This window comes from Rhynchophorus ferrugineus, unplaced genomic scaffold, assembly GCF_030347505.1.
Source record: "Rhynchophorus ferrugineus isolate W39M unplaced genomic scaffold, kcgeb_rfMv2 rfM6, whole genome shotgun sequence".
NCBI lineage: Eukaryota > Metazoa > Arthropoda > Insecta > Coleoptera > Curculionidae > Rhynchophorus > Rhynchophorus ferrugineus.
In genome coordinates, this window is record NW_027472585.1 from 4,518,158 (window position 1) to 4,638,546 (window position 120,389).

General features: G+C 32.2%; 13 protein-coding genes across 17 annotated transcripts; 7 read left to right on the forward strand and 6 right to left on the reverse strand.

Annotated features, from left to right (window-relative positions):
• Positions 1-1,013: 1,013 nt before the first annotated feature.
• On the reverse strand, positions 1,014-3,443 carry LOC143198857 (exoglucanase B). Its single transcript, XM_076408429.1, has 6 exons — positions 3,307-3,443; positions 2,994-3,210; positions 2,730-2,938; positions 2,450-2,669; positions 2,187-2,390; positions 1,014-2,118 (listed from the first exon to the last, which is right to left on the reverse strand). The coding sequence occupies exons 2-6, from the start codon at positions 3,200-3,202 to the stop codon at positions 1,047-1,049; spliced, it is 1,914 nt and encodes a 637-aa protein (XP_076264544.1). The 5' UTR covers positions 3,203-3,210; positions 3,307-3,443; the 3' UTR covers positions 1,014-1,046.
• Positions 3,444-6,021: 2,578 nt separating this feature from the next.
• On the reverse strand, positions 6,022-9,464 carry LOC143198859 (exoglucanase B). Its single transcript, XM_076408432.1, has 6 exons — positions 9,369-9,464; positions 9,094-9,314; positions 8,834-9,042; positions 8,558-8,777; positions 7,191-7,394; positions 6,022-7,135 (listed from the first exon to the last, which is right to left on the reverse strand). The coding sequence occupies exons 2-6, from the start codon at positions 9,300-9,302 to the stop codon at positions 6,064-6,066; spliced, it is 1,914 nt and encodes a 637-aa protein (XP_076264547.1). The 5' UTR covers positions 9,303-9,314; positions 9,369-9,464; the 3' UTR covers positions 6,022-6,063.
• Positions 9,465-23,205: 13,741 nt separating this feature from the next.
• On the forward strand, positions 23,206-24,773 carry LOC143198881 (odorant receptor 67c). Its single transcript, XM_076408487.1, has 5 exons — positions 23,206-23,939; positions 23,994-24,093; positions 24,147-24,248; positions 24,370-24,525; positions 24,592-24,773. The coding sequence occupies exons 1-5, from the start codon at positions 23,206-23,208 to the stop codon at positions 24,646-24,648; spliced, it is 1,149 nt and encodes a 382-aa protein (XP_076264602.1). The 3' UTR covers positions 24,649-24,773.
• Positions 24,774-25,033: 260 nt separating this feature from the next.
• LOC143198882 (odorant receptor 13a) lies at positions 25,034-26,552 on the forward strand. 2 transcript variants are annotated; one of them, XR_013006309.1, is made up of 5 exons: positions 25,034-25,805; positions 25,857-25,956; positions 26,079-26,107; positions 26,163-26,318; positions 26,371-26,510. XR_013006309.1 is itself a non-coding variant. In XM_076408488.1 (5 exons), exons 1-5 carry the CDS (start codon positions 25,069-25,071, stop codon positions 26,419-26,421), a joined length of 1,146 nt encoding a protein of 381 aa, XP_076264603.1. In that variant the 5' UTR covers positions 25,035-25,068; the 3' UTR covers positions 26,422-26,552. The 2 variants fall into 2 exon arrangements, 1 of the variants encoding a protein (XP_076264603.1); XM_076408488.1 differs by having other exon boundaries at positions 25,035-25,805; positions 26,006-26,107; positions 26,371-26,552.
• Positions 26,553-27,576: 1,024 nt separating this feature from the next.
• clu (clustered mitochondria protein homolog) lies at positions 27,577-36,214 on the reverse strand. Of its 2 annotated transcripts, XM_076408406.1 has the most exons (19): positions 35,678-36,214; positions 35,031-35,084; positions 34,518-34,970; positions 34,327-34,457; positions 34,136-34,272; positions 33,851-34,080; positions 33,654-33,790; positions 33,403-33,597; positions 33,135-33,347; positions 32,906-33,080; positions 31,817-32,194; positions 31,548-31,753; positions 31,183-31,488; positions 30,754-31,129; positions 30,453-30,694; positions 30,267-30,392; positions 29,996-30,211; positions 29,735-29,943; positions 27,577-28,582 (listed from the first exon to the last, which is right to left on the reverse strand). In XM_076408406.1, the coding sequence occupies exons 1-19, from the start codon at positions 35,799-35,801 to the stop codon at positions 28,477-28,479; spliced, it is 4,014 nt and encodes a 1,337-aa protein (XP_076264521.1). In that variant the 5' UTR covers positions 35,802-36,214; the 3' UTR covers positions 27,577-28,476. The 2 variants fall into 2 exon arrangements, with proteins under 2 accessions (XP_076264521.1, XP_076264520.1); XM_076408405.1 differs by having other exon boundaries at positions 31,548-32,194.
• Positions 36,215-36,786: 572 nt separating this feature from the next.
• On the reverse strand, positions 36,787-60,294 carry LOC143198872 (transmembrane protein 104 homolog). Its single transcript, XM_076408477.1, has 5 exons — positions 60,270-60,294; positions 45,071-45,157; positions 38,534-38,718; positions 38,271-38,480; positions 36,787-38,211 (listed from the first exon to the last, which is right to left on the reverse strand). Exons 3-5 carry the CDS (start codon positions 38,561-38,563, stop codon positions 37,030-37,032), a joined length of 1,422 nt encoding a protein of 473 aa, XP_076264592.1. The 5' UTR covers positions 38,564-38,718; positions 45,071-45,157; positions 60,270-60,294; the 3' UTR covers positions 36,787-37,029.
• On the reverse strand, positions 38,866-45,486 carry APP-BP1 (Nedd8-activating enzyme E1 regulatory subunit APP-BP1). 2 transcript variants are annotated; one of them, XM_076408441.1, is made up of 7 exons: positions 44,459-45,486; positions 41,936-42,231; positions 41,704-41,868; positions 41,467-41,649; positions 39,815-40,274; positions 39,489-39,761; positions 38,866-39,375 (listed from the first exon to the last, which is right to left on the reverse strand). In XM_076408441.1, exons 2-7 carry the CDS (start codon positions 42,001-42,003, stop codon positions 38,917-38,919), a joined length of 1,608 nt encoding a protein of 535 aa, XP_076264556.1. In that variant the 5' UTR covers positions 42,004-42,231; positions 44,459-45,486; the 3' UTR covers positions 38,866-38,916. The 2 variants fall into 2 exon arrangements, with proteins under 2 accessions (XP_076264556.1, XP_076264557.1); XM_076408442.1 differs by having other exon boundaries at positions 41,936-42,118; positions 45,278-45,354.
• LOC143198893 (enoyl-CoA delta isomerase 1, mitochondrial) lies at positions 40,328-41,406 on the reverse strand. The gene has a single exon (XM_076408508.1). It carries the CDS (start codon positions 41,285-41,287, stop codon positions 40,448-40,450), a length of 840 nt encoding a protein of 279 aa, XP_076264623.1. The 5' UTR covers positions 41,288-41,406; the 3' UTR covers positions 40,328-40,447.
• On the forward strand, positions 44,609-63,636 carry LOC143198849 (uncharacterized). Of its 2 annotated transcripts, none has more exons than XM_076408409.1 (22): positions 44,609-44,724; positions 44,785-44,828; positions 44,887-45,056; positions 45,234-45,358; positions 46,128-46,285; positions 46,337-46,552; positions 46,608-46,834; positions 47,555-47,657; positions 47,717-47,844; positions 50,165-50,452; positions 50,512-50,683; positions 53,023-53,255; positions 53,313-53,505; positions 55,392-55,575; positions 55,633-55,855; positions 57,424-57,584; positions 57,784-57,973; positions 58,815-58,973; positions 59,864-59,992; positions 60,051-60,181; positions 62,955-63,421; positions 63,485-63,636. In XM_076408409.1, exons 1-22 carry the CDS (start codon positions 44,717-44,719, stop codon positions 63,550-63,552), a joined length of 3,777 nt encoding a protein of 1,258 aa, XP_076264524.1. In that variant the 5' UTR covers positions 44,609-44,716; the 3' UTR covers positions 63,553-63,636. The 2 variants fall into 2 exon arrangements, with proteins under 2 accessions (XP_076264524.1, XP_076264523.1); XM_076408408.1 differs by having other exon boundaries at positions 44,610-44,724; positions 57,424-57,580; positions 57,780-57,973.
• A 1,465-nt stretch (positions 63,637-65,101) lies between these two features.
• Positions 65,102-79,915, forward strand: LOC143198848 (xanthine dehydrogenase-like). The gene is given in 21 exon segments (XM_076408407.1): positions 65,102-65,210; positions 65,261-65,304; positions 66,293-66,462; positions 66,524-66,648; positions 66,709-66,866; positions 67,516-67,734; positions 68,269-68,495; positions 69,053-69,155; positions 69,269-69,396; positions 69,461-69,745; positions 70,524-70,692; positions 70,852-71,084; positions 72,358-72,758; positions 72,847-73,069; positions 74,881-75,037; positions 75,090-75,283; positions 77,229-77,387; positions 77,461-77,589; positions 78,331-78,461; positions 78,515-78,981; positions 79,772-79,915. Coding segments are annotated over 21 exon segments (3,798 nt in total). The 5' UTR covers positions 65,102-65,202; the 3' UTR covers positions 79,840-79,915.
• Positions 79,916-80,361: 446 nt separating this feature from the next.
• Positions 80,362-92,405, forward strand: LOC143198304 (uncharacterized). Its single transcript, XM_076407436.1, has 13 exons — positions 80,362-80,778; positions 83,558-83,727; positions 84,333-84,474; positions 84,530-84,820; positions 85,374-85,458; positions 85,513-85,706; positions 88,206-88,381; positions 88,439-88,640; positions 90,433-90,602; positions 90,657-90,798; positions 90,853-91,143; positions 91,202-91,286; positions 92,118-92,405. Exons 1-13 carry the CDS (start codon positions 80,413-80,415, stop codon positions 92,315-92,317), a joined length of 2,514 nt encoding a protein of 837 aa, XP_076263551.1. The 5' UTR covers positions 80,362-80,412; the 3' UTR covers positions 92,318-92,405.
• A 1,872-nt stretch (positions 92,406-94,277) lies between these two features.
• On the forward strand, positions 94,278-101,448 carry LOC143198305 (uncharacterized). The gene is made up of 17 exons (XM_076407437.1): positions 94,278-94,481; positions 94,543-94,744; positions 94,933-95,102; positions 95,162-95,303; positions 95,364-95,654; positions 95,711-95,795; positions 95,857-96,048; positions 96,706-96,722; positions 96,776-96,814; positions 96,864-96,874; positions 97,078-97,440; positions 97,497-97,698; positions 100,141-100,310; positions 100,373-100,514; positions 100,669-100,959; positions 101,016-101,100; positions 101,153-101,448. Exons 1-17 carry the CDS (start codon positions 94,312-94,314, stop codon positions 101,350-101,352), a joined length of 2,772 nt encoding a protein of 923 aa, XP_076263552.1. The 5' UTR covers positions 94,278-94,311; the 3' UTR covers positions 101,353-101,448.
• A 4,274-nt stretch (positions 101,449-105,722) lies between these two features.
• LOC143198321 (zinc carboxypeptidase-like) lies at positions 105,723-106,431 on the forward strand. Its single transcript, XM_076407464.1, has 4 exons — positions 105,723-105,734; positions 105,823-105,992; positions 106,055-106,196; positions 106,351-106,431. Exons 1-4 carry the CDS (start codon positions 105,723-105,725, stop codon positions 106,429-106,431), a joined length of 405 nt encoding a protein of 134 aa, XP_076263579.1.
• The last annotated feature ends 13,958 nt before the right edge of the window (positions 106,432-120,389 follow it).

The window sequence follows — 120,389 nt, forward strand, 5'->3', positions numbered from 1 at the left end:
AAACAAGCTATTCTTCAGACAGGGCTCCCGTAATCGACGCTGTGGGAGGATCGACTGTTCGACGACGTGGTAGCTTATTTTCTTCGACGACGAGACGTTAGCAATTCTGGTACTTCGGCGAAGACATAACGAGTCTACGGTGACTGCAATCGGTACCTAGCTTCTGGAGCTGCTCTGTGACTAATCCGTAGTCACATACGTTAGGTTAATTCAGAAAAAACAAATAACGACGGTATCCGACCGAAGCTGCCCAAAGCCTTTTAAATCAAAATATCTGCCTTTATGACGGAGACGGCGAGCGAAGGAAGACATTATGATTTAAACATAGCGCCGAAAGAAATGTTTAGCCGAGACGCTGATGATTAAGCAGTGACGTAAAAATATTCCAAAAGATTGTGAAATAAAAATTTTGACAAAAAAAAATTTAAAAAAATGAATTGGAAATAATGAAATTAATCGGAATAAAATGAAAATGAGCCTTGAAGGTAAAATTGAAAACGAATCGAATTAAAAATATTTAAAATTTTGAAACAAAAAAAAATATATAACGGTCACGTAAAATACACCATTTTCTACGTACCCTCCATTCAAGAGTCCAAACCCAATTTTGCGAAAGATCACGTCGGGGTCACCACTGTAGGGTAAATGATGTGGCTCGGTGAATGGAGGTAAATCGAAATGAAACAGTGGTGTTTACATGATGTGACCGTTATTTATTGACAATATAAAAAATGAGAAAAATATAAAGATAAAAAGGATGGCAGCGGAGTTACCTGTTGACGAGGCTTGGGCAGTCGATGGTGGCACGTCTTAATCGAACGAGGGTTGAGCACTGAATGACCGAAATACCCTTCAATAATATCCCAGATAAACGTCTCGGGGTTGCCGCCAGCTATTCGGTGTCGGGTTCCAATTGGCACCCCGCCCGTGTTCAACATCTGGGATTATATTTCTGGGTATTTTGTAGACCGTTATTCCACGATGTAAAATTCGACATGCCTCAATTCGCTACACCTTTTTATATTAAATATATGAAAAAATACATCTTATTCGTTAAAAAGTAAACCATAAGCTCCAAAAGCAAGCGCAATGTCAGCTTGTGCCCAGAATCTGTGGTAAGTGAATGTGGGAGCTTCTCCACCATTGAGGTAAGCTTCAACTTTTGGCCAGTCTGGATCGTTCTTGTACCATGAACGGATTTTGATGAAGGTGGCGGAAGAGTCGATGACATCACCATTGGGGTATGTACCTGTCCATCCGCTTGGAACGAAGACTTGTTCGTTGAAACGGCTGTAATCGTCACGAACTTCTGGGGCAGAAATACCTTTAGAAGTTTGGTATTTGGTGTAGAGGGCATCCAACAATTTCTTGGCTGTGCTTTTAGCGTTGCTGTCGTTAGCTTTGGCGGCATAGTAACTTAAAGTACGCGCAGTAGCTCCTGCAGTACCCAAATCCTGTCCCCATGAAGTAATGGTGACATGGGCATTTGGTGGATCTCCAGACCATCCCAGATTAGCGGGCATTTCGAAGTCATCTCCGTTCCATTTGATGTTGGGAATAACCCAATTAACCCACTTGGCTAATATGGCTTGGGCTTTAGAATCTCCAGTGACGTAATAGTACTGAGCGAGACGATCAGCTGACCATGGTTGCATTCCAAACCATCTGTTGGATGGAGGGTCATGATACACAGGTTCCCAGTCGTAGAACATGCCATGGAAAGTGTTGGCCAACAAATCGGAATCAGGTGTTTCATATCTTCCTTTCCATGAGTTGGTGACACCACCAGCGAATGCTCCTTCGGGTGTCTGCAAAAATTCGTACAGTTCCAATTGCCTTTCCAAGGAAGTTTGCCAATCTTCAACAGCAGTGGCGCCTTTAGGTTTCAGATTTGCGTCGTTGGAGAGAGCGTAGGCAGCCAAAGGATTTTGGTAACCGAAGTGAGCAGAACCATCTCCAATACGCCAAGCCCAATCGTATTGTGCATTGTAGGAGGCGCCCCAGGCGAAGTACCAGTTGATTAAATAGTGAGCACTGCCTTTCCCGGTAGCTCCAGGGCAGCTCCAAGCTCCAACGCAGTTTCCTATTTGTTTGAAGTACTTGTCGAAGAGGGAATACCTACAAAATAAAAAATAAAATATGTTAATAAATGTTATCAATAATATATAACGGTAATTATAATATACCTAAGATAGTCGCCCATTTTGGCTGCTTTAGATACGGTATCAGCTACAGTTCCATATTGTCCTTTTTCAGTAGCCCATTTGGCAGCCCAGAAAGCAGCCTGAACAGCTCTTGCATCAGCATCGGGAGCAGCAGTGTATTTGTATTGGTGAGCGTAAGAGTTGTCCTTAGTGAACAAATCCAAGAATCCATTTTGACCACCATATCTTGCAAAAACAAATAAATATTGAGCATCTAATTATGGATATAACCAATTGAAACTTACCTGAATTGATCGCAAGTGGGTTGAGGAACAGTTCTCCAAACGGATTCTTCAGGACCCCTTTGGTAGTTGTTGAATAGAGAAGGACCTCCATAACCATCTTCGCACTGTCCTTGAGTGTTACCGAAACCATATACGTTGTCAACATCAAAGATCCAGTGCATGGTATACATGTTATCGGAACCATATGCACTTTTCAATTCTTGTGCAATTGGATCTTGACCTGAAGAGTTTTGTTGTTTATTATAGAGTTTTGGGAAACATTAAACGTTGAATAACTTACCGACTGGGACACTGCTGTCGACTTGTGAAGGGTATTCGCTAGGATTATCCAATTCAGCTTGGAAAGTAGCAGGTTTACTGGGATCATAAGCACCATTAGCTGACTGTAGAGCAGGAATAGCGTATTGTTCCAAAATGCCCCATGCAGAGTTGAACGATGAGAAATCACCTGTGATGGCACCATGCATGGCTTCCAACCATACGTGGTAACTGAAGAACAAAACATAAATACGAACTCACTGTCAGAACACATAGACGATCTTACCTGAAGGCCTCCGAGGTAGTTTGATGTCCATGATCCGGAGCTTCTACAATCAAAGTTTCAACGCTGTGATAGGGAATGCCTTGGGATGAAAAATATCCATTAGCGGAATTGTGGATTTTGTTGTATTGCTCCAAGAAGCGATCCGTGTATACTCCTGCGTGTATGCCAACCACGCAGGATAAGGCCAGTATGGCTAGTGACACTCTCATAATACAATCTATTAACAATATCAATTAATAATACAAAAAAAAATTATTAAATATTAGTTTTGAAAATCAATAACAAATTTGACCGGTATAAATAGAATTCTTACCCTTATTGTTGTGTTTTAACAGAAGGAATGATGCTCGGTTCTTGAATCCATCTCTTTATATAGCACAATTCCTGTAGCAATCAGATAAATCGATTTAATCGAGTCCGCATGAGCAAAACAAGAACCTAAAGAAACTTAATAGGTACATTAGTTTAGCACTTGAATATGTTTTGTATAAGCGATCATAATCTACGTTAGGATTCGGCCACCTAAAAGGAAACATTACTTTAAGATTATTTGTATTTAGTTGTCAATTGTACATCATACTCGACGCATTCGTTCAGTTCGTACTGTATTACTTATATCGATCAGTTTCGAACGGTGAACAAAGCGTAACGTATCTATTGAGTTAATTCAGGTAATAATAAAATGTTTGTAAATCGATTTTCAAAGCTTTGTTGTATTAATCATTATTTAAATATTATCGGTTACCTTCATGCTACAATTTCCTATGTTTTCTCATCATTTATATTCCCTTGCTGCTGCTACAAAAGTTTGTCAGCTGAGTATGAAAAATTAGAGCCACCAATCAGGTGGATGTTGTCCTCAGATACTATATTTGTATTCTGTCGAAGATTAAAAAAAGACTCGCCGAGCAAAATATAAAAAATAACAATAAAACATTGTATCCGAAACAAGTTATACCAAAAAAATCATTAAATATTGTTTAACTCTCATTTTTCAGGATTTACAATATTATATTTTACAACATTTATTTTTTAATCTTAATTGATCAAATTTCAATATTTTTCCTCAGTTCTCCATCAATTATTCTTGTTATTTTTCTGCTTCCAGATCTCTCTTTAACAAAGTATAAATATACTTCAAAATAATCCAGCCTTCTATTTTTGAGTTATTGGCTACACAAAAAGTATTGTGTTGATATGTTACGCATCATTGAGTGTAACAATTTAAGAAAAACCATGTTAAATATAAAATATCTTGGCTAAATGCTCCCCATAGACAAATTTACCTTAACATATTTCATTGGTATACTACTACAATTAGGTTATTTGTTTCAAAACACACTTTAATGTATTTTATTGCTATTTATAAAAATCTGACACTACAACTAGCAACTTTTATATTATAAATACTTTATTTCAACTTTGATGGATGTAATTGGTCAAACCTTGGTAAAAATAAACGTCTAAAATAATACAAAATATAAACATTAATAACATCATTAAGTCCATTGAACTTATATTTTAAAGTCATATAATTACAGAGAGAAAACTGAGTATCCAACTGTACATTGAATGGCCTAAAATTTTCAGTACTAAAGCAATTCATTGTTGAACAACGAAATATTATTGAAGATTTTATATCATAACACATTATCTCTTGCAATTGTAGTAAGAAATCATTTTTTCATCGCCAATAATAATGGGATGCAAATATATCTTCCTTTTTTGTAACTGAAGCAAAAAACTCGGTACCTCTCCAGGTTATTCCTCGTTTTGATTGCTCAGCTAGAAACTTTTATTAAAATACAAATACTTTAGCTACACTTATTTCGTGTTAAAACTCCCATAAAGTATTTTATTCAGTACAAAATTCAAAACAGTAAGAGAATTCTTTAATACCTGCGCGTATCTTTTCCAAAGATTCTATCATATCCACTAAACTTTTCTTGCAGGTGTTATAATTTATACAATTTTATAATGGCCATAATCAAGCTATATTTTGTCTGAAACTACAAATATGTGAAATACAAAAATCGAAATAACAATAATTCGCATCCTATTTGTGGAAAGAGTTATTGCTTCGAAACGATTAAGTTTCAGCAACTACTTCTTTAAAACAAAAAAAGCACTATATATAAATTTAATTTGAAATAAATAATCAGTAGATAAGAAATAGAAATTATTTTATTGAGAGTTAATATCCTCTACATTGTCGACATTCCTAGCCCATTGCCTATATCTATATAGCAATATACAGTTAAATTGGAAAAGATTTTGAGTATATACAGGAATAGACCAGCTTTTGGTATATTTTCGCTCAAAATAAGAATGAAGTTCCAAAAAATACGACAAATGGAATACACTTCGAGTGCACTTTCGAGGTAGTCCCATTGGAACCAAATCAGGATCTGATGGGGGGAAGGGGGAGAACTGAGAACCTCAAATTTCAAAGGCACGTACAATGTTTTCACACATTTTTATCTAAAATAATTAGATATTGGTGTATAAGGTTATTGCTGAACTGAACTGTGACGAAAAATCGGAAGTAGTTCAGTGCAAAAATCAGTCAGTTTGCTTTTTAAGTAATAACCATATCATACAAGCCGTTGCAGAAACGTTGTAGGCCACTGTCTAATTTGTTCCTTAATAACCGACTTCAAAAAAGGAGAAGTTTCTATGTTCGGCAGTATATATTATTTTAATGTATGTTCGCCGATTTCTCCGTCACTTATGAACCGATTTTCAAAATTCTCGTTCTGATCGAAAGAGTGCACTTTCGAGGTAGTCCCATTGGAACCAAATCAGGATCTGATGGGGGGAAGGGGGAGAACTGAGAGGGAGAACCCCAAATTTCAAAGGCACGTACAATATTTTCACATATTTTTATCTAAAATAATTAGATATTGGTGTATAAGGTTATTGCTAAGTTTTCAGAAACAAAAGTCTACATTTTTTAAAAGTATACACATGTCAATATTTTCAGTTTGCTAAGGGATGGGAATATGTTTAAAATAATATTTCCATAAAATAATACTCATCATTTATTTTCGATTCAACAATTCATTTTATCTCACTCATTGAAAAGAATCCCATAAATACCGAAAGATATTGCGATATCCGCTTGAGTCCAGAACCGGTGATAAGTGAAGGAAGGCGCGGATCCCCCGTTGAGGTACGACTCGATTTTAGCCCAATCGGGATCGTTCTTGTACCAAGACCGAATGTCAATAAACGTAGAAGAAGGATTGATGAAATCGCCGTTGGGATAGGAGCCGTACCATCCGTTGGGTATATAGGAGGAATCGGTGAAGCGACTGTAATCTTCATGAACTTCTTCGTTGGAAATACCTTTGGATGTTTGGTATTTGGTGTAGAGAGCGTCCAGAAGTTTTTTCGCTGTATCTTTCGCCTCGGCGTCGTTTGCCTTGGCCGCGTAATAACTCAAGGTACGCGCAGTAGCGGAAGCGGTACCCACGTCATTTCCCCAGGATGTGATGACGACGTGAGCGTCTGGTGGATCGCCAGACCACTCCAGGTTAGCTGGCATCTCGAAGTCTTCTCCGTTCCAACGTATGTTTGATACCACCCAACTCACCCACTTAGCTAAAATACCCTGCGCTTGGGGATCACCGGTGACGTAGTAATACTGGGCGAGACGATCAGCCGACCACGGTTGCATACCGAACCATCTATTGGACGGTGGGTCGTGATAAACCGGCTCCCAATCATAAAACAGTCCATGAAACGTATCGACGTACAAGTCGGAATCGGGAGACTCGTATCTTCCTTTCCACGAGTTGGTTACACCGCCAGCGAAAGCGCCCTCATCGGTCTGCAGGTATTCGTAGAGCTCCAGCTGTCTTTCCAAGGACTTCGCCCAATCCTCGACAGCCGTGGCGCCTTTGGGCGTGAAATCGGGATCGCTGCTCAGAGCATAAGCTGCCAGAGGGTTTTGATATCCAAAATGGGAGGCGCCGTCTGCGGCTCGCCAAGCCCACGAGTACTGCGCGTTGTACGACCCTCCCCAAGCAAAATACCAACTGATCAGATAATGAGCGCTCTCTTTGTAAGTACCTCCCGGACAAGTCCAAGCCCCCACGCAATTTCCAACTTGCTTGAAATATTTATCATATAACGAATATCTAAAATAACATAAAAAGTTAAGTAAAAAATATTGAGAGAACCAAACAAACATACCTAAGATAATCTCCAAGTTTCGAAGCCTTCGATACAGTGTAAGATACTTCATCAAACACTCCTACCTCATGAGCCCATTTAGCAGCCCAAAATGCTGCCTGAACCGCTCTAGCATCGGCGTCGGGCGCTGCAGTGTATTTGTATTGATGCGCGTAAGAAGAATCCTTAGTGAATAAATCCAAAAATCCATTTGTGCCACCATATCTATTTGAAACAATATTTCTTAAAACCTGGAATATTGCCAAGCTAATATATAGTTAAGCAAAGTCAACACATATATCAACTTTCAACCAAAAAAACTTCAGGCCAAGATAAAACAAACACAAGAGAAGAATAATAATGTATAACCACAGTAATGAACTGCATTTACAGTAATAATTTTAACCAAAAAAAATGAACTGATTTTGTATCAAAATATACTGACTCTGATGTTCAGATTTTCATGTACATTATGTGTTGTTAATCGTGTAGTACAAAGGATTCGATCGATTTATTGTCATTTGTTCTATATCTTGTTATAAATTCTGTTGTTTCAGGCACTTCTATCGATATTAACCTCGCTCTTACTTTTTTGTTTTAAAATTGTTACTTTTTCTTCTTGATTTGATTAAGGGCAGAAAAATACATCAGTACAATTGCGAAGAATATCCATGTTTTTAATGTTTAGAACTTTTAGAATACATTCAAGGAGCGACTCGATACTGTTCAACTGAAAGTTAAAGAAACGTATTCTTTTGAGAAAATATATAATTGTTTCCAATTTTCAATAAAACTTCTTAATGTCATATGAATTATAACATCATTAAATTATAAAGCTTATTTAATCTTATATAGTTCCAACATGGGGTTTTATTAAGATGTTAAGTTGATTAGTAATCCAATGTTGCCAAAACAAAGTTGTTTCACAAATTACCATTCGTTATTGCTACATAACCAACGAAGAACTGCACGATGACCTCGATATCAAATGGATATCCTAATATCCAAGCGCAGAAAATCAGAAGAGAAAGGAAACCAAACCACACGAACTTGTATGGTATAAAAGTTGTATGGTATAAACTTTTGAAGTGTTAGATGAATTTAGTCCATATTCATCGAACAGAACGATAGTAATCAATTAATTTGTAAACTAAGACTTTACTAAGCATATCTGCGATAAGAAAAATTAATTATGTCAACAAATTTTCAAATTAATTGTCCAAACAACATAATTCTGAGACCTCTAACAAAGCTATTTCATCTATTTTCAGACGGCTTGAAAATCTATAACCTGAAAACAATTTTTTACATAAAACATTATCAGCTTAAAATTTTCGTCATGATTTATATATTGTTTTAATACCAGATCAGAATACAACAAAATCTACCTGAATTGGTCGCAAGTCGGTTGAGGAACGGTGTTCCAAACCGATTCTGCCGGACCTCTTTGATACGTATTTATCAAGGAGGGTCCCCCGTAACCATCCTCGCATTGATACTGGGTGTTGTTAAAACCGTAAACGTTATCTACGTCGAGCAGCCAGTGCATGGAGTACATGTAATCGGTATAATAAGCATCCTTGAGTTCTTGATAAAGAGGATCGTAACCTATGACGACCCACTTCATGAGAAATCGATTAAATCCCATTAAATAATGATCTTACCCACTGGAACGGTACTGTCTATTAATGAAGGATATTCACTGGGATGGTCCAAATCCCCCTGAAATGTAGCTGGGCTGTAAGGGTTGTAAGCCGCGTTGGCGGTTTGTAAAGAGGGTACAGCATAAGAATCGATGAGGTTCCAAGCGTTGTTAAATAAGGAAAAATCGCCTGTTATCGCTCCATATACCGCTTCCAACCATACATGATAACTAAACCACATAATAAAAAACCATTATGGTATTACGCGTGCTTTTTATTACCTAAAGGCTTCAGAAGTCGTTTGATGACCATGATCCGGAGACTCAACGATCAGTGTCTCGACACTGTGATAAGGAATTCCATTAGCAGAGAAATATCCATTTGCGGAATTGTGGATTTTGTTATATTGCTCCAGAAACCGTTGAGTATAGAGACTTCCATTAATTGCCACCACAGTGGTCAATACAGTTACAATCCACAAGACATTCATAGCGTTATATATCTTAAAATAACATGAAAAATAGCAACATTATAAAGGAAGACGTTTAAAACTTACTCATTGAAACCAGGAAAAAGATGAAATTACGTTTTATTTTCTAAGACTATTCTTTTAGATAAAAAGAATTGTACTAGAACAAGTCGAAAGTGTAGATAAAGAAATATAATAGATAGATTATATCAAATCTTAAAATAATAAAAGATAATTATGACTTAATGTTACCGAAATATATCAATACCAAGAATTTGTTGATTTAAAAATCTACCTAACCAATGGTAATTAATTACAATAAATAAAAACAACAATTCAATAAACTATTTTTTTATTAAATTAATTTACTTTAATTTATAAATTATTTAATTTATAAAATGTATAAATTAAAGTAAATCCAACAAAATTGGTTGATTATCAAATGATTTTCCTGCTAGATTTTATGAAAGTGCGAAGATTCATTGTACTCGTAAGGTAGAGGTGTCAGTAAAACAATTACATTGATCATATATATACTAAATATGTTTTAAGAAAATGCCACTACAAGCTTATCGAATGATTAAAAATTCAAATATAAATAGAATTAATCTTATCTCGATTTGCGTACGTAAGGTAGTCCATAACATGTGTTTTTTATAATTAAGATATTATAAATTTTTATTTTGTATTTAGGCCTAAGTTCCCACAACTGTATACTAATTATTTTAATATAAATCATAAATATAAACATTTTCTTGCAAGGCTTGATATATTCAACGAGAGATAACAGTAAGATACAATCTATCGCTTGTGAGATGTAACAAAGATGGACAGGATGAAAAGAAAGGACTTGAATCAGTACCTAGGGGCTGCAAATATAGGATTGCACTAAAACATCAAGCCAATTAGTAACAGGTCAATTGAAAAGTCCCCGGTCTAGCATAGTAAAACATCTTTTTTGGCAAAATTAGTTTTTTTTATTCAACATAATTCCCTTTAAGGGTGATACACTGATTATAGCGACCCCCCAACTTTTCGATACTATTTGTGTACTTGATTTATCTTTTATTTCAAAATAGGCCTCAGTTTCGGCGATCACCTCTTCATTCGACGAAAATTTCTGAGATCTGAGAACAAGAAATAGTCGCTGGGGGCCAGATCTGCAGAATTCGGTGGGTGAGGAAGCAATTCGAAGTCCACTTCATGGTTTTTTGCCGTCGGTTTCACTGACTTGTGACCCGGTGCATTGTCTTGGTGAAGTAGCACTTTATTTTTCTTCAAATGCGGCCGTTTTTCGGCGATTTCCTCCTTCAAATGGTCTAATAACGTTAGGTAATAGTCGTTGTTGATAGTCCTTCCTTTTTTCAAGGTAGCCAATGAAAATTATCCCATGCGCATCCCAAGATACAGACGCCATAAACTTGCCAGCCGACTATTGCGTTTTCCCACGCTTTGGAGCGGATTCATCTTATGCAGTCCACTCGGATGACTGTCGAGTGGACTTTGGAATGAAATGACGGAGCCATATTTCATCCATTGTCACATATCGTCGTTGTTTTTGGAACTCGCGCGGCACCCATTTTGCACAGAGCTTTCTCGTACCCAAATATACGTGAATGACATGATGTACACGTTCAGTTGCTATCTTTGCTAGTTTTAGAGTGTCTGCTATTTCATTCAATTTCAATTTACGGTCATTCAAAATCATTTTGTGGATTTTTTTAATGTATTCGTCGGTAACAACCTCTTTTGGTCATTCACCATTTTCGGTGCTCATTTCACCACGTCTAAACTTAGCATACAAAAAACGAATTTTTCCAAAAAATGTGTTTTACTATGATAAGCCGGGAACTTTTCACTTGACCTGTTATCTAATGTAAGATGTAATTAATAAAAAAATATTTTGAATCAGTGTGAATCAGTCAAATTTGGCGGGGACACCAACTTTCAGCGTATGGAAGACACAGATCAGGTAAATAAAATATGGAAAGCAAAGACTGAAAGGACAACAATCAGAGACCGACCGAAGAAAATCATCAGCAAATTTACTTCCAAATAATTTACTTACAAATTTAAAAATACCGAATAAATATAAAAATTAAAGACCGAAAACTCTTATACAGAATCTACAATAAGCAGTAAGCTCAATCCATAAATAAATCCTTATTTATAATAGGAAGAAACACTAAAAGCTATACATGTTGTAACAATTATTAACACATATTGGCAAATGTTGTAACACATTTATATAGAGTTGTAGATAGCGATAAATAACAATACGCTAAGCCCCGAAATATGTGAATAATTGTTACTTATATTGATTTAATTGAATCAGATTGAAATCTGATTGTCGCACACTTCATTATTTTTATTTTTTATTTGTTATTTGTATGTAAATTTACATATTACAAGTGAAAAATGATTTCAGATTACCAAGAAATACAATAATGTTTTAATAATATGTTTGCAATGATAATATATTTACGTATTAATTTTTCCGGAGCATATATATTATTCCTGAAGAAGAGTATCTTGATGGAAGTAGAATTTTTGTTAAAGTTATTTGATCATTCTTGAAATAAAACAGATTATTTATATTCTGAAATTTGTTAAATTCCCTTTAGCTCCTCATTAAATGTTCAGTTTCGAAAACTATTCCCGAATTCAGTTTCTAAAATTTTCTTTAAAACTCTTTTTAACTGAAAATTAATATTCTCAATCAAATCAAAACACTGTCCCTGAAGCGTTTAGTGTTTGGAATAGTCAGAAACCTGACACAATTACATCAGATGCATGCACTTTTGATGATATTCAGTTGTGCGTAAGAAGATATTATGATGACGAAAATCCCAAGAGTTATCAACCCGTAACACTCAAATAATCTTTAAGAAACCTGACACAAATAAATGAGATGCACTTTTGATGATAAGGTCAAAAAGAACAAATGGTGACTGAGAAGATATTTTGATGACGGAAATCCCAAGAGTTATCAACCCATAACACTCAAATAAAGTGACTTAGAGTGTTTTTCTCACCTAATATTGCTGTTCTTTTTTCAGTTCAGTATTATTTTGCTCTAAATGTCGATATTCTTAACATTTTAAGACATATTTAAAATTAAGTACCAAAATGCACTCAATCATTAAAATTAAGTAGCAATTTTAAAAGTTCAAAAAATGACAACCAAAAATATCCATATTTTGTGAAAAATATCGATATTTTTCGGCATCGCTATGTGGGATATTCAATATTACTTAGTATATTTCAATATTTCAGTTTATGTAGCAGGTATTTCAATATATTTTGTCGTTTTATAAGAGCAACGTTGTATTTTTTATTGGCCGTTCTGTTAAGCTTAATTTAGGATCTTATTCTATAAAGAATATAAGAAATATATTAAGTTCAAAAATTTAGCAGGATAAGATGGCAGGATAGTTGCGGGCTCGAATACTGCTAGCGCACGGTCGTAAATTTATGTTTGTGATTATTTAACATTTGTGATTGTCCTTAGGCAAAAATCAGACAAGGAAAATGATCCCTGTTACGCCAGTAAACAGGTTGGGTAAGACCGGATGTCTTCTGGTATGATTTCCAAATTGGTCGTTCGCCAGTCGGTAGATAAACCCTCTGGTAAAATGGAGACCTTGAAATATAAAAAGTAATAAATAAAATGCCAATAAAACGAATATTTTGTGGATATATGAATATACAACGCATAATTCACTTTAATAAAAACATATATTTTCTATCTTCAGATCACAAACACTTAAGGAATGGTCTTGCGATTTGTCAGATTTCGAAGTATGAAGTACCGAGCCAACCTTCTACATATTCAGCAAAAATATCAACCTTTAACAAGAAAAAACTTCGAACCCAAACTGAAACAAACACAAGAGCAAAATAATAACACAATAGCTATATAATTAACATGTCAATTGAATCAATCCCCGGCCTGACACATAGATGGCGCTACGATAATTAAATCCGTATGTTTCTTAGTTAGCCCTAACCTTCAAAAGATGCGTGTATAAATTTGGCAGCTGTCGAATCGTTAGTTTGTGAATTATAGCATTTTGAGTGAAGCAACTTTCGTTATTGTGAAAAAAATGGATATAAAGGAATTTCGTGTGTTGATAAAATATTGCTTCTTGAAGGCAAAAATACAGTTGAAGCAAAAACTTGGCTTGATGCCGAGTTTCCGGATACCGCCCCAGCAACATCAACCATCAAGGATTGGTATGCTAAGTTTAGACGTGGTGAAATGAGCACCGAAGACGGTGAACGCAGTGGACGCCCAAAAGAGGTTGTTACCGACAAAAACATTAAAAAAATCCACAAAATGATTTTGAATGACGGTAAATTGAAATTGAATGAAATAGCAGACACTCTAAAGATATCAACTGAACGTAAACATCATATCATTCACGAATATTTGGGTGTGTGTGGAAGTTTCATACAAAGTGAGTGCAGCGCGAGCTCACTTTTGACCAAAAAACAACGACAAGTTGATAATTCGGAGCAGTGTTTAAAGATGATCAAGCGTAATAAACCCGAGTTTTCGCATCGATATGTGACAATGGATGAAACCTGACTCCATCATTTCATTCAAAGTCCAATCGTCATCCAAATGGACTGCACACGATGAACCCACTCCACGCATGAAATAATTTTCAGTGACTATCTTGAAAAAGGAAGGGCCATCAACAGTGACCTTTACATAGCGTTATTGAACCGTTTGAAGGACGAAATCGCCGAAAAACGGCCGCCTTTGAAGAAAAAAGAAGTGCTGCTTCACCAAGACAATACACCGTGTCACAAGTCAGTAAAAACGATGGCAAAAATCTATGAATTGGGCTTCGAATTACTTCCTCATTCACTGTATTATCCAGATTTGGCCCCCACTGACTATTTCCTATTCTCAGATCTCAAAAGAATACCCGCTGGGAAGAAATTTTCGTCGAATAAAGAGGTGATCGCCGAAACTGAGGCCTATTTTGAAGCAGAAGACAAATCGTACTACAAAAATGGTATCGAAAAGTTGGAGGGTCGCTATAATCAGTGTTGAATGTTGAATAAAAAAAATAATTTTGCCAAAAAATGTGTTTTACTATGGTACACCGGGGACTTTTCAATTGACCTGTTAATGTATAACCACACTCTTAAAATTTAAAAGAAATTTTAATCAAAATATACTGACTGAAATGTTTCGAGAGTGTTTCGCACATTCTGTTTTCTCAGTCTTGTGGTACAATCGATTCGACTTCTATTGTCATTTGTTCTCTATATCTTGTTGTGTTTTTTTTTTAAGATATCTTTACTGATATTAACCTCGCTCTTAATTCTTCGTACTAAAAATATTACTTTTTCTCCTTGACTAGATTAGCGGCAGAAATATACAGTCTATACTAATTCGAGTATTTTCTGTGCATTTAAATACTTTCCTAGATTCGATTATGCTATTTTCGCACTCTAATGTCTAATCAATCATTTTATACAAGTTAGTTATAAGCATACGTGACGTGAGCTGTCAACTATGGAAGATGGCGGAGTTTAAAACCTACTTTATTCAAGAATTATATGAATCCGAACAAAACAGAAATAAATAATATCGGTACACTCGTTCTTGTGTCTATATATATCAAATTTTCAACTTATGTCAGAACAAAGATCTAAAACTTTTACAGATCGCCTTCAATGATGTGATAACAATGAGTGCATCCGTGAAAATACTTTGGAAAAATTACCAAAGTGGAATTATCCAGATTTAAATAGATATTTTTTCAGTGAGAACATGTAAACAAAATCGTTGAGCACGTTTCCTTATCGCTATTTTTTTCAATTCTAAATAAACAGCATTTTAAACATTGTACCTATCGCACGATTTAACAAACAATCATCAGTGTTTTAATGTTATTTATCTAGTAACGATAACATTACCAATATATTAATCCAGAAGTGTAGATTCCATGTACTAAAATAATATCTATTATATGTACTTATTATAGTTTTTGTTTTATTTTTCCTAAACCCACAAACATTTTCTTTTATTGTTAGATGATCTGAATATTTTACAACAAATTAAAAATCCATCGGCTTGTGTAACGGCGATGGGACGGTCCACCTGCTGATGCGATAGTCGCGGGTTCGAATCCTGCTGGGATATGGTCGTGCTGAGACATTTGAGACAGCTTTTAGAATATTAAAATAAGGTTAAACCAAATGTTTTGCTTATGTGACTGGACTAACGTCATAACAGGCATTCTACCGTTATAACGTTTTAAACCATTTATAAAAATACCAGATTTCCAGTTTGGATTTCGAAATCACCACTCGACAATCGACCAAGTGCACAGAGTAACAGCGAGTAACAGTGGTTGTTGAAAAGGTATTCGAAGAAAATATATACTTCCCTGTAATATTCCTGGAAGCCTCACAAGCTTTATACCAGGTATGACATTTGGGATTAATCTACAAAATGAGCAAATTTCTACCGCGGAATTACTGTCGACCGCTGGAATCATATCTTTTCGAAAGAAAATTGTTCACTTAAACCTATTTCGTCTGGAGTTCCCCAGGGTAGTGTTTTGGCACCACTGCTGTATCTGCTCTATACTGTTGAAATTCCAACAACAAAGGAAACAGTACTTGGAACATTTACCAACGACAGAATTATCATGACATAAGATATATATAGTCCTAAGTCTGCAGAAAAAGTACAAGCAGCAGTCAACAAGACCTACAAATGGACTAGAGACTGGAAAATACAGCTTAATATCTCCAAATTTGTCCATGTTAATTTTGCATTGCGGCGAAATGACAAAAACCTAATTATATCACTTGATGGATGCCCGATTCCTCAATCAGAATACTATAGGTTAAATTGAGAACATCATGTTAGACAAGTAGAATAGATTAGACTCAAAGTCAAGCAACTGCTCTTATTACTCGGAAGATATTCCCAAGTTAACATGGAATAAAAGAGATTGATTTATCAGTCAATCGTAATACCAGTTTAGACCCATGGGGTGCATATATGAGGTGGTACTAAAACATCAAACCAACTGGTAATCCAATGCACTCAAAACAAATGCTTATCGCTACGTAACCAACGAAGAGCTACATAATGGCCTCAAAATTAAATGGATATACGAAGTGATTGAAGATTTTACCTTAAAACATGAAATAACGTTGCTAAACCAGAGCAAAGTGGAAGTAATACAGCTACTGGACAACACATAGGAAATCAGAAGATTGAACATCTGTGTGTCAGAACAAACACATGAACTGGTTTAGCGTGTAAGAGCTTAGATACATTAGTTCTATTTTACTCGCTTGCTTGTGTATTACTGTAAGTACAACAGAACAGTAGTAGTAAATTAATTGGTAAATTAAACTGTACTAAGCATATCTAATGTAAGATGTAATTAATTTTAAAAAATATAGATATATTTTTTTTTAATTTAGATAGTTGAGGGCAAACTCCAATTCGATAAAGAATCACCTATTCTAACTTAGAATGACCAGTTTTCAAAGGTTACAAAGTCACATTTTCGAAAATCCTAGTCAGATCCAAGAACACTACCCTCATATAGTTCTTGTCGACTTGGCGGATTGATGAGTATTTGGGCCGAAATCCAATTCGCTGGTCTTGGATGATGGATATTGGAAGATTTTAAAGCTGTCGGATGGTAATACAATCAGGAACCAGTGTTTTCCATTGACTGGGTTTCTAAATTATTATTAATATTAGTTTCGACATAACGACTTAAGTAGAAAGGTAATATTTTGTTGGACATAAGTGAATATTTGGACACTTAAGTATACAAGTTCATTAAAAATAAGTGAAAGGTTACTTCGTTAAAAATAGAAATAAAAAAAACCTTCCATGAAACAAATTCGATTATCGTAAAATAAATAATGTTACTGCCCAAACTGATTAGAGCTTATTATCAGATGACATTTCGGATCGAAAACGCCTACTTTTACGAAAAGGGTCAATATTATCGAAAACATAAGCACACCTCGAACTTGTGTATTAAGTTCAAACTCATCCGAAATTACTGATAAACAAATAGGTTTAGTATTAAATATCCGTGTGTGTTATTTATCTGATCGAACAAAATAAAAACAACTTTAAGTTTCTTAAGCCTTTGTTTATGTGTAATCAATAACGAATGATATAATTATTTAAATGTGGATATTTCCATCGAGGGCTTTTTAATTAGCCATTGACGTAAACAGCGTGCTCGCCAATCAGATGATCCTTAAGATGGAAGTTTTTTTTGGTAATTGATGAGTGTGATATAATTGAGATTCCTCTTATAATAAAATAAACAGCATAAATATCGTTAAGTGTGTTTATTTAAAATACACTTTGAAAGAAAAAGAGGAAAAATATTACCTCAGAAAGGAAACATTTGGAAACGTGTAGAGTTAAAAAATCAGAAAATAAAAAAAATAATTTTCTTAAAAACTACTTCATTTCAACAAAAATAAATCAGCAACCAAAGCAGATGCATATAAACAAATAACTCATGGTGTGTGATGTAATTAATAGCACATGACACAATGAACTGAATTTAAATAAAAGTGTACTCTATAAACCATTACATTCATTTCAGCGGAAAAAAGTATCAAAGAATATAAAATATTTTATAAAAACAAAAAAATCGAATGGACTTAAAAAATAAATAAGGAACTCACTAAAAATTCAAAAATAATTAAACTTATATTTTTAACACAAAAAAAAACATTTAGCAATCATAATAACCGTTGTAATAACTAAATAAAAATAAACAAAACCTTATTGGCTACCTATGTACTACACGTATTTTATATTCTACTATATACACACAATTTAGCTTAATACCTACCTAAACCTATTTACCCATTTCAATATTATTTTAACTACTACCAACTGATCATTTTAAAATTGGTCGCGAGCAACAAATTATATTATTTTTGTTCGTAATTTAATTTTACGAACCCAACCGAACCCAAACACTTATATTACTTTAGATTCGTTTTGTTCGTAATTTAATTACTGTTACGTTACTCCATTATACAAAATGTGGTCATTATTGGGAGTTAAGTATTTTAATGTTGCTCTTTTGGTTTTTGGTCTTGTAGTTTTGGTCTTAAATTTTTAAACTTTTAACCTGTTTAGAACCTTTGGGGATTTTAGTCCCATTTTTCGTAACCGTGCTGAGTTTTTACCACTACTTAAATTTATTTTTAGAATCCCTTATATTTAGCAGTTCCTTAATGACGTCACATCCTCGATAGTTTGCAGGGTGGTTTTTGCCGTAATGGCAGCATTTTAGTGGTACATTTTCCGATTTCTTGCAGGTTTATAAAATGAAGATATTCAGGAAAGAAGAAGATCAAGGAAAACAACATTTTTTACTATTAAACTAGCCAGATATTCAGTAAAATATCGTTCATATGGCATCAACCCGTCAGAGTTCCACTCCATTATAAAAAATGTGGTCATTATTGGGAGTTAAGTATTTTAATGTTGCTCTTTTGGTTTTGGTCTTATAGTTCTGGTCTTAAATTTTTAAAGTTTTAACCTGTTTAGAACCTTTGGGGATTTTAGTCCCATTTTTCGTGACCGTACATTTTCCGATTTCTTGCTGGTTTATAAGATGATGATATTCAGGAAAGAAGAATATCAAGGAAAACAACATTTTTTACTATTAGACAGGCCAGATATTTAGTACAAAATATTTTCCTGTCAACTATTAACATATAACTAATATGAACATAAGTTGTGTGTTATACAGCCAGCTAAGAAACATATATATAAATTAATTGTATTCTTCAAAAAACTAATTTGTGAGAAAACATTTTTGTTATTATTATATTAATTTACAAATAAATTTATTACTATCGTTCTTTTTAACCGAGTTCCAAGAAAGGAGGAGGTTCTATGTTCGACTGTATATTTTTTTATGTATGTTCACCGATTTCTCCGTCTACTGTGGACCGATTTTCAAAATTCTTTTTTTATTCGAAAGAGTGCACTTCAGATCTGATGATGGAATCCAAGGAAATGTAGGAAAACCATCAAATTTCAAAGGCTCGTACAAAGTTTTTACATTTTTTTTTTCTAAAATGATCAGATATTTGTGTATAATGTTATTGCTAAGCTGATGTGGCGGAAGACACAACTTCGCAACGGGCAGGAGTTAGAGAATATTTCTTTAAATATTATAGGGACGCACAAACAACTAATTGTATACTTTGAAGGTAAGCTGATCATAAAAGCAGGGACCGGACTGCTATATTGTTGTTTTTGAGAAGTTTTTAGTAAGGGTTAAAACCTTTCAGTTTGCTTTTTAGGCACTAACCATATCATATGGGAATCCGTAAAAATACTGCAGGCAACTGCCATTATGCTATAGTAGTTACACAAGGCTTACACACGGAACGGACGTAGCGGGTTCGATTCCCGACGGGGGCAACGACTTTTTGTTGTTCTTTAGAATATTTGTCAAATCACCTCTAATCGTTCCTTATTTTCAATCATTGTTTGTTTATTCCTATTTTTGCTCATACCGGCTGCACTTTCACTTGACCCACGCATTGTAATACTTAATAAAATAACTACGTAATTTTTAAGTAAATATCTAACACTAAAAATTATTTGTAGTTTTTAGAAAGAATAAAATTGTTATCTTGTACACTTGTAGTGATTTTCAAATAAAAACGAAACTGAAACAAATGTATATCATTGGCAAGTTTCCCCATATATAGCTGGTACTCTATAGCTTGTTAATGTACTTATAATGTTACTGTAATATATACGTTTTAAAAATATTTAATCTACAGAAGATTATACAAAACACAAAATTATAGAAAACCATGGAATACACTACATGTTGGCAATACTGCTTATACGCAAATAACGTGACGCGTATGCATTGCTCAATGCCAATTCTTGTAGGTTATGTTCAGTGTTTAAAATCGGTTTAAACAAGCAAATCCCAAAAAAACTATTATCAGGACTGCTTGCTTCTTGCACTCAAACATGGAGGAGGATATGTTGCGATTTGAACATCAGTATCGTGGTGTTCAATTTCTCGAACTTCTCATTATATGATTACTGCAAAATAATATCTCGAGAGTCTCAAATGATTTTTACTATGCCTATCATATTGCTGCAAACACTATGCACTGCAAACATATTATGCAAAACTAACAACTAGAATACGATATTAATAAATAAATACTGTGTATCTGTCTTAAATATTGTGTAATATTCTATAACCTAAAAACTTCAATTCGTAAGGAGTTATTACAAATTTTCTATTTTCAACAAAACTTGTTTATGATATTTTCGCTAGTACAATGTTACATCGTAACAAAAACAATCAACTGGAGTGGATACATGCTTTTGAAGTACGTACTTTTTAATAAGCGCACATATATTTGTTACTCAGTTTAATTCTAAACAACCATCAGATATAACCACTTTAATTTCTAGAATAAAATCAAAAACCTTTAGCTAGCCAAAAATAGAAAATTCAGTCAGAGATTCAAAAACATTTATATAATGTCATATAAATCAAAATATTGAATCCTTAACAAAAAGACGAAATAAACGTAATTCTTTATAAAACAGAGCAAAGTTAACACATGTCAATATCACACGTCTATGACTGAATATTGAAATAATTTTAATCATTTTTTATTTACCGTATTGCAATATATATCGACTATACTTCTGAATGAAAAAATATAAGGATTTCATATGTAAATCATACCTCATTATATATTTTTTGCTTATTATATCTTATACTTTCGTCATGAAATATTCAATCGTCAAAGAAGTAATTGTACAGTTTTCTAATTATTTGAAAACTGTTCCCTAATAATGCTTTGTCCATCTTATCTTCTTATCATCATCTTATCCATCTGAATATATAAAGATTACTCTTTATAAGTCAACTAGCGGACCCAGTCGATGTTGTCTTGTCTGAACACTGGCTTATTGTTTGAAGAGAATAATGTATTTCGACAATAAAACAAATAATCAACATCTCTACATAATGAATATCCAGTTAGTGATTTTTTATATTTTCTTATTAATTCTTATAATGGAAAAATGGTCTCTAAAATATTTAATCGAAATCGGTCCAGACGTTTAAGATATTATTTCACACATCAGAATTATTCAATTTCTTTTCAATTGTTTATTATATTTGCTTTCCATATTTCTAAGGAACAAGTCAGATAAGCTTTTCTCATCGCAATGTTCTCGTATTGTTTTTTACCCTTGACATCAATGAAGTTAGTCTTCAGTATAATTATATCGATTTATTTGATTAATCCCTCTTTGTAACCTTACATAGATTACTACGACTGGCTAACATTAAAAATATATATAATTTTCCTAAAACTAAAATGAAATATTGCAAGGAAATGGAAAAATAATTTATTTACGAAATTTTTTAAAATGAAAGAGTAATTTTCACACGATATAAACATCGGGTCATAAACAACATTTTACCGAATTTCTCAAATGTCATTGAATTCCAAAATTTTCTTTGATAAACAATTAATTTCACCAAGTACACGTAAACTGGCCATGTGTCAAACCTTTTCCATACGTTAATTGTTTGTCCGTAAAGGATTATTATCAATAAACGTGAGTCAAAATATATAGAAAAATACGATAAAATCATCATAATATTAAAAAGTAACATCTTATTATTTTGAAGTGTTTATTTGCTCAAGTTTGTCATTTTCAAGGATATAATAAACAACTTTTAATTTACAAATATAATAGAGTTTTATTACAGAAACCAGGTTGTTGGTAAATTAATTAAAATATATTTAAAACAATTTATGGAGTGGTTTTTTCTTTATGTGTTCAATATATATTATACCATATTTATACAAATAAATATATAATATTGTTTTTTTTTTGGGAGGGATATGTCAAGAATTCGAAACAAAAGAACAATCACAGCACATTCGATACAAGAAAGACTTTTTATTGTCCTACAATAAAATAACTTCAGAGTATGCAAATCCTGGGAAAATTTAAATTCAGAAAAGCACAATATATGGTTGCGGTTGTTTTTTTAACAGGTTTTTGAACCGAACCAACAGCTTCGAGTTTACCTGAATCAGGATCGTTACCCTCATCCTTCTTAAATTCCCAGATATTTTTTCAAAAGTTTTTTAACTCGAATTTTAACTTTATTCGAACGTCCGATAAAATGTTTAGCACCTTCTTTTTCATTCCATTCGGTCCATTCACCCTTCCAGTCTTCTTCGAATTAAGTTTTGGCCGTTTTAAACTAAACTTTGATCTCCAGGGAATATATTCTCTGTAAAAAACACTTTGAAACCTATCCCTATTATATAGTCCAAATATATTCAGCCCTCAACTTTAACTGATCAATTTAGAACTCAATATTATAATTATATTTATATCTATTACAATCCTAAAGGTTAGAAACCAGACTAATAAAGTAAATTCACTAAAATCAATAAATCATATAAATTACCTTCGCATTCGCCATTTTTATAAAAGTTTTAACATTTAAATGGCAGGAACACTTTTTTGATTTTGACTTTTTGATTTTGATATTTTTAAAAATATATGTATGCTTATAACTAATCCAAAGGTTATGTTAAACTAGCTTTAACCATTTTGATCAAAATATGTAACTCTAAACATAACCAGATAATATTTCACCTTAAAATAATTTCTATTCTTGAATTATTTATTTTAATATGGTGTTGCATTTTGCTGAATAATGTATACCAATAATTTGGTGATAAAGAATGAAAAGCTTCAAATATATGTCGTTAGTTGGGTTTGATTTATACGATATATTATTCATTAGTTTGTAATTCAGTATATAATGATAATGTAGCGCATGTAATCATTATATTGTTAATCCAAGTCATGTCGCGAATCTATATGCTTCAGCAGGCGAAAAGCCTGATGATAATTGGGGGACTCTGGAAATTGTTATCATCAAGTACCAGTTTTCAAAGATATTATCGCTTATACTCGTACATATTGCAATCCTTGTATGTCCTTGTGTGTTTTTCAATGTTTGTTGAGTTCTTTTTTTTGCTTGGCGATGAAGACGTGAAGAAGTTAACAGATAACATTCAAATTACCATCACTTGTTCATTAGCAGGAGTTAAAGCTGTGATATACCAATCCGATAATTTCGCTCATTTAATTAATACGATCATAAAAGAAGAACGAGTTTTGTTACAGTCCAAGGATGAAAATATTAAAAATTTATACTGGAGCTTTGTTAAATATATTAACAAATGTGCTATAGCCATTGTTGTTATAGCAGGGGGTACGGCAGGTCTATTGGTTGTAGCCACCAGTACCATAGGATTATTAAGTGACAGTAATGATAAACCAATGATTTTCTTGGCCCACTTCCCTTTCAATCAAAAAAAACACTACTTCACTTCAATATTGATACAAGCCAGCTCCGTTGGTGTAGCTACAGTGTACTATTGCATGTCCCAAATACTGTATCTATGTATTCTAACTTTTGTCAAAGCAAAACTGAAAGTACTACAGTATCACTTTAGATGCTTTAATATGGAAAATGGTAGTAATGATGCAAAAAGAGCTAGAGAACTGGTTAAGTACCATCAACGTATCATAAGGTATCATAACATAATGTATAATTATACCCTTCATACAAAATATGATTATTTTAGATTTGTGGAAAAATTGAACGATTCTATTAAATATTTGTTGTTGATTGAGTTTTTGTCCAGCTCGCTAAACATTGCTTCTGTTATGTATCAACTATTATCAGTAAGAACCAAACATAGAAAACACTCATTATATTTCATTAAATAATATTTCAGGCCCAAACAGTAACTGATATAATTTTTTCTATTAGTTACCTAATGGTTTTAATAGGACAACTATTTATATTAGCCTGGCACGCCAATGAAATTAAAGTCGAAGTATGTATATTTCCTAAAAGCATTTTGGTGAAGGAGATTTATTTTTGAAAAGTTACAAATAAAGTTATATCTCAAGAAATATATTCTTCCGAAAAGAAAATGTGTAATCTATCTATTTAAGAGTGTTGCTGTGTCGGATGCTGCCTACGATTCATCTTGGTATACGTCTAGTTACAATATCAAACAAATGATGCAAATGGTTATAATGAGGAGTAATAAACCATTGTTGTTAACGATTGGACCTTTTAATCCGTTAACAACACAAACTGTCATATCTGTAAGAATCTATATAATATATAAATAGTAATCAATTATTTTATAATCAAATAAATAATTATTTTAGGTTATTAATGCTGCCTATTCTTATGTTATGATTATGACCAATGGCAATGATTTATAAAATGTTGACATTACCAATTATACAAGCAGCTAATCATTATTGTTTTTGTTTTATATTATGTCGTACTTTAATAGTATACGCTAGATGAATAGAGAGTATATATTACTTAATAAGAGTTGCCACTGTAAAGCTAATGTATTTTTTGCAAATAAAAACTTAATGGATTTTTTGATGTCAATTATATGTTATGTATATATGAAATAGTTCGTACACAGCATATTCTGCCTCTAAATAATTCATGTTCCTGTCTATAGAGCTAAATAATATTACATATTTAATCCTATTTCCAGGCAAGAAAGAAAACATACGGCATTAAATAACGGTAATTATTTTCAATTTGATTTTTTCCAATAGGATATTTAAACGCAACAAAATGCAAATAACGTATCAATAAGTTTGCTTCACTTCACATTTGAAAGCATGTCTAAGATTCAGATTTTACGACAAGCCAGAATTCTGATGATTGTCGGAGGTGTCTGGAAAATACCTTTTTCCAAAAATCCAAACATTTATACACTGTATAAGATTTACGCTTATGTCATTCAATTGTTCTACGTTTTGGTTGCGTGTTGCATGTTTATAGAATTTTTCTACTTGTTAAACAGTGAAGATGTGAAAAAGTTAACTGATAATCTTAAGATTACTATCAGTTGTTCATTGGTGGCAGTGAAGGCCCTTATTTTCCAGGCTGGAGCTTTTCCTAAACTTGTAAAAAACATGATTGCCGAAGAGAAAAATATACTAGAGAGCAGCAATGATGAAATTAAAACGTTATATTGGAAATTTGTTTCATACATTAATAAATGTGCAACAGGAATTCTTGTGGTTGCTGGAGTAACAGCTGTACTACTAGTAATAGCTGGAAGCGTTATTGGTCTCATGAGTAAAAGCGAAACGAAGCCTATGCTCTTTTTAGCACATTTTCCATTTGATCAACAAAAACATTACAAAGCCTCCATGATAATTCAAATGATTTCTGTTGTTATAGCAACAACGTATTTTTGCATGTCACAAATATTTTATTTGTGCATCTTGACTTTTGTCAAAGCTAAATTGAAAATTCTACAAGTCCATCTCAAACACTTTAAAAACGAATCAGATATAAGCAATGTCAAAAAAATAAATAATTTTATAAAACTACATCAAAACATAATCAGGTGGTAAAACAAAATGTATTTAAGTTTATCAAGCTAATTATTACATTTCAGCTTTGTAGGCGATTTGAATAAATCCATAAAGTATTTACTTTTAATAGAATTCTTGTTAAGCTCTGTCAATATAGCATCAGTAACATATCAGTTAATATCTGTAAGAAATATAATAATAAAAATATAATAACTATAATATATAATTTTAGGCATCCACTATAGCAGACTTATTATTCTCTTTTACTTATCTTATGCTTTTAATAGGGCAACTTTTTATTTTAGCATGGCATGCAAACGAAATTAAAGTTGAAGTATGTATAAATTGGATAAAATAAGGTAAACGCTTGAAAATGTTTTAAATATTAGAGTATCGCTGTTTCTGATGCAATATATCAATCACACTGGTATGAAACTGACATCAACACTCAGAAGCTAATTTTTATGATCATACTTAGATCTCACAGACCTTTATTATTAACAATAGGTCCATTTAAGCCCCTAACAACACATACAGTTATTTCAGTGAGTTAGTCATTTAATTAGAATTTAGAGCTACTGTAGTGTAACATTTTAGGTGATGAACGCAGCCTACTCTTTTATAATGGTAATGACAAGTAGCAACTAATTTCAATAACAATATAGATATCTTGGTGATCATTATCACGAATGAAAATTATACTGTTTCTTGCTTGTCTCAATATATCTTATGCACTCACCATTTAACTACACATAAATACAACTTATTATATCACTGTAGGTAACAATAACTTTAACTCAAAGGAAATAAAACCGCCACATCTATAATAATATACTGTATATTACATATAATGCATTCCTCTACATATAGTGTAATAAACTAAATAACAATGTAAAATATTTAGTTATCTGGAATATTTTCCAATCCTTTTAGTACATAAGCATTTCCACTAAGCCTGATATCTCTCAGATATTGAGTTTTTTGCCCTAATGTATCCAAACGCCTTCGGTACATATTACCATTGACAAGATAGTTCATTACATAAGCAGCTCCATGGGGCACAGCTGATGCTACAACAATAATTGCAAAACTGGGTAAAATTTCGAACCACATTTTGTATAACTATAAATGTATATTCAAAAAGATGATTTTTGTAGAGGAAAATGTAATAATAATAAAAGCTAACTTTCGAAGAAAAAGGTGAGGTTAGATGTACGTTGACAACCTATCTTCCTCTAGCGACAGACTAGAAACACAAAACATAGAAATCTGTGTCTTTTATGACTAGAAATTGGAAATTTAACTAGCGAAATTGTTTTCTATTGATCTATGGTTTTTTCAACTGTTAATGAAGATAGCATATTAATAAAATATAAGTTTATTTGATAACTGGAAATCCCTTTGGGCTAATCGGCCTCAAGCTCATATTAGTATATTAACTAATTTCTTTATAAACCATATTTAACCGTATACTTTTTACACCTGAGGGAAACAGGCCAAAAGTGCTTTTGTAACTTTCATTTAATATCAACACTGTTACGTAACATGCAGAAATAACAAAATAAATACATCCGTTTCGACAATGTCATAATTAATTGAAGACATCAAAGTTGGCCATAAACAAAACGTCTAAACTTACATTAAATACTACCTTTCATTCCATTTCAGTCGAAGTATTAAAATAGAATGCACGGATCTGCACTTTTATGTCTTGGGAGTTTCCGTGATAAATGTATTTAGGACTAACGTATATTGCTAATTTAAAAAAAGTACAAAATTGGGTAAGACAATGAAATCAACAAATTGTAATCATAATATTTAATAACAAAATTTGGATTACAAAAATTCCTTAACACTAAACAAAATAACACCTTTGATAAAGTGTATAAAACAACAAAAAATAATGATTAGTAGCAACATGTACATTCTGCACCTTTAGGGCTTCACTGGCGTTAATCGCAACAACAATCGATACTACCTGATGCACAATAACACATTTAAAACCCTAACGTATAAGTAAATCTAAAATTAGAAGAGGAACTGAAGATTGCACTTGATGAAATTAGATCCGTAAAAAAAGGACTAAACACTTTGGCATTTATTTTATTCGTATCACTTAATTGCATATTATTTTTAGTACTGGTGCGATATATAATCTAGAACAGCAGTAGTCGTTCAATTATTTATTTCAACTTGTTACCCATAAAACCAAACCGTTCTAGAACATGCGATAATAACAACGAAAATGTCATGCTGCCACCTTATATCATTTGAGACTACGACTTCAACTATCACTTGCCTAGTAAAACGGCCATTAGTTAAAACGCGTTCCAATAAGGAAGCTCACAAGTGTAAATTTCCTTTGAACCTAAGTATTAATAGACGTCTCATCTTCAGGATTTAAATCGAACGAAAACGCTAAATAACAAAAAACAGGTTTTCGTTTTTAAATCTATACATGTATATGTGAAAGAGATAACAGCAAATAATAACACACGTTGTTCCCTCCCTTTTCATCTGCCATCTCCGAGTACAAATAAGGTTACCGAGATAGAGACTGTTCGAAACGTCTTTTATCACAGCTCAAGAGGTTGAAGGAACTCACAAATGTTGAGATTTTCTTATTAAAACGCAGACAAGCACTACATTGCCGTCGATACATACAAAAGTCAATCTCTCCGCCTAAGAACTAATTATTCGACGCTACTGCTTCGCAGCAACTTCTTCACTTGCTTTCGAGGGTTCAAGAGGCTCTACGGACAATTGTCGTTTTTCCATTTCTGCTTTAAAATTTTCTATATGTTCTGAGCTAAAAACACACAAAAATGTTACTGTAAAATGTTACTGAAAATAGTTTTATACAAAATTGCATTTTAAAACACAGTAATACTTTCTATTGAGAAGTAATTACATTTATTTATATTAACGAAAATTATAAAGAAAAATTCTTTTATATAGTCTAATTATTAGACCATTTAACTAGTTTTTATAATATTCGTGACATAGGACAAGAATTATGAATTGAGACAATATAAATTATAAAATGTCTGGTGAAGCTAGGTTGAGGACCCCTTATGGCGACTATAACTATAAATTCCTTGAAAGAATCTCCGCCTCGAATCAGAATACAGAAAAGCGTTTCTTGAACCAGCCATCTCAACCACCATCAAGACCACGAGGTTCAGCGATAAAACAGGATGCATCGACAACGAATTGACTAAAGAATTATCAAAATCAGAAATAAGAACATAATTGGCAGAATAATAAGAAAAAATTAAAGAACTAAGAACAGAAGATCATAATTTGCAACATAATTAGAATTAAGGAGTTACAGAACCAAAACCAGAAACGGTAAAATGTCAAGAGTACAGAGTTAGTTAACACCTAACTCGTCTTTGTGCATTCATTTACGCAAAGAGAGAAAATATTTTATTTACAACATTGTTTTCTCTCTTTAACAGCTCAACATTTTTTGGCTTTTAAATTGACCTATGTTCGTTACTATGGTAACCATTATCAATTATAATAATCGTTATGGAAGACAACTTGAAAAAACAAATGAATTAAAAATAAAATCATATTTGACATTTGTCTAGTCATTTAACAATATACATGTAGCATATTTTACTCTTTTATTTCCAATATTCATATCAAATACTGTGTCAAGCCACGTTAATATTCTGTAAGATGTCAAATTATAAAATAGTATATTAACAGTTCTTGAAAAAAAATAATAGTTTATAGAGTGCTGTAGTCAATTGTTTGTTTTATTTTGTAAGAGATTTAATTGTATGTGTTTACTGAGTAAATCTATGTTTGCTAGAATGCTTTATTTACTCCCCTAATAGTTAACAAAAGACTGAATCACATCTACACTGCAATATAATTATAGGCAAATAAAAACAAAAGTTCTAATGATTAATTAAAATAAAGTGATATTTGATATGTGTGAGAAAATTACCTTATTTGGACGAAAATAATCCCATTGATCACATTGAGCATATCCAAAACAGAACCCATTGACGGAGGCTGGATTTGAATAGGGGGTAATGAAGCTCCATTTTTGCCCGTGTAAATTTCATTCATTTTCTTTTGTAACACAACAGCCTGCTGCGTTAAGTGCTTCAGACACTCTGATGACTCTTTTGTTTTATCGTGATTTTCGCCAAGCTATGATAAAGAACGTTAAAATATTGTTGAATGAATATGATCAACAACATACTTGCTGTTTGTAAATAGTATAGGCCTCCTTTTCGTTGTTTAACGCCGATCTAAAGTTACCCATGCAGCTTTGAGTTCTAGCTACCAGATGATAGATAACGGCTACTTTCAAGGATTTGGCACCATAGTATTTTATTGTTAAGCCCAGTGCTTTCTCTAAGAACCGTAAAGAAAGTTCATATTCGCCGACAGCGTGTAGGATTAAACTGATATTGCTCTGAAATACAGATGGTTATTATAACATGTTCCATTCTAATTTCAATCTGTCTTACATCCAAAAGAGCGACCTCCGGATGGTTCTCACCACATACTATCACAGCTAAATATCTAGCGCGATAAAGAAGCTTCAATGCCGTACTGATTTGGCTATTGGCGAAGCAATAGAGTGCGAGATGTGCCTAAAACAAAATTCAAACCTAATTTCTAGTAATGTTAAACGTAAAGGTCCAATATCCTACATATTCCGTGATGGTGTAGGGATGATCGATTCCGTTGACTCGCTCAGACATTAGTACGGCTTTTTGTTGATAGGCCATCGCTTCACCGTATTCACCCAGAATATAATTCAGTCTGGCGATCATCCTTAAACACTGAGCAATTTCTGGATGCATGGCTCCATATACATTGTTGAGAAGGTTCAAAGCTTCATTAATAAGTTCGTAGCCATCCTTTACATCCCCTTGTTGAATCTTATTTTGACCTGACAAAATTAAAATAATCATTAACTTATTTCAATGTCCATTGGGTTGCGTTACTAACCAGTCGTATAAAAGTTATAGGCATCAGTCGCCCTGGGATTGATATGTTTAACAATAGGGAATATATTTAGAATGTCTTCCTCGTAAAATATTAATTTATTCTTAGAATCAAGGTTATAATCCCGAAGAAGAATCTGTATCCCCGTTTTCAGACAAAAACCTCGGAGCAGCGAAATTTTTTGCAGGTTGTAGATCTCGATGACGTTATCCACGTCACTTCCTGTAAGGTCGAAATCAAAATACGCCTTGGCTTCCTGGCGAATTTGCGTCCATAATAGTTTTGGTGTTAAATTGGCCCATTCATTATTATCATTACATGAGAGAGGGTTAGCTCTACCTCTTCTTTTGTTACGTTTTTTATTAGTTTTACTCTGGAACTAGAACAAGGGAATGATATTTTGTTTTTTTTTTAATCACAATAATAACATACCTCATCCACGTTCTGTATTAGATTTACTACAGTACCAGAATAAAAGAAACAATTGAGAAAATGCGCGATAGCCGCTGATAAATTCATCATTTCACTGCCTTGAAGATAAACAGTAAATATGTGTTTTGCGGATCTCAATATCAATTCAGCGACGGCAATACTATGTAAATATTCCAATTGTTTAACTTTTGCTAACAGGTTGGTTACTTTACCCAAGTAACGAATGTTGATGCCGCGATTATGCATTGCTTCGGAGAGAGTTACACCATCCATCGGAGCAGAAGAATGATCCAGGCAATCCCTTATCTATTATTTGAAATTAGTGATTATACATCAATTAACAAAAATAACAATATAATACTTACAAATGTCGGGATCTGAACAGTTAACAAGAATTCAGCTGCGTCCTTGACGAGTTGTTTTTGTTTCGATAATGGAGGATCCAGGCTTTCTGAATGCTTGATACCTGGGGAATAAACATCTGGATTGAATCGGATGTCAAATTCGGTATCTTTCAATGATCCTACTGCAATTGACGCTGTTTTAACTATATTTTTAGTACTTTCCTCCACTGTAACAAAAATACGAAATGTGATTACTTTATATGATTTGTATTCGATAAGTTTCAACATACATTCAAGTTTTGTTCCGTCTGTAATGCTTTCAACAATTTTTTTGGCTTCGTCTTCCTCGATCTGATTCTTCTTTTCCTCGGACTCGTCCTTTTCTTTATCCTCATCCTTGGTGATTTCTTTTTCTGTTTCTTTATTGTCCTTTTTGGTGTCCTCCGTTTTAACTTCTGGGGTCAATTCGATGGCTTTGTTCAATGCTTTGTCGCCGGTTTTCTTAAGATTCAGCTGTTGCAAGTGGTAGGCCGCGTATTTAATAAACATCATGTATCTTGAATCGACGAAACTGTCAATTAATTCTTGGCGAAGGCAGCATAACTTATGCTTGTGTTCTATCGGAAAGCCCAATGCCTTAACTTCTTTACTTAGTTCTTCTCCTTCCACTGAAATATCAAACCAAGGTTAACATTTAATTAACAGTTAATTTTTAAATAACTAAATTTCCTATGTTAGTGTATAGTTGGCTATAATGAAATTTCGGTTGCATTGGTTTAACACAAAATGTAAGAGAAATGTAATGAGATGAATGAATGTAAGAGAGAGTGTTTGGTTGTCTGGATTTGCTGTTTTTTTTTATTAGTAATAATCTTGACCGGAAACATAACGTTTTTAGTTGACGTCTAAAAGTCACACAAGACATTTGGTTTGTCATAAAACTGCAAATAGTGTATCAGTTTTTATTTTATTGCTATTTCGTTATCGATCGATAAAGAACATTATTTATTTGACATTTCATTGAATTAATCAAATAAAAGAGTGTTTAAATAAAAATATCAAATGGCAAGTGTATAATAGTTATCGTTTGTGTCCAATACTTCTTCTTGCGCAACTGTCAGAGCCCTATGATATTTTTTAGAGTAAAGTTACATTAAATACGATACGTCGCTATGCAACGGGTAAATAAATATAAGAGATGAATTTGACACATAGAGATTTGACATTTCTTTCTGACAAACAGAAAATAATAGACAGAAAGATGAAAAAGAGTAGTATAATTTATTGTAGGCATATACTAGTTTATAGTTATGGGCTTATTTGTCTGTTTTTATATTCCAGACATGGGTTTTTATGATAAGTAAAAAAAGCCTACATACATTTCAGGAAATTAACATCTGGTGGGAAAGTTCTTAGAAGATCCAATATGTAGTGTCGTCCGTCATTACCAATGATGCCTTTACATTCAACACTTGAACATAATTCCACGGCTTCGTCTTTATCATTTAACACGTGATGTGGTAGGCTTTTCAACTGATGACCCGCTTTGTTTAACTACAAATAAATCATATAATTATTCAATAAAAGTTTCATGTTTATACTACTTACCAAATCCAAATATTTTGGATGAGATAGAACAGTTTTCCCAAAATCTATAGAGCCATACACAACCGATTGTTCCTGTTCTCTTTCTAAGATGCCCGGTATTATAGATTGTGCAGTAACACGATATCCCCTGTAATCAATGACAACTGTACCAAGAGTATATAAACCAGGCAAGTCAACAGCACTATAAACTCGGACTCCTTGCAAATCGTTACGCTAGAATATACTCGATAATAAAATACAAAATAAGCATTTATAAAATACAACTTACGGGAGCAACAAATGCAGCGGCATCGCCCCCAAGTTCTTTATAATGATCACGGACATCAAAACCCAAAGAGAAAAATATATTATTCCAAATAAACATCTGCATCTTTGCTTCCTCTCCAGGATTTATCGCCATAACATTACCGTCGATAACTGCCATTGCGCCTCTTGTTGCGGCTGCTACAAAATCACTATGTACCTGAAATTTTATGTATTATGTAAACCACTGCAATATTAAACTATTTTTAATGAAACCTTGAATATAGCTCTTTCACGCAGTAATCTCTCAGGAAGAGTTTTTCTGGGTAATTCTCTAGTTGCCTGTAATTCCTCATTCCAATCTCTTGTTTGTCCAGGAATATGTTCCTCATAACCCAATTTTGATGAAAATGCTATAACAATTCAGATAGGTCAGTATAACTTAAAATTACATTTATATCAATAATCATTACTATCTTCTGCCCTAATAGCATCTATAGTATGGTCAATTGTTGGAGCAGTCCAAGCATATATTTGATATGGTGTGGTGACTCTTTCAAACGGATGTCTCTGACTTCTTTTCTTTTGTAAAGCAGCAAAATTCCTCTTAAATTGAGGTGAAATCTGATTGAGTAATTCAATCAAAGAATGGCACAAGTGACTAGGTGAAGATGGTTTTGGATTGAACTCCTCCACACTTGATCTAAAATCAACGATAGTTGTTCAATTCTGAAACCATATCTCAAAAAATTACTTACTGGTTTATGTAGAAACCTCTTGAACAAGCAGATATATGATAATGTTTATCTTCCAAAGTAACAACGTAGAGATACATAAGGTCACCATGCAGTTTCCTGTAACCGGGTGGAGGATTCCAGGCAGAAGTTGTAAGTACCTAAAACAACAAACAAAATGAAATATTATTTTGAATATAAAATTTTCTGTTTACCTTCACACACTGGGGTGATCTTTGATCCTTAATTTGGGGTTGTAAAGCTGTTAAAGGTCTGTCTTTGCTATCAGGCATGATATAATCTGGTGGTGTGCAATCAACACTTTCTGGGCGTGATCTTTTCTTTTCTTAAAGACAACAGTATTGAAAATTTTTGTATAAAAAATTATATATGAATATTAGAATACCTAAAATGTCCCCTTGGGTGATCATGTTTAAAAAACTGAGAGAATTACATTCAACTCCATTATAAGCATCTGCAGGGTCTAACGATTTCAACAAATCTCTTACATGTCTAACATGTATTCTGGCTTCACGCATTGTATAAGGTTCTTCTACAACTTTAATGAGTGAACCCTCCTTTAGTCCTTCAATATTTTTTAATTCAGAAAAATTATCCAAAGTATTTCCATCTAGTTGTAGGGAAAAACATGTTCTGTGACACGTATCTTCTCTATCCATAAGGAGCTGATGTATTTCTTGAACCAACTCCATGCTGGATACTTGTATATCAAATGGTTCTACTCCGGGGCTATGGATTTTTACAGTAAAACCAACATCCTGGATAATAAAAACATCATTATTTTTACTTTCACTCTCATCTTTCTCCTTTTCTTCTACATCTTTGGTTAATTTGTTTTCTAAATAAAGAAAACATTTAAAGTATAATTAACACTAATCTATGTCAAATTCTTTAATACCTGTTTCTTCGGCTATCCCATTAGCTTTTTCAGAGACATTACTATTCTTGTTATCTAAAAATAAAATTATGTGAAATAAATAGTTATCTGATTATACACATATAATACATTTTAATATATGATGAATAAATATGTTAGACATATTTAAAATTATCTGAATCCAACAGCTATTTTATTATAATGTGGTCTATAAATAAGTAAAAAATATGTATATTCTATTGAGGTCATTTTCTAATGTAACCATTTAAAAGATTTAAATCATCCTCAACAAAATATTGCTTCCAAATTGACAAAGTTTTACCAAATAATACGCTATATAATGCAACTGCGTTGTGTAAAATATATCAGAATAATTTCTTAAACATATATTTTAGAAGATATTTTGTTAAGAAATTCAACTGATAAAAATTACTTGAATTATACTATTGTCTATGTAAGTTTTTGCCAATATTTAAGAAATATTCTCAAGAGTACCATGTATATTATTCTCATGTACACATTTTATATTTTAATACGACAATAGTTTATTTTTCATATTCAGTGATAATGTTACTTTAGAGCTACATGTAATAAGGTTAATGGTTGTTATGTAACAGTGCATGAAGGTATTCTGCATTGGTCGTTTAATTTAATATGTAATGATTTACCATTGGAATTTGTACTGTCCTCCTGGCACCTTTTGACGCTATCATTATCAGATTTTTCTGAAGTAACTTGTTTTTCACCATTTTGAACTTCGGGTTCTGTTGAACCAAGAGCCATGTCTTTCATTGTATGAGCAAAACACTTCAATTTAAAGCATATAAAAGTAGTTCTGTTATAAAATTGAAATCTTCAAAAAAAAAATTAAAATCCACTTAGCAGAAAATCCAAACACGTGCTTCTGAAGGTTCAATTTACCCCCTCTAAATAGAACTTTTAATTCAATATTCAGATATTTGACATTTAATAGAAAGAATGGTTGTTTATGTCTCACTCCTTATGTAACAAAATAGAGGATGGTTATATTAGATAAAATTAAAATGTTTGTTCAACAACCAATAAACTACGTCGGAAAAGATTTAGCATTAACTACCAATCCTAAGAATATATTTTAATAAGACAACTAAAATGACTTAAAAATATTAAAGTTGCCTAAATTACTTAATAATTTAAACATAACCTATTATCTTCAACACTGACTTGTTCTATGTTTGATGTGTGATATTTAGATAACAGAAAAGAATGTGTGCAACTGTTACAAAAACAGAGACACAGTTACTTAAAAATAAAGAGAAGGATTTTAAAGAAGCTACTAGTTCAAAAGACCTAGACGATGTCATTAATAAAGTTAAAAAAATTGACAATATATGCGATTTTGTCAAATGTAAAAACAAAACGAATCTAATCGCAATTGACTGTAAATTCTGTAAGGGTAGGTTCTGTACAACTCATGGTTTGCCAGAGATTCATGGTTGTGGTGAAGCTGTTAGACGAGAAGAAAGAAGGGAATATATGCACCCTGAACCAAAATTATCCCATGAGAAACATGATCAAGCACAAACTAAGTTAACAATGAAGCTAAAGCAGATGCAATTGGAAAGAAAATCTAAACAAGGGTTCCAAACTAAAGGTAAAAAGAAAAAATAGGCAATGTATGTTTTAATCATACTGTGCTGGCATGGCTGAATTTATAAGAATTTGTTGCAAGATTATAAACACCCTAACTGTTTCTCAATACCTGCATTATTTGAACCAGATATATAAAATACATGTATACTATTTAAAATATTTATTTTGTCTAAATATAGTTCTAATAAACAATTTTTTGCTTACAATCTAATATTTGTTCCAATGTCATTGTGAATTCTAAAACAAACCTGTAAATTACATTTGGTTGTAATAAAAATATTTTGATTATCACAGTCCTATTTAAAAATATTATAGTTGACTAAATCAGATATTTTTAGTTAGCCGCAATTGATTTTTCTTAAAATACTTATTGATTTAATATTTGGCCTTAGTGGTTAATGATAAAGTCTACTGTCACAAAGACAATACAAATTGCAGCCCACAATATAATAAATACAAACCATCCATAGTGTCTAAATGGACTTGCATATTTGTGTAAAGTACTTCCAAAGTCAACTGAGCATTGTTTTCTAGCAGAGAACACTAAAACTGCAGGAACAATATATTGTACTATTACACCTGCATATGACCCTGTTATTTCAACCAATGTCTTTAAATTATGAGTTGATAAAGCTACAACAATTGGTGGAAATACAGCTAGGCTTGGAAATATCAACCTTTTAACAAAAAAACCATGTCTTTCTATGGCATAAGGCTCAAAGAATAAATGTTTTAAATTTGCTTGCATTGTTATGGCAATTATTGGAAAACTTGCACACATGGGAAAGAGTGGAAAAGCTGCCAAAAACATGCCAATTGCCTTCATAATAAAACTAGAACCATCAGTTTGAATAAAGTTTAAAGAATATAAAACATCAATTGACTCAAAGGCAAATGAACCTGTCAGAGAGACTAATAAATAAAATGAACAAATCAAAAAGAAGTCTATACTTATCTTGCTAATAAGGTGATTTTTATTTGATATGGGAACAAGAAGACTGGGCAATGAATGATGGCACATGAAACTGTAAACACTGGAACCTGCCAATGCTGGAACTTCAGCTAAATTGACTAAACTTGGATGTCCTTGCTGTCCATAATTAATTAGTCTTATGGTTGCTAAAGTAACCATAATTGTAAATGCTGCAGCCCTAATACTTAGAGTGAATATTTGTATATATTTTGTTTTTTGTACATTAAAGTAGGCAAAAGGGCCCACTAGTAATCCAAATAAAGCTACATATAATCTGTATATATCTATTTTCCTATACTCTGAATTTTTCCAACATAATTCAGTGAAATTTTCTGTATTGTTAGATGACTTGCAACTTAAATTTACTAGTGTTTTTCCAGAGGCTGCGGTGTAAATTGTTAAGTCACCAAAAAGATAGATACACAGTGAAAGGAAAAAGAATACATGTCCCACTTTACTCAAATAGAGAGCAGCAATTTCACCAAGCTCAACTTTAGTATTGAGATTGTAAAATCTTTTAGCTCTATTAAGTAATATAGCTGTCTCTTCTGTGTTATCTTCTGTATCTGAGCCACTATTTAATGGAACTTCACTTTCCTAAAATATTTAATTAATTAAGTAAAAATAAAAACTAAATTAAGCTCACAATAATTTACATCAACTTTATGAGACTGTATCCGCCTCCACTGGATGGTAGCATTCGCACAGGCTATGCTTTCTATTACAAATGTAACAGTAATAAAACTCACAAAACATAGTACAATAAGGGCCAATGTACTAAAAAGCCATCCAGCATCTGCGAATGCTGCTGGGAGAGTCAATGCCCCTGTACCAACTATTAGATTAAAAACATATACTAAACCCACCTACAAAAATCAATTATAAAATAATATATACACGGAAAAACAAAAAGTCGCACCGCTGGTGAGTACTGATCGGTTTGTGGCATTTTTGTGCGTCGATTTCTATTATATCACAAATAAAAATGAAAAATAGCTAATTAAAAAATTCATATCTTTTATTTTAACTGCTTGCGTTTACATATCCTTTGTTGTTATTTAATGATTTGACATCTACTATACTGAAGTTAGGCTTTATTTCTTCCTATCATGTCATATGATAATTTACACGGAAAAAAATATTTCGTTATTTTGATAATATCGATATTGTTAAAAAGAAGTATCCTAGTCGATATTTTAATTCTATTAAAGCAATTTTTATAAATGTGATAAATGTTAGAAAATGAAACTATTTATTGAAAAGAAGCTTTATTTATTAATACAAATAATATTACAAATACATTTATAGGCAAAACGTTGCCGAAGTAGATGTGATAGTATCATAAATATAAGTATTATTTAGAGGTTTATACTGATGTGTTATGACTTTAATGACTTCCTGAGCAGCACAACCACCCAGAATTGCTGACACAGAATGAAGTTCGGCGCCTCCATATCTGCATACTTCATGCACGCGCTCATCTCTTAAAATATTTGAGCATCCCCACTCATTCAATAACTTTCCAATAATTGCCTTAAGTTTGAGTATATCCGGTTCAACTTGGTCATCTAGTTGGCCAGGATAGGCATTATATTCACTGATAAATCTTTCTAGGCCTCTTAAGATCACATAATAAAATATCAGACTGTCTGGATCTTCTAAATCAAAAGTTAGATCTGGGTTGGCCTTATGATATTCGTTTGCTACGCAACTACCACGAATGACATGAATTTCACTTGAGTGTTTGCAGAAGTATTTAACCTAAAAATTGTGACGATTGAAATATTGCATATATAATACTATATTTTTATGATTTTCAAAAAAAAAGGCTGATAGATTTTTAATGCTAATGAAACATTCTCTTTTGAACTTACTTCATCTTCTGCGATGTAATCCTGAGGTAGCCCTAAACTTCTCACTATTTGTTGTACTCTTCTATAAACGCTCTCTATGTGATGTTCAGCTTGTTTTCGGTAAATATTCTGTAAAGTTACATAACTCATCGTATCAGCAGCCATATCTGGTAAAGTGCCCTTCAGTGGTAATTCACCCTCAGCTTGTACATGTTCTCGCAATGCCGCGCACATTATCCAGAATGGTGAAGAATGCTGTTTCAAATTTATACAGCAATCATCATCTAAAATGACCTTAAAAATTACAGTTCAATACCAAATTTTAATGGTATACAAACATTGTTTACCTTTACATGTTCTGGTATAGATCTAGGTGTAATACAGCTGTTTGCATAATGTATGGCTTGCTCGAAATTCTCCTCTAAGACAAATCGGTTGTTGCCTTCTTCTGAATGGCCACTATCTCGAATCATTTGTTTCAAAATCTCCTTGTCTTCTCGTTTCTGTGGTATTTGGCCGTTGTGTTCATTCCTATACTTGTTTAAGTAGTAGTGCAGAATGGCCAATGGAGGCACATGACTTTTTTCTTTCTGGTCCAGATGTTCAATATTGATACTATCCAGGTATTGTTTTAGTGTTGGCCAGGGAGTACTCAGTCTTAAATCAGGGCTTTCACTGTCGGGATGAGCTTCTATAACAGTGTGTTCTTTGACCTGAAGCCTGATGTAACCAATAAAACCAACACTTCGACAAACAATCAAAGGTACGTCAATATCCCATAGGTGTTTGGATAACTGAATCAATGTTCTAAAATATATTTAAAGTGGTTTTAAAGGATTATAAGAATAATGAAAATGCAATTATAAAAAGATGATTTTTATTATAAATATATAGCATACTATGAAAAAAGAAAATATAAAACTGATGTAAATATAACAATTCTATTAATTATACATGTATATGTATATATATATTTATTTTTATGTAGCTTGTTTCTTTTTCAGTGATTCAATATAGAATCCTAGACCCTTTTGTACAGAGTCCTGAGAAATTGTTTGTAAAAACAAATTTAAATCATTTTCTCTATTTTTTGACATTTTTTTCAAAGTATCACCCCTAACTATTTGCTTTGATAAATTTCTGGCAAAGGGTGAAATTTTTGAAAACTTAGAGAAAAATGCATTGGCTCTATTTATTCCATCTTCTTTTCCTTGCACAATTTCATCAATAAGTCCTATTTTGAAAGCTTCTTCGGTTGAAAATAGTCTCCCTGTAGTTAAGGCAAGTTCTGTTTGCCTCTTCCCAATTATATTTTCCATTGTGTTAGCAAACCAGGCTGGGGCAACAATACCCAATTGAGTTTCATTCAATCCAATTATGGAGTTGGGTACCATAACTCTGTATTCGCAACACATTGAAAGCAGACATCCTCCTGCTGGGGCAGCACCATTTATAAAAGCCACTGTTGGATAACTTGAACCATATAACAGTTCATAAACGTCCTGAAGTGTTGTCCACCATTTTTTCGCTCTATCTATTTCAGGTTTATACATTTCATTGATATCTAGGCCCGCAGAAAATGTCTTGAAAGCCGAAGTTAAAATAGCGCCTCGGCATTTATTTTTTTCTAATTCTTTTAATGACTGTTTGAAATCTGCTAGAATCTCAAGATTCAAGCTATTAACAGGAGCTCTTTGAAGAGTAACGGTAGCAATACCACTTTTATCACTTACTTCTACTCTTACTAAATTACTTGCAGCGCTAAAACTTCTTGAAAATCGCGAAAATGCAATTGTTTTAGTTAATGATCTAAAAGCCATTTTAACTCCAAGGTAGCTATATAAATAAGGACGCGGTACAAAGATCAAAATACGAAATAAAATTGAATTAAAAACCAAAATAGATCCCTATATAAAATGCAACCTTTAACCTCAAAGTTATATTCTCTGAAGTTAGCAAAATAAATAAATACATATGATGAGATAGAAATATCACTTACTTTTCGGGTAAAGCTGTTGCAATAACAACATCGAAATTTTTGAAGAAATTTTGGGTATTTGATATTACATGTTCGACAGACTCATCAATATAATCACCTCGTACATCTGGATTTAATTCTAGTAAGCACTGAGTTGCAATTTGCGCTCTAGATGAATTCAACGACTCTTTTTCTAAAAAGAAACTATACGAAATACATTAAAAGCTAAGAAAATTTGTTGTAATTAATAAATTTTACTTAGATCCAATATCTTCTTCGGATATCTTGTCCCCATCAACAATTGTAAATGAACCAATACCTGGTAAAACTAAGCTTTTTACTATTTCGGTTCCTAAAGCTGTGGCATTAATCAAACATATTTTTGAATTTTCAAGAAGTTTTTGACCATGATCACCCCATAATCTAAAATTTCAACCAAGAAATTATTTTCGCACTTTTTCAAAGATTATTTAAATATTTAAGGATTTACCTTAGTTGACGATCGTATTTTTTGGTTTTTTCATTTTGTTCTGGTGATTTCGGGGCTGGCGATGACATTATTTTAATATAGATCTATTTATTTTATGGCAAATTTAAATATATTTGTAATAGTTAAGTATACTTCTCGGTTTTCCTTGACATATAAATATACGGTTATAGTGTGTAGGTTCTTCTTTGAAATTATATATGTGTTAATTATTTTCTGTCATAAATAATTACATAAAAAGACATGTGAATTAAGAACAACATGTAATTATAAATTGTAATACGTTAAATTTAAATATACTGTTGGGATAATTAGACCATAGAAAAAATAGAAATTTCACGGTATAGGCGACCTTGGGGAAATGTTTTGTTTAGTTCAATCAACTGTAGCGCTGCGATCGCAAATTGTGATTGGCAGTTTAAATTGCAGGTGCCGCCACTAACATGAAATGTGATTGGTCGATCAAATTGTGTGAAATCAGCATTTTCTATAGGCGTCCATTTTTATGTTTGTTGTTTGTAGGTTATGGTTTTTGTTTAGATCACGAAATTTTCGTTTTGCGTTGTGCATATTTTCTGTTTTACATTAATTATTATGGGGTAATAATATAAAAATTGATGACAATACGTCAGTGTAGTAAAAGATGTAGTGTACCGGGGTAAAATTCTACTACGGAAATTAGACATCGTTTCCCAAAGAATGATCTCGATACTTTCCAAAAATGGGTTGATCAAGTAAATAATAGTAAGTTACCTGGATAAACCACAATGCAAATATATCAACGTCATGGTGTTTGTTATGGACATATTAGTGAAAAATTTAGAATTATCCTTCCTTCACGAACAGGTACTTGGGTAAATGCATATCCATCATTGGTTTTATCAGGTACATATAAAATTATCTATCTACTACATGTCTGTTTATATATTGTTTGTTTACAGAAACTCAAAAACTTATGAAGATGTTAGTAGTAATAAAATTCAATTAATCTACCAAGTTGTGCGTATGTTGTCAATGTGATGTCTCTACATAAAGAAGTCTTACAAGAAGGTAATAATTAATATAACTGGATAATTAGTAGTAATAAATACTACTTTTAATTGTAAAATATCCCTAAAATATTTGCAATACTTTAACTTTTTAGAACAATCAGTGTTCAATCATTTTATAGTAGAGGAATTATATATTTAAATTTGATTGCCTTGTTAAGAAAATATTTGTTATGGTGCCATCAATTAAAAATTTAATTGCTACTTTTAGGGGATTTATTAACTTAAAGAAATCTATTTTGTCTAAATTTACAAATAACTACATTTGTTTAACAAATCTTAACCAAGATTGCTTAAAGATTTTTGTTGGATCTATTAGAGGTCATAGAGGTAGAAACAGCATCCTTCCCCCAGTATGTTCGAGAAATTTCTAAAAGGGCTCATCATTTCATTTTTTTCACATCATTCGCCCGGAGCAAATTGTGAAGAAGATGAACATGTAGGCGCTTTAGATAACTTACATTATTTTTTAACTGGAGATGTAGCATCACCAGAGGTTGTAGAATCACCAGTTGAGTCTATATTTTCAGTTCCAGAGAACTTTGCTCTGAGGAAAACAAGAGTGGAACGTTGCACGTTAGTCTATATTTCAGGCTATTTGATAAAACTTCTGAGAAAAAAGACAACGTGCAATATCTGTCTACATTCTACATTAAGTAGTTCCACAGATCAAAAACTCGATACTGATTTTATAGAAGCGATGCAGCCGCGTAGACCCAAATTAACAACTCCATCAAGACTGTTTTACTATACTGTTTGTAGATCTTTAAGCTATCTCTTTTATTTAATACCTAGATTTTGTCATAAAAATAGCATATCTGTTATTCTGAGAGATGTCTTAAAAAAACACATAAATTTTAAACGTTTCAACTGCCCAGTCCATAGCGATTTTGAAGACCACATTTTAAATCTTATTGTCAAATGTTCATTGTATTTTTGGGTTAAACAAGTTAATTCAATATTAACAGGGAAGGACTTAAAGTTTACCTTCAGTATAGCACAAATACAAGATAGAACTCTAATAGATCCTATAAAATTGATGGCACTAAACAAATACGAAAAAGGGAGCAGGCGTTATAGAAGAGTATTTTAATTATTTTGTCTGGAGTATGGGGCTTTTAATTTTTTTTATTTATATTTTTGTAGTTTATTTATTTTTGCTTTTTGCAATTATGTATATTTCTGTTGTTTTTTATTATTATTTATATTATTTACATTTATGTATATTTGTATAGGATTTTATTTTAATAAATTAGTTTTTTAAATTAAATTCGATTTTCATTCAAATATTATTGGCCAGCAAATGTGACGTCATAAAATAGTCACGTGAAATGGCTGACCAATCAAAGCAAATTATTTTCCTTACAGGATTCTATATAATATTTTTAAACTAACCAATCAAATTCACGTTGTCAGCGCCACCAATGATTGGACTAAACAAGATTTTGCCCCACCACTTAGCATTGTAGTTGCACACCCCTGAATTAGACACAAGTTATCGCCATCTATTAACGTACGATTTAAAATAATATTTTATATAGGTCTCTGTAAAGCTAAAAAGCAATTACACTTTTTAAAAAATTATTTATGATAAAATATTTTGTTCAATGAACTTTCTTATCGGAATTAATTGCAGGAAAATATCATTTGAAATAGATTTTTGGTTTATGTTCCAACGTTTTCTTTTTCAGAGCTATACTTTCATATAGATTTAAATAGTATATTGTAAGAAACAATGAAGATGTAAGTTTATTTTTTATATATGTATATAAATTGCTTAGAGATTATTTAAAACAATTCCAGACAACAAGAAGTCCGTTTTTCTCTTAATGATAATGAACATTCAGGTATACTAACTATATATCAGCTTATTTATTAGTTTATATTATAAATTAAACGTTATAGTTAAAAGCAATGATTTATATCCCGGTACGACGCTCAATGAATATCTTAGAGAAAAAATGCATTTAACGGCTACAAAAAAAATGTGTCTTGAGGGAGGATGTGGAGTTTGTGTAGTGACTGTTGAGACATTGGATGCAAGTGGTGGGAAGAAATACTTTTCGATTAATTCGGTAAATGTTTATACTATTATTTATTATTTATTTTTAGAAGTATTTTAATATCGTTTGATCTGTTTTTTTATTTTGATTGACAATTTTTATTTTTCGCCTTTCTATTGTTTATTTCGCCTTTTTTTAATTATTATAATTATACTATAAGCGCATCTGTCATTTTAAAAAATTTTTCAGTGTTTGGTATCAATATTTTCTTGCCATGGTTGGAAAATACTTACTAACGAGGGTATTGGTAATCGCGTAATTGGTTACCATAAGATCCAAAGATTATTAGCTGATAATAATGGAACTCAATGTGGGTAAGCTGTTGCATTATGTTTAAAATAATATATTTAAACTTTTGGGGAATATGTTGCGGACGTAATGTAAATGTTACTTACTGATATAAGGAAAAGAGTCTAAAATAGAGAAAGGTTATCAGAAAACTAAAATTCTCTTTTTCTGTGCTCGTAATAAGTTGTTTTATCTATCGATATTGATTTTTTAATTACTATGCTTATGATGGTATACAGGGTGTACTACACCTAAAAAGCAAATAACTTAATTAATGCAGATTTTATTAAAATATTATGAGCTGGTTTAATTTTGAGTACATTTAAAGTTGGGGAAAGAAATTTCGTTTTTTATTCATTATTTTCGAAATTTTTCGAAAAATATACGTATATCCTGTTTCGATGGATGACGTTTTTCCAGTATTCTGGTAAACTCTGTTAAGAGATATTTTGAATAACTACGGAATGATTGGTAATTCAACATCAATTTGATTTCCATTTTGAATAAATTTAATTAATTCAAAAGAGAAAGAGGTTATTTTACTTTTGATCTACTTAATACCATTTTATTTAATCGGAAAGAGAAGTAATGACTTGCCGAATCGACGGTTGAATGACACTTTTCATCAGCAATAGAATATGATTTAATATTAACTCTTTATGGTGTTGAAGTAATGATTCAGACGTTCAAAGCCAAATTGTAATCATTCTTCTAGTGCTCAGTTTATGTAGCAATTAATTTTTTTTATATTATATGATTCTAATGCCTTCTGGGTTTTTGTTATGATACCTTCAGTTTTTGTTCATCTGGAATGGTAATGAACATGTTCTCTTTGATCCAATCCGGCCCAAAGACGAAAGAAGAAATTGAAAGATCATTCGGTGGGAATCTATGCAGATGTACGGGATATCGTCCCATTTTAACGGCTTTTAAAACATTGGCTGTTGATTCTGGTAGGTACGATTTAAACACATGCTAGCCTCGTTAAACCTGTGTTTTTACAGACAGCAAGACCGTCGTGAATGATATCGAGGATTTCAAATCCTGCAATAAAGCAAATTGTAGAGAGAACTGTAAGGATCCATGTAGTAACGGTCCGATATGCTTTACCGTCGGTGAGTCTCAGTGGATGAAGGTTTATAATCACGAAGATCTGTTAAGTGTTTTGTCATCAATCGGAAACAAAACTTATCAATTAGTCGCTGGGAATACGGCCAGAGGTAATAAATAAACCACATTGTTGGTTTCAGCAATTATTTTTTTGTGACGTTTCAGGGGTTTATCGAGAGCACGGCCTCCTAGACGTGTACATTGACATAACCAGTGTGCCTGAATTGACAACTTTCAAAGTGAACCAAGACAGTGTTAGTTTTGGCGGAAACTGTACGCTGACGTATGTCATGGAGGCTTTCAAGGCACTGGCAGCTAAAAACTCGCAATATGGATATTTTGAAAAGATGGCTGATCATATCGATTTGGTGGCTCACGTGCCCGTTAGAAACGTAAGATTATTTATTTTGCTTATTTTTTTTACACTTTTTTTTAAATTTGCAAGTGGGCTGGGTGATCTCAAACTAGAATCCACTCATAGGGACACATATTGCCACGTTGCCAGTTGTTGTAAAATATATGTGTATTTGAAGAATATAATATATTTCCTTGGATTCAAAAATTGAGAGGAGATATTAATGAGAAATTTTAAACTTTTCTTTCTTCAATATTTTTTGTTAAATTTTCTTGCACACAAAGCAAATGGAATCATATATCTCTGAACTTTTATTTTCAGAAGCGCAATTTTATCAAAATTATAAGAAATTAATTATGGACTTCAATCCAATATTCGAAATTAAGTGATATTAGAGATCTTAGCAGTTTTCAGTGATTGGATCATCATGGCATTCAGTTGTTTTGTGACGGCTGGAGATTATTGCTGTATTTCGTATGTTAAATCTACGAGAGTAAGGTGAATAGTTCTCGGTCTGACAACGAAAGAGTGCTATTATCATTATAAAAACATTATTTTATTTTTATATATAACTTTTTGTTAACTGCCGAAGTTCATCGAATGCCGACTGGGACCATCTAGAAATAGTCACTGCCACATACATCAACAAATAAAAAAAGCAAAACATCTCCTCCTGCTTTAACTGTCCCAGTCAACAGTAATTCAGTATCGTCTATTTTATGGAACATGCTGTTAAATATGTTTCTTTTAATTATAGATTGGAACGTTGGCTGGTAATTTAATGATAAAACACCAACATCCAGAATTCCCATCTGATATATTTTTGATTTTGGAGCTTGTTAACGCTAGTATTGTAATCGGTAATAAATTATCCAGTTCAATTCAACGAGAACATAATCAACGCGCAATATCTTTTTAGTTGACACTAATAACACCACGCAAATAGTGACTCCATCTGCTTTTCTGAACGTCAACATGAACAAGAAAATTATTCTGGAAATAGTGTTTGATCCGTTTACCAAACCTTATTCTTACACCAGCTACAAGGTCAGTATATAGAATTTAGTGTATGTGTCTGTAAGGGATATATGAATTATTGATCAAATATTCCTCTGGATGCCTTTTAATAATGCATATAAGATCATAGAGTTGATTATTGTGATACTTTAGATTTTAATGCTCTATGTCTATATGACCTTCATATTTATTCACACACGCTCATAGATATCATTCTCTATAATGTATGTCATGTTGATCACGAAATGAGCTTTAAGGGGATATACTGCTTTGTGACACCGAAAAATGAACAGTTCTTGTTTTTTTTCTTAATTGGTACAGAGTATTTTGGAATTGGAAAAAATCGATATAACAGGTCAATTGAAGAGTCCCCGGCCTGACATATAGATGGCGATACTAGAATTAAATCCATATGTTTTTTTGTTAGTCCTAACCATTAAAAGACGAGTGTATAAATTTTACAACTGTCGGATCATTAGTTTGTGAATTACAGCTTTTTGAGTGAAACAAATTTTGTTTTTGTTAAAAAAATGGATAAGAAGGAATTTCGCGTGTTGATAAAATATTGCTTTTTGAAGGGAAATAATACAGTTGAAGCAAAAACTTAGCTTGATGCCGAGTTTCTGGACAAGGCCCCAGCGAAATCAACCATCAAGGATTGATGTGCTAAGTTTAGACGTGGTGAAATGAGCACCGAAGACTATGAACGCAGTGGACGCCCAAAAGAGGTTGTTACCGACGAAAACATTTAAAAAATCCACAAAATGATTTTGAATGGCCGTAAATTGAAATTCAATGAAATAGCAGACACTCTAGAGATATCAACTGAACGTGTACATCATATCATTCACGAATATTTGGGTATGAGAAAATCTGTGCAAAGTTGGTACCGCGTTAGCTCACTTTTGACCAAAAACAACGACGAGTTGATGTTTCGGACTAGTGTTTGAAGATGATCAAGCGTAATAAACCCGAGCTTTTGCCTCGATATGTGACAACAGATGAAGCACGGCTCCATCATTTCACTCCGAAGTCCAATGGACAACCATCCGAGTGGAAGCCACAGCGTGGGAAAAGGCAACAGTCAGGTTATGGCGTCTGTATTTTTGGACGCGGATGGAATAATTTTCATTGACTACCTTGAAAAAGGAAGGACCATCAACAGTGACTATTACATAGCGTTATTGGTCCGTTTGATGGACGAAATGACCGAAAAACGGCCACATTTTAAGAAAAATAAGGTGCTACTTCACCAAGACAATACACCGTGTCACAAGCTAGTGAAAACGATGGCAAAAATCCATTAATTGGGCTTCGAATTGCTTTTCAGAGACTTTTCGATTGGCCTGTTAAACTAGGAGTACCGGAAAGTCATTACCGATTTTTTTCAGAAAAAACTACATAACTTTTAAGAAATCGGAAGAAATATTATGTCAAAGTATTAGCTACTTGGTTCTATATGCCCACCTTTCAGGCAATTTATGGATGCTGTTACAAAAAACTGTTTGTCCTTGAGCAAAACCATTCATAAAGCCATTTTATAACTTCGTACAAATTGGTGAAGTGCTGTTCTGAAACGCGCGTGTCCCATTGATGCGAGAAGTTGATTGTCGGACGGGACAAGGTCTATCGTACTGTAAAATTATTTTCGATGTCTTCGATACCATTCTGGACGTTTCTAGATCACTGCACAGTTCAAATTGATCATTTGCTGTTGGTAGGAATCACTATTAACTGTCTCACCAGATTTCAACAGTTCGTAATACACTATGCCACTTTGGCCTCACTGGCACACATAGCTTTGTCTTGCGACCAAAACGATTTGGCGTTAGATTCGATCGGCCGGCTTCCTCAGGTAATAACCATGATTCTTGGGACTTAGGGTTTTCAAAATAAATTCACTTTTCGTCGCCCGTTACTATTCGTTGCAGAAGTGACTTTCGATCAAACCATTAAAATAGCATTTCACAAACGATTATTCGATTTTTCATTTTCCTGTCATTCAATTGATGTGTCAGTCATCTTCCTATCTTCTGGATTTTTGCCATTACACCATGCTCTCTGATTATGATATCTCTATAGATGTCTATACTTAGACTAACATTTATAGTAGTATTAACTAATTACGATAATATTTTAAACAGAATACTTAATAAAATGATTTTCTACATGTCATGTATATAATATAGTCATAAGAAATACTTATTGTCCACTGGATAAATTATTGAACCACTAAGAACAATAATAAAAAAAATAACCAACTCTAAGCCAATAATCAACTTAAGGTAGTATAACCCCTAACACTGAACCTACTCATAAATGACAAAAATCATTAATCTTTTTTCCTCAGATAATGCCAAGAGCCCAAAATGCGCATGCCATGGTGAACGCTGGTTTCTTGTTCAATTTTAGCGACAATGGTCTTATTCGCAGCGCCACCATACTATATGGCGGAATAAATCCGAACTTTATACACGCCAAAAATACGGAATTGCTACTGGTCAATAAGAATTTGTTCGATAATAGTACCTTGCAGGCAGTGTTCAGGTGCTTGGATCAGGAATTGGTTCCCGATTGGGTTTTACCCGATCCTAGCCCGGAGTTTCGAAAAAAATTGGCCATCAGCTTATTCTACAAGGTACTGTCGGTTAATATGTAGCTTAGTAGCAGTAAAAGTGATAAATTATGACGTTGTAGTGCGTACTTAACATAGCACCGGCAGGCAGCATCAAAAATAAAAGAAATGTCAGTGGTGGTACCTTGCTTTATAGACCTGTGTCAAATGGTACCCAGAAGATATACAGCGATAAAGATTTATATCCTTTAACTCAACCGGTCATCAAAATTGAGGCTTTAGCACAAACATCAGGTAAGGAATCCTTAGACAGTACTTTTGGTATACTGTGTGTAGACTACACATTGTGTTTTTATGTATATTTTGATCGATGCATTGTAAATGCTTACCTAACTATTAAATTCTGCTGCTCAAGGTCACCAAACACTTTTAGAAGCTCATGGTGATGTTGCTTTGTCATATTTCAATTGTCGTTTTTGATTTCGATCATTTAAAAGTGATGGTTTTGTGGTCAGTGACAAAGAACGGCCTGGAGGATCAAAACAGTTCGAAGACAAAGAAATGAAAGACTTATTGGACGCAAATCTAGTTCAGTCTCTCAATGACCTCTCAAGAAGTTCAACAGCTGATGAATCATCTGTTTCTAGGCCTTTGCAATGGGAGAATGACGTTGAAAAAGTGCGTAAAATGGCTACCACACGAGTTGCCTGAAAATGGATGTTCCAGCTGCTTCAACATCTCGGTTTCATTACTTGACATGCAAAGTAGAACATTGTTCTGTAGTGTGATGTGATTGGCGATGAAAACCAGATCTATTACAAAGATCCCAACTTCAAAAATCATGGAGAGTTGGTAGTAATCAATAAATCATAGTAATTTGGTAGTTAAGTCGAATAAAATTGTTACTGCAGATGTTTAATTAAACATATTGAACAATTTATTGCCAAAAAAATTGACAGCAATAGCAAGTACCAAACGCAAAGTCAAACTCACTAGCCATAGCGTCTTTTGACTATCAAATGCTGAGGAAGTTCCAGAATGGGTCGATGGTGGAATCTCTGCCAAACTAACATCTTTCTTTCTACACGGTGCTAGCCAAAAGGTTGCCAAAAGGGTGGGGAAAGTTTGTAGAAAATGATGGAAACTATTGAATGACATAATAATGAATATACATTGTACATATTTTTTTTAGTAAATGTCATTTAAAATTTAAAAAATGATCAGAATACATGCAAACACCTGATGCTAAATGCAAATCACACAAAGTTATTTTGTACATACGTCATTGAAATTTGTGATATCAAAACGTTGCAATGTTGCCGCATCTACTCAGTTTTAGTTTTAGTTCAGTTTGGCTTTGATATACAATAACATTTTAATCAAAATAAAATAACTGGACAAAAATGTTATCAAATGTAATTTATTTTAACATTATAGTATATCTAACAACTACAGTTATTCTTATCACTATTGCTTTCAAGAATTTTGAATACGTCTGACAACTGGACGGCTTTGACAGACTCCTTCGTTTATGTGTTCGAACTAATCAGACAGCATTGTATCTCTTTTTAACAAGAATAAAATGAGAAGGAAAATATTGTCTGATTCTGAAACGAATTTATAAATTACGGCAGGCAATACATTAAAGATCTTGATGACGTGTGTACAAAAAAATTTTGACTAGACTATACGTTTTTTTTTATTTGTTCAAGTACGGTTTCTCATTTTTCTTTTTGCTACTTCTAATTTATCAAGTTTTTTAATTTTTGTTATACTTATTGGTCGATATATTACCAGATTTATTATTAATTTTTTACTATTATGTAATATTATTTATATTTTCTAGCAATATAACTCCAAAATTACAATTATTAATTTCTAATTTTTCGTTTACTTTTTTTGTTACTACTTTCCATTCTTACTGTTTCTTCTTATTATTTCTCTTTCTTTTTTATTAAATATTATCTGTCTCGTTATCCATCTCGTAATATCATTATTCAAAGACAGTTAATTTTGATCTACTTCTTCATGTTTTTAGTAATTACTTTTTGTTTTCTATTTGCTCCAGTAATTGATATTCTTATTATTATTTTTTCTATTTCTGTTTCCTTTTTTATAAAAAAATATCTCAAATTATATATTCAATCAAAATATCTAATTGTTTTTTCCCTTACCACTTAACATTTTAATTCCTAGACAGTTTATCTTTAGTTTTTGGTTTTTAATTTTTGTTTCGTACTTGTGTTAGTACTTTATATTATCATTATATTCTTTGTTTTTAGATATAGGTCATCTGCTTATCATAACCATTGCCTTCCTCTTGATCATAGGGTATTTTGGTGAATTTTCTTTTGTGAAAGCATTTTCTTGTTTTACTCTTTTATTTATTGCATATTTTTTCCTCCAATTGTTTTGCTAGTTATTTATTTTAGGATGTAATCATAACACTACTCTTTAGCCTCGTTGAGATTTTTACGTTCTTCATTAATTAGTTGATTATTTTAAAAATAATATGCTAAAACCATCACCAACACCATTGCACATGTTTGGCTAGTTGCATAAGTGAGTAGGGATATCAAGAACTAGATTGAATAGTGTGAAACAATAATTATTGATTGAATTGATATTGATAGGACAAGCTAAATATATTTTGGACTTGCCGGACCTTCCCGGTCAGCTACACGGGGCTCTAGTACAAGCTAGATCGGTTCCTGGTTCCATAATCAAGAAGATCGATGCTAGTGGCGCATTAAAATTACCCGGTGTTGTGGCCTTCTTTAGCGCTGCCGACATTCCAGGCGAAAACAATATAGGAGTCCGTAAATGTGATCAGCTGGTCATTGAAGAACTATTTTGTAAAGACAAGGTGATTTGATGTAGTCTTACTTCTGCTCGATATATTTTTATGATATTTTTTGTTCAGGTTCTCTATTATTCTCAACCAGTAGGCATATTAGTAGCAAACAGTCAAGATCAAGCTTGCAGAGCCGAGAAATTGGTAAAAATATACACGAATGCTCCAACATCGAAGCCTCTGCTTACCATACGAGACGTCTTGAAGAACAACAAGATGGATCGAGTGACACATCAAACTTCGTTTGTTCCAAAAACAAAAGGTAACTTTTTCTTTAAATTTAATTACCCAACTATTATATTCGAACCAATTTAAAAGTAATATTTATTAGAGCGATATTTTATAAACACCCTGTTTATTATAAACTAATATCAAAACGACATACATTCCTACGAAATTTAATAATTGCAATGCTTGTTTAGCAAAATGAGATCTGAGAACTTATGCCACTGTAAACAATGATCTAAATAGCTGTCCCACTTTATCAGCGTTGGCTTGTTGATGTTTAGTTAAAATTATGTTTTGCTAATATTATTTGAATTAAAATTCATTTTTATTTATTATTTGATAACGGTTATAAACAATAATATTAAATTAATCGTAAGAAGGAGTAGTTCTTATAATAATTATTATCCAATATTGGACGAATATATTGCAGAAATTACACAAAAATAAATTAAAATCACTCATATATATAGGCAACAACTCGTACAATTTATAATTCGGCTCCTAACCTACACCAATTTTACCACCGCCCTAGTTCAATCAGGCGGTGGTGCCAAGACTAGTTTTTATATGGTAGATTCACGGATTTTGATTAGTTCTAAACAATATCATTTAAGGTTTTATATTACTTCTGATTTTCCAAATTTTGTTGGAACTATTAAAGAATAAATGCAAGCGCAGAAGAAAGAAATGTTAAAAATATTATGACTATTGTTTTCACAAACAGCTTTGTTTGATTAACGATCGAATTTTTACATTTTTGATGAATTAGAGAACTGGAAAACCCAGGATAGAGCAATACATGAGAAAATCCTGTTTGAGGACATGCTTAGCATTTCAAGCAGTTGTGAACGCTTTGAGGATTGTTCCATATAAACTTTCTTGATCAACACATTGATAATTAAATCTGCAAAGTGCCTGTTAAACGTTAAAATGCTGCTAATTATTAATAATAAAAATCTGTAGTGAGTGTTAGTGTTTTCGATCTTGACCCGACCGCATCCGATTGTCATATGTTACAAATTGCGCCTCCGCCATTTTTTCGAAATATTTTTTTTGTATTTATAGCAAAATATAATTTGATCGTTCTAATAACTTTATTAAATTTAAATATGAATAGCCAGTGCACGTCATAGATGACGTCGAATATACTGCCCAGTACAGTTTGTGAAAATTTAAATTCATTTTAAACTCGGAGCGGATTTTTCCTTCTCATTTTAGCCAATTAAAAAGAGACAAATTGCTGTCTGGATGTGTCAGCATCAGTCAGTAAAATTCCATTTGGTACTAGTCGACACTGTTGTCAAATGCTTACAAAATTCTTCTGAATATTAGTAATAATAATTAGAGGTTACAAATCAGTAAACGCTGTAAAACAAAATTATAAGTTAATGCGGCAAAATTGCGACGTCCTGACGTCATACATTATGATGATGTGCATTGGCCTTTTTATTGAATAGACTATGGATGAATAAATATTAATATTTTAAAAATACATTGACAATTCTCCAGAAAATATTGCTTTAAATATATTTTCTATGCGGTTTTACTATGCTTTTTGAAAAGGACAACGATTTTCGAAATAATGAATCGAACATTTTCAACTTTATGAAGAAATCAAGATCGATCTCTGCTTTGGTTATTGGTGATTTATATTAACTGTTATATTTAGAGTGAATTAAGTGTGATGCTATTTAAAAATAGGAAAAGGTTCTAGTACAATGACATCGCTTTTCAATTTATTTTGATTATGAATCTGCGTGAGAGTTTTACAGAGGAACTTTAAATGAACTAGGCCGAATTTAAATCACTGGTAATCTACTAAAGATACTTACTGTTGATCAGTAAAATATAATACTATAAAAACGTGTTTGTGTCTCCTCAAGAAGCCTATTTTACTTCAACTTGCACGTTTTTAACTAGGTAACGATGTTAAGAAGGTAATCAAAGGGGAGATGAATATTAAGGGACAGTACCATTTCCATATGGAAAATCAAAACTGTTCAGTGATACCTACTGAAGACGGCCTCACTGTTTACGCAGCTACTCAGTGGATGGATCATATTCAAGGGGTGATATCGCAAGTATTGGATATCCCATCACAAAAGTATACGCCGATAGTATTGATAGGTTTGTGTTTTTATTAAGATCATTTTCATTTCAGAATCAGCATGTTTGTTCGTCGATTGGGGGGTGGCTTTGGGGCAAAACTCAGTCGGAACGCTTATGTAACGGCGGCCGCAGCTCTGGCGTCCTATAAACTGAACCAGCCCGTCAGAATGTGGATGGAATTCGAGGATAACATGGATATTATCGGGAAGAGGTTTCCCTGCCTGTGTCGGTACAAAGTCGGCGTAAATAATTCTGGTAAAATTCAGTATCTCGATGTAAGTAAAACTTCATGTTTTATAGTAACACTAAGACGAAAATAGTGGATTGGGGAAAAAGTAATCTCGGTTTTTTTTCTTCATATGAATAAATAATAATTCATATAAATTTGAAATGCATGCTGTTTTGACGGATTCTGCCACTTTTCGGGTAAAACTATAATTTCCCCACTGTAGAAATTTCTAAGCAAAAGAAACTGTGAAGCAAGAAAGTGAGTGATCTTTATAATCCTGTTTTAAGGAGACCGAGAAAAATGGTAGTCGAATGGGGCAAAGTCTGGATTATACGGTGGTTTGCCGAGTCACTAAAGATGTGTCCTGGTCTGTTGTTGTGATTTAAGATAACATTGGTTTGGTGGTGGGATTTGCAACAGCTGCTGAAGTTTCTCTTTGTAATGATATTTTTTCGCACATTACTGTCGTATGTGATTAACTTTTTGTCATATTTCTGTTGTGTTTCACAAATTAAAGATCAACCCATTGAATTTTTTAGTCCTAATTTCCAAGAACCCCAAGTATTGAGCCTCTTTCGATATTCAGTTTTGATAATAGGTATAGTAACAAGAAATAAATATATAAAAAATACTGAAAGCTTCATTTAACAAAATATGTTTCATTCGGTGGCTCAGAAAACTGGGAGAGTTTCTGTTTTCACAATCTTTTTCTCGATGCGAATTTTTCACTAATAAATAGGATCAACATGGACAGGAACAGGTTGCTTATCTTATTTGATTAAAGAATACTTCTGTGTTAAATATGAAGGAACATATTCTGATTTAAAACTGACAAGCGCTGGCGTACCACCCGAAAGTGTGTTGGGATAAGTGCTCTATCTTCTTCACATCAGTGATCTCTCACACAGAAATTATATAGCACAACTGCCACCTTTGATGGTGATACGGAAATATTGGCAGTAGCAGAAACCCCAGAGAACTTAATCAAAAATTTTCAATTTGCTCTTTATAAAGGTGTCATCTGGACTAAAAAATTACGAATTAGATTATATTAAATGAATCAAAATCATCACAGATAGATTTCAAATTCCAGGAAATGAATTGTCGGACTTTTTATAGAATGAGATATAATTAACATCATCTATTGGATATATTTTTTTTGATGGATTTACTTTTGTTAGATCTAATATGTAAATGAGGGGAAGTTGCAAGATGAAATATGCCAGAATACTTCAGTATCTTAAAGGATTTCATGGATTTTTTCAACGATTGGCTAGTCATTAGAGAGACTCATCTTTGACAACGAAATTTCCAGAACAAAATCCACCAAATCGATTCTCATACTGGCCACAAACCAAAGAAACCTAAAGTTCTAGACAAACTTCCTCTACATTTACCTGATAATTTTATCCGGACATTCATTGACATTTATCCTTTTTGGAAGTAAAAAACTAAATATGTCGACACTTTTTACGTGACAATTTTTGAGTGAGTAAACGAATGATACTTTTCAAACACTATATAGTATGGCTATTAGTAAAAATAGAAAATACTTTTTCATAAACCTAATATATCCACTCGTTTCTTATTCAACAATGTTGTTTTTTCGTTCAGGCAAGCATTTACACAGACTTTGGGACAGGTGGGAATGAACCTGTTGATAGTTTATTGATATCCCAGTTTGAAAGTTGCTACAATGTTGATACATGGAGTTTTGATACGTACACAGTCATTACCGATAATTACCCTTACGCCTATATGAGGGCCCCAGGTCAGTATCATTGAGAAACATTTTAAAAATAGTTAATATTAGTCCAATATTTGATTATATTGTCAAGATTTTTTTTGTTGGTACTTTTCTAAAAATAATACGTTTGAAATGAAATTAACATTTCTTTTTTAAATACTGGCCATCGCCAGCTATTACTTATTATTTAAAATAAAAATATACGAAGTAACATATGCTTCAGGTAGTTTAGAGGGTATAGCAGCTATAGAGACAATCATGGATCACATAGCAGCGGAATTAAAAGTGGATCCTTTAAATGTACGAAAAGCTAATTTAGACGCGAAAGGTAATCCGATCATCGCACAATTCATCAGTGAGATCGAGACCTCCGATGACATCAGTAGAAGAAAACAAGCAATCAAACAATTTAACAATGTAAGTTACTATAACATTAATTGTAATATAAATATCTTGGGTCACATCAAACGATTGATAATAGTGATAAAAGTTTTAGTGTGAATTAAAAATGTTTGTTTTATGAGTCACTATATAATATTGGACGTTTTCATTAGAAATTTTAATATGCTTGCTGGTGTACGTATTATTTAATTTTTAAAAATTCATCTAGAATAAAAATCGTAAAAAACCATTGTTAATTGTGGCTGTAATTTTGTGATATGCCAAGGAGTTTCTTGAATGACATTCAAAATGTATACATTGTTGTTTTGGTAAACATTATTGCTGTATGTGAATTGATAAGATTCATCAAAGTGTCCCAAATGAGTTGGGTAGAAGCAATTTCGTTTTTTTTTCGTGTTTTCAAAAAGAACGTATTCGTATACACGGTTTTGTTTTGTATTCAAACATTTTTCAAAAATTTTCAAAACATTTTTACACTTTTGTAATGATATATAAGTGGAGATTATTTTTAATTATAACAGTTTTATCATATAATTTTATCAGGCTGTTGGATTACGGAATTTCATTGGCAAAAAAATTCTTTAAAGGAAAATTGTCAATTAATAAAAAAGCCATTAATTTGAACTAAAGATGCATATATTTTGTCACGTGTTTATCTAATATTTCCATGAATATCCTTGCTGAAGTCCCTCTAGTTGGTCTCAAAATCTATGCTATTTAATGTTGAATAACCACGTCTAGGGATGTCGAAAAATATCGATATTTTTTTGGGCCGATATTTTTCGATATTTTTTTCAAAATAGAATCATCAATCAATAAAATAAATGATTTACCACTAATGTTACGAAATATCTAGGAAAATAGATGGAAGAAGAAAGCGATGAGTATTGTTCCAATGAAGTTTATAATGGAGATTCTAGGGACTTACACCACGTTGGTCTCCATTTATCATTTAGATGGTGGTGTTGCTGTCTGTCACGGGGGTATAGAAATGGGACAAGGTGTCAATACCAAGGTATGCGTAGTGTAATATGAAATTCAATAAGTTTTGTCTTTCATTTAGAAATCGCGCTATTAGATTTGTTATTTTATTTTTATGAAAATGACTGTACTATATTATGAATACATATGAAGTTAAATGAAGGCTCATGAAGTGTTTAAAATATATTTCAGTGTATTAAAATGTGTTTCATCTTGAAAGGTGTAGTACATAAGTCATGAAGGTGTGATCATCACTTTTTGAGATAAATCAAGAATTCCAGAAAAAGTTAACAATTGACTAGGTGCATAGACGTCGCTGGAAAAGCCTACAAAGATAACAGGTTCAAAAGTTTGCTCAACTATATTCCCATATGTGCCCAAATCTTCATCAAGATTTGAAACATGGGACTTATCCGCAAATTATCTGAAAGATGGGCAAGATATGTAGAATCAAATGGCCAATATTTTAAATATATATATATTTTCATTTTCTTGAAAATTATGTAGTTTTTCTTAAAGAACCAGTAATGACTTTCTGATATTTGATCTAGTAGTGCAGTAAAGTTTGTATAACAGAACAGCAGTATTTGGGATGCAAAAGATTGCCTCCAAACTCATTCTTAGATTCTTATTGTTACCGTCAGGACTACTCGAAACTTTCATCGGACACAAAACAACGCAAGATATCTTCCTACCGAGTGCAAAAATTCATATCGAAATAAATTTATGTCCAAATTGTGAACATCTGTCCTATCCAACATATTTAGCTCCCTTAGGCTCGGGCTTAACTTTTTAGGGATGGAATTCATACGTTAATAGGTACTTGTAATTTAAAATATAAAAACATTTCGTATCTAATCGAAAGGCAAAACCTATTGAAGAACATGTAATTTTTTTAGTTGAGATATATAAGCAATATTTCAGGTAGCTCAAGTTTGTGCATACAAATTCCAAATACCCATTGAGAAAATATCGGTTAAACCCAGTTATAACGTGGCAGCTCCCAACACATACATGTCCGGAGGAAGCCTCACCTCAGAAGCGATAGTTTATGTAACGTTCTCGGCCAGATAAAAAAAAACACAAAATAAAACTTCTCGGATTCTTTTAGGGTCTCTTAAAGGCATGCGATGTTCTATTGGCACGTATAAAACCAATCAGAGATAAGAATCCTGACGCAACTTGGGAAGAACTGATTCAATTGTGTTACAAATCAAATGTTAATCTCAGTTCGAATGGGCTGTAAGGGCGGTCGACGAAGTTGTAGGGTGTAAGAAACTTTCTTGACTTTGGTAATATCCTGAACATTTATTTTAGAAGTGGTTCCTACTGGTGTAGTTTTTTTTTAAACAGATAAATTATTGGTTTTAATTCTATTTTACCATTGTTAGGTGTTATATTTTTTCTAAATTATTTGTGATACTCAGAAGCAACAATCTTTTTACATATTAATTTATTACTATTATTTTGTATTAATACGTAACAAACAGGAGTACATATAATAACGTAAGTATAACAGATAAATACATCAGTATGTGTTTCTGAAACTAAAATTAATTTAAATTACTTAAGGGGTGAAATATGTATGGATCTCGGATAATTCCCATGATTTTTTAAAATCTAATTTCGGCTTGCTGCTGTTCCTTTCGAGCTTCTTTACTGTCCAGAGAGCTGCGTCGATTTTGTCGGATTATGTAAATTTTTTGGGCATAATTGAAGTTTTTGCTACCATCGGTAATATTAAACTCATTTAGAATCATTAAATAAGCACGCAATCAAAAATGCCGGGATCTCAGCGATTTTTAAACCAGATTGCAGATATTTTGAAGCAAATCGGCAAACTATTTAATTGAAGCTTTCATTCGCATTTTGAGTATGAACGCATAAACAAACATTAGTCAATATTCTCGATAAATTATCTTATTTTTTTCTTTCTTTTATTTTATTTCTTTCTCTTATTTCTTTTCTTTCTTTTCTTTCTTTTCTTTCTTTTCTTCTTTTCTTTCTTTTCTTTCTTTTCTTTCTTTTCTTTCTTTTCTTTCTTTTCTTTCTTTTCTTTCTTTTCTTTCTTTTCTTTCTTTTCTTTCTTTTCTTTCTTTTCTTTCTTTTCTTTCTTTTCTTTCTTTTCTTTCTTTTCTTTCTTTTCTTTCTTTTCTTTCTTTTTTTTCACTAAATTTAATTGACTACCTATTGGATTTCTGTGAAATTATCTTTTACTAGGTCTAGTACTATAGCTTCAAAGTGTTCTTCTGAATAGCGTAATGTCGAAGATTAACTAATCTATCAAGATGAAGATTGAAGATCGTTAAATATGATTTTGCACGAAGAATCATTTTCCATTTCAATCCATTAATGTTCAAAAATCCTTTTAATGCGTCGTCATTTCGCGCCGTGCACCATTTCTACTGACCCTGAAATCCTTTTTCTGTCAAATTGTTTTTGTTGTCGTTTTGTGATATCTAATGGTGATTAAATGAAATCTTGAGTAAATTTTAGGATACTCTTTATGCTAGTGGAATAATTATTACAGTAGCAGTTATATTAATAAATAATTATAATGGTATTAGAAATATGAGAAAAAATATTGCTTGACTGAAATATTGCACTCAAAACTAGATTTCAATCATTAAATAAACATTTTTTTTTGTGTATAACGAAATAAAAATACTATAATGTTTTGACCTCAGTAGATAATTATCCAGAACATAAAAAATAATGTAAAATATTTCCGGCAACTAAACCTAAACTACACAATCTACTCCAGAAACCGAAACTTCAACAAAAAAGGTATTGTGGTAGAAACTCCCCAAGGTCGGGGAATTAATCAATTAATATGTCTCCCTTAACAACCGTGTTAATTATAAACTTTCACCGATTGTTCGTAAGTTATATTTTTTTGCGAATATTAATTGATAATTTATGGTCCGATAATTTTAGCTATCGATTTGAATGGAATCTTTACCATTCAATAACATACCTGATTTTCAATAATGTGGGAATATTGTCTAGTGGTATTAGAATAGATTGGATTAATTTGTCATAAAAATGATTTATTATAAATTAAATAGGACGATTTGCGTTATCGTTTACAACAATAGTTGTGATTAAATTATTCATACTGTTTGTTTCTTTTTTTTTTCGAAATTAGATTATTATATTACTTCATTAAGATTGTGATTTAATTTTCATAAAACACTAATATTTTCAATTTCTCCAATAGTAAATTCCATAAAAGTAAAATTACACGATAGAGGTAAGAAGAAAGTGGAAAAGAGCAATATCTGACGAATAAAGAAGAATAGAATACTTCTTCTTCGTCTAGAGTCATGAATTTTAAATATTTTTTCAATTGAAATAAATAAATCAAACAATATATTACCAGCTGTTTGTTAATTACTAGTTAATTTTTGCTCCTTTCTCATAGCTATTTTCTCTTCACTTTTCACTCTCTGCTCTTTATTCTTCACTCCCTACTATTTACTATTCACTCTCTACTTTTGACTGTTTTCTATTAATTTTTCACTCTTTACCTTTTAGTATTCATTCTTAACTCTTTACTCTTTACTTTTCACTGTTTCCTCTTCAATACTTACTCTTCACTCTTTACCTTTGCCTTTTTATTCTTTACTCTTCACTTTTTATTCTTAACGTATTACTCTTTACTATGTACTCTTAAGTCTTTACTTTCCACTCTATACTATTCACTCTTTATTTTTTACTCTTTACTCTTTAGTGCTGTTTACTCTTTAATTTTTACTGTTGAATCTTTACTCTGCACTCTTTAATCTTCAATTTTAACTCTTCATTCTTCACTTTTACTTTTTTCTGTTTACTCTTTACACTTGCCCTTTATTCTTAACTCTTTACTCTTTGTTCTTTACTCTTTACTATTTACTTTTCATTCTCTTTATCTAAAATTTTTTGTTAATATATCTTTGGGTTACAGTCAAGAAAGTTTCTTAATGCCTGGACTCGGAATTAATTCGTATAGGCCTTTGATTTGATTTGATTTTAGATTTTCTCCCGATGAGCCAAATATGAAGAATTATCCGGTTTATGGTTGTTGCGCGTTAGAACTGGAAGTAGATATTTTAACAGGAAAACATGAAGTTTCTAGAGTTGACATAATCGAAGATGTGGGTCGGAGTATGAGTCCTTTAATTGATATCGGTCAGTTGGAAGGCGCCTTTGTGTTGGGTCTGGGATACTACACTACTGAGGAATTAGTGGTAGATCAGAAAACAGGCGAACTGATAAATAATAGAACATGGAACTATAAGGTAATGGGTGCTCGAGATATTCCAGCAGATTTCCGGATCAAGTTTTCAAACAACACCTTCAACCCTGTTGGTGTGCTGAAATCTAAAGCCATCGGGGAACCTCCGGCTTGTCTTACAATATCGTTGCCGCTGGCTCTTCGGTCGGCAGTAGGGTCTGCTCGAGCTGAAGCTGATCCCGCAGAAGATATTTGGTATCCACTTGGTATGCAGTTGTAGAATTGAGGTGAAAATATATAATATATAAATACTATATTTCAATTTACAGATGGACCTTCTACTGTTGAGAATACTTTCCTTAATTCTCTCAACGATTATACTCAATATACTTTGTAAGGTGGCTAATTATACGTAATCTCATTATATAATAATATTTTTTACATGCTATTTTTATTAAAGTAATAAAACATTTAAACAACAGTTTAATTGCTTCATTTTATTTAATATTCCCATACGTCATTCGGCTTTCGTGTCACCTTTCCTTCTTCGTCTTACTACTATTTGTCGCTTCCACAACATTTTATCCAGTTCTGATCTGGAAGTGTACGTATATATCATCATATAATGGATATTTCCATATTTTCTATTCGGGTGATACTTCGAGAGATGGAAGATGTTTTCTGCCAATTTTCGTTGTTGCCTTAGAATGCTTTTTGGTTTTTTCGTTGGAACTTGTTTTGAAGCCGTTTGATATTTAAGAGCTAAATTATATGACGACAAAGATTGATTTTCTTACTTTGATTTTCGCTACTGAAAGCTAGACAATCTTTAAATGACGTATTTTCTCTACCAATTATTCGATTTTTATTATTTGTTGTGAATCAGGGCAGCGATAAATTGTTCCATACCTTCTCTTACTATCTGAAATACTATCTTTGATGCCATATAGATAATACCGCTTTGCTTTTAGGTACGTTTCACAGTATCGTTTAAGTTGGGAGTTTGAAGTAACCTACTTCCTCAGTAGTCTAATCTCTTTTTTCGAAATATTTCAGTTATTATAATAAAAAACACAAAATTGACAAAGACTATTTTCTCAAGCTTTGAGATAAAGATAAAGATTACAATAAAGGATATGTTTATATATAGAATTTATGGAGTTGAAGCGAATCAGTTAGATAAAGTAAGAAACATTTTCGGATCTTAAAGTTTTCATCAGGGTACAAAATGAAATTGGATTTATCTTAGTTTTCTGGCGACTACAATAAGATTTGGACCACTTTAGTGTGAGAGGCTTTGCTAATTGAATTCTAATAGTGTTCAACTCTTGGAGCGAAAAGGAAGAATTGGTAATAAGCTCTGATGAACCTAACATTAGTTTCATAGGCTGCGTACTGTGAAAAGTGGAAGCTCCTACAGCTTAACGGATTTACTTCACTATTTTAGTAATGGATATCACTTTGTTTTGTTTCCTGTTTGATATCAGGTATTAATACAGTTATATTCCTTTTAACTATTTTCATAATTGTAAATTGTTTTCATTTTTATGTAATGTTTTTTAAATTTTTTTATTTATAATTTGTTTGTATCCTGGCTAAGAATCTAAGCCTCAGTTGTATTAGCTAACCAACAAAATATTGCATAAAGTTTGATATAAATGAATTTTGGGATCACGTAATAAAATCTCAATTACTTCCTTGTTAATTTAGTAAATCCGTTTTGTGTGCAGCCGTTGCTTAACAGTTATTGAATAATAAACGTACTTCTCATTTAATTAATTTAATTTATCAATAACCATATTTGCACGCACTTAGTTTGATTAATAATGCATAAATTATTTCTATTAAAAATTTCACATTCATTTCACAACAAAAACAAAATTGATCTTCATTATCTGTTGTTTTGGGTCTGATGAATTAGTTTTGGTTCAATAATATGATATAATATTTTCCACGTGTTATCACAATTCAATATTTATACTACTTCATACTTTAGTCTTGCAGTAAATTAGTTGTTTTTGAAAAGATTGATCAACATAATCAAATTATGGAGACGTAAGATTTACTGTTTCATTGAGGTTTGATTTAATATTGGATTTTTTTAGGCAAAAAGAAATCCATTTGCAAATTGGAGATACATTTTGTACAGGTAAATATTGATAATTTTATTTGATAGCTTGTTGAGCTTTTTTGACCATTTCTAAGTGAATAATATCGAAAATAAAGGGAGGATACTTTACGCAAATTATAGGAAAGTCTAGAGTATTTTATATAATAACGAAATGGCGTTCTTAAGTTACTACATACCATTAGAGGGCGCTGCATGATTTATATATAGAAGTAGGTAACAAAACATCTTGAAATAGATGCGGCTTTTCGGCAAATAATGATTTAGACATTATATACGAAGCTGAATATTCTTGCGGGCTATTTAAGATGCAATTTTGCATATAGTATACGGTGGGGAAAAGGTCCCGCTGCTATTTCGATTGAGCGCCATCTTGGTTATGTGACGTTTAGCTCAGTTTCGCTTTAACTATTGTATTGTGTATACATCCAAATTTTATTATGGATAAACATACACCACAAAAACTAGTAGAAATAGTGATAATATTTATTGAAAATAATCGTTCCACTATTATCACCTTGTATATGGAAGAAGAGATAAAAAATATTTCAGATATGCTCATTGCTCTGATCCCAAAGAAACCAAGAAATTTGTTTAATGCTTGATACTTGCAAATCCTCGATATTCACGATAATTCGGACAACCTACATTTTACAAAAATTCTGTTATAGTTTTCCATAACCTATACAGAGGATACGATAGTTCTTTAAATGAAATTGCATTTCGATATCCTTGAAGAACCCTTATCTAATTATAGATATTGGAATTAAATCACGCATATATGGCCATTTAATTTAATCAGACTTTTTATTATTATCTTTATTTTTATCAATGTATTATTCATTTTGATGAGTTGAGATAATGGAATTGGGTGTATTGCGATGAATACAGAACTGTAAAATCACCAAATAAGTGAAATATTGATGATTATTTTTCATATTAGTATCGATAGAAGATAGTTCTTTGTTATAGGCTAAGCAAACAATATTACAAATCATTATGATTTCAGTTAAGCCTGAGGACTTGCCGCCTGATATGACACTGAACACATACTTGAGGGAAAACATGTATCTAACAGCCACAAAGAAAATGTGCTTAGAAGGAGGTTGCGGGGCATGTATTGTGGCAATCGAAAGAACTGACAATGATGGAATAAAACACACCCTTGCTGTTAATTCGGTAAATTATTACACATTACATGGGAGTTATTTCTTTTAATAAGATCTAGTAATACTTGCAGTGTTTAGTTTCAATATTTTCCTGTCATGGATGGAAGATATTAACCAATGAAGGTATCGGCAATCCATTGATTGGTTATCACCAACTCCAGAAAGTTCTAGCTGATAACAACGGTTCACAATGTGGGTGAGTTATTATTGAACGATCTTCATAAACTCTATTTTTGCATAAATTATTTGGATTTAGGTTTTGTTCGTCTGGCATGGTAATGAATATGTACGCTTTATTAAAGTCCGGACCTAAAACCAAAGACGAGATTGAAAATTCCTTTGGTGGTAATATTTGTCGGTGTACAGGTTACAGAGCGATATTGACCGCGTTTAAAAAGTTTGCTTCAGATGCTGGTAAGAACCCTTAAAATATACTTTTGGGCTTGGAATATGTTATTCCTGTTTTATTGTTTATTCTATATCTATATTGCCATTTATAGATCATAATGTTTCGTTAAAACTTTAATACATAATATTTTATTATTATAAATAATGGGGTTAGCTTTTCTATAACAGAATCTAACTTGGCTTTGATAATAATTGGATAAGCTAATGATAACTATTGTTAATACCAGCTGGGATTATTTTCTAATCATTCTTGTATGTAGATAAATTTGATTAAATTAATAATATGTAAAAATTATCTATTCGTCATAATTTTGATGTATATGATTTGCTTTTGTTTTTGGATGTAACTAGTTCTCACATAATATTCAGATATTGAGAGGAACTATAAATTGAAAATAAACAAACTGTTTCTTCATTTCCAAGATTTTGAGGCGTAGATCATGGCCTATGATAGAATATAATCCATGCATGCATAAAACTGCCTTTGCGAAGCAGAACTGCTTTAAGGATTCTTTTAACGAATGGAATAATAAATATAAATCTCTTGAAAATACTCAAAGAGCATTTTTGTTGCAGACCTTTGTTATTTATCGTTTATTGTTAGGAATAGTTCGAATATATAGAGCATTTTTTAGGTTTTATCTATTTATTTTAGATCCTCAGATTAAACTCGATGATATTGAAGACATAAATGTATGCAACAAATCAAAATGCCCCAGCGATTGTTTGAAATCATGCAAGAAGAATGCCCCACTTTGCTTCAACCTAAAGGGTTCTAAGTGGATGAAGATCTACACGATCAAAGATTTGCTGAATACCCTTAAAATTATCGGTGACCGAACATATAAGCTAGTTGCAGGAAATACAGCGAAAGGTAATTTATGCTCCTAATAACAGTAAACTGTTGTGAAGAACCGAATAGACGGCAATGTTTCCCGCTATTCCATAGAAGAAGTACAAATAATCCTAATATTAACACATTTTCGAATATGCAGTCTATTCCAATAAAATATCCAATATACGTCAGCAAAATGTATGACGTCATTATGTCGCAGTGTTGCCCTATTAACTTAGAATTTTGTTTTAAAACGTTTGCTGGTTTAAAACCTGTAATAATTATCGCTAATGATTTAAAGCACTTTTTTACAGGCACTTGGTCTACTAGTACCAGCTCAAATCTAATTTTGTAGGCTGATTTGATTATGTGTTCCGATGTATCAGACAGCATTCTTTCTATTTTAACTAAGATTAAATGAGAAGAAAAATCTGCTTCGGGTATAAAAAGAATTTTACATCTTTGAAAACTGTATTTGGCATATATTCGACGTCACCTATGACTTGCATTGGCTGTTTTATTGAATGGGTGTTTAAAATCAATAACGTGCTGGATTCATCTTTAATATTTTAGGTGTCTATTGGCCAACAACAGACGCTGATGTTTATATTGATATTGCGAATGTTGCCGAATTAATTGCCATCCAAAGTGATGCTAGCAGTCTTTCATTGGGAGGAAATTGTTCTCTGACAATCATGATGGAAACGTTTCGCAGGATAGCCAAACAAAATGCCAATTTCTCTTATTTGAATAAGATGGCAGATCATATTGATTTGGTAGCTCATGTACCAGTGCGAAATGTAATTATTTCATATTTATCTTGTAATATTTTATATAGTTTTATTTAAATAGGGAAATTCAGAAATCATATTATTATTATTATATCTTACTGCAATCGACATTAGTTTCTGCTCATTTTTTTGCGTTGAAAAATCCTTGTTGTTTTCATTGTGGTGGTGCTATATAGCTTTTGTAACTATATGGAGCTAGACTATTTAACTATTTATTCTAGAGTTTTGGAACTGTTTTGGAAAACTCTAAACAAATTTATTTTAAATGTGAAAAACAAATTTTAATTATAACCTAGAACTTGATTTTATTTACACTTTTAGAGAATTTAACCACTACCAAAAACAGTTTGTCTTTCGTTAGTATTTTTTATTAAATTAAAACCCTTCTTTTAAGAAAAAAAATGCCCGCTATTAGTCAAGCTTTAACACGGGTTTCCGGCATATAAAAATAATCTAGGGCATCTGTTTATCTTCTCATGAACAGCTGAATAATGACAGTTTAAATATATCAGTTTTTATCCAGTGAGAATCTGACGTTCATGCGTTTTTTTTCCTTTAAACTCTAGATAGGAACCATAGCTGGTAATCTTATGATTAAACATGAACATGGAGAATTCCCTTCGGACATATTTCTGATTTTGGAGACTGTTAATGCTGGCATTGAAATAGGTAAATATTCAATAGATTTAATCAACAACAAACAATCATTTATATCAGTCTGAACATTATGGAAATCCTATATAAAGGTCAAAAAGGGTTTTAGTTAAAACTATACATTTTAGTTGATACACATGAAGATGTTACCATTACAACCCCTCAAAAGCTTTTGAATTTCGATATGCACAAGAAAGTTATAAGACGAATTATTCTAGATGCCTTTGATAAAAATTATTCATATACGAGTTATAAGGTAAAATAGAATTTTTAAATATGGCTTAAAATAGAAAAAAAAGTATTTATGTTTCCTTTTCTAGATAATGCCTCGAGCTCAGAACGCACATGCCATGGTAAATGCGGGATTTCTCTTCAAGTTTGATGGAGAAGTAGTTCGAGAGGCACGTGTAGTTTATGGTGGAATAAACAAGGATTTTGTTCATGCCACTAAAACGGAAGCATTGTTGGTCGGAAAGAAATTATTCGATAATGGTGTGCTGCAAAATGTTTTTAAGTCCTTGGATGGTGAGATACAACCGGATTACGTGCGTCCGGATCCTCTGCCTGAATTCCGTAAACAACTAGCCATCAACTTATTTTACAAGGTTCTTAATTTGACAACATTAGGTTAAAGATATTGGGAAGTTCAAATATTCATAAACTGCACTCAACACTCAACAGGCCTCACATTGCTATGGCACATTTGATAAATATCTGTTGAATTATTGTAATGTTGCAAAACAAATTTTCCACTCAAACGACGAAACACCTTTTTTGTCTTAATTTTTAATTGATTGGTTGAAGCTAGCCATCGTCACATCATAGTGCTGACTGTTTCTATATTGCCATTTATGGATCACAATGTTGATAAAACTCATCATATTTTTTATAACATCTTTATTAGGTACGGTTAGTACAATCTTAATTAAAAATTAATGTAATACTACTTTCCATTTGTACTTGGATTAATTCATAAGCAAGACGAGTGCCAGAAAATACATCAATATGTATTCCTCAATAAAATTCATCATATGTAGAAATTATCAATTATTCATAATTTTGATGTATACGATTTGCTTTTGTTTTTGGATATAAATAGTTTTCACATAATATTCAGACATTGAGAGAAACTATAAATTGAAAATAAACAAATAAATCTAAACTTACTCTAGACTTTTGAAGCCTAGCTCGATTTATATTTCAATATTATATCGTATCTTGTTAAATAATTAAAATTAAATTAAATGTCCAATCTGTTTTGAAATTTGAGAATATATAACAATACATCTTGTTTTAATTTAATCTAACATATATATTAAAATGTGTAATTAAAAACAGATATATATTTTTAATATAGGTTAAGATAAATTATGTTGCTTGCAGTGCGTATTGAACATAGCTCCAAAGAATAAAGTTACGGATCGTCATAGAACTGGGGGACAGTTGCTTAGTCGTCCTTTGTCCTCTGGAAGTCAAAAGATATACCCAGACCAAAGTTTATACCCACTTACTGAGCCAAGAATCAAATTGGAAGCGTTAGCTCAGACATCTGGTAATTATTTTTTAGTTAATGTCCTTATTAAATCATTCATATCATTTTGCTTTAAGATAAATTTAGGAGTATTTGTATATTGTATACATTTGAAGAGTCTAATTAAAGCAAAATATATACAGTTTTTTTTAAATTCATTACTTACCATTTTAATATTAGGTGAGGCCAAATATATTTTGGACATTCCTGATCTTCCTGGGCAACTACATGGTGCGTTCGTACAAGCTCGAGCTATACCAGGCTCCACATTGAACAGCATTGATAGTAGAGCAGCTCTGGCTTATACTGGGGTAGTAGCTTTTTTCTCAGCTAAAGATATACCGGGCGCTAATAGTTTTACTTTACGAAACAGCCTCCAGTATATTGTAGAAGAGGTATTTTGCGATAAGAAGGTAGGTGATGAATAGATTACGTTGTTTATGGAAATAGTTTGGTAAAGGACTTTTTGGGGTGGATTATCTTGATGCAATAATATAAACAGAGTTATTTTCATGAACAATTACATCCAGTTGGTTGAAAAAGTTACAACAATAATCTGTGTTTATTGTTTTACCAATTTGGATGTAGTTTACGACCAAAGATTCGTTGGATGTCCAAAAAAATCTGACACTATAGTTTTTAGGCCAGCTTCTTATACTATATACTTCTATATATTTATACAAGCAATTTGAGTGTAATTTCGATGCTTGCCTGTCGTTAACATTACTTATTCAAGCATGAAGTTTGATAATGATGTGTGTGGTGCTATGAAATAATTTTTTTTATTATTCAATTATTACATTGTTACTGGTCCAACTAACCTACAATTTGTCTTTAGCATAACTTAAATCTATATATATATAAATAGGAGAACCCATCGGCCCTATCTCAGTCTCTGGTGAAATAGTGTTTATACATGTCACTCCTGTATCCAACATTTTCTCATATTTCAGTTCCAGTTTTCTTCTTTTCTTCTTTATATGTTCCTTCCAGCGAACTTTTGCATCAACATTCATTCCGAGTTATTTAGCATTGTTGCTATATGGAATGATAGTATTATTTAATGTTATTGGTGCTTGTACGGTCTGATTGTAGATGAACTGCACATGCGCAGATTTACTTTCGTTAATTTTTATTTTCCAAGCTTGTGACTAATTATTTATATTGCCTTGCCTATTGTAATTTTCGTACCGTTTCTTCACTGTTGTCTCCGATAGTTATAAGCGCAGTATCATCAGCAAATGTAGCCATTGAAATATTCCCCATTTGTTGTATATCACAAGTGCAGAATAGATAAAAATTGTAGAGCAAGCTTCTTGTAAAATAATTTAATGAACATATATTTAAGAATACAAGAAAAAATGAGTAGTTAGGGTTGCAGCAAACAAGGGTGGTCAGAATGTACAAATAATGTTTTCAAGAATATATTTGAAATTAAAAATGAGGTTATACCTCGAAAGAAAATAACATCTAACAGTGTTGTTGTTCAGTGTTGTTATTTAAGCTTAAACAATAAAAAGAAACCTTAATTAATCAAGTAATACTGACAGTATATTCCTGTGAAAATGCTACAGTAATTCGAACTTTCATTGGATCCTATCTCTCGTCCTAATTAGTTACAGTAGATTGGTCACATTACGAACTTGTTGATCAAACATTTCTGAATATAAAATGAAAATCTTTTAGGTCAAATATTATTCACAACCTGTGGGAGTTATTGTAGCTGTCAGTCATGATATAGCGATTAAAGCGGCAAGCCTGGTAAAGGTATCTACCACACCTCCCTCAACGAAACCTCTCTTTACCATACGGGATGTTCTAAAAGCTCAACACTACGTTCGTTCCCAAAGGAAAAGGTGAGTGAATATTCTAAAGGGAACTAATGCGATTCCGAATATTTTAGGAAAAGACGCCAAGAAAGTTATCAAAGGTGAAACGTATGTTGGAGGTCAATATCATTTCCATATGGAGACGCATATTTGTGTAGTGGTACCAACAGAAGATGGACTCAATGTTTTCCCATCAACCCAGTGGATGGATCACATTCAAGGCGTTATAGCTCAAGTTCTCAACATGCCATCTCAAAAGTATAAAGATGTTTTTACTATTATTAATATATATCAGTATTTTATTTCCTTAAAAAATGTAAATTTTTGTTATGTATTTTCTTATAAGGATAAGTGTTATTGTTCGACGCCTGGGAGGTGCATTTGGAGCGAAAGTGAGCCGAGCTTCCCTCACTGCAGCGGCTGCTGGACTTGCCGCTTTCAAGCTGCGTCGTCCCGTGAGGATTTGGATGACTTTTAATGACAACATGGACATTATTGGGAAACGGTTTCCCTGTCTATGCAAGTACGAAGTGGGAGTAAATTCTTCAGGTTTAATCCAATATTTGAAAGTAAGTATGAGCAATTTCTAATCAGATTTAGTTAGATTCAATATTTTATTTTAAAAATTATTCATATAAAATATAACTCTAAATAACTATGCTTCTAACTGAAGCGATTTGGTGGCTTCAAAATTCACATTGCCATTACTATGTGACTGATATATGATTATAGTGACTTTTAAGTTTTATTCTTTGGAATATTTGAATCATTAAGATACTTTTGCTGATATATCTAGACATTTACATTAGTAACATGTCTAACCTTCTAGCAAAGTTTCAGTTTGATGTAATGTCAAGCAGGATTCGTTTTGAGTGTGTATTTTTCAAATTATTTATGTCAGTACTTGTTTATGATTTCATTTTAGTACAATTATAACTGCGATATCCTTTCTTGGTCGCAACTATAATTATAATATATAAAATTTATTTTTAAAATGCATTCATCTTTTAGCTCAATCACTTCAAATATATTATTTTATTCTGTCACATTTCCAAAATAAATTGGTAAATATATGGACTTGATTTTGAACAGCTTCACTACATAGTATAAAACAAACTCGCCTTTTCTGTCCCTATATCCCTATGTGCGCTTAAATCTTTAAAACTACGCAACGGATTTTGATGCGGTTTTTTTTTCAATAGATAGAGTGATTCAAGAGGAAGGTTTATATGTATAATACATGCATAATATACTAAGGCAACATTGCTAATTTTAGAGGTTTCTAACGTGATGTCGTAAATTAACCTATTTTTTTAGGCTTATTTAGCAATTAGCAAAAACGCTGCCTAACCCTACGAGTTAGATCAAATTAATGTACTACAGTATTGTACACCATAAAAAGGTCTACAAAAAAGTCCGCGATGGTATATGTTTATCTTTTAGGGACAACCCACATTAACCATTTTTATTGTTTACTTTTTTCGTGAGAAAATGGCTTCTTTACGAAGCTATTTTAAGCAATACGGCATTAATCCTTATCGAATTAAGTACCTTAAATACAGTGTGCAATTAATATAGATCAATATGGTTCCTTATAGCATGTAAATTAAACAAATATTTTCGGAGATATTACAAATTTAAAATTTGCGTTTAAAAATGTGTAATGTAATAAAAATTGTATGAATTTAGATATTCCAAAGATAGCAGAAAATCTTCATAGTAAGTATAGGGGAAGAGGAATTGTTTTACTCCAAATTTAATGCGTGCAGGCCAAGGGCAGTAATGAATGAACCAAAAATACTGGATCGATTTTAATCATGTTTTCATTGAGTGACATAGGCATATATATTTTATGCCCGTGCAAAGTCGGAGCGGGCCGCTATGTTTTTATATACAACGTTCATATTTTTTCTGTAGTGTATTTAATTTAGTATCAGCATTGCACCCGTGCGAAGCCGGGGCGGGTCGCTAGTTTTGTATAAATACCTTATCGTTTTGAATTTAGTTGTTTTAAGAATATTGTTCAAAACAGTACTATTATTAAAAATATCGACATTTTTGAAGCAAAATTCAGATGGGTCAAATAAAATGAACTTTAGAATAATTTATATAGGATATAGATCATATATGTTATGTTCTCTTGTGAAATTCAAAGTTAACATTCATGACTGGTTTTTATAGAGTTGTTGAATTAGATTTATGAAATGCCTGGCTTTTGAGTTTAGTTGGAAATCTTTGCTAAGATATGAGTTGAGTTGATAATCCTGTCTTCTTAAGGGTTTCATTATATTCTAAATTAAAAACATTTGAATTCAATAAAATAGAACTATTTAATTAAAATTGAATATGAATTTATTAACAACGTAATCATATATTTTAGGCTGATATATATAGTGATGTTGGTGTTGGGGGAAACGAGTCAATAGACCTCCTGATATCCGGAGAATTTCTCAATTGTTATATTACTGACTATTGGATGTTTGATACATATTACGTCAATACTGATAACACAGCAAACTGCTTTACCAGAGCACCGGGTAAATATTATTCGAGTCATGAGAATTACCTCATTTATTCAGTTTAATACAGGCAATTTTGAGGCAATTATTTCGATTGAATCAATAATGGACCATATAGCACAGGAACTTAATATTGATCCTTTGATAATACGTAAAATTAATATGCTGACCAAGGATAATCCGATACTGGTTAATTTCATAAAAGAGATGGAGACTTCGGATGATATTTTAAACAGGAAAAATGCCATTAAAAGATATAATGAGGTAAATTATTAGTTTTATTACATAACAATCAATAATATATACAAATGAAATAATTGTTAATTTCAAACCTGGTCTGGTGGCGATACAATATCTTGCTTAAGATTCTTCTTAACATTTGTTCAATTGGTGGTGGGATATTGATTAAGAACGACTTTTTAATTATAATAAGATAAGAGTTATTTTAATAGAGAATTTTCCTGAAAATTTAAACCTTCTGTAGCATTCCTATCATGTATGAAAAAATACATAAAACGATGAACATGTATTCAATAGTTATAACTATCCTGTCCAATAATTAAGATAGCTAGATATAATTTAGGTCAGATTTAGCTTCGATAAAACCGTACCTATTGTACGCGAATATTAACCTTGGGAATTATCTATCGAAGACAGTCGAAATAGTCGATAGTCACAAAACAGTCGAAACAGTCCATAGTCAAAAAACTAGCGACTGAAAATAGTAATTACTATTTTTCAGTCAAATGCACGGTTCGATTGTTTTGATCAATTCGTGATGTTAGACGAAGATGTACGAACCCTTTCCTGTATAAACTGTGAGAGAAGAAAGGACGGAGATAATTGCTTGGAGCACTTAATTTTATATGTGCTTATATTTTCCAACGGTAGTATAAGCGAGATGGAGATGTACATAGTCCTTGTCGTACTAACTTAAAAAAAGAGAAGGAAAAAAATAATTACTGAATACTGTTAACATGCAAATAATAATTTCATTTTGAACGAAGTAGAATTACTTTTATATCTGTTCTGTGGATCTGTAAAAAGGAATTGTATGATACCCCACAAATGTTTTATTGTATTTTATTATGTTAATTGCTATTTTCAAATAATATACTATAATAAATATAGACAATACAATAGAATTTGAACGAAACCTAAAATCTAAAGATGTAGAATAATCATAAATACTAAATAAAATAAGATAATTACAATATATCTTCTTATATAAATGTTTTCCAACACGTGAATACCTCGTATTTACAGATATATAGCTAGCATATGTTTTTGCAGTTCAAAACACGGAAAACAACAATTTTCTTTAAGCAAGAATATTCAGACATGTAGTACAGACATTTTAGAAATTCGTCAACAAAACAATTTGCAACGAAAAAATGTGAAATTCGATGAGTATTGAATATAGAGTATAAATAATGTGTTTTTGATTACTCATGTTACATTATTTTTTCAATTATATACGGCGCGTGTTATAATAATTTCTTTTTCCTTGACTTTTTCCTCTTCTTTATCTGTATGACCAATATGTATTACCAGAGGCCATTAAAATTATATTGGTTAGAACGTATTTTTTAAATTAATTCAAACATTTTATTTGAGAAATGTCACTGAAGATATAATTAAAATATGTTCCACTTAGTTGAGGGATAAATGATATATTTTTTTGTGTTGAAAACATATTAACTTGCTGAAGGACAAATGAATAACATTCTCCATCAATAAAAATATGTTAATACTTTTTCTGGCATTATTAATTTTGCTGATTTGGTGATAAACAACACAAATGGTGGCCAGTACATGTTTGTTACATACGCAGAGTTAAAGGTATTATTAGACCAATATTTATGTAAAACTTAAGAGGAACTTGCAGAAACTATGGTAGTGACTGAACAAAATGCTTGACATCACCTCAACGATTTGAATACGTTGTAAAACAAAGAAATTGTATATAATATGAGGTCAAGACGTCGTTTTTTCTTGTGGGACTCACTGTAATAACTACGGTCTAACGAGACTCTCACAGGATCATGTTAGAATAAAAGTTAATGCAACTGAACTGAATGTTGAAGCATAAATTCCATCAATATGCCAAAAGAAATGATTAGGTCATATTATATGAATGACAGTACTCATCCACGTTTTGTAAACTTCGCGTAAACTTTATACTTTATAACTTTATAAAATATTTTAGAAAAATAGATGGACGAAAAAAGGTATGAGCATCGTTCCTATGAGATGGGACATGGACCTGGTTGTTTGCTACACTACATTAGTATCAATTTACCATATGGACGGTGGAGTCGTTGTAAGCCACGGTGGTATTGAAATGGGCCAAGGAATTAACACGAAGGTACTTTATTAACATGCAAATTTCTTTAAGGAATATTCATCAGTTCGTTTTATGTTTCCAACTAAAAATGTAGGTTACCCAGGTAGCTGCTTATAAATTCGGTATATCCATGGAAAAGGTCTCGGTGAAACCGAGCTATAATGTTAACGTTCCAAATAGTTATCCCAGCGGAGTGAGCCTAACTTCGGAAGGTGTAGTTTTCGTGTGTATTTTAGTTGTTTCTGTGTATTTTGATAAAATAATATGTGCTGCTATTGTTTTAGCCAAACATTTGTTTTAATTTATTTTAACTAAATTAAAAATAATAAAGATATACGTTATGTTTATGCTTATATCATATAGATTCATATAGATTGTTATCGTAAAAAGTGTATATCAATGTGTCAACTAACAGAAAATTAGAACTAGAATTAATTTGAAATAGTTACATAAAATAAAAATGTATATAAAAAATCAATTAATTTTAACAATTACTTTTAGCTAATAAAATAATGTATCAAATTTGGTTGGTTGCATATTTAAAATAGGCCTTGCTTGAGGCTCATCTTAATGTTTTCTTTGGTACGGTTTTTTGAAACGAAATCTTTAAAGGTAATTAAAACTAGAAGGCTCCACTCATACTTCCAAATACATCTTGTATGTTATTTTCATAAATGCGTGTTCCATTGTCAGTGGATATTTATATATAAATTATAAAGCAAATATTAAAAAACAATTAGAAAATATTCAATATAAACGTAACCATGCGAGTGTATGAAGAAAAGTTTTTCGTGTTTAAAAGTAAACTGTTAAAGTGTGAAAAGTTAACTTCATTTTTTGTATCAAAGAGCATTAGTAGGTTTGTTTTCTTTACGTAATTTATTAGGTCTCTATCTCTTAAGATAATGAGACTAACATCAAGTCATGTTAGTCTCATTATCTGAAATTATGTTTTCTTTTATAGGCTCTTTTAAAAGCATGTGATGTTCTTCTAGAACGTATTAAACCAATCAGAGAGAAAAACCCCAAGGCCACTTGGGAGGAATTAATTCAACTGTGCTTCCTAAACAATATCAATCTTAGCTCAAACGGATAGTAAGATTCATTGAAATCATTTATGCGGTTGTTTCTGAACTGAATAATTTTAGTTATGCACCAACTTTACCCGAGGTGGGTAACTACCCCATTTTCGGGTGTTGTACCACCGAGGTTGAAGTGGACATCCTCACTGGAAATCATCAGATCGTACGGGTTGATGTTATAGAAGATGTAGGACGTAGTATGAGTCCTCTGATCGATATGGGACAACTAGAAGGGGCGTTGGTCATGGGGATGGGTTACAACACCACGGAAGAGCTTATCTACGACCCCGAAACAGGAAGACTAACCAATGACAGGACGTGGAACTATAAACCGTTTGGTGCTAAGGATATACCAATCGATTTACGACTGAAATTTTCGAATAACACCTTCAATCCTGTGGGGGTGTTAAAGTCCAAGGCGATTTCCGAACCTCCGATGTGTCTGACGGTTTCTTTGCCTTTAGCTATACGGTCAGCCTTGGCATCGGCCCGCCGAGAGGCTAATAAAGCTCGGCCAACTTGGTATCCCATAGGTAAAATACTAATTCAAGTATAATATCGTAATGTTTAGTTTTTACAGATTATTTCGAGTTTCGTTGTATTTGACTTGCTTTTAAAATATAGGATATAAGGCATCAGAACACCCACTGATTCATTAATAAGAGTTATTAAAAATTTGAAGAATAGGGATTCATTGTAAAAGTAATTATACGAGGGTATCTCGAAAAGTCTTTTGACTAACACATAGTTTTGGTCTACGATTTGCTCTGTTATACTGTTAATGATATTAATCGAATACTGTTATATTGTTCTGATTTGGTACCCCAAGATACCATTTTTTCCAAACTCGAAGGAATATGTTTGTGGGAAATTATTCGCATCCAATGAAGAACTTGAGAGGAACATTGGTGAGCTTTTCCTAGTTTTCTAGACTTTCATTTCCAAGATGGAATATTGATGCTGGAGAAAAGATTCGCCAAGTGTACTGAGGTCAAGATAGATTAGATTTAGAAACATAAAGACATGTATGAACATTGGGGCTTTTTACTGATTACCTTGAAGCTAAAATGAACTTTTTGTGGGAAACTCTGATGTTTTATAAAAAATCTAATTCTTGTGGATTTGGATTTAATATTAGTGACTAACTGATGCCTTTCAAAAACAACCAGAAACGATCTTTTCTTAGGAAAAGTAGCCGACTCGATCAAATATAGAATATGTTTTCGAAGATTAAGTTTATTTTTTATATAGTAAATGCAAAAATCTATAAAAATCATCTTATACCCCCAATATAGTAACCGATAGCTTAATTTTTTGTTTCAGATGGTCCCTCCACCGTAGAAAATACTCTTCTTAATACATTGAACAATTTTACTCAGTACACTTTATAGAGAAATTTAATACAGGGTAACATAAGCAAATTATTATAATAATAAAATAATAATGAAATAAAGATTTTTGACTATGTTTAAGTCGTTTTCTTAATATTTCTGGAATATTTATTATTCTTATCACCAATTTCTGAAAAACAAAATGTTTGAATCTAATATAGGTATAGCTGGTTTCTCTATAATATTTTTTTCTTTAAAACTATATACAGATTAAGTTATTAAAGTTATTATTTATTCTTGCTTGGTTTGTAATTTCAATTTGCTTTATTTGTATAAAAAAGGCATTGATTTTAAATATATAAAGTTTTTTTATGGATTTAAGTTAACGTCAAGGTTTTACTGTCCCATTTTATAGATGATTAGATCTGGTCATGAATTTAATTTCAAACAGAAACAAAAATAATCGGCGTGCAGTTCAATTAATTACGAAATATGCAGACGCCTTAAAAAATATCACAATTTATGATCACTGATAAAGTGTATCATAAATCATGTGCCTGAAACCTTTTATATAAACGTTTAGCTAGAATTTTATTCCATTTTTCATTCATTTCAAGTGTTTTTGTATTCAGAATGACTCCCATTCTGTTCTTATTTATTCTGGTGATCTCTGCATCAGAAAAGATAGATTATAGAAACTATAAATTGTACAAAATCACTCCTAAGGATGAGAACAGTGTTTACATGTTGAGAGAGATGGAACTTGGTTCTAGTGATCGGACACCCTACGATTTCTGGAATGGAGTGGTAGATGTTGATCGTCCCGTCAACATATTGGTATCGCCAGTATACCAAGATGAGTTTGAATTTTGTCTAAAATTCATGAATATTGACAAAGAAGTTGTTGTTAATGATATACAGGAAATATTCGATGATGAACAGCCGTTAAGTGATGAACCGAATCCTGTTAACTGGACCCTCTATAACACACTTGATGAGGTGAGATATATAAGAATACGAAATATGAAAATTACTATATTCATACTAATATTTTATAGCACTAAATATGTTTCTGCTTTATGAACAATATATGTTTTAACTAAGTCGTTCACGCGTTGTTGTTTTATCCATAGCCGAATTTTCCTGAAAAGTTCTAAACTACTACCTTCTGGACGATTGAAGTGTCAACTATCATGTAACTTGCAAGATACCACTTACCAAGTCACTATTCGATATACATTAATTTTCCATATTTTAATTTACTTCATATTACTTTTCAGTTCAGCTTCAGCTATTTATTTTCAAATTTAGGTATATTGTGTGATTATGGTCAACTGTGAAATTCGATTCTTGAATAAAAATAAATAAATAGAAACGCTTGTTTCTACATAAGCTAACGCAATACGGAAATCTGTCTAGAAACCATGATTCCATAGTCTGAATCCTACTTGCATTTGCGGCTTGTTTCTTTGTGAACCCTTATCTTTCTTTGTGAAGCCTGAACCCTTATCTTTCTTTGTGAAGCCTTATTGTTATACTCTGACAACACCTGATGAACACCTACTGAACAACTGATAGGAAACTTATTCTCCAGCTTTTATTTCAATATCCTTCTTCAACATCGATCATTTCTCAATATATATTATTTCTTTATTCAATTTCAGACGAAATATATGTGGTAAATATTTCAGTCATTACCGATTAAACGATGTACTGATACTTGGGTTTTATAACCAGATAATTGTGTTAAAAAAACTCAAACATTACTTTAAAATCACATACTAATTCAATTACATGATGAAATATAAGTAGTATCATCAAATGTATAATTTTTATGTATACACGAGTATATTTGGTACTTCTATAACCATCACAATAATGCTATATCAAGATGAAGCAGTTATATGGCTAATCTTCCTAGATAAATTTATCTGTGTTTTGCTATCATTGTTCTATATACTTTGATTATCTAGGTTTATATTATCTATATGTATTTATCTGTATTATCTATATACAATATTTAAGAAATGGGGTATTTCCCCATATGGCATGTTTTCAGAAAATACATTGCAGAAACTTGTAACAGAAGACATTTGGACACATCTTGGCAAATTTTTTCTCCATAGATGTTCTCTTTTTAATTATTTATTTAATTTTTTTTATTTTTATTTTTAGTACCTTGTTTAATTTTGTTGTTTAGATTAATTTACAAAAGGTAGAAATAAAAGTATCTTAAAAATAATATATACTGATTATATCTGTAATAATTCCAGTAACCGCATATTCGAAGAAGCAGTGATATATTCTATTTATGCTTATCGATTATCTGTTTGTACAAATTTATCTCTATATGATTTTACAAAGACAGTAACGATCTTGTTTACCTGGGTAACAACAAATTTTAAAAACTAGATTATTTTTATAGCTATTTGAACGTAGTATACTCAATAAAAGATGGATTAGGTTTAAAAAAAATATTGAAACTGTGTAGATAGCGTGAGATATTGATTTTGAATATTTGAATTATAATTTTATATAAGAAAAGTTCAGCGTCCATATAATAATAATAATAATATATATATATATATATATATATATATATATATATATATATATATATATATATATATATATATATATATATATATATATATATATATATATATACTAGCGACCCGCCCCGGCTTCGCACGGGTGCAATGCTGAATTAAATACACTACAGAAAAAATATGAACGTTGTATATAAAAACATAGCGGCCCGCTCCGACTTTGCACGGGCATAAAATATATATGCCTATGTCACTCAATGAAAACATGATTAAAATCGATCCAGTATTTTTGGTTCATTCATTACTGCCCTTGGCCTGCAAGCATTAAATTTGGAGTAAAACAATTCCTCTTCCCCTATACTTACTATGAAGATTTCCTGCTATCTTTGGAATATCTAAATTCATACAATTTTTATTACATTACACATTTTTAAACGCAAATTTTAAATTTGTAATATCTCCGAAAATATTTGTTTAATTTACATGCTGTAAGGAACCATATTGATCTATATTAATTGCACACTGTATTTAAGGTACTTAATTCGATAAGGATTAATGCCGTATTGCTTAAAATAGCTTCGTAAATAAGCCATTTTCTCACGTAAAAAGTAAACAATAAAAATGGTTAATGTGGGTTATCCCTAAAAGATAAACATATACCATCGCGGATTTTTTTGTAGACCTTTTTATGGTGTACAATACTGTAGTACATTAATTTGATCTAACTCGTAGGGTTAGGCAGCGTTTTTGCTAATTGCTAAATAAGCCTAAAAAAAAAGGTTAATTTACAACATCACGTTAGAAACCTCTAAAATTAGCAATGTTGCCTTAGTATATTATGCATGTATTATACATATAGACCTTCCTCTTGAATCGCTCTATCTATTGAAAAAAACCGCATCAAAATCCGTTGCGTAGTTTTAAAGATTTAAGCGCACATAGGGATATAGGGACAGAAAAGGCGACTTTGTTTTATACTATGTAGTGATATATATATATATATATATATATATATATATATATATATATATATATATATGTACATGTATACATAACTATATAAATTCAAAAAGTCAACTGAATCTTCTAGAATATATAAATTATTCAATATTGCCGGGTACATATAACCTGAGAATGTTTTAGTTATCAGTTTAATTTTCATTAGTTACTAATAATGTTTATTGAAATGTTAGATAACAACATTAAAAGTTTAAGCTTATGTGTTTTAGATCAATAATTGGCTCGGTAGTCTGCAGGAAGAGTTTAGTGATACTGTAACGTTGCTGCAACCAGGAAAAACACATGAAGGGCGTGATATTGTTGGTGTTAAGGTCGACTTCAGTCCAAATACTAAGAAATCGGCAATATTTGTTGAGTCTAATATCCATGCTAGAGAATGGTAATCAAAAAAAATTATGAATTTTGACTGAACATTAATATCCTCCTGTACATTATCAACGTTTTTATTTCGTAGATTAATTTTCTTTTGATCGTTTTGGACAGCTTTCACTGGCTGATATTTAGTTTCCTGTTTAGCTAATTTTTAGTCTGCTTACTGTGGTCACACTTTCCGTTTTGCCTTTAAAGCAGTAGTTCGCATGTGAAATAACAATAATTGACAGGTTTTGGCTTGAGTTGTAAGATGAAACCCAATTTATTTTTATCTCATACTTATCTGATTGAAAGGATTTAGAATTGCAAGTTGAGTTACTCTCAAAGCTTTAGTGTCCTGCTCTTCAGTTTTTGTGTTGTTTTATTCACCATGTCAACATACTTGTATTGAAATGATACATCTTGAGATATTTCTATCGATTTTAATGAATGAATTTATGCTAGAATCTTTATAAGAAAAACAATAATCAATATGAGATTTTCTACTGTAAAATACGTTGTTTATCTGTTAGCAATATGTGACCTAATAATTAAGATCATAACTCCAATAATAAAGTCTTCTGGCTGTTCGTAGATAGTGTAAATTAAAGATTTTTAATAATGTCTTTTTAGGATTACGTCAGCAGTATCTACTTATATTTTGGATGAGCTGCTTCGATCCACTGATGACCGAGTTGTTTGGGCAGCTAAAACCTTTACATGGTATTTTTTTCCTATTATGAATCCTGATGGATTTGTTTATTCCCACACAGATGTAAGCAACACTTCAGCTGTTGAGATGAACTTCTGAATAACATCTTCGTTCATAGGACAGAAAGTGGCGTAAAACTCGGACCCGTTATAATATATTTTGTTGGGGAGCCGATCCAAACCGCAACTGGGAATTTGAATGGATGTTAAAAGGAGCTTCGTCCAATCCTTGTTCGGATATATACGCCGGTCCAAACCCATTATCTGAACCAAGTGTTCGAGTCATGAGGGACTTTATAAATACCATCGGTAAAGACTTAATAGCTTATTTTAGTTTTCATTCGTACGGGCAGTTGTTGATGCTACCTTATGGTCATACACCCGAACATTTGGAGAATTATGATGAAATGGTCAGTATATAAAAATTAGTCATATAATTAACTTTCTATTAAGTTCTTTATAACAAGCATTCTTGATCTTCTTCTGATTTTCACATTCCTCTGTATAAAATAGCTGTCCTCCATTTAGTATTATCGAGTTATTCAGTGTACACAGACGCTCAAAACATTATTATTGTTGTATTATTTGAAGAAATCTGCTACTCAAGCCCATCAAACCCTTTTATATGTAGTAATACTGCTAAAAAACATCAATAATAGTGAATACCAGTTCAGTCGTCCTCTTGCACGACAATGCTTGGCCACACGTTACAAGATTTGTGAAGGATACACTGTTGTAGCTTGTTGTTCTACCGCACCCAACGTATTTACCAGAAATCGCGCCTTCTGATTAGTACTTGCTCAGCATTATCAAGATTGATATTGACTTGTTTGAAAAACTGGATTGAAAATGAATCTTTAAAAAATGTGCCTGCTACAAAATGTTAAATATTTTTAAATTATTAAATAAACTTGCCGAAAGATACTTGCATATAACCGTTATTTTATAAACGTTCATTTTTAGAGGGAAATAGGTGAAATTGCTATAGAAAATATGAGAAATATTTCGGGGAAAATTTATTCCATCGGCAACGTTGCGGAATTGTTAGGTTTGTGTTTAGAATATGTTTAGTAAGTTGAGATATGATATTATCTTTTCGTAGGTGAATCATCTGGAAGGAGTATGGACTGGGTAAAAGAGAAGTTTGAAACACCGATTGTATATAGTTGGGAAATGAGGGATACTGGAAATTATGGTTTTGCTTTGCCAGCAGATCAAATCATACCCACGGGTGAAGAAACGTTGGAGTCTATTCTAACTATTCTGGAAGAATATTCTTCGCGACATTCTTATTTTTAACTACTGTTATTTGTTATATATATATATATATATATATATATATATATATATAAGTAAATATATAAGTATATATAGTATAGTATAGTATATAAAATATATTTTGAATAACTTAAGAAAAAAATATCTTTTTATAGAAAGAAAATAGTTTTAATTCTTTTATTGAATAAAACACTTGTATTAAAATGTTTTTTAAGGCATATAATTTTTATTTAATATTAAAATTAATTTCTAAAATGATCTTTTTAGTTTCAGTAATATAACTAATTGTCCTAGTATAAAGTACAAGTTGTGTCTAGAATTTTTTAATTGTAAGCATCTTTAGATAAGATACAATTTAATTGTTTTTATCAGGTTATTTAAAGGAGATATTGTGTTTGTTGAGAATTATACGCAATTACTTTAAATAGTTTACACAAATAAATATCGTACCTTATAAATTTAGTCTCAATACACATTGATTGATATATAGATTATAATGATTTACATATAAATATGAAGGTTGTTGAATGTAGTGTTGTTTATTGGTAATTTATTTTAATTTCATGGTTTATGTTTTACTTTCTTGCGCTACATTACATGAAATATTTTTCAGAATTGTTTTAGATTGGTGGTGCTATTCCACGACTAAAATCAAAATTAACTACAATTACAGAATTTCAGAGAATATTTTTAGACATAAGATTTATTGTTTACATAAAAAAATGTGTATTATTTCATGATGTTCAATTGTTCATCATATCAAGATAGTTTACAAAAATCTTAACATACTTTATCGAAAGTTAATTATACCGCTCATGACTGGGTACTGTCTGTATTAGCCCAACTAATAAAGAGCTTTAATCCTTCAAAACTTGACAAGAATACTAGAAGTATACTTTGCAAAACCTTTAGTAACTTTTAAAAATATATTAAAGCTTTGCCAAAATATGATTGTTTTAAGATTTTTGAATACATTTTGTGAAGCGTCGAATGATTTCGAGTTTTAAAAAGTATGTGTTTTTTTTAATCCATAAAAAAGATGGACAAACGATATTACAGCATAGAAAATAGCAAAAAACATTATAACAGAGAAAAATTGCCACGTACTACAAAAAAAAAAGATATTTTGGTTCCAATATATTAAATTTGTCCTATTTCCTGAGATAATATGATCGATCATATTGTGAGGGAATTTCAGATCACCAAACACGGTTATTTCTACGAACTGCATACCGAATATTTGTTCGATAAAAGAAATTATATATTTTTTTTATTTTAAAAATAGTAAAATTACCATCATCCTCTGATGATTGTTGGTTCTTTTACCATGCTTTATTTTACGAGGCAATGTGTATGTGATTAGGATAAAAATGTTATCTTAAAATGTTTTAAAACAAAGTGGTCTATGTATTTTTATAACAATAAAAATAAAATGTCAACGTAGACTTGAACTGATAGCCTTAACAGTTTATCACAGGGCACTTGAATCAAGGAGACGCATATTATGAATATACGCTTTTTAAAGGTCTTATCAAAATTTCGAGAATATATGAATTCCTTTCACTGATAGTACATTTCTGAAGATCATTTTTATTGATTAATTATTGAGACATAGCTTTGAGAATAAATCACATGGGGGTTTTATTGAATGCATTAATGCTGCATCCCTCAAGAATAATAATTACAAGTTAATAACAATGATTTTTCAATTGTCTCTGATATTCGTCAGGTTTCGATTTGTTATATATATTTTATCATAATTATCTAATGATTATATAATTAGTTTAACGTTATTATACGATAGAGATGCTTGTTAATAATAAGCAATATTTTAGCAACAATTTTAACAAATTTATCGAAACTATAAATATTTAAAAACCTTGAACGATGATGCCAGTGCCATCACTCAAGTGCTTATCAAAGCCTTTGAGTGAACATTTATCATAAATATATTATACCTTGATATAGAATAATTGTTGTAGTCTTATTTAAGTAAAATATTTCATTGAAATTTCGACCAACCACCATATTTACTAAATATGGATCCCGGTGACTTAAACAAAATAGGCTTTTTAAGGCAGATGTGATGTTAGGACGAATGAATCAATATATTTTTTGGAATATTATTAAAAATATTTATATCTTACATTAAAAGATACACATTTCAAAAGCGGTTAAATAAATTAGGATAAATTAATAAAAATTGGTTGTTTTTTGGTCATAATTTGATTTTACTTCATTACATAGCCATTATTTTATTCTCTTTATGTCAGTGAAGCACAATTTATTTCTGAAAAAAACACATTTTTAGTAAAAGTAAACATATTTTAACATTCTATTTAATAACTTAAATCTGAATACTATTTTTAAATATGTATGTTACCTCTTAAAGCTCAAGTGTTAGACATTACGTACGAGATATTAATCCAATATATCATTTTAATAAAATAATTGTTATAAAAATACATTTAATGGTATGTGAATGTCATTGTTAGTCGTAGTATCGTCTTAGCATAACCTAAGATGAAAGTCTTGCTAGCTTTGTTAATTTTGGGTGTGTTCCAAAGCTCCTTGGCTGAGAAAATCCGATATGATAATCACACATTGTACAGATTTGTGCCTAAAACGCAAGAACTTCTCGATACTTTGATTGAGATAGAAGCCTCTGCTTACCCGGGATACAATTTCTTCAGGTAACATACTGTTACATCATATTTGTGTGTTTTATTAATATTTCATCATCATTCTAGTCCTATTCGTGGACAAAATGTTTCAGTTAATTTACTAGTAGCTCCCGATCATTTAGACGAATTCAAGATACTTTTGAAACAGAACAATGTTCAGGGAGAATTAGTCGTTCCTGATATACAGAAACTGATAGACAATGAAGGCTTTAGGCCTGATAGTTTAGCTGGATCATTCGACTGGAGAGCTTATCATACTTTGGACGAAGTAAGTATTAACAAGGTACTTTAGAAGAATTCTCATAGAGGAACACACGCTGGATTGATAACTGCAAGTGTATTTCTCTATTCTTTTCGCAAATTAAACCGCAAAGACGTATTTAGTTTCAAAAGGTTTAGTCATGAACAAAACTAATTACAGCTATAAACTTGACATAAATAAGAATATATAATTAAGTTACAGATATAAAATAATAAGAAGTAATATAAAGTTAAACTGGCTATGAATATTATAAGACAGGCGAGAGTTATGTATTAAGATTTCTGATGAGAATCTATCGTACCGAATTTGATTACGAAGGCGTGAACTCTTAGTTGCTCTCTAAACGATGACTTTCTTTCGAAACACCTAATCATTTCATACGACTTTGACGATAATTTACTACTTCAATCTGTCTTGATGGTTGATTACGTTGTTAAAGGCATCTTGTTTTATCCCTGAAGTTCTTGCCTCGGGTTCTTGGTGGAGGCTGAGAAGACTCGCTAAAGAAATCCCTTTTTGCAGCTCGATTAGTTCAGGTTTTCAGGGAGAAAAACCCACTTCTAACTTTGACTTTCTCACTTCGAAGGAACACGTGCATTGAAAATTCTTGGAATGTTTAGATATTCAACGACACCGTGTCTTTTTAAGGTTATAGCTGCTAAAGCTAAGATTATAGCTGTAATAGAGAGTCTTCTATTAAGTCTAAACAATGACATGCTCCTTTTGGACTTAGTTGTATTTACTACAGGGGGAAATTAGAAAATGTAATTTTAATAAAATGTTTCATTTAAATACTAGTTAACATTTGTTTAAGACATTTTCAAAGTACATAAAAAAACAATAACTACTCTGACAACTAGTAACTTATTTTCTAATTTTACGTTATTATTGTCTTAAATATTATAAAATAAAAAACGATAAATTAAAAAATAATTTGTCCAAAATATACTTAAAAATAGAATATTTCAATTTACTGAAGCTAGTAATAACGTGGTAAAATTTTGATTAAAAAAACTCCTTTTTTTATATATTTTTTATACTTAATTGGACACTATCCATATTACGTATAGCAATGCAAAATGTATGTAACGATATTCCACATTTCGGTCCATAATAAACTGGTTTAAAAATCCTTTGAAAAATTATGTTTTGTGGTTTTAAGTCATAATGTAAATATTTGATAATCGAACGTCAAAATCCAGAACTGAAAATTTTTTAGACCTGAGACATATATCATTGCTTATATCCGACTCTATTAACTAAAACTACATATAGCTAATAAAACAGTCAATACACGTCATCAGAATTTATAACGTCAGCAATGTTGTCACTTCAAATTTGTTTATAATCTTTAATTATTATCACTAATGTTTTGAGGAAATTTGCAGATATTTGACAACATGGTCCAGCAGTACCAAACCAAGTGAAATTCTATAGATTTGTTCGGTTACATGATACAAAGCATTTGACAGTATTATATTTCTTTTTGGCAAGGAAAATGACAAGGAAAAATTTCCTCTGACTGTAAAGCTAATGTTATATTTTTACAATCTTAATAGGCACTATACTTAATATCATCCATGACCTGTATTGGCTGTTTTATTTGGCGAAATTTCTACAGTATACATCAGAGACCTCGTCCTGAAGACTCGCCTATTTGCGAATTCTGTCGGCTAGGTTTAGTCAATAAAAACAATATTTATACGTTACAGCTGTTGGTTAATATTTTCTAAATGATCATAAAAACATACTAAATTTAATTTTATGCACTAACGAATTCAACTATATCATCAAATAGATTAATGATTGGTTAAGAAGCTTATCTGATACATATCCTGACCATGTAACCATTGTGGACGGAGGACAGTCATATGAAGGACGGGATATTCTTGGAGTGAAAATTTCTTACAGTCCAAACAATCACAGACACACCGTCTTTATTGAAGCCAATATACATGCTCGTGAATGGTATGAGAGTGATCATAGCAAATTGAATGTTCGCTATATGAGTTAATTCTGCAGGATTACTTCTGCAGTTGCTACGTTCATCATTAACCAATTGTTGGGCAATGAGGATCCAGAAATTCGCCACCTGGCTGAGAATTATGATTGGTACATCTTCCCTGTGTTCAACCCGGACGGTTTCGCGTACAGCCACACCACTGTAGGTATCGAACCTTCGCTTATTCCGATAAACTTCAATGTTATCATGTGTTAGAATCGCTTGTGGCGAAAAACTCGACAACCGTACAGTATACTCTGCTATGGAGCCGATCCCAACCGTAATTGGCCTTATCAATGGATGCAAGGAGGCGCCAGTAATAACCCATGCTCTGACGTCTACGCTGGACCAAGTCCTCTATCCGAACCATCCACTCAATCGATGTTCTCGTTCATCAACTCGTTAGGTTTCCAAATTGAGGCATACCTTAGTTTACATTCTTTCAGTCAGATGCTTTTACTCCCTTATGGACATACCACAGACCATTTGGACAATTATGAAGAAATGGTTAAGTACGCAATATTTATCTAGTTACAATAAAAGCATCGTATTTTCCTATTTGTAGAAAATAATTGGAGAGCAAGCTATGTACGACCTGTCAAAACGATATGGTACACAGTACGTTGTAGGAAATATTCCTGAAATTCTATGTAAGAATTAACTTTAACGTTAGAGGAAAGTAACTAAACTTATAAAAGTAAAACATATTTGATAAACAACATTTTATTAACGTAATATTAATCCGTCATATATTTTTAGATAACACAGTAACATTTTTATATGTTTCTTGATAAACTGTATTATCAAAATTGAGCATTAACAAAACTGCCAAATAGATGCTAAATATGGGACTGTTACTGAAATATGGGCTTTAAATGTAAACTTAAATATCTTCTAAGAAAATTACATTCGTATAATGCTTATCTAGTAAGAAATCAAATAACTTTGGTAATTGTAAGAAATTAATTGTTTTAATTACAATAATCACTTCTCCGTGTGTCAAATTCTGGCCCTGAACAGTCATTATGTGCCCAAAACCGACACCTTAAGCATTTCACCCACAAGATTCCTCTTGTGTTTTCTGAAAAAAAGATGTTGGTGAAACATACATTTTGCATATACAGAGTCAGGGGCTTCTTTCCCTATTATGGCATCTAGTTCAATGTTTGAATCAAATTCCTCTCCACCTTCACTGTCATCACTTCATTATAGTTTTTTGTTTTCTTATTTTTAGACTTTCTTTGTTCGTTGTGTTTATTTTTCTCGTAGAATAGTTGAAAAAATGATCAACGTTTTCTTTAATAAACCTAAATGTTCTTGTAAAGGACATTCCTGTAGGGTTTCTAACTGACAGTTTATCTTTGAGTCATTTCAGAAATAGTCTTAATCATGTTTTAGCCCTATTAAAGACACTAGCCCACATTTAGTTACTTTCTCCTAATAGTAAACTAACGCCTCAAGTAATAATTAACTATCTTTAGATATATCTACTGGAGGTAGCATGGATTGGGTTAAACATGAATATGAAGTTCCAATTGCCTTCGTTTACGAGCTAAGAGATACTGGTGAGTACGGTTTCTTGCTTCCCGCTGAGCAGATCATACCAACTGGCCTGGAAACCATGGATTCCATTGTATCCATATTTAAATCATACGAGATATTGCATCCGAGAGGCAACTAACTGCAAGCTATAAATTATTCTGTAAATAAAATAAAAATTGGTAAAATGTAGATACACATATACGTAATATTAAAATTTCTCAGAGTAACACGAAAAGACCATTATTTATAGTCCTTGCTGATAGCATTTTATGTTTCTAAAAGTAACTGAAGAAAATCGATATATTCTGGTGTTAAAACATTTTTTTTAAAACATTTTTTTAACATACAATTATTAATTTTTGAAGTCACACATTTATATCTAATATTATTATTATGATATTACAAAGCAGTGTTTATTATTTGCAGAAAGTGGAAACTACTAAAAACTAAAGATAACTTGTCGACAACTGTTCTACATATTCAGATTGCAATCAGATACTCAAAATTCTTCACAGAAAAAATAAAGATTTAACTTTATAGGCAATTTTGAAGAAAAATTATGGCGTCGAATATCTAGATGTCACTATCTTGAACTTATTACTCTTTTTTTAATAGCTATGCTATGCCGCGAAGGTATTTGATTGGGTAGTTTCATTTATATAGTGAGTTCTGGTTGCAGAAATAAAGAACGATGCTTTTAGCACCTTTACACCTTTACAGGTTGTTTTTTAAATGAACCTGTTAAAATGATTTTAAAATGTTTTACCTAATTACCAACAGATGGGCAATGGTTGTAAACATTGTCACCAGAGTATAAGCTAAAAGGTGTTCAAATGAAACAAAAATATAAAAATATGAATGTAAATATGACTACACTACAAGATTTGTATCGCAAAGTCAATCAAGATTTCAGTGGTGTCAAATTGCATTGTATTTTCAAAATATGCGTATTAAATTACCATTATATTTTGAAAGGGACAATTTATTTAAATTAATATATTTTGGCCAGGTATCCAAATCAATATGTTGTGGCATGATACTTAACCAAAACAGTTTGGATTTTTGTTTCGGAACAAGAGTTGATGATGAATGTTAAAAAGGATATGCAAAAAGAGGCTTAGTGAAACGTTTATTTATAATCTGTTATTATCACAACATATTTGAACTAAGCAATCAAATTTTTGGAATAGCTATTACAGAATAGAATACTATCTTTTAGTATAGCACAGTACTATATGGATGTTGAAGTTATAAGTCAACACACTGATGCTACAATTGTTTGAGAGATCTATATGATTTTTAGATAGTACTAATTTTCAAACAATAGGTGATGTCACTATATAAGTGAGCGTAATAAAGTTATTAGAAGAATTATATTATTAAGATGTATTATTTACTTGTACTGAATTTTTTATCCGTTTGTATTAGTCATTTAGTCCACTTAAGACATTATAAGAGCTTAATTGTAGCAAGTATTGTCGTATGTTTTGAAAATATATCTTCTTTGACTTTTATAGTCAGTCAGAATACTATTTTAATTTTAATGAATATACCCGACTATAAATCTACGCCTTACATCGTCTTTTTTTATAAAATGGAGTTGAAACCCTGCCAAAAAGAATCAATTTTGGGGCCAAAAATAAGTATTAATAACATGTTATTTGGTCACGATCCTCGGCATTAAGTCTACCGACTGGCGAGTGATCAACTCAGGGATCTTCGCGGAAGACATCCGGTATTATCCAGCCCGGTTGCTGGCTACGTTCTACTTTATTTTTTTATTTTACGCTATTGCCCAATGGACAATCACAATAATAAAGTTATAACCACGCTCCAGCGGGATTCGAACTCGCGACTATAGCAACTGTAGAAGGACCGTCCTGTCGTCTAGATCACTGCGCCAACCAAGCCAACCTAACTTATATAATTTAAAGATCTCACACATTCTAAATCTTCTAATTTGTTTTAATCTCCAATAATTTAAAATATTCTGTACTGCCTCTTATATTTCGAGTACTTTTACGTATGAGATATTTGTGTCACAATATATATTAGTAGAAAATGTATTATAAATATTGATTTTATTCTATACGCGCTTCATTTTTCTCGTGTAATGGTGTCAGCATAAGCAAGATGAAAATATTGCTAGTGTTGGTTGTTTTGGGGCTCTCTAGAGGTTCTATCGGCGAGAAAATCAGATTTGATAATCATACACTTTACAGGTTCGTTCCTAAAAACCAGGAATTAGTTGATAGTCTGATTGGTTTGGAAGCTTCTGGTTATCCTGGATACAATTTCTTTAGGTAACGTTTTGAAATTATTTTAAAATTTCATTAAATTATTATTATCGTATCGTAATTTTAGTCCCGTTCGCGGACAAAATACTCCGGTTAATTTATTGGTAGCTCCCGATCATTTAGACGAGTTCAAAGCACTTTTAGAACTGAACAAAGTACAGGCAGAACTATTGGTTCCCGATATCCAAAAACTGATTGACAATGAAGGGTTCAGGCCGGATAGTTTAGCTGGGTCATTCGATTGGAGGACTTACCATACTTTGGACGAAGTAAGGGCATTTTTATAGTGAACCGTTGAGATTTTACTTTTTTCCTGCTATATTATCGATATTCTCATATTTTTTTTATAATGAAAATAAGATAAATAATTTTATAAGTGGTGTATATTTACAATTAACTTAAAAAGGTGATATTTTAATATTATCTTAAAATTAATTTAATATATTTGACGCATTAGATTTATAGCTGGCTGAGAAGTTTATCTGATGTATATCCTGATCATGTAACCATAGTTAATGGAGGTCAGTCATTCGAAGGGCGTGATATTCTTGGTGTGAAGATATCTTATACTCCGAATAACCATAGGCACACTATATTTATTGAAGCTAATATACATGCTCGTGAATGGTATGATATACATGATATATACACCGAAAATAAAATAAAACCATCATCGTTATTCACAGGATTACTTCTGCGGTTGCTACTTTCATCATCAATCAGCTCTTAGGCAATACTGATCCAGAAATTCGTTACCTTGCTGAAAATTATGACTGGTATATATTCCCGGTTTTCAATCCTGATGGTTTTGTTTACAGCCATACTACTGTATGTATATGTTTCTTTATTTAATCACACTAAATAACTGATCGGATTTATGTGAGCTAGAATCGATTGTGGCGTAAGACTCGTCAGCCTTACAGCATACTCTGTGTCGGTGCCGATCCTAACCGCAATTGGCCTTATCAATGGATGCAAGGAGGTGCTAGTAGTTTTCCATGCTCTGATATCTATGCTGGGCCAAGTCCGTTGTCCGAGCCCTCCACTCTATCTATGTCGAACTTTATTAATTCCTTGGGTTACCAAATAGAAGCTTACCTCAGCATTCACTCCTTCAGCCAGATGCTTTTGCTTCCTTATGGATATACCACCGACCATTTGGATAACTACGAAGAAATGGTAGGGCATCCAAAATATTTATCTCATTATATTGTTAATATATTTAAATATTGTAGAAGATAATTGGCGAACAAGCTGCATATGACTTGTCGAGACGTTATGGTACCCAGTACGTAGTGGGAAATACTGCTGAAACAATTTGTAAGAACTTATTTTGAAAAATGTAAACTTATTATTCAAACTATTGCTATTTTATGTTTAGATATCGCTACAGGAGGCAGTATGGATTGGGTAAAACACGAATATGAAGTACCAGTGGCATATACGTACGAGTTGAGGGATACCGGTGAATTTGGATTCTTGCTGCCTGCTGAGCAGATAATCCCCACTGGTTTGGAAACGATGGATTCTATAGTTTCCATTTTTAAATCATACGAAATACTACATCCTAGAGGCAACTAATATTATTGAAAATGTGTGAAAAGATATGTAAAATATAAAATATTAAAAATTAAAAAGTTTTATTGCTAACTAACTAAAACCTCTTAAACCCTTAATGAATATTGAGGAGGATACTGACATTGTGAAGATATCCTCTAGAGAAAGACCAGACCTCTAATATTTGTTGACAATTTGATATAATTAGTTAACCATAGAAGTAATCCTTATGGAACATCCTGTTGAAATTCCTTTTTAAGAAATTAAGTTTGATTGTTTGGTTAAGTTTGAAAATAAATTTGAAAACAGTACTCTCAGATTGTTATTGTTCTTAAACTAATTACTTAGCCTATAGAAGAAAAAAATGATTAGAAAGAAGAAACTAAAGAAGTCTAATCTGATAGATTTCTGACTCTTTTAATATCGCCAAAATCTCTCACAGAAAGTTATTTTCACCACAGTTAATTTGCAAATAGGTAAAAGATATAATAGAGGGTTATTTTGAGAATTGTCACTTTGATAGTCACTAGGGTGTTAAGATTTTTAAAATGGAGACAAATATCGAACTTAAGCGAAGTCATATGGAAAAATTAAATTTTGTTACAACTATAAATTTATTTTTCCAGTTTCAATAATTTACGTTTCGTTGTTAAATATCCCACTATTTTTGCAGATCTTAAAAATGCTTTTGTATAGGAATAAGTGAAAATATAACACGATTTCATATGTTTTGTTATGACTAGTTCGAACCGTATATAAATGAAACCGATCTTAAAACAAAAGTATAGAAATTCATAAGTTATTTTAAAAATCTTAAGAACTATTTAATAGCTGGTTCTTAGGTAATTAGGAAAATCCATAATAATTAGTTATAATAAATATCTTTGACAACAGTGGACACTTTACATTAGTACTAGTAAGTAGCTTGTGACCTGGTTCTTTCGTTTGGACGCCTATGATATGCAAAATAGGCCATTTGCATATCATAATTCTACGCCTGATATCATGTTATGAGCGATAATTCAATTGGCTATCATGACTATAGGTTTTTCGAAATCATCTTTTTCTTTTTTTTTCGATTAAAACTTATTGTCAATTGTTTCCCGGTTTTGTTCAAGTGCTACTTTGATTGCGACACTAGCCGATATCGGTACTTGTCGGCAAACAACGTTATAAAAATACGTCCTTTCTCTCGTTCTCCTATTGCCGATAGTGTTGTCATCTTAGAATCACCTAAGATGAAGGTCCTCGTCGCCGTCTTCATCGCTGTAGCGTTGGAAGGCTCCATCGCTGAAAAAGTGAGATTCGACAACCACACTCTGTACAGGTTCACGCCAAATAACAAAGATCTCATCGATACTCTGTCTAATTTGGAAGCTTCCGGTGATCCAGGATACAATTTCTTCAGGTAAAAAAGTGAGAGCTAAATTAGAGGTAATTAGGAAACTAACAACGCATATTTAGTCCGATTCGCGGACAAAATGTTCCAGTAGATCTATTGGTAGCTCCTGACCGCGTCCAGGAGTTCAAAACACTTTTGGAGCAAAGCAACGTCCAAAGCGAACTGCTGGTGCCAGATATTCAGAAACTTATTGACAATGAAAATGTCAAATCAGATAGATTAAGTGGATCGTTCGACTGGAGACAGTACCACACATTAGATGAAGTAAGTTTTAAAAAAATCTGATTCTATTAAGTATACAGACTTCTTCGTGATTCATTTTGGATTTGATATTAATTTTGAGACTATGTAATAAACATAAAAGTAATTTTATAACATTTAAATATAAAATTAATTAGCTGTAGTTATAGAACATTCGGATAATTATTTTCATCTTAATATCAATAAAGAATAGTTTATATATGTTGTTACTGACATATTTAAACTTAAACTTATAACTTAAAAGCTAGATTAATTAATAAGGTGAGATCTTTATCGAGAGAGTGTTATTTTTATTATTACAGTTAATAATATTTTTCAATTAAATAATATTATTATCTACAGTAGATAAAGTAAGTATAGAAGAATAATGTATTTTAGTATATACAATATCCTATTTTCAATATAATATGACCAAAATTTTATGTGTTGATTAACATATTACGTAAACAATAGTTCTTTAATGTAGATTAAAATGAAATTAATTCCAGTAACGGATCCAGGATATTAAGTTTAATTTAAGATTCGTAATGGGAGGTGCTTTTGGGGGACTTTAATTTCACAGCGCCGCCCTCTGAATACTCCTAAATGATTAGGATGAATTATTGAGCTTTTCTGCATATTTAAATATATTTCGCTTTAACTCTAACATATATGATAGCAATCATATCATGTATGATTGTCTCATATGAAATATTTTAAATAAAACATATTTAGTACACTGGGCATTTCGCAACTTTAAGTAGTTCAGTTTTGAAACTCAAGTACTTACTATCGATAACAAACCTATTCCCATTCAAGTTCTTACTAGTTACTATCATTTAATAGATATTCTAATGAGTTTTATTCAACACTGGATGGTTCTTAGTGACGTATAAATCAATCTTAATCTCGTCTAATATTTATCTTGTCTTTTTATTTTAAACTAGATAGAAAATAATAAGTTGTCGTTGAAATAATAAAAAATATAACCTCGTGACTAAAGTGGTTTAGATATTAATATGATATATAGTACATTCTCATGTATACTTGAATTTAAAGTACTTGGAATATCAATAACTTTGTTGCTAATAATTTTGGTTAAATACTTTAACATGTAGTATTTTACGAAAAAATTATTTAAAAACCAAATTTTTGTTCTTATTAATGATTTAAAATTATGTTAATTATGTTAAATAGGTAATCTGTTTTTTTTATTACTTTTCATATTTTCAAAACTTAACCCTTCAAGGATATGCCTTTTGGAAGGTTTTTCAAAATTTACATAAAAAATAGTTTAGAACTTTTTTCGAGATGATTGACATTATATCTTAAATTCCAGTGGGCTTACTCTATACGTTCTTTTATCGTTTTGAAGTAAAACAAAATTTGGAAATGCAAAAAAAGCTATAAAAAATATAGTTTTTATCGAAAAACTGTAATTTGGCTGTTGAGTTTTTGTTACTCTGAATCGCTTGCCTTAATTTAACTCTTTGAATGGTAATGAGCTTGATTAATAAATTAAGTAATGTATATATATATATATATATATATATATATATATATATACTATTTTAACAGATACATAGCTTATTGTCTTTTTTCTTAATGCCATATTACAAATATCTTCGATAAAGCTGACAGAGGTCTCATTATTTATAATCTTTCTTCAATAGGTCACAATAGATATATTTTCATATTCTTAGTCTTACAACTTTCTGTGCAATAGATCCTTATCTCTCAAAATTGTCATCAAGCAACCATGCGGCCTTGCAACCTTTCATTTGTTGTTGCTTCGTCATTAAAGTAGTGGACATCACTTGGATCAAATTTTAACCTGTTCTCGCATTCAGTTTTCCTTCCTTCCGGAAATTGCTGGCTCCTACTATTCGTTTCATTATATCAGATAATCCAAGAAGAACTATAATATCTGGTTGCTCAGGGAAAAAATACTTTGAATGTATCTTCAGATATTCTGATCATTGATAAATCTAAAAGTCAGTCATCAAATTCTAAAAGTCAGAAACTCCAATCTTGCTGGTTCCTTGATTTTGTTTCCAATAAGTCTTTCTATTCTCTTAAGCGGTTATCCTTAATAACCTCAAATTCCATTAAAGTTTGTTTAATTATTCCTTCGAATGGCTCTCCTCGCCTGGCTCTTTTTGCATGGCTACATAAATACTCTTACAATATATGTAAATAAAATATATATAAAATATATGATAAAATTATTAAGCATCATTAAGGAAATTCGTTATTCACAGAAATTTTGATCCTTGACGTCATAATAGTCTCCACAATAGTAAACAGATAAATTGAACATTGCTCAGTGTTTTGTATTATATCTCAACTAGTTTAGATTTTTAAAGATGCTTATAGCGGTTTTAACTTTTGTCGAATTCCTAAAATTTTATTTTCTTTGTTCTGTCCTTATTTTGTAGGAGTTATTTATGTTTGATTTTAATTTAGATCAATGACTGGTTGAGAGGTTTGTCCGACACATACCCAGAACATGTTACCATTGTCGATGGAGGTGTTTCGTATGAAGGTCGTGACATTATTGGAGTGAAGATCTCTTACAGCCCGAACAATCACAGGCACACTGTCTTTATCGAAGCCAATATCCACGCTCGTGAATGGTAATAGATCAGTTTTACGAATATTGATTTGGGAGTGATAATTTAATTTGTTCTACTTTCAGGATCACTTCAGCTGTTGCTACCTTCGTCATCAATCAGCTATTGGGTAACGATGATCCTGAAATTCGTCACTTGGCTGAGAGCTATGACTGGTACATCTTCCCTGTGTTCAATCCTGATGGCTTTGCTTACAGTCACACTACCGTAAGTACTTTTTATGATTTATTTACAATATATGTATTATTCTATTGATATTTGTTGGATACATGTTATGGTATTATGTATACTAGTTAACAAACTTCTTTTTGATATGAGGTAACAAATCGGACATGTGGAAAGTATTTTTTTATTGTTACAGAACCGTTTATGGCGTAAAACACGTCAACCATACAGCGTACTCTGCGTCGGTGCAGATCCCAACCGTAATTGGCCTTATCAATGGATGCAAGGTGGCGCCAGTAACAATCCATGCTCAGAAACCTACGCTGGACCAAGCCCATTGTCCGAACCATCAACCTTATCCCTATCCAGCTTCATCAACTCCTTGGGATTCCAGATTGAAGCTTACATCAGCTTCCACTCTTACAGTCAGATGCTTTTGTTACCTTACGGACACACCACCGATCATCTGGATAACTATGAAGAATTGGTAAGTTTTAGCAACTGTAAGTTGATGATGACGATAAATTATTTTGAATATTTTAGATGATCATCGGTGAACAAGCCATCGTTGACCTAGAGAAACGTTACGGTACACAATATGTTGTAGGAAACATTGCTGAAACTATCTGTAAGGATGTTTTAAATCAATTTTTAGAAGTTTTAAAACTGATTTCTTGCAGATGTCGCTACTGGAGGCAGTATGGACTGGGTTAAACACGAATATGAAGTCCCACTAACCTACACATACGAACTGAGAGATACCGGCGAATACGGATTTTTGTTACCAGCCGAACAAATTCTTCCCACCGCTTTGGAAACCATGGACTCTTTGGTCTCCATATTCAAGTCGTACGAAATCTTACATCCAAGAGGTAATTAATTATAACCCCGATTTTAGCTTTATTGTATTAGTTGTACAGTATTTGTTGTCAGTAATAGACACATTTTTGTTAAATAAAATATGTTTTTAACATTTCTTATGAAGTTTTATTTATCATCAATAAGTGTAGATAAAATTGAATTATTGTTATTTGATAAAATTGATAAAATCTTATTTGAATGATTTTTCTTTTTGTCTATTAAACCGAAAGTGACAAATTGAGTTTCAAATAATACGATTTAACTAAAAATGCTATTTGCTATCCATGCTCTTTAGATTCAATGCTAAAATCTAGAAGATTAAGAAATATTACTGACTCTGCTGGTTCATTAGTAAGATATTTAAATAACATTCATTATTGGCTGTTGTTCATATAAAAAATAATTAATTAGTACAAATGTATGGATAATATTTATAAACAGCTTTATTGTTGCAGACATGTGTGATTTTTCAATAATAAATAATAACCTTTTATAAAATAGATTAAGAAACATTAAATAATTATTCTCTGTTCATTTGATATCACCTGATGTTTCTACATACGCTAATTAATGTTTAGAAGCAGCTGTTAAACTAATATAGCCAGTGTAACAATATCTGAAAACTTTGGATATCAATACGATAGTGCTATTATGAATATAGGTCTAATAACAGGTTACGCTCTATTTGTATTTGGCTTTTTAATCATTTTAATTGATTAATTCGTCTAAACGATGACGAGTGATAATGATAACCGCAATAGATATAAACGAACCGGTGGCTTTAATATATGATAATAGGTTTCGCTCTATTTACATCCAGAATTATCAGTGTTATTAATTTATTTAGCTAATAATGGTGGATGTTTGGATACAAAATTATTATGATTGAAACATCAGTGATCTTTAAGAAGATATATTGTTATATTTTAACAACTTAACGATTCAATAACAACTTTTATTGAAAAAAATACCGAGAAAGTAAAATGGGTTTGTTCGTAATCTACAGAAAATGTTACCGAAAGAACACATTTAACGATTGAAATTTTATATAGCCAGAATGATTACATTCAAACAAGAGGAAGTCTAATCTACAATAAGAGAAGGTAAAGCAGGTGTACTACAAGGAAGTCTATTGGGGTCAATTCTTCACCTACTGTAAACATGTGATATGCCACAAATGAAAAATATCACGATAGTTACATTTTCTGATGACTAAGTGATTCTTGCTGTCGCAGACAATAGCGATGAAGCTAAACTAAAATTGCAACAGTCAAGTGTCAATATAAATAATTGATATCTGTGCATGTGTTGTTCATATATATTCAGACCGCTTAAGCATCAATAAAAATAAATAATACTATTATTCTATATAGCAACAGCGCTAAGTATCTCGAAATAAATCTTGATGCAAAACTTCGCTGGAGGGCAATGTTCTTGGTCCATTGTTATATTTATTGTATACAGCTGAACTACCGATCTCTATAAATACTACTGTTGCAACACATGATGACGGTACAGCGACAAGATACCTCTGTGGTTGAAAACGTGGCCCATGTGACATTCGCCCTTTGTAGAAGAACATGTCCCTCAGTAAAATTGAATAATCATGAACTGAAATGAACTTGAATAATCGGAATGCATTTCGATCGACGTTTAAAACTAAACCAAATGTACTGGCTGATAGGGTACATACAGGGATATAGGTACATCTAAATTATCATTATATAACAAGGTTTTGTTGTGTAAGTCAATACTTAGGCCTATTTTGGATCTATGGTATTGAACTGTGAGGTACTACTAGCAAATCTAACATAGATATCCTCCAGGGGTTCCAGAATAAAGGGTTGGGAGTAATCGCCGATGCCCCATATTACGTGTTCAGCGCTATATTCCCATAGAACCCATAATGAGTGTGATTCGAAATGTCAATGCGAAGTACTCTGAAAGACTATTAGTGCATCCTAATGCATTCGCCAAACAGTTAAATGTCCGCGATGACAGTGAAGTGCGTAGGCTCAAACGCAAACTATCCTACGAACTGATTAATAGTCACATAGAGTGAGATTTAATAATCTCTAGAATAGGCTACAATAATTTTTAGAATAAGTTAGGATAGCCTTTAAAATAAGTTAGACTAGTATCTAGAATAAGATCTAGATCATAAGTTGTACAGTAGATCACTTACTGAAGTAATAAAAAAAACTTCGCTGGAAGGAACGTGTAAAAAAGAAAAGATCTGGAGTTAAAATATCATATTGAAATCACCATTATCAGGACGTAAAAAATTGTTATTAGACAAGCAAATATTGATGCGTATATGGACATACGGAATTCAATTTAATTTACAGTATTAAATACTTATACCGAGACTATCAGAAACTGATTATCACATAGGAAATCAAAATAATTACAAGCAGATATGTGTACAGACTCCATACTTATCTCAATATCGAAGTAATACAACTCTTGTGTAACACCAGAACAGGACACAGCCCCAAAAGAATCAAACCATTTGGTCTTGTGTAATGTAGTGTATTGAGGTGAATTTAGCAGAAAAACTACAGTGTCAATACATAAACATTATTATACCAGGGACTAAGATAGGGTCAATGGGTTGTCCTAGATATATAGCCTATTCAAAGTTTTTTAGTAATGCGTCGTGGATTTTTGTGACGTCGAAACATTACAATGTTGCCGCATCAACACTGAGTTTTAGTTCAGTTTGGCTTTGACATACAAGAAAATTCTAATCTAAATAAAATAATTGAACAAAAATGTTATGAAATATAATTTATTTTAACATTATAGTACATCAAATACATATATTATCGAAGGATTTAAAACTACAATTAAGAACACGGATATAATAGTTTGTAGGTTAGATTTGTTTTATTTACATTAAACTTTTTTTCACACCATCCATCTGGTGGCCTAATCGACCTATTCAACAATTGTATATCTGAGAAACGTATTTTACTTTCATTCGAGAGCATATTTACTTTTTACGTTTAGCTTTTGTTTCCTTCGATGGTGTGTTTACTTGGAAAGTCATCTTGGTACCACTGTATTTTTATTTTTTCCGCTACTACCTGTGTACACCATCTTTGGTAAAATTAATCACTGAATTATGTCTAATGCATTTACCATATCTACAAAACAGTTAGCATTCATTCTCTCCTTATACGTTCTAACCTAATGCTTTTGTTTAATTTTGAACAATTACAATCAGATATGTGCACACAAATCTTTCACGCCCTACAATATCATTTTCTATCGTTATATTCAATTAATTATGTGCATACCTTTAGTTGTTTCCACTCTCATCAATCTGTCTCAGGAATTTCCAGCACTGCAGAGCATTATCGCATATCCTGAAAGTTTGCTTCAGTCACTTTCACTTTACGACTCACTGTCTAATTCAATCACTAAACTGTTAATTTCTAATCTGTTTAAAACATGTTCACGATTCCACCATTTATCAATTATTTCCTTTGTATGTCCTACCGAGTTCATCCAACCGAAGGTGTTATGGTTGACAATGCTTCATTCCACATATCCAAACAGTTTTTGATGGAATATCCTTCTCAACCAGCAATATATCTGCAATTAACTATTAATAAATATAATGACCAACAAAACCCAATCGAATGCTATTGTAACTTTTACCTTTTTCCATAAATTTTTATTGTCTTTACAGTTTTTTGTTACTGTCTTGCCTTGTAATGTACGGAACTTCCATTAAACCTCTCCGAGGGTTATCTTTACACCATTTAAATCTTATACCCTGCAAGAGTGCATGAAAAGATGTCTTACATCCCTCAAAAAGCTGCATGCCCCTAATTCTTTTATGTATAGTTTCCAGAGAGGCAATTTTCTCTAAAATAATTTTATTAAATTATGTTTATATCGATAAAATAGTTTGTGTACTTACTGTTCTTATACATTTCGTATATTTGGTCTCGAATAGAGCCAATATCAAGATTCGTCACCCACATTGTATGTATTATTAACGTATTATTCTTCATTTTGTAAGCGATGTTACTCACAGTACCCACAGTAATATTTAGCACTGCAGCAACCCGCTAAAAACATTTTCAATAAAATTGGAGGGACTTATGTTATTTAATGTCAAAAGGGGGCCCCGTTATTTAGTTCTTTTTCGAAGTAACCTATTAAAGCCGCAATCAATTTGTGACCATGAATATCTATTGTTTTCGGCATTTATGGTATATTATGGAACGACTTAAATTTTTAAGCATCATTAAGGAAATTCTTAATTCATAGAAATTTTGATCCTTGACGTCATAATAGTCTCCACAATAATAAACAGATAAATTGAACATTGCTCAGTGTTTTGTATTATATCTCAACTAGTTTAGATTTTTAAAGATGCTTATAGCGGTTTTAACTTTTGTCGAATTCCTAAAATTTTATTTCCTTTGTTCTGTCCTAATTTTGTAGGAGTTATTTATGTTTGATTTTAATTTAGATCAATGACTGGTTGAGAGGTTTGTCTGACACTTACCCAGAACATGTTACCATTGTCGATGGAGGTTTTTCGTATGAAGGTCGTGACATTATTGGAGTGAAGATCTCTTACAGCCCGAACAATCACAGGCACACTGTCTTTATCGAAGCCAATATCCACGCTCGTGAATGGTAATAGATCAGTTTTACGAATATTGATTTGGGAGTGATAATTTAATTTGTTCTACTTTCAGGATCACTTCAGCTGTTGCTACCTTCGTCATCAATCAGCTATTGGGTAACGATGATCCTGAAATTCGTCACTTGGCTGAGAGCTATGACTGGTACATCTTCCCTGTGTTCAATCCTGATGGCTTTGCTTACAGTCACACTACCGTAAGTACTTTTTATGATTTATTTACAATATATGTGTTATTCTATTGATATTTGTTGGATACATGTTATGGTATTATGTATACTAGTTAACAAACTTTTTTTTGATATGAGGTAACAAATCGGACATGTGGAAAGTATTTTTTTATTGTTACAGAACCGTTTATGGCGTAAAACACGTCAACCATACAGCGTACTCTGCGTCGGTGCAGATCTCAACCGTAATTGGCCTTATTAATGGATGCAAGGTGGCGCCAGTAACAATCCATGCTCAGAAACCTACGCTGGACCAAGCCCATTATCAGAACCATCAACCTTATACCTATCTAGCTTCATCAACTCCTTGGGATTCCAGATTGAAGCTTACATCAGCTTGAATTTTATCAAATTAAAGGGTTAAAATAATGTTTGCCGGTTTATAACCTGTAATAATTATAACTAATATTTTGAATAATTTAGCGTGCATCTGACAACCGGATGGCGACCAGCTGTAAGACGTATGAAAAATTCTTGAAAACAATAGTGATAAGAGGTTTTAACTCTTACCTATACATTATTGTGGCTGTATAATTAACTGTAGTTTTTAGATATAGTATAATGTAAAAATAAATTATATTTTTGTTCAATTATTTTATTTAGATTCGAATTTTTTTGTATGTCAAAGCCAAACTGAATTAAAACTTAGAGTTGATGCTTAAACATTGTAATGTTTCGAAGGTCACAAAAAAAAAACTTTGAACAGACTATATATCTAGCTTTGGTAACATCTAGAACAATGTAATAAATAAATTTAAAAAAATGTCTTAGATTTGTTTATCGGATTCATCGATGCGACGGATGAAAGTAGAAAATTTCCGCTACTAACTTTTAATTTAAATCCATCGTATTGATAAGATGATAACAGGCTTAATTTACCAAAACGTAATACTGTCTAGTTCAATATCCAAAAACCAAAGTATTTGTACTTTTTCTGGCTCCGTATTGACCACTTAATTAGCGACAGTTACAAATACGCCGCCGAAAAAGCAAAACAAAGCGTCGCGCGAATATTTCTCCATCGAGAATACTGATTTAATTCCATCGCAGAATTTACTACGGTGGGCGTCGGGGCGCTGCTACGTTTTATGGTCCAAATTAATCCGGGGTCTGGAGTTTAATCGAGCTGCGGCGGCCTTTTTGCGGCGACGAATTAATTGGTGGATTTGTCTGTGTGGATTTTGGTTTTAAGTAACTAAAATCGGGCTTATAAAAACCTATCAATGGTGTCCGCTTTAAATAAACGTCTGCTTTCGAAGTTAACTCGTCTAATTGTCGGGTAAGCAAACAACGGCCTGATCACGTCAGTTAAAACTCCAGAAAAACCGAAAAGGTATCTGGGGTAAATTGCTTAATTAACAAAGTAATTTAATATGATGTATTATTTGTATTAAAAAAAATGTGGGGCATCGCTGGGGAGTAACGGGAATATGCCGCCGTCGAGTCCCGTAGTCCAGAACCAAAATATGATACAAGGTAGAATTAAAATGTAAGGCAAACCTCGAGTTCTTTTATTTTTTCGTTATCCTTTAAAATAGGAAAAACTTGCTAGCCATTTAATAACTGATCTGCGATGTTTGATACAGATCTGCTATGTTTTGGGACATCATAATGTTCTTGTTTTTTGAAAACGTTTATTATATATATATATATATATATATATATATATATATATATATATATTTATATATACTTGTATTTTTATATATAAATATATTGTTAGATACTAAACTATTGTGATTACAACTAATCATGTTGATATTTCATCGACCCTAGTATTGAAATCCCCATTTCGTTTATACCATTTTATTTATATAAGAAATGCTTCATCTTGTTCTTCACTCACATCGTTTAAGTTTTTAGGAAAAATAGTGGACTTCAAAGCTCATCAAACTACCAAAAAAATTCTGAACTTGTCTGTCATATTTGCTACGATAAGTTGATATTTAAGGACTTATTTACTTTCCCAACTTCTTTAAATAATGACTTTAAGTAAAGTCCGATTTTTTTTGTACTCATTATTCGAACAATTTATGAGTATCAGGTCTCTTAAAACATCATCATTACAAAACACTGTCACCATCATTAGCAAAATTTTTACAAATTGTTTCTCTTATTTTATGTTTCTATTTTTTTGATTTGTTTTATGGTTCTATTATAGCTTATATTTTCCAGGCCTATTTTGAAGCAAAGGGCAAATTGTACTACAAAAATGGCATCGAAAGGTTGGAGGGTCGCTATAATCACTCTTGAAGGGAATTATGTTGACCGTGGTAGGCCGGCGACTTTTCAATTGCCCTGTTGTGTTGCTCACGTCTCCTCTGAAACTTTAAGCCGCACTGATTTATTTCCTACCGAATATTGAGCATGTTCCTTTAAACCTCATTCTGGAACCTTTTCAACATTTTGCCGTTCCTGTCACTTATTGTGCCCTATAGTTGAATGCAGCATATTTGGATTGTCTTGATGATAATGGATCTGTATTCTATTACTGCTTAAATGGGAGTGGTGACCTGCTAGTTAGTTCACACTACAAAGCCTGCCATCGGGTTGTCCGCTGGCTGATAATAAAAAACAGTTCTTTTTCAAAATCTTAAATACAAAATATATAATTAAATACAAATATTAATACAAATTTTTTTAAATACACGTTGTTAAAATAATTTATTTAGTAAATTTCTAACACTAAAAACAACTTTAAACAAGTAACAAAAGAACATTAACATTAAATAAATAAAACAACACTAGATATAAGATTTTCAATATCTAGCTGCTTTAAAAAGTCACGCTTGATAGAAATTATAGCAATATCCTCTAAACTCTAACCACCCTCTGCCTATCATAAGCAATCTTTAATTAATTTTTATTCAAGGAATGATCTCTCAGCTGTACCTAGAGAAATTAGTATAATTTATAATACACGTAATGCAGTAGTAATATTTGATAATGTGTTAAATTATTTATCATAATATAAATGAGTGTTTCTACTACGGATTATGATACATTTTTATCATAATTTTACAGAAACTTTAGTGCATTGTAAAAGTTCTGCTCCGGTTATATCTTTATGAGACGGTGGCTCAAAGTATTCATTAATAGATGAAACAATAATGCTTAAGAAAAACACAATTCGCTTTAATTTTAATTCTCGGTCTTCATTTAGCTGATCTTTAGTTTAATTGGGAAATTGTTCCAATTGTTCTATTATTTTGACAAAGATTCTGAATCCCAATTTACATGAATTATGCTTGATCATCTGGTATACGCCGTAAGTTTTAACGTTAAATTTAAACCGTTAGAAACAAATTATAAAACTTTGGAAGGAGCAAGAAAAAAATGTGTACTGATCATGTTGAATTTTATAGCATTATATATAACAGCGTTCAAATTGTGGTTTCTATGCCTAAAATGCCTAAAATTATTTAGTGAAAAACTTACAGGCCGAAGTGTTAAAAACGCTAGTCAAAACTAAATTATTCGGCGCAGTGGTAAAGGCGACAGAACGGTCCTCCTACTGTTGCGATAGTCGCGTGTTCGGATCCCGCTGGGGCATGGTCGTAAATTCATGTTTGTTATTGTTTAACACTTGTGATTGTCCTAGGTAAGAGTGCAAAATCCGACAAAGAAAATGATCCTAGTCACGTCAGTAATCAGGCTGGGTAAGACCGTAGGCTTAATGGTTCGGCGGTCACAATAAACCAGTGCATAAGTCCAGATATATATGAAGGCGAAGGCGGGTAGTAAAATTTTACCATTGATTTTATTAAGACCACCACCAAATAAGGTTTAGTTTTATAGAAATTTTTTGCAATACATTTTCAAAAAATGCTGAAATTAACTTGCAACGAAAGTGAAAATTCAACGAACCTTCCATATGATTTTCGATTTATTTAACGTTCACATAGTTTGCCAATGCAAAAGGACCCAAGTTAGTTTCTTTGTTAATTTAATGTTAAAGTAAATTAGTCAACAAAACCATGTTAAATTAGAAAGTATATCAGAGCACGAATAGGAATTGAATATGGAAATGTGTTATTGCAGGGAATTAATTTTTTTAAATTATTTAATTAATATATTGTTACTAGTCGTTTCCGTCTAACCTACAATTTGTCTTTATAATAACTTAAATCTAGGTATATAACTAGAAGGACCCATCGACCCTATCTCAGTATCTGGTGAAATAATGTTAATACATGTTACTGCTGAATTTTTTAATATACGCACCATACTACACAACACTACACAAGATCAGATGGTTTGATTCTTTTAATTCTGAGTCCTGTACTGGTGGTATCCAAAAGCTGCAATACTTCAATACTTGCTGCCCCCTTGCAATTTTCCTGATTTATTGACTAACTGTGGGTATCTAAAGGTCTCGGTGTAGGTAGCCCTAGTATTTAGGTAGTATTTGGGTGCACCTACAATACCTCTCAGGACTTTGTATTTGATTTATATTACTCTTTGCAGAACATCCCCATAATTGAACTCCGTATGTTCATATAGGTTTTAGTATTTGCTTATATAATATCAATTTATTATGTACTGTTAATTGTGAGTACAATTAGCCAGTACATTTTCCTATATTTCAATTCCAGTTCTTTTCTTTTTTTCTTTATATGTTCCTTCCAGCGAAGTTTTATATCGAGATTCATTCCAAGATATTTAGCGTTGTTGCTATATGGAATGATAATGTTTCTTAATATTATTGGTGCTTGTACGGTCTGTTTATAGGTGAACTGCACGTGTACAGATTTACTTTCATTAATTATTATTTTCCAAGCTTGTGTCCAATTATTTATATTGTCACTTGCCTGTTGTAATTTTCGTGAGGCTTCTTCACTATTGTCTCCGACAGCTATAATCGCAGTATCATCAGCAAATATAGCCATCGTAATATTTTCCGTTTGTGGTATATCACAAATGTAGATTAGATAAAGCATTGGTCCCAGTACACTTCCTTATGGTACACCATTACAGGGAATTAAAAATTAAAAACAACGATTACAAAGATGGAGAATAGCCGTCCCAATAGGATTTTCCTTTAAATCCCGGATGAATATCACGGAAAAACTACAAATTACTCGTCGAGTTCAAAGTTTTTAGGTGGTAATTTATACCAGTACTCCCGATATTGTTTTCGTACGAAACGTTGACTTCGGCAGCCGACGTTTTAAACCGGAACTTTCGATTCTAAACACGATCCGTTTCTTGTTGATTTACGAATGAACGGCCGTCGCGCCTCGCCTCCATCCCGGCGGAAAATGTTCCTTTTAATGCGAACTAGCGACGAGATAATCTAGGAAAATGAGAGCGCCCGCGATAGAGCTGGTTATTGTACCGTGTAACAATCAATTAAAGCCGACGGAAAAGCGGCGAAAATATATCGTACAGAAAAATGCCCGGCACACGTCGTGCAATTCTAACCATTTTCCTGCCGGGAAAATGGCTCGTGTGGAATTGCTGAAAATATTGCCGGCTGCGTTGGAATTAATCTCGCGTAATCGGTGGTAGCGGTCTTTTATTGCTTCAGTGTAACGATAATATAGTTATTTATGTACTACTGACTCTATAGTCTATCCGAAGCGGCAGTGAACTCACGTCATCTCAATTTATGACGTCAAAACTAAAAATCCAATTCATGAATTTTAGCCATCGTTTTCACTGACTCGTGACACGGTGCATTATCTTGGTGAAGCAGCACTTACTTTTTCTTCAAATGCGGCTGTTTTTCGGCGATTTCGTCCTTTAAACGGTCCAATAATGCTATGTAATTGTTGCTGTTGATGGCTCTTCCGTTTTCAAGTAATCAATGAAAGTTATTCCATGCTCATCACAAATACAGAGGTTATAACCTTGCCAGCCGACTGTTGCGTTTTTCCACGGTTTGGAGCGGGTTCATCGTGTGCAGTCCACTCAGATGACTGTCGATTGGACTTCGGAGTGAAATGATGGAGCTATGTTTTATCCATTGTCACCTATCGACGCAAAAAATCGGGTTTATTACGCTTGATCATCTTCAAACACTGCTCCGAATTATCAACTCATCGTTGTTTTTGGTCAAAAATGAGCTCGCGCGGCATCCACTTTGTACAGAGCTTTTTCATACCCAAATATTCGTGGATGATATGATGTACACGTTCGGTTGATATCTTTAGAGTGTCTGCTATTTCATTCAATTTCAATTTACGACCATTCAAAATAATTTTGTGGATTTTTTAAATGTTTTCTTCGGTAACAACCTCTTTTGGGCGTCTACTACAGTCTTCGGTGCTCATTTCACTACGTCTAAACTTAGCACAACAATCAGCAGTGTCTGAAAACTCGGCATCAAGCCAAGTTTTTTACTTCAACTGTATTTTTTGCCTTCAAAAATAATATTTTATCAACGCGAAATTCCTTTTTATCCATTTTTTTTCACAGTAACATAAGTTACTAAAACATATGAATTTAATTCTAGTAGTGCCATCTATGTGTGAGGCCGGGGACTTTTTAACTGACCTGTTACATCTATTGCATATTTATCCCAGGACTTAAACTACAGTTAATTAAACAGCCACAATAGTTTGTAGTTTAATTTTATTTACGTTAAACTCTTGAATTCCATCATTTGTCAATTTCTTTTTCAACATGTCTGATCAAGTTCACCCAAACCGAAGGTCTTACTAACCATTCCTGTTTCCAGCATAACGAACAATATATCTCAATGAATTATTAATAAATGTTATGTGGTTTTATTATTATTTTCCATGAGTTTCCATGACCATTGGGTATATTGGTCCTATGCTGAAATAACCATGTCTCATCTAAATACACTCATTGAAATAATAAGTCTTCCTTGATTCTGTTATATGCTTTTAAAAATTGTATTCTTATAAAGACAAGGTTTGGAAGTTTTATTAGCGTCCTTCGAGCGTTACCTTTACACCTTTTAAATCTTATATTACCCAACAGTGCATAAAGGGATGTAGAACACCACAAGAACCTGCATGGCCCTAAGCTTTCTGTGAGTAATTTCCAGACTAACAGTTTCCTCTAAAATAATTGTATTTAATTAGGTTAATATTAATATTAATATTCAGTGCAGCTGCAACACGTTCAAAATTATTTTCAATAAAATTCGCAGCAACGTAATATTTAACAGTAAAAATATTTATCTCTCTATCGATTTAACTGGCAAGAGGGGGCCTCCATTATCTCATTCCTGTTCGAAGTAACTGATTAGAGACGTAATGTGTTGTGTCTGGCTTCGGCATTTTCAATCAGAGTAATAATAAGCGACGGTTAGAAATTTATCAAAATAAGCAAAGCGTTAAAACAACGTTTGCCGGTTTGCCGGCTTGACCTGTAATTATTACAACTGATATTTTGGATAATTGGACGACTTTGGCAGGCTGGTTCGATTACATGGTCGAATGTGTCAGAAAATATTGTCTGATTATAAACTGAATTTACAAATTGCGGCAGGCAATACAATAAGCATATTGGTGGCATGAGTTCACTGTTGTTTTAACTAGACTACTAGAATAATTTACTTATTAATAGAGGCCGCCAGGCGTAGAGGAAACGTTAGTCTGGAAAGTACCCACAGAAAGCTTAGGGCCATGCAGGTCTTTGTGGTATTCTACATCCCTTTATGCACTGTTGGGTAATATAAGTTTTAAAAGGTGTAAAGGTAACGCTCGAAGGAGGCTAATAAAACTTCCAGACATTGTCTTTACAATTTTTAAAAGCATATAATAGAATCAAAGAAGACTTATTATTTCAATAAGTGTATTTACATTGAAAACATTGTCTATCCAATACAGTAATGAACTCACGTCATCAAGATATATAATTTATTCTATATTGCAGTTTATTAATTCGTTTTAATTTCGCCAAACAATTTTTTCCACCTCATTATGTTCTAGTACAGTTCAGTTCCAACCTTCGTAGGGTGAAGACGTATTTTCAATACGGTCCAAGCTATAAAAAGATACCTTTCTTTAAAAAAAACCCAGTATTTTATTACGGTTATTTAATTGAGTGTTAAAAACGCATAACAGACGCGGCTATCCGTCTCTCAGTGGACCTAAAGTGTAGTGAATACGTGTTTACGTGACCAGACAAAAGGACTGCATCTCATTTTTATTAGTGTTTAAAATTATTTCATCTTATTTTACAACAGTCCTTTTGAAATTCATTTATAGCATTTATAGTAAAAAACTAGTGCTAAAATAACGTAAGTGAAAAATGAAGTGCGTGAAATAAACAATGTATTTATTTTATTTTTTTTATCCTCTGGAAGTAAATTAAATAAAATATTAAAAATTAAAAAATGGCAAACCATAGCGATTCAACCAAATCACCTGCACACTTTGATATAAGATTAGAACAAACAGCAATAACGCAAACTCCACCATCAGAATGGACTACAGTTATTAACAAAAAACGATTGAGAAGTCCAGAAGAAGAAATCGCGAGGAAACAAACAAGAATCAGTGACTATTGGTTGCAGAAACCGATAGAGACAAAAAACAGTTTTAGCAACCTGTCGGAAGAAATTGAAGAGAACATACAACCAAGCCCTGAAAAAGTTGTTCCCAAACCACCACCAATAACAGTCTATAAGGTAGGAATAATAAAAAACATCCATGACTTATTGAAAACCATTACTACGAACTATACAATTAAAACAGTGAGCTATGAAACAATTAAAATCCAATTGTTCGAAGCGGATCACTTTAAAGTTCTTATAAAAGAATTAGATGAAAGAAACACCCAATACCATACATTCAGGCCAAAATCCGAGAGAACATTTAAATTCGTATTAAAAGGATTACATCACGGGACGGACTTTAACACCATCAAGGTAGCACTAGCTGAAAAAGGCCACGAGGTCGTAAATATTCACAATATACGACATCACACGACAAAAAAACCTCTGCCTATGTTTTATATAGACATAAAACCTAATGGAAATAATAAGGCGGTGTATGAAATCACCAAATTGGAAAATAATATTATTAAATGCGAACCACCACATATAAAGAGAATTATACCACAATGCACAAGGTGTCAAGCGCACGGGCACACAAAGACTTACTGTCGCAAATCATATAGATGCGTAAAATGTGCAGGAGAACATAAGACAGGAGATTGTACTCGTAAAGTTCGCGATGAAAAAGTGAAATGTGTTAACTGTAATGGAAATCATCCAGCGAACTACAAGGGTTGCGCAGTTCACAAGCAACTACAGCAGAAACTCTATCCTGTCTTAAGGGAAAAAAGGCATCAACAAAAACAATCCACTACTACCAATCTACCACTACCCACCAGAACAAGTCAACCAGACATAACTTATGCCCAAATAGTTGAAAATGGTTCAGCACAAAAACGAGAGACAATATCTCAACCTACTGAAACTAGCAACATCTCAAGATTAGAAAATATGATGGCCAAACTAATGGATCAAATGAGTACGATGCTTGGTCTACTCACAACCGTCGTAAGCAAACTTGCCTAATGCCTGAAACCAATAGCTACAAAATCGCCGTCTGGAATGCCAATGGGCTCCAACAACACGCCAGGGAACTAAAAATGTTCGTAAATGAACAAAATATTGACGTTATGATGGTTTCCGAAACACACTTTACGGACAAGAATTATCTGAAAGTTCCTAAATATAAGCTTTATCATACAAATCACCCTGATGATAAAGCACATGGAGGTACAGCCATAATAATTCGAGATGATATAAAGCATTTCGAAAAAGAAAAATTCCGTAAAGACTACCTGCAAGCCACCAGTATAACCATAGAGGAAGCCCATGGACCATTAACAATTTCTGCGATTTATTGCCCACCCAAACATAACAACAAGGCAGAACAATTTCAAGAATTCTTCAGTACGCTAGGTAATAGATTTATAGCAGGAGGAGATTATAATGCAAAACATTTAATGTGGGGTTCAAGAATAATAACCTCAAAAGGTAGAGAACTGCTCAAAGCCATAAGGAAAGATAACTTACAACATATCTCTACTGGTGAACCAACATATTGGCCTTCAGACAGAAATAAAAAACCAGATACAATAGATTTCTGTATTACAAAAAATATTGATCCAAAAAAGTGTCAGGCAGAATCATGCTTCGACCTGTCTTCTGATCATTCACCAATAATAGTAACAATTTCTTCAAAAATTACCATCAAAGATAAACCCCCTTCTCTGTGCAATAATAGAACTAACTGGCCCTCATTTAGAGAAAACTTAGACCAAAATATCTCTCTAAATTTACCGTTACAAACTGAAATGGATATAGAAATAGCAGCAATAAATCTTACAAAAAATATACAGGAGGCAGCATATTCCGCGACTCCCAACAGTGAAACATTTCCAAGAAAAAATACACATATATCATGTACAATACAGAGAAAGATAGCAGAAAAAAGAAAGTTACGACGAAATTGGCAACAGCAAAGGACTGAAGAGAATAAAAGAAAATTTAATAGGGCCATAAAAGAGCTGAGAGATCTAATCCAAATCGAACAGAACCAAGGCATTCAAGAATACCTAGAAAACTTGACATCAACTGAGGCTACAGACTATTCGTTGTGGAAAGCAACAAAAAAGCTTAGGAGATCCCAGCAGCATAACCCACCTATTAAAACAAGCGAAAATAATTGGGCGAGAAGCAATAAAGAGAAGGCCGACATTTTCTCAAAACACTTAAAAAATGTTTTTAAACCTTTCCAGTCTCAGCTACATAAAGATGACGAAAATAAAATTACTAGCTTTCTAGATTCGCCATTTCAAATGGATTTACCGCATGAGAAATTAACGGTCAAAAAAGTTAAACATACAATAATGAGAGAGATTAATATTAAAAAAGCTCCTGGTTATGACTTAATTACTGGCAAAATTTTAAAAGAACTATCAGAAAAGGCTATAAAACTATTAACATATATATTCAATGCTATGCTACGAATTAATTACTTCCCTAGTATCTGGAAAGTAGCTAAAATATTAATGATACTTAAACCAGGAAAAATACCAGAAGATGTGACCTCCTACCGACCTATAAGTTTATTACCAATAATCTCGAAAGTTTTCGAGAAATTATACATAAAAAAACTAAACTATATAATAGAAAAAAGAAAAATTATTCCAGAACATCAGTTTGGCTTTCGCAATAAGCATGGGACTATAGAACAAGTGCATAGACTTGTAAACCAAATAAACGCTGACCTAAATGCCAAAAGATATTGTTCGGCTGCTTTCCTAGACATATCTCAGGCTTTTGACAAAGTATGGCATACGGGCTTGCAGGTTAAACTAAAGAAACTTCTTCCTCATCCGGACTATCAGCTACTAAAATCGTATCTCACTGACAGACATTTTATTGTAAATCAAGGCGATGAACATACCGAATTAAATCCCATATATTCAGGAGTTCCGCAAGGTAGTGTACTGGGTCCAGTACTGTATCTTCTGTATACGGCTGATCTGCCCACCACAAAAATAACTACTGTGGCAACATATGCAGACGATACAGCAATCTTAGCATCCCATGAAGATCCAGTCACAGCATCAATAAACCTACAAACCCACCTGGAGCAAATACAATTATGGTTGAAGACATGGCGCATTAAAGCCAATGAATCAAAATCCACGCATATAACGTTTACCCTGCGTAGAAGAACATGTCCACCAGTGAATATCAATCATCGTCAACTCCCCCAAGCAGAGCATGTTAAATATCTTGGTATGCATTTAGATCGACGCCTAACCTGGAAGAAGCACATACTCTCTAAACGGAAACAACTAGGACTAAAATTATATAAAATGTATTGGCTCATTGGGCGCAAATCCAAGTTATCATTAGATAACAAGGTATTGCTGTATGAGTCTATACTCAAGCCCATTTGGACATATGGAATTCAACTATGGGGTACCGCTAGCAAATCTAATATATCCATCATTCAACGGTTCCAAAATAAGGTGTTGCGCGCCATTGTTGATGCTCCGTACTATATTTCAAATAAAGTGATACAACGCGATATTCCTCTAGAACCTATAACGAGTGTAATCCAACGTGTTTGTGTGAAGTACTTCGAAAGAGTGTCAGTGCATCCCAATGTACTCGCTAATCAGCTAAATATGCGACGTGATAGTGAAGTGCGTAGACTAAAACGTTTAACACCACCTGATCTGATTACTGGACATATGTAGAGTTTAGAATAAGCATTAGAATAAGACTAATTAATTAAGATAATATTTTATACAGAAGATTGCTTAATGAAGTGATTTTCTACGTGCCATGTATATATAATATAGACATAAAAAATACTTATTGCCAATAGGGCAGATTGTGGACTCACGAAGAGTAATAAAAAAAAAAAAAAAAAAAATGTTCTAGTAAAAAAGGCATTCAATGCTGTTTGATACGATCGAACACCTAACCTAATCATCTTGCAAAGGTCGTTCGGTTATCAAATATCTACAATATTCTTCTAAATATTAGTTACACAGGTTACAAACGTGCATATTGTGTTCTGACGCTTTACTTCTTTTAATAAATTTCAAATAGCTGTTTAATATATTTTATTACTCTGGTTGAAAACACCGAGGCAAAATAAATAGTCAGTCAGGAACGGATTACGATAATGCTAGTGTTTTATTAGAAATGTTTTTATAGTGTAGCGGCACAATAAACATAATTTAATACATTTAGTTCAGAGATAACAATTAGTATGTTTTGTTTTGTTTTGCTGTATATTGTGTAAACTATTTTTAATGGTCCCGATTTTTTCTCCTGTAAATTGAGGTATTATGGTCGCGCCCCCTTCTGGTAAACATCTGCGGAAAAAATATCCATTAAAAGCTCGTTACGGCGCCGCCCCCCTCGGTGCCGCTCCACCGTCGGGGTCGCGCCGAATTCTGTTTGCGGTTTTCATCAAATTTTCACCGGTAAAAAACGACCACTCTCAGTTATAAATCATCCTCAGCGGTCGTTGATTGCTCGACAACGTGCTCGGCGGCTTTCACCACCGTCGTTTCCACCGAGGAAAAGGCAAAATGGCAAATATCCTCGTAGTTTGCCACAGAACCTTGCGCCAAAGATGCCATCTGTGCCCTGTAAGGAATAATAAAAAGCGGACCTTTTGTTTGTGAGTCGTATTTACTCGCTTTGGTGAAATCATATTGTTTGATGTTGATGTATTTTAATAGTGGCTTTGTCAGTTTTATGTTATATTACTAACTCATTTACATGTAGGTAATATTTGATAACTTTTCGTTTCTTTGAATTATTAGAACTACCCTTATTCCAATCAACTTCTGTTATTTTTAAAACAGTATCTTGAAATAATTTCGGGTGTTAGTTGGTGGTTGAATATCGTGGAGAAAATATAAAAAAATACGACTGAATTTAATGAATTATAATTATTTCCCCGCCTATATAGCAGAGTATAGATCCTGTTGTAATTGTTGTAATTGTAAAGACTGTTGTAATTTTGATTCTGACATAGTTACGAAAACATAGAAGCTGCCCGCAGAATATATCCTGCAAAGAGAAAATTGCGTCCAAAATAAAAAGAAACAAGAAACGCAATACAGAAATGAAATGAACCAATCAGATGCCAAGTATATTTAAAATTACAGTGAATTCACGTCATCAAGATGTTTAATGTAGTAAATTCCGCACTTTGTAAATTCGCTTTACAATCAGGTAATATTTTCCTTCTCATTTTATTCTACTTAAAAGGAGAGACACTATGCTGTCTGATAAGCTTGAACGTGCAACCGAATCAGCCCGCAAAGGTTGTCCAGTCGAAAATGATGGAAATGATGGAAAAATTATCAGCTTAGTTATTGACTTGAAAGACATTTTCTGAATATGGGATTATAATTCCGTGCTAACCATTTCCAAAACAGGGTGATGAGAGTGGAAAAAACTAAAGGTGAATATATAATTAATATACAATAACTGTAGGAAATCTTATTGTAGAGTGTGAAAGATTTATGTACACAGACCTGTGTGTAATTGTTCAAAATATACATGAGCGCTTTGTTAAAATGTATGAGTAGATAAAGAATACTAACTCTTTTGCATATATTGCAAATGCAAAAGGGAGAATGTAGCGATTAAATGTGGTTTTATCAAGAAAGATGTATACAGGTAGT

What these genes read in the sequence shown, in the direction of transcription:
- LOC143198857 (XM_076408429.1), bottom strand. Translation starts at nt 3,202, where the DNA reads ATGAGAGTGTCACTAGCCATACTGGCCTTATCCTGCGTGGTTGGCATA. An exon ending in ACTACCTCGGAGGCCTTCAG is followed by an intron (nt 2,939 to 2,993) that starts GTAAGATCGTCT and finishes TTTGTTCTTCAG; the next exon opens with TTACCACGTATGGTTGGAAG. An exon ending in CCCACTTGCGATCAATTCAG is followed by an intron (nt 2,391 to 2,449) that starts GTAAGTTTCAAT and finishes TGTTTTTGCAAG; the next exon opens with ATATGGTGGTCAAAATGGAT.
- LOC143198859 (XM_076408432.1), bottom strand. Translation starts at nt 9,302, where the DNA reads ATGAATGTCTTGTGGATTGTAACTGTATTGACCACTGTGGTGGCAATT. An exon ending in AGACAGTACCGTTCCAGTGG is followed by an intron (nt 8,778 to 8,833) that starts GTAAGATCATTA and finishes GGGTCGTCATAG; the next exon opens with GTTACGATCCTCTTTATCAA. An exon ending in AAACTTGGAGATTATCTTAG is followed by an intron (nt 7,136 to 7,190) that starts GTATGTTTGTTT and finishes ATGTTATTTTAG; the next exon opens with ATATTCGTTATATGATAAAT.
- LOC143198881 (XM_076408487.1), top strand. Translation starts at nt 23,206, where the DNA reads ATGTCGCGAATCTATATGCTTCAGCAGGCGAAAAGCCTGATGATAATT. An exon ending in TACCATCAACGTATCATAAG is followed by an intron (nt 23,940 to 23,993) that starts GTATCATAACAT and finishes TGATTATTTTAG; the next exon opens with ATTTGTGGAAAAATTGAACG. An exon ending in CAACACAAACTGTCATATCT is followed by an intron (nt 24,526 to 24,591) that starts GTAAGAATCTAT and finishes TAATTATTTTAG; the next exon opens with GTTATTAATGCTGCCTATTC.
- LOC143198882 (XM_076408488.1), top strand. Translation starts at nt 25,069, where the DNA reads ATGTCTAAGATTCAGATTTTACGACAAGCCAGAATTCTGATGATTGTC. An exon ending in CTACATCAAAACATAATCAG is followed by an intron (nt 25,806 to 25,856) that starts GTGGTAAAACAA and finishes ATTACATTTCAG; the next exon opens with CTTTGTAGGCGATTTGAATA. An exon ending in CAAACGAAATTAAAGTTGAA is followed by an intron (nt 26,108 to 26,162) that starts GTATGTATAAAT and finishes TTTAAATATTAG; the next exon opens with AGTATCGCTGTTTCTGATGC.
- clu (XM_076408405.1), bottom strand. Translation starts at nt 35,801, where the DNA reads ATGAAAGACATGGCTCTTGGTTCAACAGAACCCGAAGTTCAAAATGGT. An exon ending in GATCACCCCAGTGTGTGAAG is followed by an intron (nt 34,273 to 34,326) that starts GTAAACAGAAAA and finishes TTGTTGTTTTAG; the next exon opens with GTACTTACAACTTCTGCCTG. An exon ending in CCTACACCATCACGGAATAT is followed by an intron (nt 30,393 to 30,452) that starts GTAGGATATTGG and finishes ATTTTGTTTTAG; the next exon opens with GCACATCTCGCACTCTATTG.
- LOC143198872 (XM_076408477.1), bottom strand. Translation starts at nt 38,563, where the DNA reads ATGCCACAAACCGATCAGTACTCACCAGCG. An exon ending in CCGATCAGTACTCACCAGCG is followed by an intron (nt 38,481 to 38,533) that starts GTGCGACTTTTT and finishes TGATTTTTGTAG; the next exon opens with GTGGGTTTAGTATATGTTTT. An exon ending in TACAGTCTCATAAAGTTGAT is followed by an intron (nt 38,212 to 38,270) that starts GTAAATTATTGT and finishes TAAATATTTTAG; the next exon opens with GAAAGTGAAGTTCCATTAAA.
- LOC143198893 (XM_076408508.1), bottom strand. Translation starts at nt 41,287, where the DNA reads ATGGCTTTTAGATCATTAACTAAAACAATTGCATTTTCGCGATTTTCA.
- APP-BP1 (XM_076408441.1), bottom strand. Translation starts at nt 42,003, where the DNA reads ATGTCATCGCCAGCCCCGAAATCACCAGAACAAAATGAAAAAACCAAA. An exon ending in GAAGAAGATATTGGATCTAA is followed by an intron (nt 41,650 to 41,703) that starts GTAAAATTTATT and finishes TATTTCGTATAG; the next exon opens with TTTCTTTTTAGAAAAAGAGT. An exon ending in GCAACAGCTTTACCCGAAAA is followed by an intron (nt 40,275 to 41,466) that starts GTAAGTGATATT and finishes AATATATTTTAG; the next exon opens with AACATTGATTCAGTTATCCA.
- LOC143198849 (XM_076408409.1), top strand. An exon ending in TTGGATATCCCATCACAAAA is followed by an intron (nt 55,576 to 55,632) that starts GTATACGCCGAT and finishes TTTTCATTTCAG; the next exon opens with AATCAGCATGTTTGTTCGTC. An exon ending in GACAAGGTGTCAATACCAAG is followed by an intron (nt 58,974 to 59,863) that starts GTATGCGTAGTG and finishes GCAATATTTCAG; the next exon opens with GTAGCTCAAGTTTGTGCATA.
- LOC143198304 (XM_076407436.1), top strand. Translation starts at nt 80,413, where the DNA reads ATGACTCCCATTCTGTTCTTATTTATTCTGGTGATCTCTGCATCAGAA. An exon ending in CTTCGCGACATTCTTATTTT is followed by an intron (nt 85,707 to 88,205) that starts TAACTACTGTTA and finishes GTCTTAGCATAA; the next exon opens with CCTAAGATGAAAGTCTTGCT. An exon ending in CTTATCATACTTTGGACGAA is followed by an intron (nt 88,641 to 90,432) that starts GTAAGTATTAAC and finishes ATCATCAAATAG; the next exon opens with ATTAATGATTGGTTAAGAAG.
- LOC143198305 (XM_076407437.1), top strand. Translation starts at nt 94,312, where the DNA reads ATGAAAATATTGCTAGTGTTGGTTGTTTTGGGGCTCTCTAGAGGTTCT. An exon ending in AAATACTGCTGAAACAATTT is followed by an intron (nt 95,796 to 95,856) that starts GTAAGAACTTAT and finishes TTTTATGTTTAG; the next exon opens with ATATCGCTACAGGAGGCAGT. An exon ending in TTGCTTACAGTCACACTACC is followed by an intron (nt 100,515 to 100,668) that starts GTAAGTACTTTT and finishes TTATTGTTACAG; the next exon opens with AACCGTTTATGGCGTAAAAC.
- LOC143198321 (XM_076407464.1), top strand. An exon ending in AATATCCACGCTCGTGAATG is followed by an intron (nt 105,993 to 106,054) that starts GTAATAGATCAG and finishes TTCTACTTTCAG; the next exon opens with GATCACTTCAGCTGTTGCTA. An exon ending in TTGCTTACAGTCACACTACC is followed by an intron (nt 106,197 to 106,350) that starts GTAAGTACTTTT and finishes TTATTGTTACAG; the next exon opens with AACCGTTTATGGCGTAAAAC.